The sequence below is a fragment of the Pseudophryne corroboree genome, chromosome 7 (genome assembly GCF_028390025.1).
Source record: "Pseudophryne corroboree isolate aPseCor3 chromosome 7, aPseCor3.hap2, whole genome shotgun sequence".
Classification (NCBI taxonomy): domain Eukaryota; kingdom Metazoa; phylum Chordata; class Amphibia; order Anura; family Myobatrachidae; genus Pseudophryne; species Pseudophryne corroboree.
Window position 1 is genome coordinate 112,617,233 of NC_086450.1, and position 144,179 is coordinate 112,761,411.

At 44.1% G+C, this 144,179-nt stretch overlaps 2 long non-coding RNA genes across 2 annotated transcripts; one reads left to right on the forward strand and one right to left on the reverse strand.

Annotated features, from left to right (window-relative positions):
* Positions 1-5,083: 5,083 nt before the first annotated feature.
* LOC134943436 (uncharacterized) lies at positions 5,084-74,806 on the forward strand. The gene is made up of 3 exons (XR_010181530.1): positions 5,084-5,248; positions 73,161-73,906; positions 74,585-74,806. It is a non-coding gene; the product is annotated as an uncharacterized LOC134943436 (long non-coding RNA).
* A 19,178-nt stretch (positions 74,807-93,984) lies between these two features.
* LOC134943437 (uncharacterized) lies at positions 93,985-95,156 on the reverse strand. The gene is made up of 4 exons (XR_010181531.1): positions 94,816-95,156; positions 94,626-94,692; positions 94,462-94,541; positions 93,985-94,159 (listed from the first exon to the last, which is right to left on the reverse strand). It is a non-coding gene; the product is annotated as an uncharacterized LOC134943437 (long non-coding RNA).
* Positions 95,157-144,179: the final 49,023 nt, after the last annotated feature.

Below are 144,179 nucleotides of genomic sequence, written 5' to 3' on the forward strand. Positions count from 1 at the left end.
CCTTGGAAGCTTTCCCCGTGTGTGACAGCTCTTCAGCCTCGGAGACTTGCATCTGTGGTTATTAGGACCCAGTCGTGAATCTCAAACTTGCGTCTCTCTAGTAGGTGAGAACTGTGTAGCCACCACAGGAGCGAAATCCTGGCTTTGGGGGACAGGATTATTTTCCGGTGTATGTGTAGGTGGCATCCAGACCACTTGTTCAACAGGTCCCACTGGAATACTCTGGCATGAAATCGGCCAAACTGTATGGCCTCGTAGGCTGCTACCATTTTCCCCAACAACCGAATGCATTGATGGATCAACACGCTTGTTGGTTTCAATATTTGTTTGTCCATTTTCTGGATTTCCAGAGCCTTTTCCACTGGAAGAAATACTCTCCGAACTTCTGTGTCCAGAATCATCCCTAAAAAGGACAATCTTGTCGTCGGTTCCAACTGGAACTTTGGAAAATTCATGATCCAACCGTGTTGTTGGAGTATTGACAGGGAGAGTGCGATGTTCTGCACCAACTGTTCCCTGGATCTCGCTTTTATCAGGAGATCGTCCAGATAAGGAATTATATTGACTCTTTTTTAACGAAGGAGGACCATCATCTCCGCCATCACCTTGGTGAATACCCTCGGTGCCGTGGAGAGTCCGAACGGCAACGTCTGAAACTGGTAATGGCAATCCTGTACTGCGAATCTCAGATAAGCTTGGTGAGGAGGATAAATGGGAACATGCAAGTAAGCATCTTTTATGTCTACTGACACCATGAAGTCCCCCTCTTCCAGACTGAAAATCACTACCCTCAGGGATTCCATCTTGAACTTGAACCTTTTCAGGTAGAGATTCAGATTTTCAGGTTTAAAATCGGTGTGACCGAGCTGTCCGGCTTCGGAACTACGAAGAGGCTTGAATAAAAAAACCTTCTCCTTACTGTGCCAAGGGTACCAGGACAATGACCTGATCCTGACATAATTTTTGAATTGCCGTTGTTACTGCCTCTCTTCCCGGAAGAGTAGCTGGCAAGGTCGATTTGAAAAATCGGCATGGGGGGATGTCTTGAAACTCTAGTTTGTACCCATGGGACACTATTTGTAAGACACATTGGTTCAGGCCAGATTGAATCCAGATTTGGCTGAAAAGTTTCAGACGTGCTCCCACCCGAGCGGACTCCCGCAAGGGACCCAGCATTATGCTGCAGATTTGGCAGAAGCAGGGGTGGACTTCTGCTCCTGCGATCCGGGAGACGCTGCGGATTTCTTTCCTTTTCCCCTTCCCCTACCTGCAAAAAAAAAGAAAAGGGGAGACCTTTGGCCTTTTTGTATTTGTTGGGACTGTATGTGAGAGTGATGTGTCTTTTTCGCCGGTGTAGGAGCATAAGGCAAGAATGTCGACTTACCTGTGGTAGCCGCCAAGACTAACGCATCCAGCCCATCACCAAACAAGGCCTCACCTTTATACGGGACAGCCTCCATATTTTATTTTGGAATCTACATTAGCATTCCACTGGCGAATCCACAACACCCTCCGAGCTGATACTGCCATGGTAGCGGTTCTTGATCCCAAGAAACCAATATATTTCATGGATTCTAGTACGTACGCAGCAGCGTCTTTGATATGACCTAACGTTAGGAGTATCTCGTCTCCATCTATTGTGTCAATGTCTAATGACAAGTTTTCTGACCACTTTTCAATAGCACTACTCACCCACTCACAGACAATGGTAGGCCTGAGTAGTGTCCCTTTGGCTACATCAATAAATCACCTCACTCACTTGCGGTCTGTCGACTCCTTAAGTGAAGCCATTACATGCACAGGGAGAAACACCTTTTCTCTTTTATGACAGGGCCCTGTCTAATATGGGGGGTGACTCCCACCTTTTTTGGAAAAAGGTAAGCTGCCGGAATTCCTTTTGGGAATCTGAAATTTCTTTTCAGGTTAAATCAGACCTGAGGTGGAGGGAAAATTACATTACTTCTTTACTAAAGTAAACGCTCTCCTTGTGGTAAAAGAGGTGGCTTTGTAACTTCTAACACCTCCTTTTAGCTAAAACATGTTTTGAATGCTTTTTTGCTAACTTAGGACCTATTCCCCTGGAATCACTAGTGTCGACACAGGAATCAGAGTCCGTGTTGGTATCAGTTTGTACTACTTGTGCAAATTTGTATGTGACCCAGAAAGGTCCCTGTGGATGAAAGGCAGAACTATTAAAAATCACATCTTCAACAGATTATTTTCATTTTCTGTATGAGATTCAGTCCAACCTTTTACTGATATGATTCACACTATCATATAACCTTTCACCCAGTCAGGCTCTTGGTGTCATATTACACCTCTGTGTCCCTAACATGTCTCCACAGAGTTCCCTGCCACAGACATGTCACACACGTCCAGAACCACACCACAGACACTCCGAGACTTATAGAGGGACAGACCCACAGTAAAATCTGTCAGAGGGACACAGATGGGATTTGCCAGCTCACAACCCAGCACCAGTAACACAATGTCTGTGAACACAAAATGCCCACTGACGTTCAGCGCTTTTATAATGTTAATCACACAATTATATAGCACAAATTCACTGTGGCCCCCCCTGTTTTGCACCCTGATACTTGTTCAGTAGTGGAGGAGGACCAGCCTTGTCTCTGCAGCCTAAGGAGAGAGAGAAAATGGCGCTGAGCAGTGTGCTGGCTGACTGAGGCGGAAGCTCCACTCTTCAATGGTGTGTTTCTCCTCAGCTTTTATGAGGTCATTTTTATACTGGTGGGGGTAGGACTGTGCCTCAGCAACTTATGCCCCTTATTTATACCAGTTTCCATAGGTTTCATGCTGCCCAGGGCGCCCCCACCCGCGCCCTGCACCCTGCAGTGCATGTGTATGTGTGGGCAACATGGCGCGCTGCGCTCCCGCCAGCTGTGCGGTACCTTTAGCCATCACTTTCTTGATTGAAGATCTGTCTTCTAACACTCACCTGTCTTCTGACTTCTGGCTCCGTGAGGGGGGTGACGGCGTGCTGTGGGAGTGAGTATCTAGGCACGGCTAGCGTTCAGTTCCCTTCAGGAGCTAATGGTGTCCTGTCAGCCACAAGCAGAGCCATGAAACTCTTCAGGAATTTGGTTCCTACTTCTGCCCCCTCAGTCCCACGAAGCAGGGAGTCTGTTGCCAGCAGATCTCCCTGAAAATAAAAAACCTAACATAAGTCTTTTTAGAGAAACTCAGTAGAGCTCCTCAGAGTGCATCCAGTAGACCTGGGCACATTTCTAAAACTGAGGTCTGGAGGAGGGGCATAGAGCCAGTTCACACCCAATGAAAAGTCTTTAGAGTGCCCATGTCTCCTGCGGATCCCGTCTATACCCCATGGTCTTGATGTCGTCCCCAGCATCCTCTAGGATGTATGAGAAATTAGATTTCTTGAAATGGCTTGAACAGTGATAAACCAGGTTTCATTTAAATATTTGTGTGGGGCCCTTTATGTATACAAATTGAAAGTATTTCCTAAAATAGTACCATTGCAGCACAGATAAATATGGTTGTAACAATATACAGTATCTCTCACAAAATGTTTAAATGGTTTGAACTCAACAAGTTTCTGGCTGTGATGGGGTACAGTTTCCCCTCCAAAATGTTGGTACAGTTTACACTGAAACACCAATATGGGCTGTGGCACTGTAAGTCAAAGCATCTCTTTACTTTCTGCAGCTTGGCTTTCTGGATCTCTCACTGCAGCTTGTCACTTTCTGGTTATCTCTCTTTGAAGCTTGTCTATGGGTCAATCTTTAAATATAGATCTAGGCAGCAACTCACTTAGAACCTGTTTCTTAAGGTAGCTTTCGTCTGCAGGCCCTCTAAGGCTACAGATTGACACTGTGTTTTTCCCATAAATGCATTCTCTTCATAGCAGTTTGGCTCTTTGGGCCTAATTCAGCTTCAGTTGCAGTTCTGAAAATCACCCATTTACTTTGGGTGTCTGAACCTGAATTAGACCCTTAATCCATCTGGAAGCTCCCAGCTGTTTGACACACAATCTCATTGGGCAGTTTTCTGGCATCTCTGTACCTCCAAACTACTCTTCTCCACAGGGGCGGAACTACTGGCGGGGCAGGCAGTGCATTGCACTGGGGCCCCGCCGCACTCAGGGGCCCACAGCCGCCGGCCGGCATTTAGAACAGATTGACATGCGGACGAGAGTCCGCATGTCAATCTGCGTTCTCCTCTCCCTCCTTGCTGCTCCCCCGCTCCCCCGGCCCCCCCCCTATGTGTTGGAGGGACACGAGCGCATCGCGCGTCTCTCTGTGTCCCTCCTGGCTCTCCCCCGGCCGCTCTAAGGAAGCATGTGCCGTTCGTGAGCTCTGATTGGCTCACGAACGGCACATGCTTCATTAGACAAGCGGGGGAGAGCCAGGAGGGACACAGTAGAGACGCGCGATGCGCTCGTGTCCCTCCAACACATAGGGGGGGGAGGGGGGACCGGGGGAGCAGGCACTGGGGGGACAGATCTGGCACTGGGGACATATACCTGGCACTGGGGGGACAGATCTGGCACTGGGGACATATACCTGGCACTGGGGGGACAGATCTGGCACTGGGGACATATACCTGGCACTGGGGGGACAGATCTGGCACTGGGGACATATACCTTTCACTGGGGGGGCATATACCCGGCACTGAGGGCATGTACCTGGCACTGGGGGCATATACCTGGCACTGGGGGGGAATATCTGGCACTGTGGGAGAATATCTGGCACTGGGGGGGCATATACCCGGCACTGGGGGCATATACCTGGCACTGGGGGGGAATATCTGGCACTGGGGGCATATACCTGGCACTGGGGGGGAATATCTGGCACTGTGGGAGAATATCTGGCACTGGGGGGGCATATACCCGGCACTGGGGGCATATACCTGGCACTGGGGGGGAAGCAGGCACTGGGGGGGAATATCTGGCACTGGGGGCATATACCTGGCACTGGGGCATATAACTGGCACTGGGGGGGCATGTACCTGGCACTGGGGGCATATACCTGGCACTGGGGGGGAATATCTGGCACTGTGGGAGAATATCTGGCACTGGGTGCATATACCTGGCACTGTGGGGGAATATCTGGCACTGGGAGCATATGTGGCACTGGGAGCACGGCCCTAGCAACAAGCACTACCCACTAGCAACGAGCATGACACCCAGTGCATGAAACCCCTGGCAACGAGCATGACATCCTGGCACTGTGCATGGAACCAAGTGCATGAAACCCCTGGCAACAAGCAGGTAATTTCTTTTTTTATTTGTTGGGACTGCCTGCCGCAATGTGTAAAAAGGGGGGACTGCCTGCCGCTATGTATAAAAATGGGGAATCTGCATGCCGCAATGTAAAAATGGGGAATCTGCCTGCCGCTATGTGTAAAAAGGTAGAATCTGCCTGCCGTAATGTGTAAAAAGGGCACGCTATCTGCCGTTATGTGTAAAAGTGTATGGTGTCTGCCGTAATGTGTAAAATGGGGACGCTGTCTGCCGTAATGTGTAAAATGGGGACGCTGCCTGCCGTAATGTGTAAAAAGTGCACGCTGTCTGCCGCTATGTGTAACGAGGGCACGCTGTCTGCCGCTATGTGTAACGAGGGCACGCTGTCTGCCATTGTGTAAAAAGTGTATGCTGTCTGCCGCTATGTGTAACGAGGGCACGCTGTCTGCCGTTATGTGTAAAAAGTGCACGCTGTCTGCCGTTATGTGTAAAAAGGGGAATCTGTTCGCTGTAAGGAGTAAAAGGGTCTCTACCTGGTGTAGTGGTGCTACTGTGCGGCGTAATTTGAAGAATGGAGACTACTGTGCACCGTTTTATGAATTGGTATTATTTTGTGGACACACCCCTTCCCCACGAAGCCACGCCACTATGTATTTTTGCGCGCGCGCCTACGGCGCGCACTGCCCATGGGGTGTACTTGGATGGGGGGCCCAAAGCATTTTGTTGCACCTGGGCCCACCGCTTGCTTGTTCCGCCACTGCTTCTCCACTTTTGCATCTTGGCTCCGCACTCAACAACTAACAAACTCCGAGAACTAACCCTGATTTCCCAAAAATTGCAGGATTTATCTCTCCTTTATGTCTCCTTTCCTTTTCCCGGTGAAGTACCCGCCTCAAGTTACAAATTAATACAACACAGCACCTTCCATACTATAGACAGTTCATCAGATGCATATGTTACATTCTGAAATCATTTCACTGATTTTGGGAACTAGTTATAATAAAGATGGAAAAAGTGTAACAAAAAGAAGAGCTTGTACCATAAAACCCCCCCCACTGATTATATACAGTATATAAGCAGCATATGCATCAGGGATGATGAAAGCAAATTAAAGTGTCACTACTTCTGGCTTCTTATACTTCAGTGCCATTTTTTATTCATATAAGACATGGGAGGCCACAAAATCCAACTGATGAAACAAGTTGAGTGGCCTCCCAAGCTCCATCTGGTGTTAAGGATTCAGAGTCCTGCAACTGAAAACTTGTCCGAACAAGTGATCTGTCTGTGTACTGTGGACGTAGTTGTTCTAGTTCATTATTATAGGATTGTTCCTTTTGAGCACAACCATTTGGATTATAAGAAATTTTAATAATCTTTTTGCACTAGTGAAGCTTTTATTTTAAGGTGCAATAAGTGGCTGATACATACATAAAGTGGTTAATGTGCATTAATATTAGGGAGTTGGGACCCAGTGAAAGACACCCCACTAGGGTACCAGAGACGCAATATTAATTGTCTATACTTTCATATGCTTTCAGTTGGCTCTTACATGTACATTCAAAAGTGCACATTGGCAGTGCGGTGCTGTGGGTAATGTTCTGCCATTCATGTGGATGCTACTTTGACATGTAACACCTATCTAAACATTACTGCAGATAAAGTATACCCCTTCATGGCAACAGTATTCCCTGATGGCAGTGGCCTATTTCAGCAGGATAATGTACTCTGTCACACTGCAAAAAATGTTCAGGAAACATGACAAAGAGTTCAAGGTGTTGGCCTGGTCTCCAAATTCCCCAGATCTCAATCCGATCGAACATCTGTGGGATTGTGCAAATCTGAGCCATGGAGACTTCACCTTGCAACTCACAGGACTTAAAAGATCTGCTCAGAGCCGGCCCCAGCTATAGGCAGACTAGGCAATTGCCTAGGGCATCTGCCTTCACATAGTGGCCGGCTCTGTAACCATTGGTGGTCGTGGGGCACCCGAGGTTCGGCGCCCGCTGGCGGCACTGCTCTTATGTGAGCAGAGCCGCCTGCGGTAGCTCCAGACAGTACCTGCAGTTACGGAGCTGTTGAAGGGCAGCCTGGGCATTCCAGCGCCCGCTGCCCCTAACAAAGATGGCCACCGCATCGGCAGGAGGGCTGCTGCGCATGCTCAGCAGCAGCAGCTCGTCCTCCCATGCTCCTTTGCGGAGTGAGGCTGACTCCGGGCACCGCTGCGCAATGAGTCAGCAACTGTGACTGAGCCACTGCTCTTCTAGACCACCAACGCAAAACAGAGCAGCAGCTTTAAAAGTGAAGGGGCGGCCAGTACTATATAAAAAAACAGTAAGGCAGTTTAATTAATTTGGTGTCAGTGTCTCTGTAATTTTGGTGGGCTGCGTAAGTGTGTGTATATATGTATGTATGTGTATAGTGTGTATATATTATATATATATACATATATATATATACATACTCTCTCTCTCTATGATTATATATCTATCTATATATCTATATCTTCCTTCACTATATATATATATATATATATATATATCAGTGACGTGCGGTGAAGTCTTTGTCAGGGGAGGCACATATATATATATATATATATATATATATATATATATCTATCTATCTGCCCCCATCTCTCACCTGAGATGTCCCCAGAGTGTAGGCGCCGCTGCTGCTGACTGGGGGACAGAGGAGGAGGAATGAGAGGGGAGAGTGCTGGCCACCGCCGCCGCATACATTCCTGGTCTGGGCTTCCCGGGGCCGCTGCTGTAGTGACAGGAACTGCCGGGTCCTGCGCCGCTTCTCCCGCCGCATATGTTTGATTGGGCCAGCGGATCCAGCACTGGATCCGCTGTCCAATCACATGTGGCAGAAGCGTGCTTCCCCTGCCAGCGAGGCACTTGTATAAGTGCCGCATTCCCCTTTTTTCTAATGGGCTTTTACAGCCCAGCGCTTGGCCCCCCTGCTTTGTCCCCGTTCCTACCGTCTACGGGAGGCACTATCTATCAGTGCCTCCCAAACTAATTAAATGTTCTAAAAATGATTAGAATAATATAAAGAGGATACATATGACACTTAATATGTGTCTTATGTATCTTCTTTGTATTATTTTAATCATTAATGACAGGGGAGGCACTGCCTCCTACCTTCCCTGACTGCACATCCCTAATATCCATGTAGTGAACTCGGCACTCACTTATAATAAAACTACAATCCTAACTAAAATCCTGCTGTGTGTGTAGTTTTCCTCTCTACCACTTCCCCTATGCTGTGGGTGCCCGCAGCATTATCTCCTCCATACCTCTATCCTGTCCCTGACCTCTCTGTCCTGTACCTGTCACCCCTCTCTCCTGTTCCCTCTGTCCTATCCCCCCTATCTTGGTCCTATGACTTTTGTCCTGTCCCCTCTGTCCTGTCCTCACTGTATTGTCCCAGTCCCCACTGTCATATCCATGTCCCCTATGTCCCAGCACTATCACTCCTCTCTCCTGTCCCTTCTGTCTTGTCCCTATCTTTTCTGACCTTTCCCTGTCTCCTCTGTCCTGTTCCTGTCACTCCTCTCTCCTGTTCCCACTGTTCTGTCCTGTCCTTGCTCAATCTGTCCTGGTCCTGACACTTGTGTTCTAGCCCGTTCATGCCAGCTCTATCCTGGCCCTATTACTTATGTACTGTCCCTGTCACTTCTGTCCTGCCTTGCCTTTTGTTCTGCCATCACTGTCCTGTCCCTGTCACCTGTCCTGGTCCTGTCCCCACTGTCATGTCCCTGTCACCACTTTCTCCTGTCCCTTCTATTCTGTCCAGTCCCTTTTCCCTCTGTTCTAACCCTCTCTCTGTCACCCAGTGTCTTCCTGCCACCCACTATCTCCCTGTCTCCCTTTCCCTCTCCAGTCACTCATTATCTCCCTGCTACCCCTCCCTCCCCAGTCAATCACTATCTCTGTCACCCACTATCTCCCTGTCTTGGGGAAGAGGGGGGGGGGGGGGGGGGGGGGCACCAGACATAATCTTGCCTAGGGCATCACATTGGCTAGGGCCGGCACTGGATCTGCTGTTAATGTCTTGGTGCCAGATACCACAAGACACCTTCAGAGGTCGTGTGGAGTCCATGCCTCAATGGGTCAGAGCTGTTTTAGGCATGCGGTTTTAATGTTATGGCTTAGGCATGCGGTTTTAATGTTATGGCTGATCGGCATGTACACACACAGCGCAAAATGACCTTTAAGTGGTCATTTTACTAGTAGTTGACAGAAAAGGTGAGGTTAATTGAACTCCACTGTCTGCACAACGGTTACATGACACTTAAACTACACAGCTACATTTCATGAAATATACATTGCAGACAGAGATTACTCATAGCTGCACATTGCATGAGCCCATGGGTTTTAGGAATAAGACAATGACCTATAAGTCTCAGCTTACAAAAAGGCGTACTTGCTGTGGTTTTGATATGGAAACATTTAATTGCATCATTTATCATGCTTTACATTTATAAAGGAAACTCCTTTATGAAATCACTACTTAAAATTATATGAGTATATGATTATGCCCATATTCCCTATTAAAGTTTAAAATCAGTATTACTGTTATACTGAGCCTCTAAATGTAAGCTACTTATATGCTTCAGCTATAGCAGCCCATTTCCATTAGAGCAACCACTTCAAACATAAGGGTCACATGCCCACAATACCTTTTAGTGCCACTCCAATGTCTCTAATTCCTGATAGTTGTCCCCTCTGCAGTCACCTTTATATGTTTTTTTTCTTATTTATTCCACACTGCAGCAGTACAAGCCCCACTCTGCTCTATGGCCCTCATTCCGAGTTGTTCGCTCGCTATCTGCTTTTAGCAGCATTTCACACGCTAGGCCGCCGCCCTCTGGGAGTGTATCTTAACTTAGCAGAACAGCGAACGAAAAGTTAGCAAAACTGCTACTAAATAATTCTTAGCAGTTTCTGAGTAGCTCCAGACCTACTCACAGATTGCGATCAGCTCAGTCCGTTTAGATCCTGATTTGACGTCACAAACATGCCCTGCGTTCGTCCAGCCACTCCCCGTTTCTCCAGACACTCCTGCGTTTTTAACTGACACGCCTGCATTTTTTGCAAACGCCGGGAAAACACTGAGTTGCCGCCCAGAAACGCCCCTTTCCTGTTAATCATTTACCGAACAGCAGTGCGACTGAAAAGCGCTGCAGGATCCACAGCAAAACTGCTAAGTTTTATGTTAAATAACTAAGCGCTTGCGCCCTGCGTGCCTTGCGCATGCCCAATTCGCAACAAATCACAGCATAGCGAAAATCGTCAACGAGCGAACAACTCGGAATGACCTCCTATATCACTGTAAGGTTATAGAGAGCTGTTTCTGTCCTACTGACACCTATATAGTGTAGCTGGGGCAGAACATGCACTGCACCACTTGGACACTGACCATGTGTGCTGAATTACTCCAATATGCACTTAGCACTGAATGCTCAAATGCTTTAGTGTGGCCAGGGCCGGATCTAGCCCTGGTGGTGCCCCGGGCGAAAAATAGGGGCATGGCTTCATACAGTGGCGTGGTCAGTTACGCCCCCTGTAGAGTTGTACCCCCATTTGTGCCCCCTGTACAGTGGCGCTGCTTACAAAAAAAAATAATAAATACTTACTATCCCCGCTCCTGAGGCCCGACCGCTGCAGACCTCCGCCGGCGCCGCTCCACTCCTCGGATCTATGGGAGAGACATCATGACGTCTCTCCTATAGCATAGCATAGCATAGATAGACACTAGAGGTCAATTATGACCCCTAGCATCTGTGCCAGTCCCACAATGCTGCGTGGTGCACGATGACGTCATCGCGCACCCCACAGCAAAGGTCCACTCCACAAAGGGAAACTAGACGGGTAGCGTCTAGTTCCCTTCACAGCGGGGGACACCGCCATATAGTAGCGGATCTTGCCATGGTGCGGCACCCTCCGGATGGCGCCGGCGCCCTCCGGAAGGCGACACCCCGGGCAAAAGTCCTGCTTGCCCGTGGCAAGATCCGCTACTGAGTGTGGCCTTGAGGAAAGAAGGGGAAAAAGAGGACAGAGTACAAAGAGCAAGATAGAGAAGGAGCAAGAAGGACAAAGGACTAGGATACATCACTCTCTACCGGCATCTTTTTCTCACCATTCAAACATGCTATTGTCTCATCTATTCTTAAAAAGTGGATTTTGGTACTTACCAGTTAAATCCTTTTCTTTGAATCCATAAGGGTCACTGAAGTACTCTTGGGATATGGACGGTGCGATAGCAGGGATAGGCACATTTAAATATTTAAATGTGTAACCCTCCTTCCCCTCCATACTCCCAAGATGCCTCAGTGTTTTTTGCTGGGCCAATAGGAGCGAAAGAGAGGATGAACAATGGAGAATTACATATAACATTAGAACATAACGGACAACTATAAAGTTGACACGACAACAGATAATAATCAATGTAACATTCAAACAAGTCGGTGATAATGTGTTACCAGAAGTATACTGAACCTACCCCAAGACAGGTGAAACTGCTCTGAGCGGGCATATGGATTCAAAGAAAAAAATGTAACTGTTAAGTACCAAAATCCACTTTTCTTCTTTATCCACTAGGGGTCACGGGAGTACTCTTGGTACGTACCCAAGTTTCTCCCTTGTGCGGGAGAGCTGGTTGGCACCCATAATATTAGAAGGCCAAAGCTAGATGCTGATGCCACAAAAGTATCAAACTTGTAAAAGTGCACAAACATGTGCACTGAAGACCATGTAGATGCACGGCAAAGTTGTGTCATGGAAGCCCCACGACCTGCTGCCCATGACATTCCCACAGAACGCGTGGAATGTGCTGAAATAGATGCAGGCGGTTGTAGACTAACATTAAATAAGCCTGAAGAATGGTCAGCTTAAGCCATCTAGCCAACCTCTTTCTGGAAGCTGGCAAGCGTACCGTGACTGCATTATAGAGAACAAACACTGTATCTTTTTTATGTACTGTTGATGTTCGGGCTACATAAATACGAAGTGCACAAACCACATTCAAAGTAGCTGGAGTTCCTGAACCTTCTGAGAAACCAGGAACTACGATTGGTTGACTTATGTGAAAAGAGGATGCTACCTTTGGTAGAAAAGCGGGATTTGTCCGAAGTTCCGCTCTGTTATCCTGAAACACCAGTTCGATGGTTTGCATGACAATGCACCTAATTCTGAAACACGCCTTGTTGAAGCTAAGGCTAGGAGAAAATAGGATTTTAATTACCTACCGGTAAGTCCTTTTCTTGTAGTCCGTAGGGGATACTGGGAATCCCTTTAGTACCATGGGGTATAGATGGGTCCACTAGGAGCCATGAGCACTATAGAAGTTTGATTGTGTGTGCTTGCTCCTCCCTCTATGTCCTACCAGACTCAGTCTAGGAAACTGTGCCCGAGGAGACGGACATAATTTAAGAGAAGGATATAGAAAACGAAAGTGGTGAGAAATCGAACCTGCCCAACCAGAACAAGAGGAAAGTTATGCTAACCAAACTTGTAAACAGGGACAGCAACAGCTGAACCAAACAACATTACTGAACCAAGTAACAGAGCAGGAAGAACGAAGCACCGGGCAGATGCCCAGTATCCCCTACGGACTACGAGAAAAGGATTTACTGGTAGGTAATTATAATTCTATTTTCTCCTACAACCTAGGGGATATTGGAAATTCATTTAGTACCATGGGGAAGTACCAAAGCTCCCAAACAGGGTGGGAGAGTGCTTAGGTTCCTGCAGAACTGACTGACCAAACTGAAGGTCCTCAGAGGCCAAAGTATCGAACTTGTAAAACTTAGCAAACGTGTTCGACCCCGACCGAGTAGCTGCTCGGCAGAGCTATAAAGCTGAGACACCCCGGGCAGCCGTCCAAGAGGAACCCACCGACCTAGTAGAGTGGGCTTGAACAGATTTTGGAATAGGCAAACTTGCCGTGGAATAAGCATGCTAGATAGTGAGCCTGATCCAGCGTGCAATGGATTACTTCGAAGCAGGACACCCAATTTTATTGGGATCATAAAGAACGAACAGCGAGTTCGATTTCTGTGACGAGCTGTTCTCTTCACATAGACCTTCGAAGCCCTTATGACATACAAAGACTTTGAAGTAGCAGAAGCATCCGTAACAGCTACAATAGGTTGCTTGATGTGAAACACGGACAGCACCTTAGGAAGAAATTGCTGACGAGTCCTGAGTTCAGCTCTGTCCTCATGGAAAATTAAGTAGGGGCTCTTGTGAGACAACGCCCCCAACTCTGACACATTTCTTGCAGAAGCCAAGGCCAACAGTGTGACGGTCTTTTACGTAAGGTACTTTACGTCTACCTCCTACAATGGTTCAAACCAGTCGGGTTGAAGGAACTGCAGTACCAAATTGAGATCCCAAGGAGGAGGCACAAAGGGAGGCTGTAAGTGCAGAACACCTTTTAAGAGCGTCTGGACCTAAGGGACAGAAGCCAATTGTTTCCGAAAGAAAAGAGACAAGGCCGAAATCTGAACTTTAAAGGAGCCTAGGCATAGGCCCGCGTCAACTCCCGACTGCAGAAAAAGCAGGAAACGTCCCAGATGAAATTCCACCGCAGAATATTGTCTGCTCTCACACCAAAAGACATATTTCTTCCAAATACGATGGTAATGTTTAGACATTACCCCCTTTCTGGCTTGGATCATAGTCGGGATGACCTTGTCAGGAATCCCTCTCCTGGCTAGAATCAACCGTTCAACTTCCACGCCGTTAAACGTAGCAGTGGTAAGTCTTGATAGACGAACGGGCCCTGCTGCAGAAGATCCTCTTGAAGAGGCAGAGGCCACGGATCTTCGATCAGCATCTCGAGAGGATCCGCATACCAGGCCCTTCATGGCCAGACCGGAGCAATGAGGACTGCTTGAATCTTTCCCCCCCCCCTTTTTTTTTTAAACATATTTTATTATAGAACTGTATATGCAAAATACAGAGATTAGAGAATAGAGACAACATATGTCAGTAAGTATAATGAATCGATATTGCTACAGTAAGGGTGAAAACTTGACGGTTACACACAGTCAGGATAAATAATAGAACAGTACAGCATGTGAATATTGTATTTCGTTTCACAAAAAACTTAGAAAGGAGGGCATCCCAATGTCAGGGTTTCTAAATTATACCAAGAAGTCAGGCTTATTGCCACACAGAGAATATACTTCCTATTTGAGGGTAATGTATGTATGAAAGGCAACCAAACACCAAAGCATTTATCGGCATTGCTCTCTTTGTTGAGAGATGTTTCCAACCAATCCATATGGAACAAGTGTTCTATTCTAGGCATAAGTATCGTCAGGGACAGGGTACCAGCAGTGACCCACTGCGACAGAATCGTGTTTTTTAGCTGCCGCTGCTATTTTTGCTAATAACAGTTTCTCCCCTTTAGACAATCTGGGATGAGCATGTGGAGTATAAATGTTCCACATTGCCCACTCTGCGGTGATCTGAAACCTTAGCTTAAGAGTGTCATTGATATAAGATTGAACTAATGCCCAAAATGTCTGTACATCTTTATATGCCAACATACAGTGCATAAGACCTGCGTCCGGTTGCCTACATTAAAAGCAGTTGGAGTTTGGGGAGGCCCCTGTTAAAAACCGCAATCTAGGTGTGATGTAAGCACGATGTAACAACTTGTAATTAGAGATGAGCGGGTTCGGTTCCTCGGAAACCGAACCCCCCCGAACTTCACCCATTTTACACGGGTCCGAGGCATACTTGGATTCTCCCGTATGGCTCGGTTAACCCGAGCGCGCCCGAACGTCATCATCCCGCTGTCGGATTCTCGCGAGATTCGGATTCTATATAAGCAGCCGCGCGTCGCCGCCATTTTCACTCGTGCATTGGAAATGTTAGGGAGAGGACGTCGCTGGCGTCCTCTCCGTTTATTGTTGAACTTGATTGTGCTTTATTGCTTAATTGTGGGGAGGACTGGGGAGCAGCTGTATAATATAGGAGGAGTACAGTGCAGAGTTTTGTTGATCAGTGACCACCAGTTTTATCCGTTCTCTGCCTGAAAAAAACGCTCCTTATCTGTGCTCAGTGTGCTGCATATATCTGTGCTCACACTGCTTAATTGTGGGGACTGGGGAGCAGCTGTATTATATAGCAGGAGTACAGTGCAGAGTTTTGCTGACAGTGACCACCAGTATACGTTGTCTGCCTGAAAAACACTCCATATCTGTGCTCAGTGTGCTGCTTTATTGTGGGGACTGGGGACCACCAGTATAATATTATATAGGAGGAGTACAGTGCAGAGTTTTGCTGACCAGTGACCACCAGTATACGTTGTCTGCCTGAAAAACACTCCATATCTGTGCTGCATTGTAGACAGTATATAGTAGGAGTACAGTGCATAATTTTGCTGACCACCAGTATATAATATATAGGAGTACAGTACAGAAGGCCACTGCTGTACCTACCTCTGTGTCGTCAAGTATACTATCCATCCATACCTGTGGTGCATTTCATTTTTGCACAGTTTGCTGACCTATGTGGGCACTGCTATCAAGTAGAGTTAGGACTGCTGTATCAGAGAAGCTGTGAAGTGGCCAGAAGCTAAACATGTGTTTGCAAACATTTGTGACGAATTCTCTGAATTTTATTACCAGATAGATTTAGGGATGGTTACAGGTAATTTTCAATGTGCGGAAGGGAATTTGGGGGTGGGGATTTGCACCCCCCTTCCTCTTTGTTTGTTGCCTACCTCTGTGTCGTCAAGTATATTATCCATCCATACCTGTGGTGCATTTCAGTTTTGCACAGTTTGCTGACCACCAGTATATAATATATAGCATTACGGTACAGTAGGCCACTGCTGTCATAGGCGTGCGCACGGGGGGTGCCTGGTGCGCACAGGCACCCCCTAATGTCCGGCATCCCCCCCCTTTCCCGCACGCCAAGCACAGTGATGATCGTTGCGGCCCGCTGGTGTGTGATAGGACTCTGCCGCCTGCTGCTCTCTCCTGTCAATGTGCATCTCCCGCTGGCCCTGCCGCCCAGTCAGATGAATGCACTGGCTCTCACAGGCTGTATATACCGGCGGCCGCACAAGGGGGACTTACGTCACTTTGAAACGGTAGATGCTAGAATCAAGTGGGCTAAGGGACCTTTTCCGTAAGGGGGAGGAGTTACGACACAAGGGGGAGGAGCTAGGCCAGCGGGATAGTTCCTCTACTATCCACGCCACCAACTATTACCTTTAGTAATCAGGTGGCGAGCGGAGCGGAGCGAGCCACCGAGCCCGAAGCGTGGCGAGCGAAGCGAGCCCGCGAGGGTACTTTTCGGGTACCCTGTTCGCCCGTAGCTCCTCCCCCTGGTGACGTGTCTCCTCCCCTAGATACGTCAGAAGGTCCCTTCTCCCACTCCGAAATAGAATGAACCCTTTGAAACATCCTTCATCCAGCCTCTGCCTCGTCATGTGACTCACACCGCGCCCTCACTTTACGCTGGCCCGTGCCTTCTCCTGCCCACGCTCTCAATCAGGAGGAATCGAGCTGCTGCTGGAGGTCACATTCTGCAAAACACTGTCATTGTAAGTCACCGCTCAGCGCTGCAGCCTGCAGCTGAGCCTGCTCCTGCTGGAGGGGAAAGAGGGGGGCCAGGGAAGGGGGAATTACTTGATTATGTTACATCCAGAAGTGAAGTTACTCCCCCTCCCCCCACAAAAAATAGATATGTGGGTACACTCTGGAAATAAATCAAAAAGAGAAGAAGGGTTACATAAATATATTAGCTGAGCCTGAGACAAGCAGTCAGTAGTTCCAGGGGGGTTTTATGTGTCAAGACAAAACAGATAGGAACCGCGCTTAGTATCCAATATAAAAGATTTTTTTATTTCTAATACAATTTAATATAATTGAACAGTTACCGGCCGGATTTCATAAAACAATATATAATATGGCATATATATGCTAATATAGATTTCTAACACTATTATAGTGCTGAATTTATATATACGAAACACAAATTTAAAAACTAAATGCACACATGGTAAATATATCCGTATTGCTGATTATGATACTGCTTCAAAAAGATCATATAACATTGCAGGCGTCCCTGCAATGCGCAAAATGATTATAGAATATATGTCGATGAGGGATTCAAATATTTCTTCTAGTCCCTTATAACTATATGCTTATGTTATATATTCATTATCAATTATAACAGTCCCATAAGTCAGCAAATATAGTATTGTTTTGTGGTTTTTAGCAAGCTAGTAAATTAGCCGTCTCCTCCACCATACGATCCCAAGGCTATCTCTGGATGTAGTATTGGCTGTAATATAATTCAGGTCTGGGAGCACTCTCCCTGTTCCCCCTTAGCACTGGGGTCCGGATGTCCGGGATATCGAGCTGAATATTGAACTAGTAAGCCTTATTACAGAGTATGCCTGATGATCGGTAAAGTTTGCTTTAGCCGGCCGGCTAGTAAAGAACTCACTCACTTTTCTTCTCCTCCACATACGCGTTTCTCCGCCTCAATATGCCGTCGGCGGCTTCCTCAGTGTGTCAGACGGATATATTTACCATGTGTGCATTTAGTTTTTAAATTTGTGTTTCGTATATATAAATTCAGCACTATAATAGTGTTAGAAATCTATATTAGCATATATATGCCATATTATATATTGTTTTATGAAATCCGTCCGGTAACTGTTCAATTATATTAAATTGTATTAGAAATAAAAAAATCTTTTATATTGGATACTAAGCGCGGTTCCTATCTGTTTTGTCTTGTTCTATTTAAGTGGTGGCAGAGAAACCAAGCCCCAGGAACATGCGGCTAATATCCAATTTAAACATTAGCGCCTCATTTTTTGCTTTTTTTCTGTTGTGACTTAATGGGTTTTATGTGTGTCTGGCACTGCTGGGAGCATACTGTGTGGCGTAATATGAATGTGGCTCATACTGTGCGGTGTAATGTGAATTTCGGCTCATACTGTGTGGCGTAATTAAATTTCGGCTCATACTGTGTGGTGTAATTAAATTTCGTCTCATACTGTGTGGCGTAATGTAAATTTCGGCTCATACTGTGTGGCGTAATGTGAATGGCTCATATTGTGTGGCGTGATATTAATGTGGCTCATACTGTGTGGTGTAATGTGAATTTCGGCTCATACTGTGCGGTGTAATGTGAATTTTGGCTCATACTGTGCGGCGTAATGTGAATTTCAGCTTATACCTTATGGCGTAATGTGAATTTCAGCTCATACTGTGCAGCGTAATGTGAATTTTGGCTCATACTGTGTGGCGTAATGTGAATTTTGGCTCATACCATGTGGCGTAATGTGAATTTGGCTCATACTGTGTGGCTTAATGTGAATTTCGGCTGATACTGTGCAGCGTAATGTGAATTTTGGCTCATACTGTGTAGCGTAATGTACATTTTGGCTCACACTGTGTGGCGTAATGTGAATTTCAGCTCATACTGTGTGGCATAATGTGAATTTCGGCTCATACTGTGTGGCGTAATGTGAATTTTGGCTCATACTGTGTGGCGTAACATGAATGTGGCTCATACTGTGTGGCGTAATATAAATTTCGGGTCATACTGTGTGGCGTAAATGTGAATTTTGGCTCATACTGTGTGGCGTAATGTGAATTGTGGCTCATACTGTGTGGCGTGATGTGAATTGTGGCTCATACTGTGTGGCGTGATGTGAATTGTGGCTCATACTGTGTGGCACAATATGCATTTATGTATGACTCCTACTCTATGGTGTTATGTGAATAAGGGGCATGGGGACATTACTTGTGTTATATTAAAACTGAAAAGTTCGGCCCCTAAATCTCCTGTACTTTGCAGAATGGGCCACTCAAAATCAAGGTGTAGATGCTGGGGGGTGCAAGGGGTGGGATGTGTGTAGGGGGAGGGGAATGTATATGCACCTAGGCCCACCACTCTCTAGTTCCGCCACTGGGTCAGGGATAGATTGGGGGAGTGTAAGCAGCGATAGGGTGCAACGGCAGCTAGGACTCAGGGTAATGCCGTAGCGGACAGTCAGTACCGGCCAGTGGTCACATCATTATGTTTCATTTAAGTTCTCTGGGGTGTATTATATCTACTTTATTAGGAACTAGGGAGAAATTAGATTAAGCCATGTGATTTTACTGAATGTAAAATAGTGCTTGATATGTTCGTGAGTGGTTCTAGAGATGCCCAAAAGACGTTGCTAGACACGCCCAAAAGGCGGTACTAGACACACCCAAAAGGTGATGCTAGACACGCACCTCCGGCAGTGCACCCCCTAATAAAATTAGCTGCGCACACCTATGACTGCTGTACCTACCTCTGTGTCATCAAGTATACTATCCATCCATACCTGTGGTGCATTTCAGTTTTGCACAGTTTGCTGACCACCAGTATATAATATATATAGCAGTACGGTACAGTAGGCCACTGCTGTACCTACCTCTGTGTCGTCAAGTATACTATCCATCCATACCTGTGGTGCATTTCAGTTTTGCACAGTTTGCTGACCACCAGTATATAATATATAGCATTACGGTACAGTAGGTCACTGCTGTACCTACCTCTGTGTCGTCAAGTATACTATCCATCCATACCTGTGGTGCATTTCAGTTTTGCACAGTTTGCTGACCACTAGTATATAATATATAGCATTACGGTACAGTAGGCCACTGCTGTACCTACCTCTGTGTCGTCAAGTATACTATCCATCCATACCTGTGGTGCATTTCTGTTGTGCGCAGTATATATAGTAGTAGGCCATTGCTATTGATACTGGCATATAATTCCACACATTAAAAAATGGAGAACAAAAATGTGGAGGTTAAAATAGGGAAAGATCAAGATCCACTTCCACCTCGTGCTGAAGCTGCTGCCACTAGTCATGGCCGAGACGATGAAATGCCATCAACGTCGTCTGTCAAGGCCGATGCCCAATGTCATAGTAGAGAGCATGTAAAATCCAAAAAACAAAAGTTCAGTAAAATGACCCAAAAATCAAAATTGAAAGCGTCTGATGAGAAGCGTAAACTTGCCAATATGCCATTTACGACACGGAGTAGCAAGGAACGGCTGAGGCCCTGGCCTATGTTCATGGCTAGTGGTTCAGATTCACATGAGGATGGAAGCACTCATCCTCTCGCTAGAAAAATGAAAAGACTTAAGCTGGCAAAAGCACAGCAAAGAACTGTGCGTTCTTCTAAATCACAAATCCCCAAGGAGAGTCCAATTGTGTCGGTTGCGATGCCTGACCTTCCCAACACTGGACGGGAAGAGCTTGCGCCTTCCACCATTTGCACGCCCCCTGCAAGTGCTGGAAGGAGCACCCGCAGTCCAGTTCCTGATAGTCAAATTGAAGATGTCACTGTTGAAGTACACCAGGATGAGGATATGGGTGTTGCTGGCGCTGGGGAGGAAATTGACAAGGAGGATTCTGATGGTGAGGTGGTTTGTTTAAGTCAGGCACCCGGGGAGACACCTGTTGTCCGTGGGACGAATATGGCCATTGACATGCCTGGTCAAAATACAAAAAAAATCACCTCTTCGGTGTGGAATTATTTCAACACAAATGCGGACAACAGGTGTCAAGCCGTGTGTTGCCTTTGTCAAGCTGTAATAAGTAGGGGTAAGGACGTTAACCACCTAGGAACATCCTTCCTTATACGTCACCTGGACCGCATTCATCAGAAGTCAGTGACAAGTTCAAAAACTTTGGATGACAGCGGAAGCAGTCCACTGACTACTAAATCCCTTCCTCTTGTAACCAAGCTCCTGCAAACCACACCACCAACTCCCTCAGTGTCAATTTCCACCTTACACAGGAAAGCCAATAGTCCTGCAGGCCATGTCACTGGCAAGTATGACGAGTCTTCTCCTGCCTGGGATTCCTCCGATGCATCCTTGAGTGTAACGCCTACTGCTGCTGGCGCTGCTGTTGTTGCTGCTGGGAGTCGATCGTCATCCCAGAGGGGAAGTCGGAAGACCACTTGTACTACTTCCAGTAAGCAATTGACTGTCCAACAGTCCTTTGCGAGGAAGATGAAATATCACAGCAGTCATCCTGCTGCAAAGCGGATAACTCAGGCCTTGGCAGCCTGGGCGGTGATAAACATGGTTCCGGTATCCACCGTTAATTCAGAGGCAACTAGAGACTTGATTGAGGTACTGTGTCCCCGGTACCAAATACCATCTAGGTTCCATTTCTCTAGGCAGGCGATACCGAAAATGTACACAGACGTCAGAAAAAGAGTCACCAGTGTCCTAAAAAATGCAGTTGTACCCAATGTCCACTTAACCACGGACATGTGGACAAGTGGAGCAGGGCAGACTCAGGACTATATGACTGTGACAGCCCACTGGGTAGATGTATTGCCTCCCGCAGCAAGAACAGCAGCGGCGGCACCAGTAGCAGCATCTCGCAAACGCCAACTCGTTCCTAGGCAGGCTACGCTTTGTATCACCGCTTTCCAGAAGAGGCACACAGCTGACAACCTCTTATAGAAACTGAGGAACATCATCGCAGTATGGCTTACCCCAATTGGACTCTCCTGGGGATTTGTGACATCGGACAACGCCAGCAATATTGTGCGTGCATTACATCTGGGCAAATTCCAGCACGTCCCATGTTTTGCACATACATTGAATTTGGTAGTGCAGAATTATTTAAAAAATGACAGGGGCGTGCAAGAGATGCTGTCGGTGGCCCGAAGAATTGCGGGCCACTTTCGGCATTCAGCCACCGCGTGCCAAAGACTGGAGCACCACCAAACATTCCTGAACCTGCCCTGCCATCATCTGAAGCAAGAGGTGGTAACGAGGTGGAATTCAACCCTCTATATGCTTCAGAGGATGGAGGAGCAGCAAAAGGCCATTCAAGCCTATACATCTGCCCATTATATAGGCAAAGGAAGGGGAATGCACCTGACTCAAGCGCAGTGGAGAATGATTTCAACGTTGTGCAAGGTTCTGCAACCCTTTGAACTTGCCACAGGTGAAGTCAGTTCAGACACTGCCAGCCTGAGTCAGGTCATTCCCCTCATCAGGCTTTTGCAGAAGAAGCTGGAGAGATAAAAGGAGGAGCTAAAACAGAGCGATTCCGCTAGGCATGTGGGACTTGTGGATGGAGCCCTTAATTCGCTTAACCAGGATTCATGGGTGGTCAATCTGTTGAAATCAGAGCACTACATTTTGGCCACCGTGCTCGATCTTAGATTTAAAACCTACGTTGTATCTCTCTTTCCAGCAGACACAAGTCTGCAGAGGTTCAAAGACCTGCTGGTGAGAAAATTGTCAAGTCAAGCGGAACGTGACCCGTCAACATCTCCTCCTTCACATTCTCCCGCAACTGGGGGTGCGAAGAAAAGGCTAAGAATTCCGCGCCCACCCGCTGGCGGTGATGCAGGGCAGTCTGGAGCGAGTGCTGACATTTGGTCCGGACTGAAGGACCTGCCAACGATTACTGACATGTCGTCTACTGTCACTGCATATGATTCTCTCACCATTGAAAGAATGGTGGAGGATTATATGAGTGACCGCATCCAAGTAGGAACGTCAGACAGTCCGTACGTATACTGGCAGGAAAAAGAGGCAATTTGGAGGCCCTTGCACAAACTGGCTTTATTCTACCTAAGTTGCCCTCCCTCCAGTGTGTACTCCGAAAGAGTGTTTAGTGCAGCCGCTCACCTTGTCAGCAATCGGCGTACGAGGTTACTTCCAGAAAATGTGGAGAAGATGATGTTCATCAAAATGAATTATAATCAATTCCTCCGTGGAGACATTCACCAGCAGCAATTGCCTCCAGAAAGTACACAGGGACCTGAGATGGTGGATTCCAGTGGGGACGAATTAATAATCTGTGAGGAGGGGGATGTACACAGTGAAAGGGGTGAGGAATCGGAGGATGATGATGAGGTGGACATCTTGCCTCTGTAGAGCCAGTTTGTGCAAGGAGAGATTGATTGCTTCTTTTTTTGGTGGGGGCCCAAACCAACCAGTCATTTCAGTCACAGTCTTGTGGCAGACCCTGTCGCTGAAATGATGGGTTCGTTAAAGTGTGCATGTCCTGTTTATACAACATAAGGGTGGGTGGGAGGGCCCAAGGAAAATTCCATCTTGCACCTCTTTCTTCTTTCATTTTTCTTTGCATCATGTGCTGTTTGGGGACTATTTTTTTGAAGTGCCATCCTGCCTGACACTGCAGTGCCACTCCTAGATGGGCCAGGTGTTTGTGTCGGCCACTTGGGTCGCTTAGCTTAGTCACACAGCGACCTTGGTGCTCCTCTTTTTTTCTTTGCATCATGTGCTGTTTGGGGACTATTTTTTTGAAGTGCCATCCTGCCTGACACTGCAGTGCCACTCCTAGATGGGCCAGGTGTTTGTGTCGGCCACTTGGGTCGCTTAGCTTAGTCACACAGCTACCTCATTGCGCCTCTTTTTTTCTTTGCATCATGTGCTGTTTGGGGACAATTTTTTTAATCTGCCATCCTGTCTGACACTGCAGTGCCACTCCTAGATGGGCCAGGTGTTTGTGTCGGCCACTTGGGTCGCTTAGCTTAGTCACACAGCTACCTCATTGCGCCTCTTTTTTTCTTTGCATCATGTGCTGTTTGGGGACAATTTTTTTAATCTGCCATCCTGTCTGACACTGCAGTGCCACTCCTAGATGGGCCAGGTGTTTGTGTCGGCCACTTGGGTCGCTTAGCTTAGTCACACAGCTACCTCATTGCACCTCTTTTTTTCTTTGCATCATGTGCTGTTTGGGGACTATTTTTTTGAAGTGCCATCCTGTCTGACACTGCAGTGCCACTCCTAGATGGGCCAGGTGTTTGTGTCGGCCACTTGTGTCACTTAGCTTAGTCACACAGCGACATTGGTGCGCCTCTTTTTTTCTTTGCATCATGTGCTGTTTGGGGACAATTTTTTTGAAGTGCCATCCTGCCTGACACTGCAGTGCCACTCCTAGATGGGCCAGGTGTTTGTGTCGGCTACTTGTGTCGCTTAGCTTAGCCATCCAGCGACCTCGGTGCAAATTTTAGGACTAAAAATAATATTGTGAGGTGTGAGGTGTTCAGAATAGACTGAAAATTAGTGTAAATTATGGTTATTGAGGTTAATAATACTATGGGATCAAAATGACCCCCAAATTCTATGATTTAAGCTGTTTTTGAGGGTTTTTTGTAAAAAAAACCCGAATCCAAAACACACCCGAATCCGACAAAAATTTTTCAGGGAGGTTTTGCCAAAATGCGTCCGAATCCAAAATACGGCCGCGGAACCGAATCCAAAACCAAAACCCGAAAAATTTCCGGTGCACATCACTACTTGTAATGCATCTCTGCATATGATGTCGAAATTAGGTTTTCTAGAGGTACCAATACTGGTCAAGCAAAAAAGCTCCTACCAGACCTGGAGGGTAACCCGCACCAAGATATGATAATTATATATAGATCACAAAGTTGGGATGCCTTTCGTCATATCTAGTTTAACCCTATTTTAGGGATTCGCATATATATATATATATATATGAGAAAAAATTTGAAGGCTTACAAAGGTGCTACCAACTGGTTTAAACAGGGATATAGAGTCAAATCCCCATAGAAAGGGGAAAGGGAAAAGAAACCAGATAGAATTTAAGGTGCACTCATCCAACTGATAAATTTTAATATGATTGTTATTGTGAAACATGTATATCCACAGCAGCAATATCAAATAAAGGCTTAAATGCCCAATGATCTAAATCGATGTAGAAGTTTTGTATCATATATTTATATGGGACTTGATTGTCCTTTATTAAGAATAGAGTGAAATATTAAAATTCATAGAAAAAGAAAAAAGTGTAAAGTGAAAGAAATTAAACAATATGTGAATAAAGATTTAAAAACAAAGCTAATGTGTTTTTCCCTTCATATGTTTTCTTGTATTTATTTCAATTGTGCACTTACATATATATATTTATGCAGCACTGTATCAGTGCTATGTTCCTATGAGACCTGCAATTTTCGTATTAGCTGGAGCCTATACACTATGATAGAGGAAAATATACTGTCTTCCTTATGAGTCACAAACTCTTTCATCAAGTTGTAACCATGTTTCAGAAATATGCAACAGTGAATCTCCACTCCTGCCCTTAAGGCTATAAATATAGTAAATAGATTCAAATATTATGAATTAAGTAATGAAACAATGGCCCTCATTCCGAGTTGATCGGTCGCAAGGCGAATTTAGCAGAGTTACACACGCTAAGCCGCCGCCTACTGGGAGTGAATCTTAGCTTCTTAAAATTGCGACCGATGTATTCGCAATATTGCGATTACTAACTACTTAGCAGTTTCAGAGTAGCTTCAGACTTACTCTGCCTGTGCGATCAGTTCAGTGCTTGTCGTTCCTGGTTGACATCACAAACACACCCAGCGTTCGCCCAGGCACTCCCACCGTTTCTCCGGCCACTCCTGCGTTTTTTCCGGAAACGGTAGCGTTTTCAGCCACACGCCCCTGAAACGCCGTGTTTCCGCCCAGTAACACCCATTTCCTGTCAATCACATTACGATCGCCGGAGCGATGAAAAAGCCGTGAGTAAAATTACTTTCTACATAGCAAAGTTACTTGGCGCAGTCGCAGTGCGAACATTGCGCATGCGTACTAAGCGGATTTTCATTGCGATGCGATGAAAAATACCGAGCGAACAACTCGGAATGAGGGCCAATGTTGCTAAGTGTGTTACTCATGCCTGAAATCCTAGACTATCATGCACTGCAAAATACAAGAAAACATATGAAGGGAAAAACACATTAGCATTGTTTTTAAATCTTTATTCACATATTGTTTAATTTCTTTCACTTTACACTTTTTTCTTTTTCTATGAATTTAATATTTCGCTCTATTCTTAATAAAGGACAATCAAGTCCCATATAAATATATGATACAAAACTTCTACATCGATTTAGATAATTGGGCATTTAAGCCTTTATTTGATATTGCTGCTGTAGATATACGTTTCACAATAACAATCATATTAAAATTTATCAGTTGGATGAGTGCACCCGAAATTAGGTTTTATTTAGTTTTATGAATGAGGACATCAGGAAACTCCCCTTTCCATTTTACCAGACCTGAATTTAACGTGTCTAAGTTTAACTGACTTTTTACAAGAGAATAAATAAAGGAAGTTGAGCAAATCAATGAGGAGTCTTGAGTAATTATGTTATCGAGTTTACATAGCTTATCTTTGTCCGATAGGGCTGAAACCACTTTCTTTATAAAACTACGAAGTTGAAAATATGCAAATAGAGATATAGAGATTTGTGGAAATGATTGTTGTATTTGTTCATATGTACGTATCTGTAGGGTGTTTACGTCTAAACACTGGTGAATCAAGCGAAGACCTTTCCGATACCAAGAGGCAAATACCTCAGAAGATAGGCCTCTAAGGAATCCAGTATTATGGGTTATGGGGATGAAAATTGTTTGAGAGGCGGAGGCCCCTAACTTTTTCCTGGTCAACCTCCAAGCTGTGCATGTAGTAGTCAATAGTAAGTTCTGGGAAACACTGTCAGGAAAGTCAGTAGGTAGCATATGTAATAAGCTAGCCAACGGTATCTGAGGGCAGAATGCCTGTTCCAAAGTTGTGTTAGCATAATATTCCGAATCTCTGAGCCAGTCTAGGGGATATCTGTAATTTGCCGCGAGTGCATACGTGCGGAAATATGGCAAATTAACCCCACCCAATGTGGGCGATTGATTAAGCTTAAATAAGGAGATGCGTGTTTTTTTATCCGCCCATACAAATTTACTTACAGAAGTATTTAAAGCTTTTAAAACTGCCTCTGAGACCAGCAAGGGTAACATCTGTAAAGGATACAGCAGATGAGGGAAGGAGATCATCTTTATAAGATGACACATGCCTAGATAAGATAGGGGTAAATGCTTCCATGCTCTGAAATCAGATTGGATACGGTTGATAATAGCGGGAAAATTTGCCCTGTACAGATTGAACGGGTTGGAGGGGATAACCAATCCTAAGTACTTCAGAGAAGAGTCAGCCCATCGGAAAGGGAACTTGTCACCCCAATGTGTTTTAGCAGCTTTATGTAGCGCTAAGGCTTCAGAGTTAGCTTTATTAATGAGGAATCCCGATATCACATAAAATTCCTCTAACAATCTAATCAAGCTAGGCAGTGCCATAACTGGGCATTTTAGCGCTGTGTGCAAGAAACGACATTGGCGTCCCCCCATGTAAGATAGGGGCAGTGTGCGCCGTAGGCACGTGAAAAATATATAGGGGCGTGGCTTTATGGGGAAGGGGTGTGACCACAAAATAATAGCAATTCATACTACGGTGCACAGTAGTCTCCATTATTCAAATTACGCTGCACAGTAGTGCCACTACACCAGGTAGAGCCCCTTTTATACATTACAGCAGACAGCATCCCCTTTTTATACATTACAGCAGACAGTCCCCCTTTTTACACATTAAGGCAGACAGCGTCCCCCTTTTTACACATTACGGCAGATGGTGTCCCCCTTTATACACATTTCAGCAGCCAACGTCCCCCTTTTTACACATTGCGGCAGCCAGTCCCCATTTTTAAAAATTGCGTCAGCCAGGCCCCCTTTTTACACATTGCGGCAGCCAGGCCCCCTTTTTACACTATATGGCAGCCAGTACCCTTTTTACACATTGCGGCAGCCAGACCCCCTTTTTACACATTGCGGCTGCCAGGCCCCCTTTTTACATATTACAGCAGACTGTGTCCCCCTTTTTACACATTACGACAACCAGTCCCCCTTTTTACACATTACAGCAGCCAGTCCCCCTTTTTACACATTGCGGCAGCCAGGCCCCCTTTTTACACATTGCGGCAGCCAGTCCTCCTTTTTACACATTACGGCAGCCAGTCCCCTTTTTACATATTACAGCAGCCAGGCCCCCTTTTTACACATTGCGGCAGCCAGGCCCCCTTTTTACATATTACAGCAGACGGTGTCCCCCTTTTTACACATTACGGCAGCCAGTCCCCCTTTTTACACATTACGGCAGACGGTGACCCCCTGAGAGAGAGAAAGAGAGAGAGAGAGAGAGAGATACTTACCATCTCCCCGCTGACATGCTCCTCGTGCTGGCATCTCCCTCTGTGCAGGCATCGGACAAGGAGGAGGAGGGAGGGGAACTGGAGCCGCAGCAGCGCTATTTCGTATTGGCTGCCTGGCGCTGCTGTGGATGCTGGGATGGAAGAACCGCATCCCAGCATCCACAGCAGCGCCGGGCAGCCAATACGAAAGGAGAGGGGACTGCTGCAGCGGCGCTTACTACCAATGAAATAGCGTTGCTGCGGCTCCAGTCCCCCTCCCTCCTCCTCCTTCTCCGCTGCCCGGCGCGGCTTATGCTCTCTTACACAGCGCGGCACACAGCACAGAACAGGCGGCATGTAATGAGTCAATTTGTCTCATTACATGCCGTTGGCCGTGCGCCCTCAGGGCAACTGCGCTGTGTGCCAGGCCCACTTGGCACACACGTAGTTACGGCCCTGAAGCTAGGCATAGCGTCATGAGGGTTTTCAAAAAATAACAATAGGTCATCTGCATAAGCAGTCACTTTCAGTTCATGATCACCAATGCGGACCCCACTCCACTCCGTACAGTCATAGAAATGGCGTATAAGTAGATCTAAAGCTAAGTTGAATAGTAATGGTGATAGGAGACATCCCTGTCTGTTACCTTGATATAATTAAAAGGTGTTAGTGTTAAAGTTGTTAATAGTAAGTCCTGAAAAAGGAAACAAATTGTGCTCTAAAATTTCTAGAGTGTAGCGTTCTCAATAAATGTGCCCAGGACACCCTATCGAAGGCCTTATCAGCATCACAACTCAACATAAGTGTTTTTCCTGAAGATGTAGGAAGTGATGCTGTCAGTACTGCTATTACCTGTCTCATGTTATGTATAGATGTTCTGCCCTTAATAAAGCCTGTCCGTGAAGAATGAAGCAAAGCGGGTAAGAGTAGTTGCAGTCTTTGCGCTATAATTGTGGTAAGGATCTTAAGATCTTGATTAAGAAGGGAAATCGGGCGGTAAGATTGGACCAATTGTGGATCCTTTCCAGCCTTTGGTATTAAGATTATGTGAGCCTGGTTAAAGTCAGATGGGGCTTCATTTCCTTCTAGAATAGAATTAAATAGTGACAACAAATGTGGGACCAAAAAAGGAGATAGTAATTTGTAGTACTCAGCACTAAGACCGCCCGGGCCCAATGTTTTGCCATTAGGGAGACGCTTTATGGTATCTAAGAGTTCCAATTCTGAAACGGGGGCCATAAGAGAATCACGGTCCTCCTCAGTTATCCCGCGCCTATAACCTTCTCAAGAAATTTGGCACCCAGTACTGGGTCATCTCCGGGGGCGGTGTAAATTTTTATAATACTGTAAATAGGCATCTGCAATAGCAGAAGTGTTATAGATCATGCCCTTTGCCGATGTAAGGGAATAGAAATTTGTAGACTTTTAGTAACTTCTAACCACATTCGCCAATAATTTCCCAGCCTTGTTTCCCCACCTAAAATACCTATGTTTTTGATAGTCTAAATAACACTGCGCTCTTTCTGTACATAAAGTATCATAAAGAGCCTTAACATTTTTGTATTCACTATGAGCAGTTTCAGTGTCTGAACATTGGAGGGCTTCATATGCCATTTAAAGTCTGATACTTAAGTCTTGAAACCTTTGATTCATCTTTTTTTTTATTACTGGAGACATAAGCAGGTATGTGCCCTCTCAAGACTGGTTTGGAGGCTGCCCAAAATAAATTGATGTTATCTGTATGTTCTATGTTGTCATCTACATAATTTGCCATCTGTTGCTCCAGAAATAGCTTAAAATCAGGTGAATTGTAAAGGTACGTAGGAAACCTCCAGTTAAAAGAAGTAATCCTAGGAACCTTAAGAAACATAGAATAGCAAGTAGGGGCATGATCTGACAATGCAATATTCTCAACTATAGAGTCACAAATCCTAGAGAGTAGATAAGTGGGGACCAGCCAGAAATCTATTCTCGATGATGTATGATGTGGGTGCAAATAGAATGTGCCTTCCCTGTCTACCGGATGCTGGTACCTCCAAGGATCTACCAAATTCAGGGTTTGTGTCAAGACTGCCAACGCAGGAGGCACCGTAACACGGCAATTCTTGGGAAGATCTGATTTGTCCAAGGAGGGAGAAAACGTAGTATTAAAATCGAGACAGTGAAGAAATACCATTCGAATCCATAGGCGCTCAAAGAAAACAAATGAAATAAACGCTCATAGTGTATTAAGCATAAACATATAACACCAAGTCTATGACAATCTCCTGGTGAGTCTTGTACCTAATCTGCTGGTCTACTTTTTCAAGAGTAGACAATCACGCTTTATATAGGGGCTGGATTTCCACCAGTATCCGATATCAGGACTTTAGGCTCCTCCTCCAGAAGTGGTACCCGAAAAGAGAAAAATATAGCCTCCGATGGTGTAACACTTTTTAATCACAGCATGAACATATGACAGATAACATAAAAAAGCAGGGAATGGATGGTTGCTCACCCTTTGGTGATGAAGACACTGTGAGTGTCGAAACGCGTCGGCTGGAGGATTTACTTACGGTGGGGAAGACGTTTGGGACACCATCCGGAGAGTGAGACAGCTGGTTTGGGGACGCCCTAATATACCAACTTGTAATCTGCTGTTTTGTCTACTGTTATCTGTAGACCACTTCAAAGGGTGAGCGACCATCCATTCCCTGCTTTTTTATGTTATCTGTCATATGTTCATGCTGTGATTAAAAAGTGTTACACCATCGGAGGCTATATTTTTCTCTTTTCGGGTACCACTTCTGGAGGAGGAGCCTAAAGTCCTGATATCGGATACTGGTGGAAATCCAGCCCCTATATAAAGCGTGATTGTCTACTCTTGAAAAAGTAGACCAGCAGATTAGGTACAAGACTCACCAGGAGATTGTCATAGACTTGGTGTTATATGTTTATGCTTAATACACTATGAGCGTTTATTTCATTTGTTTTCTTTGAGCGCCTATGGATTCGAATGGTATTTCTTCACTGTCTCGTTAACTGAAGTGTTGGGTGACACTTTTCCATCCATTCTAAGTTCAAGGGCAGCCAGTATTGGCGCACGGTATTTTATCAAATTTTATTTTTCTGGTAGTATTAAAATCGCCTCCTACTGCCAACACCCCTTCCGCCCATTCCTGTAATTTTGTATAAATATTGGTGAAGAAGGCATTATTGGGACCCGTAGGGGCGTACAGAGTCGCTACAGTGAATAGTTCACCTTCAATTTCCAATTTAAGAAATAAGTAACGACCATCCACATCTAGACTTGAATCTATTATTTTGTATCGTATCTTTTCCCTTTTTATTCTTGTTAGAATTCTTGGGATCAGAGGAATGGGAGGAAACAAGTACACCAGGTGGTAAACCCACAGAGTTGTCAGGGCATCTACTGCTACTGCCTGTGGGTCCCTTCGACCTGGAACAATACTGCTTGAGCTTCTTGTTGAGTTGAGAAGCCATCAGGTTGATTTTTGGATACTCCCACCGACGTGTTAACCACCAGAACACCTCCGGGTGGATGCCCTATTCCCCAGGGTGCAGATCGTGTCTGCTGAGGAAGTCTGCTTCCCAGTTGTCTACTCCCAGAATGAAGATCGCCAACAATGCCATGGCGTGTTTTTCCGCCTAGAAGAGAATTCTTGACACCTCTGACATTGCGGCTCTGCTTTTCGTTCCACCCTGTCGGTTTATGTATGTCACCGCCGTCATATTGTCCGACTGGACCTGAATGGCCTGATTGTGAAGAAGAGATGAGGCCTGCAGAAGGGCGTTGTAGACAGCCCTGAGTTCCGGGATGTTTATTGGAAGGACGACATGCTGACTTGACCATCTTCCTTGAAACCGCACCCCCTGGGTGACTGCACCCCAACCTCTGAGGCTTGCGTCTGTGGTTAGAAGAATCAAATTCTGAATCCAGAACCTCCGACCCTCGACTAGGTGAGAAGTCAGTAGCCACCACATGAGGGAGATCCTGGCCTTTGGTGACAGACGAATCCTCTGGTGCATTTGAAGATGCGATACGGACCATTTGTTCAACAGATACAGCTGGAAGGGCCTCACATGAAACCTTCCGTACTGAATTGCTCCGTAAGAAGCCACCATTTTCCCCAGTAGGTGTATGCAGAGATGCACTGAGATTCGGGTCGGCTTCAAGACAGCCCGAACAATCGACTGGATTGCCTTTTCCAAGGGAAGGAATACTTTCTGAGACTCTGTGTCCAGTATCATTTCCAGGAACTGAAGCCTCTGCGTTGATTCTAGGTGAGATTTTGGCAGGTTCAGAATCCACCCATGATCCAGGAGTAGTCTGGTTGAGAGGGCAATGTTCTCCAAGAGTTGTTCCCTGGATGGTGCCTTTATCAGAAGATCGTCCAAGTACGGAACTATGTCCACTCCCTGTCTGTGGAGCAACATCATCATCTCTGCCATTACTTTGGTTAACACCCTCGGTGCTGTTGAGAGACCAAATGGCAGGGCCTGAAACTGGTAGTGGCAGTCCTGCAGTGCAAACCGTAGATAAGCCTGATGAGGCGGCCAGATCGGAATGTGAAGGCACGCATCCTTGACATCCAAAGATGCTAGGAATTCCCCCTCCTCCAGACCTGAGATTAGCGCTCTCAACGACTCCATCTTGAGTTTGAACACTCGTAAGTACGGGTTCAATGACTTGAGATTCAGAATCGGTCTTACCGAACCATCCGGTTTCAGTACCACAAACAAGCTAGAATAGTAACCCTTGTTGTGTAGATGAGGTGGAACTGGAACAATGACCTGTGGCTGTAACAGTTTTTGAATGGCATTGTGTGTTTACTCTCGCCTCTTGTGAAACTGTTAAGCCTGAATTAAAGAATCTGCGAGGTGGGAGATCCTGGAACTCCAGTCTGTAGCCCTGGGATATAAGGTCTATGACCCAGGGATCCTGACCAGATGTGACTAAAGAATTTTAGCCTGGCTCCCACCCCCATGTCTTCCAGGCATCGCGGTCCACCGTCATGATGAAGGTTTTGAGGAAGCAGTGCCTGAGCCCTGTTCCTGTGAACCAGCAGTCGCTCGTTTGCGTGGTATACCGCTAGCCCCTATGGCAGCGGTAGAACCTCTGGCCTTGCCCTTAAACTTGGCAGTTTGGAAGGACTGTTAATTAGGTCCTGAGTAGACCTTCCTAGCTGGCGGAGCTGCAGAAGGTAGGTATGTGGACTTACCCGCAGTAGCTCTGGAGATACATTTGTCAAGATCATCTCCATATAAGGCCTCTCCTGTGAAAGGTAGGCCTTCCACTCCTTTCCTGGAGTCCGCGCCAGCCATTATTTTCTGCGTGCCAACACTGCCATAGCTGTAGTGCGTGCATTAAGCAAACTTATTTCTCTTATTGCATCTACAATAAAGATCGCAGAGTCTTGTATATATATTGCAGGAGCAAAATAATTTCCTCTTGAGGTAAGGTGTCTAACCTCTCAATTAAATTACCTGACCATTTAGCAATGGCTCTTGCAATCCACCCACATGCTATAGTGGGTCTCTGGGTGACCCCGGCAGCAGTATACAAAGATTTGAGTGTAGTCTCAATCTTGCGATCAGCCGCATCTTTTAGGGAGGCTGCACCAGGCACAGGTAGTACAATTTTAAGTGAGAGCCTGGAGACTGACGCATCCACTATCGGTGGATTTTCCAATTTTTTCCTCTCCTCAGGAGGAAAAGGAAAAGATGATAACAACCGCCTAGGATTTGAAATTTCTTATCTGGATTAACCCACGGACAGTTCTTCAAACAGAGTATTTAGTTCCTCTGGTACAGGAAAAGTGGCTGAGAATTTTTTTCTTAATATTAAAGTAAGATTCCTCACTCTTCTCTGTCACCTTATCAGGGATATTTAGAATTTCTCTGATAGCATCTATGAGAGCCTCGACACCATGTGACAGAGTACCCTCCCCTACCTCTGTATCCACCTCACCTTCCTCCATTTCTGACCCTTCATTATCAGAGTCAGAATGGAGGCCAAGGTATGTTTTTGTGGACAAATGGTGGAGGACTGAGACGCTGGTCTGGGTACTGAGTCCTTTTTCATAAACTCATCCATAGACTGCCTTAAGTATTGCGTCTTTTTCTCATTACGAGATAATTTTGTAGAAATGGAAATAATTTCACTAATGGAGTCCAGCCATGCTGGTTCTGCCCCACTAGCCTGGAAGGGATACTTCACTGAGTCACACTAGTGAACCCCCTGCAGAAGAGGAACACTGTGCCTTTCATGAAATACACTCTTTGCCTGACATACTGGAGTAGTGACAGCACACACACAGGAAAAGGTTAAAAGCACAATTAACCCACAAAGCAGGGCCGGCTCGAGGCATGTTCGACTCGAGCGGACGCGCAGGGCGCCACCCTTAAAGGGCGCCGCGCGCTGGCGCCGCCATGTCGGAGCCTGGAGCTGGCCCTGATCTCCCCTGCTGTCCTCCCGCTTATTAGTGAGCTGTGTGCGCTATGCGGCGCCGGCGTCTGATGTCAGACACCGGTGCCGCACAGCGCGCTCAGTTCTGTGTCAGACAGCGGCGCGCACAGCAGCACTCCCCCTCCCTCGGCACGGCAGGTACTGGGGGCATATGTGGCACTGTGGGGGGCATTTATCTGGCACTGTGGGGGGCATTTATCTGGCACAGTGGGGGCATTAATGTATCTGGCACTGTGGGGGGCATTCATTTATCTGGCACTATGGGGGGGGGGCATTTATTTGGCACTGTGGGGGCATTTATCTGTGCACTGTGAGGGGGCATTAATGTATCTGGCACTGTGGGGGCATTTCTGGCACTGTGGGGTCATGTATCTATCTGGGACTGTGGGGGCATATCTGGCACTGGGGGGGGGGGGGGGGCATTAATGTATCTGGCACTGTGGGGGACATTTATCTGGCACTGTGGGGGCATTAATGTATCTGGCACTGTGGGGGGCATTCATTTATCTGGCACTGTGGGGGGGCATTAATGTATCTGGCACTGTGGGGGGGCATTTATCTGGCACTGTGGGGGCATTTATCTGTGCACTGTGAGGGGGCATTAATGTATCTGGCACTGTGGGGGCATTTCTGGCACTGTGGGGTCATGTATCTATCTGGGTCTGTGGGGGCATATCTGGCACTGTGGGGGGCATTTATATATCTGGCACTGTGGGGGGTATTTATGTATCTTGCACTGTGGGGGGCATTTATGTATCTGGCACTGTGGGGGGCATTTATGTATCTGGCACTGTGGGGGGCATTTATGTATCTGGCACTGTGGGGGCAATTATGTTTCTCGCACTGCTGGGGGGGCATGTCATGTGCATTTGGCACTGCTGGGGGGGCATGTCGTGCATTTGGCACTGCTGGGGGGCATGTCATGTGCATCTGGCACGGCTGGATGGCATGTCGTGTCTAGCTGGCACGGCTGGGGGGCATATCATGTAGTGTTCCCATGTCTCAGTGCAATACCTGGCGCAAAGTGTCTAACGTGCTCTGCCTGGCGCAAAGTATCTAACGTGCTCTGTCTAGTGCAAAGTGTCTAACGTGCTCTGCCTGGCACAAAGTGTCTTAACGTGCTCTACCTGTCGCAGTGTGTATAGGAGGTTCTACCTGGTGCAATGTGTATTAGCTGCACTACTGTGTGGTGTAATGCGAATTGCCACTATTATGTGGCCGCGCCCCTTCCCCACGAAGCAACGCCCCTAAATTTTTGATGCGCGCCTTCGGCGCGCAAGGTCCATGATTTTGAACGGAGCAACAAGCATTACAGTATGTACATAATTTTGCCCTTCTAAATTAAATATGTGCCCTCCCAAATGCAAAATGTGCCCTCCCCATGATCAGCACCCCTGCCCTAAAAAAATCCTAGAGTGAACACTATCATGTGTAGCTGGCACTGCTGGGGGGCATATCATGTGTAGCTGGCACTGCAGCAGGGCATGTCCTGTCTATCTGGCACTGCTGGGGGGTATATCATGTCTATCTGGCACTGCTGGGGGGCATGTCATGTGTAGCTGGCACTGCTGGGGGCATGTCATGTGTAGCTGGCACTGCTGCGGGGCATGTCATGTCTATCTGGCACTGCACTACTGTAGACATTATGTGTAGCTGGCACTATACTGGAGACATTGTGTGTAAGGAACACTACTGTAGCTGTTATGTGTAATGCTGCTAATTGTGTGCGTAGAGGGGGTGTGAAAATATATTTATTTGTAGTGCGATAATATGAAGTTGTGAGGCCCCGCACACTTTTCCCAAGAGGCCACGCCCACTTTTCCAGAGGTCACGCCCACTGTTCCAGGAGGCCACACCCACTTTTTCAGAGGCCACACCCACTTTCCAGGAGCGCACGCCTTTGGCGCCCGCATAGAGTATGGGAGGGGGAGCTTTTACATTTTCTCGCACAGGGTGCTAGTAGGCCTGGAGCCGGCCCTGCCACAAAGAGCCCTTCCAGAGAGACACAAAGAGAGTATGGAACCAGCACACGGCTCCCTTATCGCTAATGCCACAGACTAAGTAACTAGATTAGGGATTTAGTACACTAGTAAACCGCTCTCCCCTGCTATAACCCCCTGGTACCACTGAGGTAAACTGAAGGCTTTCCGGAGGAGCTGCGCGTCCCTGACAGTCAGTGTCTGTGTCAGCTGCAGTAGGGAGAATGGCGTTTGTGAGCTGCTGGATCCGCTCATAGTGAACCCACGCCCCTTCAATGGCGTGCAGTCTTCCCGCTCTGCTTTATACTGGCTTATGTGTCTGTGTGCATAAAATGGAGACATTCCCCTTTTATGGCTGTGGTGCCAGTCTGGGTACTGTGTACACTACAGTGTACTTAGTCAGGAGACTCAGTCCGCCCTGTGTAGAAGACATGCGTCTCCATACCCTCATGCCGCCATAATGGCCGGCGACCTGCTAACCGGGATGCCTGCTTAGTACTCACCACTCTTCATTCTTCTGGCTCTGTTAGGGGTGGCGGCGTGCTGCGGGAATATATGCTTGCCGTGGTGGGGCTTGCGAATAGTTCCCTCAGGAGCTAGCGTCCTGTCAGTGGGGAACGGGACCATTAACCCTTAGTGGGGTTGGGCCATTCCCCCCCCCAAGTTCCACGAAGCAGGCAGGCTGGTGCCATCCAGTCCTGCCTGACAATAACAAACTTTAAAAATAAATGTAGAAAACTCTTCAGGAGCTTCCAGAGACGTGACCAGCTCCTCTGGACATATTTTAGAAAATGAGTCTGGTGGGAGGGGCATAGAGGGAGGAGCCAGCACACATAATCAAACTTCTATAGTGGATCCGTCTATACCCCATGGTACTAAATGGATTCCCAGTATCCCCTAGGATGTTTTCCAAGTTAGAAACTTAACATCCACTTGTTGTGAGGGTATGAAAAAGTGAGGACAACAAAAAGTCTAAACTAGATTCAAGTCCCATGGAGTTGTAGGTGGTATAAACGGAGGTTGAACTCTAAGGACACCTTGTAGGAACATATGCACTATTGGCAAAAGAGCCAAACAGCGCTGAGAGAAAATTGACAAAGCAGAAACCTGCACCTTTAGTGTCGCTAAATGTAAAAATAGCAAAAGACGGGATAACTTGAAAGAAGATGTCGTCAACTTCCGAGCTTCAAACTAGTCAATATAAGCTCACCAAATCCTGTGATAATGAGCTGCTGTAACTGGCTTCCTAGCACGTAACATGGTTGGTATATCGACTCTGGAATACTCTCTAGTCTGAAGAGAGTGGTTTCAACAGCCACCCCATCAAACGCAGTCGCGCTACATCGGTGTAAAGAAATGGACCCTTTTGCATAAGGTCTGGATGAGGCGGAAGTGGATATGGATCGTCTGCGAGTAGACCGCGGAGATCAGAGAACCACGCTCTCCGAGGCCAATGAGGAGCCACTAGCATGACAGTCGTGGACTCACTCTTGATCCTTTTGAGCACCCGAGGAAGCAGCGGAAATGGTGGAAATATATCCACGAGGCTGTACAGTCATGCTATTGTGAGAGCATCCACTGCCACTGCCCTATTCTGGACACATACTTTGGTGTCTGATGATTTTGTCGAGATGCCATTAAATCCACCTGTGGGCAACCCCAAAGCTGGACTAACATGTGGAACACTACTGGATGTAAAGCCCATTCTCCTGGATGAATTCCTGATGACTGAGATAATCTGCTTCTTAGTTGTCCGCTCCCAGAAGGAACACTGCATATAATATCAGTTGGCGATGCTCGGCCCAATTGAGAAAGAGTTCCCTATTATTTATTGATGTATGCGACTGCCGTTGTGTTGTCCGACTGAACCTGAACAGTCTCAGACTGGAGTATGTGAACTGCCTGTTGCAGAGTATTGTAAATTGCCCTGAGTTCCAGGCCATTTATTAACAGGAATCTTTGTCTGTGTGACCATAGACACTGAAGCTGATAATGTAGGACTACTGCTCTCCAACCTCTAAGTCTTGCATCTGCCGTTAGAATTATCCAATTCCAGACTCCGAACCGTCTTCCCACGGTGAGATTTATTTTGGAGCCACCAGAGTAATAATACTCCGGCTCTTGGAGACAACCGCACCATGTGATGAATTTGTAGATGAGAGTATGACCACTGTGCATGAAGATCTGGATGATAGGGACTTGAGTGAAACCTTTCCGAACTGGAGTGCTTCGAAAGACGCCACCATCCATCCTAACAGTCGAATGCACAAGTGCACCGAGGCCGTTCGTGGTTTGAGCACTAACCGTACCAGATGACGAATACTTTGTGCTTTCTCTTCTGGCAGGTAAATGCGTTGATATACTGTATCCAAAATCATTCCTAGAAATTGAATTTGTGGAGACGGGACCAGGCTTGATTTTTTTTTTTTAAATTGACAAGCAAACCGTGCTGAACTAGTACATTGTACGTCAGTAAGGCATTGTGAAGGAGGATTTGTTAAGACAAAGCCTTGATGAGAAGGTCGTCTAAGTATGGAACTATTATCACTACCAGGGATCTGAGATGAGCTATCATAGCAGACCTCACTTTGTGAATACCGGAGGCGCTGATGAGATGCCAAAAGTTAGTGCCTGAAATTGACAATAGTTTTGCTGTCTGCAAACGTTAAGTACTCCTGATGCGGTGGCCAAATTGGAATGTGTAAGTACGCATCCTTGAGATCCAGCGAAATTATGAATTCCCGTGGTTCTAAACCTGCAATCACTGACCACAGGGATTCAATCTTGGATCTGTAGTAAGTGACGTACTGATTGAGCCCCTTTAGGTTCAATATCGGTCTGACCGAGCCGTCTGGCTTTGGTACTACAAAAAGATTGGAATAAAACCCTTGACCATGTTGGGGTACTGGTATCTGAAGTAAAACTCCTGAATCTAAGAGAGACTGAATAGCGGTCTGCAGAGCTGTCCTCTTGTCAGCAGACCTATCTTGAAAACTGCATCAGTGGTAGAAAATTGAACTCTATTTCGTAATCTTTGAACACTAAATTGCGGATCCACCAATCTGTGGACGTCTGAAACCACACTAAGTGAAATGTTTTGAGGCGTGCTCCCACAACTGAAGATCCGAAATGGGCTGGAAGCCCATCATGCCACTGGTTTCTCAGCTGGCTTTGTGGCTTGACGACGGATAGTGGTTTGTTGAAAACCACGCTCTCTACCACGTCTACTCTGTACGATTGTTTCTTGAGCATGGTCTCGAAAGGACTGAGGTCTAAAAGATTTGAACGCTGTCTAGCGAATTGTCTTTTAGGAACTGGTGCGGCAACGGTAGGAAACAGACTTCCCTCCAGTAGCCTGAGAAATCTATTTGTCCAATTCAGGACCAAATAACATATCACCAGTATAAGGCAACGCTTCTATTTCACGTTTTGACTTAGCCTCGGACTGCCAAGAACGCAGCCAATGCGCCTGTCGGGCCGTAATTAGTGAAGCTGAAAGCCGAGTACTAACCTGTCCGACATCAATAGAAGCCTTACCTAAATACTCAGCCGATTGACGAATGTGATCAGTGAAAAGTATAATCTGGTCTGAGGAAAGACCCCGTTGTAGGCCTAACCCGAGTTGTTTCGCCCATGCAACTACTGCCTTGTTAACCCAAACTCCAACTAAAGCAGGACCAAGCAACACTCCTGCTGCTGTATACATGGATTTTAACATGGTCTCCAGCTTACGCTCCGACAGGTCTTTTAGCGTCGCTGCAGCTGGGACTGGAATAGATAACTTGTTTGAAAGTTTTGAAACTGAATAAACCACTGGCGGCGCATTTTCCCATTTAGTTGTCATAACCTGGAAAAGGGCAGTTAGACAGAAATCGCTTTGGCATAGAAAAACGTTTATCTGGATTTCTTCATGCTCACATCAACTGCTTATTAAGAGAAATTGAATAAGGAAAGCACACAGTCACCCTTTGTCTCTTAGCAAACAATGGGGGTCATTCTGACCCATTCGCACGCAGTGGTTCTTCGCTGTGAATGGGTCAGAACTGTGGCTGCGCAGCGCTCGCATTGTACATGCACGTCATTGCCCAGCGACGACCGTTGCCGGTCAATGACGGCAGGACCGATGAAAGTGATCGCGGGCGCGATCGCAAGAAGATTGACAGTAGAAAGGAGGACCGGGGCGTCTATTCACCGTTTCCCGGGCATGGTAAGGTGAACGCAGGCGTGTCCAGGCGTTTGGATGGCGGTTGTCTGACGTCATAGCCGGGACCTTCATCGCTGGATCCGTCGCACTGGGTAAGTAGCTGCAGGGCTGGTCTTGTTTTGCTTGAATTTTTTTTAGCATAGCAGGGCTGCACAAGCAATCGCAGCCCTGCTATGCTAAAATACACTCCCCTATAGGTGGTGTCAAGTTGATCGCACGAGCAGCAAAAAGTTGCTACGTGCAATCAACTCGGAATGATTCCCAATGTCTTAGTGTGCACTTGGTATACCTCTCTGAAGAGATCATCAATGGTCGGGCATCAGTGACATTACTAGCTGACTCCTGGCCCAAATCACCCTCCTCCTGTTTTTCCTGAGATACAAGATCTGGCAATGTTGGAATGCAATTCTAGAAATATGCTGAGCCCACTCTGGCTGCTCAGACGGCATTGACCTTGGCTGATGCTTAGCCGCCTCATGATCTTTGCATGCTGCGGACAAATCTGACGCAAAATCAGCCATCACACCTGTCATTATTGCCTAAGGAGGATCAGGGCAGAGGTCCTTACTTGGACCCATATTTGCAAGACACAATGTGAAAGTGGAAGTTTCTTCACGTAACATAATCACAGTTATCGCAGACAAACTTTATTTTAGATTTTGCATTAGCTTATGATGTACAGAGACAGACAGTATACACATCAGTAATACCGTGAATTTTCATGACTCAGTAATAAAAACTAACTAAAGTGTGTATTAGACCGAGTGCACTGCACTCTAGTACACACTAAGGGGGTCATTCCGACCCATTCACATGCTGCAATTTTTTGCAGCAGTGCGAACGGGTCAGAACTGCGCATGCGCGCGGGCGGCAATGCGCAGTCGCGTCACTGCCCAGCGATGGCCATCGTCGTGCAGCGACGAAACTAACTAAGAAAACGTTTGCAGCGACGAATGCTAGAAGATTGACAGGAAGAGGCTGGCTGGGGGTGTCTACTCACCGTTTTGAAGGTGTGTCCGGGTGAATGCAGGCGTGTCCAGCCGTCTCCAGGGAGGGATCCTGACGTCAGCTCCGGACAAGATCATCGCAGCGGGTGAGTAAGTCCTGAGCTGTGCAGAAACTGCACAAACTTTTGTTTGTGCAGCTCTCTGTGCAGTGGTTCGCAGCCCTGCACAGAGAATCCCCCCTCCCCTGTAGGCGGTGAGTACCTGATCGCAGCAGTGCTAAGTGTAGCTTGCTAGCGATCAGGTCAGAATCACCCTCCTAGTCTGTGATGCACTACAAAACCCTACCAACACTCCTGCCCCCTCCAGTGGCCAAGTGTTGTAGGACCTCACCAAACTTCCTGCAGGAAGAATCAGGAAGTATGTATAAGATGGTGTCTCACCATGTGCTTGTTGCCTTTATTTTTTATTTTTAAACCAACATATACATCAAACTATGCAATACATACTATAGTAAGCAGGACTAAATAAATGTTACACAGAAACAGTTCCAGCATCGGCTTAATAGTCTGCTTTGCCCTTATAGCCACTTGTGAGTGATGCAGTTCTAGCCCACAGGGACGTGAGACACTGGGACCGTCATGTCCCCCCCACCCCCTGCTGGTAGAGTGAGTACTCAGGAAGCGGTACCGGGGCACCAGCAGCATCTGGCATATGTGGGGAGCGGTGACAGGAGCTGGGCAGCGGTATCCCTCTGTGAACCGCGAGTGCCGGAAGCCTCCTAGTGAAAGTGCCCCCCCCGTAGCTACAGATGGAGCCACGCTCAACTGAGGCAGCTCCATCGCAAACCTGCACTCCCGGTGTGACTAGGTGATCCGTCCGTCTAGTCATGCTGGGAGTGCAGAGACACTCACATTCTGAGCGTCTCTGTTTGGGCGCGCAGACTGAGATGCTCTCCATTCAATTGAATGGGGCGTGTCTCCGTCATAGGCGTGTGCGCCTGACCAGGGACGCTATCGGCGATAGGAGCGCCTAGTCACAGACGGAGCCAGGACTAGCGTGGCTCCATCTGTATATGTGAGCTGACTGCGGCGGGGATTTGAGAAGCAGGGACCAGCGGCGACAACACCAGGTCCCCGGAAAACTTTTAGCAAAAGCCATCCCCCCTCCCGTAGCTATATGTGAGCTGACCGCGGCAGGGACCAGTGGCAGCGGTGATAGCGCCATTCCCCTGCATATGAAGGGAGCTGTGGGGACGGGCGCAGGGTGTCTTGCATTGCGTACAGTTTAAAACTCCCCCACCTCCAGAGCGGTGGCAGCATGAGCTGACCGCCACTATAGACAGTCCAGCACTGACACAGCGGTGGCAGCGTGAGTTGACCATCCGCTCAGTATCTTTTCTGGGGTCTGGAGATGATGATGGTCTATGGTGGGGCTTCTTGTGTAAGTGCCGACAAGCCTCTGCTACCTGTAGCAGCCCACACTGACCTGGACCCAAGCTTCCTAATAAGCTGGGAAGCGCTGTGGTTAAAAAATTTTTTGACCTTTTTCATACTTAACGAACCACATGGACTACAATTGTGAACGGTAACCAATGCCGAGCACTGCGGTAGCGGAGTGAGGCACCTTGCCTGAAGCATGGCGAGCGAAGCGAGCCATGCGAGGCGACAGGGTGCACTAATTGGGGTTCCCGGTCACTTTACGCAGAAAACGACACCAAAAAAGTAAAAAAACTCATGTCGACCTTTTTCCATGTTGACCTAATGACCACGTCAACATAGTGATCATGTCGACCTAATGCATGTCGACCAAACAACATGCTCATATCGACCTAATGAACCACACCCCTCTCCTCCTCCACACCCTCCAGACCATTGACCTCTCTAGCACTGTCATTGTCTGGTTCAACTCTTACCTTGCTAACAGCTCCTTCTCAATGTCTGCCTCCAGCTTTACCTCACCGCCTTCTATTGTCGCCGTCACCCAGGTTTTCCTTAGCCACCTTCACTTATCCCTGCTGGGTGCGCTCATAAGCTCCTTCGGTCTTCAATACCACCTCTATGCAGACGATACGCAGCTATACCCCACCTCTCCTATCTCCTCCTGGATCTCTGAGCACTCCCTGAAGCTCAGCATGGACAAAACTGAACTCATCATCTTTCCCACATCCAGAGTTTCCCCCCCATATCTTTCACTGCTGACATCACCATCATCTTCCCGTTCCCCAACTCTGCTGATTGGGTGTCACTCTTGACTCCTCCCTGTCTTTCGTCTCCCACATCCAATCCTGTTGGTTCCAGCTAAGCAACATCACTCACATCAGGCCGTCCCATTCCCATAGTGCAACTAAACTTATTATCCACTCACTGGTTATCTCACGGCTCAACTATTGCAATATTCTCCTCACTCGTCTCCCATCTCACTCCACTCTGATCTGTTCTCTCCACAGCTAGACTTATCTTCCTCTCTTACCGATCCACAGCTGCCATTCTCAGACAAAACCTGCACTGCAAAGTCCTCACCCTCACATACAAGGCCTTCTAACTTTACTACTCCCTTCTTCTCCAACCTCATCTCCCTACGTACTCCCTGCCATCCTCTCCGGTCAGCCAATGACCATTGCCTCTCCTCTCCCCTGGTAACTGTATCCCATGCGCAAATCCAAGATTTTGCCCGTACTGCCCCCTTCACTGGAAGAAGTTCCCTCCCTCTATTAGACTCTCCCCGACCTTGAAAAGCTTCAAATGGACACTGAAAATCCACCTGTTCATCAAAGCATACCCTTCTGCATAACCTAGGTTTGAGCCACTCTCCCAACCCTCCGCCTCATGCCTTTGCCATCTCTGCCTTGCTGCCATCAGGCCACCGTCCGCTTGCTCGCACCTCACGTCACCTGTCTCACCCAAGATTGTAAGCTTCTTGCAACAGGGCCCTCCACCCTCCTGTTCTCACAGCCCTCTTCATTTGCATTTCAATTGCAACTCTCTACTCAGCGACCATCTATGGGCCTAATTAAGACTTGATCGTAGATGTGCGAAAAAATGCACATCTACGATCAAAATCTTTGGCATGCGGGGGAACGTCCGGCACAGGGTAAGTCCGCCCCACATGCTGGGTCCTGCGAAGGCAGGCGGCTACCCACCAATTTTAGGGTTGCAGCGGCTGCCACGGCCCGCCTGGCAAACGGTCCGGACACGACTGCGTTGTCAGGACCGCACCCCCAGATGCCGACATGCTCGCAACCACCTCTTCCTGTCAATCAGGCAGAGGATACCGCACAAGTGAGATGCCGTCACATGTCACTGTGTGCGCACGCGCTGTGTTGCTGCTGTGCGTGTGAACACTTTACTGGGCTTCAGCCTGTGTACTCTGCCACGACCAGGTCTGAAATAGGCCCTATACATGCATCCCTTCTTCCTCGTAACCATTTATCTCTTCCAACAGCTGCCACCCCTAGTTGTGGTATTCCTTTGCTTCTGTTGTGGTGCTAATTGTTACCTGTGCTCTGTTTTAGTTTTTCGGTGACTGTAATGTCTGTGTACCCTGTATTGTTCTAATGTGTGCCTTATGTACGGCGCTCTAAAACACTTGTGGCACCTTCTAAATAATATGTAATAATAATAGTGAGGGAAGAAAGAGGATAAAGGGGAAGGGGGAGGATCAGTTGTACAAGTAGATCTAAATTCTTAGCTGTATTGTCTTGCACCTGTGCACCCTGACATTTTTTACCACATTTTTTAGTCTTTGCCTTCTTATAACTTTCTCCTTTAGATTATAGCCACAAAATTATCCTGGAAAAGTGTCTGTCTAGACCCCAAGAAGGTTTAGGAACTTGGCGTGGAATCATTTTATGTTAAGTGACTTAAGGTCCCTCCCCAGCACTATCCACTGGTGCATGAGAGGTCAGCAGACCAAACATGCACAGCAGCATGGTGGACCAAGGAAACTTAGAGTAAAGTGATCACTAATGCGATCATATTACACACTGCAAGGACCGGCTATTATTGGATCCAATGTCCTTGCATATGTTCAATGCTGCATGCCTGTGGTACTTAATTTCTTTTTGCCATGAATAGCGCCAATTAGAAATTATAACAAAAAAAAAAACCTGATAAATGGGCCCCTTTGTCTCTTGGGTGTTTTTTTCTTTTGCAATCTCTATGAACCCTGGCCCTCATTCCGAGTTGATCGCTCGCTGCCGTTTTTCGCAGCGCAGCGATCAAGTGAAAAAGCGGCAATTCTGCGCATGCGCTAAGTACTTTCACACAAAACTTTGTAGTTTTACCCTAGCTTGAGCAACGTTTTTCAGTCGCTCGAGTGTTCGTAGTATGATTGACAGGAAGTGGGTGTTTCTGGGCGGCAACTCTGCGTTTTCTGGGAGTGTGCTAAAAAACGCAGGCGTGCCAGGCAAAAATGCAGGAGTGGTTGGAGAAATGGGGGAGTGGCTGGCAGAACGCAGGGCGTGTTTGTGACGTCAAACCAGGAACTAAACAGACTGCAGTCATCGCAAGATAGGAGTAGGTCTGGAGCTACTCAGAAACGGCATGACATTTTTCCTGTGCAGTTCTGCTAATCTTTCGTTCGCACTTCTGCTAAGCTAAGATACACTCCCAGAGGGTGGCGGCTTAGCGTTTGCACTGCTGCTAAAAGCAGCTAGCGAGCGATCAACTCGGAATGAGGGCCCCTGTCTGCTTGAGTCTTTTCTTTCCTATATGGTTGTTTCTCTGCAATGGGGAACCTTTGAAGAAATTAAGCCCATATAGACAGACAGGGAGATACAAGTGCAAAAACGGACATATATGGTAAATATCAGCAGTCACTGCAACCGACACAGAAAGTAAACAGACTATGCATCCATCGCACCATGCACACGCACCTGGATGGAGGATACAAGACCGGGTGCTCTGCGTGTGTTCACTTCTACCTGGATGGTCACAGCAGAGACCAGATTCTTCTCCTGGGAGTATGGCGGGTATGTAGCCCAGCTTCTTTGCTTGTTTGAGGCATATGGACAGAGATGAGACATCTATTTCAGACAGATTCTTTGCACCTAGCATGGGGTGGTAAAAGTGCTGATGCCAACTGCTGATTATAATACAGAGGGTGATGCGACCATACACATAAAGACAGATGTATACTCACATTAGTATAACAGGAAATTCTAGCTGCCACAGTCTCCCGCACTTTTGTCTACTTTAAGTCTGACTTAGAATCAGGTCCACTATCTTGAGCCAGTATTCACTATGCATATACAGTAGGAGACCACATGGCACATCTATCCTTATAGCATTCGTCTTTGTGTTGCTCTGTCTCTCCAACTTCATCCTCAGTCTCTCCTGTTTCATCCCTCCAGCCTCATCTTGTGTCTCTTCCGTTTTATCCCCCTGCCTCTCCCCTCTCAGTGTCTCTCCAGTCTCGTCCTAACAGTCTCTCCAGTTTCATCTCTGTCCAGCCTCAAAGTGACCTCTTATTTCAACCCACTGTCTCTCCTGCTTCCTCCTCACAGTGGTGTAAATTCAATGTGATCTGAATAGCACCGGAAAGGAGATCCTGGAGCTATTAAATTGACCACACTATTATGTTGGAGAATGCCGGCTCTTGCACAGTAAACCTAGTGTTTAATTGTGAGAATGGACATTCTCTGACCTAAGTACCTGTCGCAAAGCCATTTTCACTGCACTAAAGGCAGAAAACAGCATTACAGAAGGGGTGCGAGAAGTAATCCTCTAGTCAGGAATAACGTGCACTCAATTGAATAACTCTGATACCTCCTTTTCGGCACTATTCATATCACGCTGAATTGATTTGACTCAGTCTCTAGTTTCATTCCCATTTCTCTCCAGCCTCATCCTTACTCTCCAGTCCAATTCCTCTATGTTCTCTTTAGTGCTATCTCCAGTTTCTCTCTGGCCCCCACTGACCTTCTGTGTACTTGGCTGCCTGCTCTTATTTGTGGTTCCTCTTCCCTTCAGTGAGAGTGTCATCACTTCATCTCATTTCCACCATACAAGCCATAGGAGTAGGAAGTGGAGGTGGGCCAACAGGCAGAAGCACCATCAACATCATTAATTGTGCTGAGTGGCACACTGCAGGCACACCTTGGATTGGAAGGAATCCACTTAATTGGCAGCTGACTGCAGCCCACCCAGTAAAATCTACCACCCTCAGATCCATTGCGCATATGTAATGGAGCAGGAATACGGTACGATTCTGGCAGTTGAGAATTCCAAGTGTCTACGGACTGCAGCATAGGCAGCCCCCCTTGGCCAAGAAAGTATGATAAAAAGGTTGACAAGGTATAATACAAGATCTGCAAGCAAATGCCTAGTCCATTATACAGAAATGGACATGCACTGATGAAGCAATGTTGTCATGCTTATAGACTGCCAACTTTGCTGGGTTGTTTCCTCTCTCAGGACTTTAAAGCAAAAAACCTCACTATTTAGTAGCGCCAATGTTTAGTGTTGATATCAGCTATGCTGCTGGTTCCTCATTCGCTGCTATGAAAGGATCTGTGCAGACCTTTAGAAATGATAATGGATAATAGTAATAAATATATAGCAGCGCTCGTGGGAACAGAAGTATAGTATCCAATATCAATTAATTATCGGAAGAGCCGGAAATGCACATTAAATTTTTAATGAAAACTTCATGTATATATAGATATCATAAAAAAAGAGATTTATGGTAAACTTACCTGCGAGGTACACTGGGTTCCACAGGGAATACATCGGGGTGTAGAGTTGGATCTTGATCCGAGGCACCAACAGGCTAAAGCTTTGACTGTTCCCAGGATGCATTGCATGGCCTCCTCTATAACCCCACCTCTGTGCACAGGAGCTCAGTTTCGTTAACCAGTCCAGTGCAGTAGCAGGTAAAAGAGAAGGCAGATGTTAGTCACATAGAACCACATTCTCACGACAGGAGAAGGGACCAGAGGCTAATGCCACACAAACCCAAAGAAGCTAAGTGCGTCAGGATGGGCGCCCTGTGGAACCAAGTGTACCTCGCAGAAAGAGATTTAACCATGGTATAAATCTCCTTTTCTGCAGCGGGGTACACTGGAATTCCACAGGGAATACATTGGGATGTCCTAAAGCAGTTCCTCAAGGAAGGGGACGCACCTTAGCGGGTATGAGAACCCGACGTCCAAAGGAAGCATCCTGGGAGGCGGAAGCATCAAAGGTATAGAACCTAATGAACGTGTTCACTGACGACCACATAGCCGCCTTGAACAATTGTTCTGTGGGTGCACCATGGCGGGCCGCCCAAGAAGGTCCAACAGACCGAGTAGAATGGGCCTTAATAGTAGCAGAAACCGGGAGCCCGGCCTGCGCATAAGCTTGTGCAATCACCATTCTAATCCATTTGGCCAAAGTTTGCTTGTTCGCAGGCCAGCCACGTTTGTGAAAACCAAAAAGTACAAACAGGGAATCGGACCTCCTAATAGAGGCAGTCCTTTCCACGTATATATGGAGACCCCGTACCACATCCAAAGACCGCTCTTTGGAGGACAAGTCAGAAGAGATAAAGGCCGGAAACCACAATCTCTTGGTTAAGGTGAAAAGATGACACCACCTTAGGCAAATAACCGGGGCGAGTTCTAAGAACCGCCCGGTCATGGTGAAATATCAGAAAGGGCAGATGGCAGGACAATGCGCCTAAGTCTGAAACCCTTCTAGCAGAGGCAATAGCTTCACTCCTGAGATCCAAAGGATTTTCCGACGCGGTTATTCAAACTATGCTAAAGGCCCGCAAACCAGCATACCTGGATCTCAGGAGTGAAGCTTCAAGAGCCATGCCGTCAAAGCCAGTCTGGCCAGATCCGGGTAGACACAAGGGCCCTGAACGAGGAGGTCTGGGTGTTGAGGAGGTAGAAGAAGATACTCTATCGACAGACCCTGTAGGTCTGAGAACCAATGCTGTCTGGGCCACGCAGTAGCGACTAGAAGTAGTATTCCTCCTTCTTGCTTGAACTTCCGCAGAACCCTGGGCAGGAGTGACACTGGAGGGAACGCATAGGGTAGCTGAAAGTTCCATGGAATTGCCAGTGCGTCCACAAATACTGCTTGAGGATCCCTTGTTCTTGATCCGAAGACCGGAACTTTGTGATTGTGTCGAGACGCCGTCAGGTCTACATCTGGTAGGCCCCAGTTGTCTACTAGGAGTTGTGCTGTATCAGAAGCAGGGCAAGAGTCAAAGCATTGAACACTGCCCGCATTTCCAGAATGTTTATCGGGAGGAGAGATTCCTCCTTGGTCCACCGACCCTGGAGAGAGTGTTGCTCTAGCACTGCGCCCCAACCCCGCAGACTGGCGTCCGTAGTCAGGAGGACCCAGTTGGGGATCCAGAAGGGATGGCCCCTGCTCAACTGTTGGTACTGTAGCCATCAGCTCAGTGATAGGCAAACCTCCAGAGTCAAAGAGATCATTTGATACCTGATCTGATGAGGTAGGCCATCTCACTTGGAAAGGATTAACCTCTGCAGAGGGCGGGAATGAAATTAAGCATACTCCACCATGTCGAAAGCCGACATCATGAGGCCTAGTACTTGCATCGCAGAGAATTCGACACTCTTGGGCGAGAGAGAAAGTATCTGATCCTGTCCTGAAGCTTCAGGACTTTCTCCGAAGACAAGAACAATCTTTGGCTGTGTGTGTCCAGCAGTGCCCCCAGGTGCACCATGCTCCGAGCAGGGACCAGGGGGTACTTTCTCCAGTTGATGAGCCACCCGTGGGCTTGTAGGAATTGGACCGTCAGTTCCCGATGACTGAGGAGAACATATTAGGAGTTCGCCAGAATCAGCAAGTCATCCAGATACGGCAGGATCCTGTTTCCCTGGCGACGGAGATGAGCCGTCATAATGACCATTACTTTGGTGAAGATCCGAGGAGTCGTGATCAATCCAAATGGTAGGGCCTGGAATTGATAATGTAGGTTGCCAATAGCAAACTGCAGATACTGCTGATGTGACATGGCAATAGGAATATGCAGGTAAGCATCCTGTATGTCTCTTGAAAGAAACTGCGTACCAGTGAGAGACAACTTCCCGCACCCAGGCATCCGAAGTGGTCTTTAACAAGGCATGGGCGAACTGCATAAGTTGGCCTCCCACCCTGGGATCCCCCAGAGGGAGGCCCGCCCCATCATGCAGCAGGCTTATCTTGTTTGGAAGCAGGCTGATGGGCGGCCCAAGACTGTTTTGTTTTGGGTTTAGAGGTTTTGGGAGTATGAGCCTGACCCTTTGTTTTTCCTGGAGTTATGTACAAAAAAAGAGAGGAAAATGTATCTGCACACTTAATAATCTGTAAATTAATTGAATCTTATCTGGTGTTTGAACCCCAATAAAGAAAATATAGAACTATGAATAGATCTCACTGTATGGGGGTGCAGCCCAATTACAACTTGAACTGAATATGAACAAAAGGGGAAAGGACAGGAAGGAGAATCGAAAAGTAGTTGCCTAGTAGGGCGCACTGATATAATTTGTATTCTGGTATGTTATTTTAAAACTTAGCTTTTATTGCTTATGCCTTCTAAAAATTCCCTTTTCTCTGGGGATTTACACAGCAAAACATAGAGGTTAAAAATATTGGACATATACAAACATGTAATGAATAAGAAGAAATAAAGATGTGTGGAAATAGATTTAAAAAGTAGCACTACCACATATACCTCCTAATGTGGTGTAGAAAGTAGAATTTATGGTGCCCTTATGAATCCAAATATAATATCCAATCAGGTCACTCAGTGTTGACTGTTCACTATTAATACAACCTATTTCAAACAAATGACATATTACTAAATAGGAAGGTGTATGTCTGATTGCAACCTAATGTTGTGAGATTATGGTGTAAAGAATAACTTATACCAATAAATTTCTTTTTGCAGATGTGGTGTGTGTTTATTAAATGTACATGTATCTACATGTTCTTATTATTTTTATTTTATACATTCACACCATCACTGCATATAGATCTTACTAACTTTGTGATTGGGAAAAGATGCCCCACAAATAGATGCCCCTGCAATGGGGGTCAAAGTTGCTGGAAAATTATGTCTTTTATTCCTTTATATACTTAGACAAATTTCACTTATTCATTTCATATTTTAAAGATTTTTAATCAAAAGATGCAGTGGATTATTGTCCCTGTAGTGAATACTGATCCAGGTATATATCACAGAATTGTGCTATTGCTCTTAAATTACATAGGTGACAATTCTATCACTCCTATGCACTTGCCAGCATTTATCTATCAGTGATACTTTCACTTTGATATTGTAGCAATCTGTCTTTATAATAAAATGACACAGGAATGATATTGCTGCCTCACTGTTATTAATCTGGCTGCACCTGTGTTTGTAATTATACAATGTATCGAGTTATACTGCACGATACACTTCACTTGTGGATGATAATGCTACATTACTGTTATTGGTCTGGCTGCACCTGTGTTTGTGATTATACAATGTATCGCGTTATACTGCACAGTACACTTCACTTGTGTGTCACCAGGTTCTGCTTGGGGGCTATCACTCCTATGCACTTGCCAGCATTTGTCTCTCAGTGATACTTTCACTTTGATGTTGTAGCAATCTGTCTTTGTAATGAAATGACACAGGAATGGTATTGCTACCTCACTGTTATTGGTCTGGCTGCACCCGTGTTTGTGATCATACAATGTATCAAGTTATGCTGCACGATACACTTCACTTGTGAATGATAATGCTACATTACTGTTATTAGTCTGGCTGCACCTGTGTTTGTGATTATACAATGTATCGCGTTATACTGCACAGTACACTTCACTTGTATGTTGCTAGGTTCTGCTTGGGGGCTAAAGAGTATGTACTCGATCAATGGTTCAATCTTTTATATTAGTAAGTGGAGCACTGTGTTATATATAGTTACCATAAATCAACCACTCTCACTGTAGAATATGGTAAATATCATATACAATTACTACTTGCTAGGGGTGGTACCTAATTGCATAAATTGTAAGGTGGCTGCACAGTGCTACTACTGACATACACATGTGTTAGATATTAACAACATTCCTTGTGGTCTATGTCTGAATACATGCTAAATATAGCACCTAGGTAATTAAATTGCACAGTGGCCACGTGGTGCTGTCACTGATTTGCACATCTACAATCTGTGTCTGAGAGTCTGAGAGTCTAAATTATTGCACGATTTGGACACTCTTGGTAATTTCCTCTGATAGCCTATCCTGTCACTTGCATTCAATTGCTATCACCTCAATGTTCAAGGGTATCAGGAGGTCTACAGAGACTATCTATACAATAATTTCTACACCATTCAATACATTTTTAAGGAGTGTGGCAGGCTACTGAAACGCCGACGTGCACGTTTCGCTGTATAGCTTTAACGAGGCTGAACCCGATTGCCTTCTGTGAGCTTAATTTCTAGGATTGACCACAGCCAATCATGGGCCGGATGCAAATCATGTGAGCTGTTTCGCCAATAGCGGCGCATCCGCGTCCCGTTCTGGGCACTGATCACATGGGCAATGACGTTAGCCCGCTCCGATCACGTGATATCCGACGTCACTCTTGATTCCATGGTTACACTGTAAACATTCGGCCCGATCACGTGATTGGGTCCTTCGAGATATCAGTGTACATTGTTCTATTTGTTCTACACAGCTCAAGAGAGAGGTATAGATTGTTGAAGCACTTAAACGAAAACATAGTGCTATTAAATACGTGTCCTAGACATACTCATTTTAATGTAGATTTCATCTTCTCCATATTGCATATTATATCATACAATTACCATAAAAGCATACACTGCATTGTCACTTATTGGATAGTATTGTCACTTATTGAATGGTATATTGTATCACAATTATCCCCATGCTTGTGGGATATTTTATGTCACCAATGATTTCATAATCCCACGCGGGTGTCAAAAACATAATCCCAAAGTATACATGTTATGAAACCATAACAGAAAGTGGGCTCGCTTAGATAACCTACTTAAATGGTACCAATGTTAGGGTCCTTGTGTACCTTCAATATAATCTGATTGTACAGGTAAGTGTATATCCACCACAGGGGCTGTAATTACTGGGATTGGAGTGATCATTCTTCCATATATCTCAGAAAAACCAATTGTGGGCCGTATGAGACAGGTCATAGTGGGGATGAATTCACTAAGATGACCTATCGGGATATTCCATATTAAAGTTCCTATGTACCTTTATTGTATTCTTATTGTACAAATGAATAAGTAATCCACTGGAAAATTCCATAGTATGGTTCTTATATACCATTGATGTATTCTTATTATAGAGGTAAGTATGTATAAGCGGAAAAGGGGGATATCATTTCTGAGGTTGGACTGTCAGTCTGATTTTAACATGTGAATCACTAATTAGCTACAGTCTCTTATGGTTTGTCAAGGGGAGATGTTTAATTAACATATTTCTACTATATAGGCCACTCGATGAGATTAAATGATTCTATAGACTGGTATTATTATCATTTGCCAGAAAAATATATATTGAATCTGCTTTTTATGGAATAAATTATTGTCCTGGTTTTTACCTATTAATCTAAATAAGATGCATAATAATGTGATCAACGTGATATGTGAAAGAGAATAAAGAAAGAAATATTATAATAATAATAATAGTAATGATAATAGTGAGATATTGAATTAAATGGAAAAGAGAAAAAGTGATTAAAAAAGTGCAGTGTGTACAAGACTCCCAAAGGTAAAAAACGAAAAAACAAACAAAAACTGTAGGAGGGAGAAAAAGAAATAGTGTGTGAAATGAAAAACGTCTAAAGTGTTATGAAGTATGACAGTATCTAAACTGATTCTTGATAAATATCCCACTAGTGGTGTATAATACCACTAGTTAGTGAGATGTGCGTGATACGTGACAGTCTGTGGTCAGAATCAGGCCACAGATAACCCCTAGAGGGATAACTCAATTAAATATTGCATGTATAATATATAATAAATGTTAATCCAGGGAGGTACTAATAAACAATGAACCCAGATATAACTATGGGTTAAGAGTGAATCCAGCTAGAATTATTAACCTAGGTTTGAGACTGCATAATCATATACAAATTGTTCATAAATATGAACTGTAACTATTAGCTTCGTTCAAACCTTTCGGATACAGGCTATTCATCAGAAAGATAATTTTAGTTTCGTATCTTAGGAGGGCCTGATCTACATCTCCACCCCGAATCCCAAGTTGTATTTGTCTCATGCCAAAAACCTTCAGACCTGTGGGGTCACATTTGTGAAATTTCTGAAAATGTCGTGCCACCGATGTCAAGGTTCTAAATCTGGCTTGGTCTCTATTGGCATTACGTATATTTCCAACATGTTCTAATATACGTACTTTCAATGGTCTCAATGTTTTGCCAATATAAACTTTATGGCATGGGCACTCTATGTGATACACAATGCCTATAGAAGTACAGGTTATGAGTGTGGAGATCATCCATTTTTTGTTGAATTTATCAAAAAAATACATAGTCGGGACCATGTACTGACACGCTTTACATTGGCCACAACCTTTCGATCCCTTTCTATTGGATTTGGCATCTCCTATTTTCTAGGAGATGCCAAATCCAATAGAAAGGGATCAAAAGGTTGTGGCCAATGTAAAGCGTGTCAGTACATGGTCCCGACTATGTATTTCTTTGATAAATTCAACAAAAAATGGATGATCTCCACACTCATAACCTGTACTTCTATAGGCATTGTGTATCACATGGAGTGCCCATGCCATAAAGTTTATATTGGCAAAACATTGAGACCATTGAAAGTACGTATATTAGAACATGTTGGAAATATACGTAATGCCAATAGAGACCAAGCCAGATTTAGAACCTTGACATCGGTGGCACGACATTTTCAGAAATTTCACAAATGTGACCCCACAGGTCTGAAGGTTTTTGGCATGAGACAAATACAACTTGGGATTCGGGGTGGAGATGTAGATCAGGCCCTCCTAAGATACGAAACTAAAATGATCTTTCTGATGAATAGCCTGTATCCGACAGGTTTGAACGAAGCTAATAGTTACAGTTCATATTTATGAACAATTTGTATATGATTATGCAGTCTCAAACCTAGGTTAATTATTCTAGCTGGATTCACTCTTAACCCATAGTTATATCTGGGTTCATTGTTTATTAGTACCTCCCTGGATTAACATTTATTATATATTATACATGCAATATTTAATTGAGTTATCCCTCTAGGGGTTATCTGTGGCCTGATTCTGACCACAGACTGTCACGTATCACGCACATCTCACTAACTAGTGGTATTATACACCACTAGTGGGATATTTATCAAGAATCAGTTTAGATACTGTCATACTTCATAACACTTTAGACGTTTTTCATTTCACACACTATTTCTTTTTCTCCCTCCTACAGTTTTTGTTTGTTTTTTCGTTTTTTACCTTTGGGAGTCTTGTACACACTGCACTTTTTTAATCACTTTTTCTCTTTTCCATTTAATTCAATATCTCACTATTATCATTACTATTATTATTATTATAATATTTCTTTCTTTATTCTCTTTCACATATCACGTTGATCACATTATTATGCATCTTATTTAGATTAATAGGTAAAAACCAGGACAATAATTTATTCCATAAAAAGCAGATTCAATATATATTTTTCTGGCAAATGATAATAATACCAGTCTATAGAATCATTTAATCTCATCGAGTGGCCTATATAGTAGAAATATGTTAATTAAACATCTCCCCTTGACAAACCATAAGAGACTGTAGCTAATTAGTGATTCACATGTTAAAATCAGACTGACAGTCCAACCTCAGAAATGATATCCCCCTTTTCCGCTTATACATACTTACGTCTATAATAAGAATACATCAATGGTATATAAGAACCATACTATGGAATTTTCCAGTGGATTACTTATTCATTTGTACAATAAGAATACAATAAAGGTACATAGGAACTTTAATATGGAATATCCCGATAGGTCATTTTAGTGAATTCATCCCCACTATGACCTGTCTCATACGGCCCACAATTGGTTTTTCTGAGATATATGGAAGAATGATCACTCCAATCCCAGTAATTACAGCCCCTGTGGCGGATATACACTTACCTGTACAATCAGATTATATTGAAGGTACACAAGGACCCTAACATTGGTACCATTTAAGTAGGTTATCTAAGCGAGCCCACTTTCTGTTATGGTTTCATAACATGTATACTTTGGGATTATGTTTTTGACACCCGCGTGGGATTATGAAATCATTGGTGACATAAAATATCCCACAAGCATGGGGATAATTGTGATACAATATACCATTCAATAAGTGACAATACTATCCAATAAGTGACAATGCAGTGTATGCTTTTATGGTAATTGTATGATATAATATGCAATATGGAGAAGATGAAATCTACATTAAAATGAGTATGTCTAGGACACGTATTTAATAGCACTATGTTTTCGTTTAAGTGCTTCAACAATCTATACCTCTCTCTTGAGCTGTGTAGAACAAATAGAACAATGTACACTGATATCTCGAAGGACCCAATCACGTGATCGGGCCGAATGTTTACAGTGTAACCATGGAATCAAGAGTGACGTCGGATATCACGTGATCGGAGCGGGCTAACGTCATTGCCCATGTGATCAGTGCCCAGAACGGGACGCGGATGCGCCGCTATTGGCGGAACAGCTCACATGATTTGCATCCGGCCCATGATTGGCTGTGGTCAATCCTAGAAATTAAGCTCACGGAAGGCAATCGGGTTCAGCCTTGTTAAAGCTATACAGCGAAACGTGCACGTCGGCGTTTCAGTAGCCTGCCACACTCCTTAAAAATGTATTGAATGGTGTAGAAATTATTGTATAGATAGTCTCTGTAGACCTCCTGATACCCTTGAACATTGAGGTGATAGCAATTGAATGCAAGTGACAGGATAGGCTATCAGAGGAAATTACCAAGAGTGTCCAAATCGTGCAATAATTTAGACTCTCAGACTCTCAGACACAGATTGTAGATGTGCAAATCAGTGACAGCACCACGTGGCCACTGTGCAATTTAATTACCTAGGTGCTATATTTAGCATGTATTCAGACATAGACCACAAGGAATGTTGTTAATATCTAACACATGTGTATGTCAGTAGTAGCACTGTGCAGCCACCTTACAATTTATGCAATTAGGTACCACCCCTAGCAAGTAGTAATTGTATAAGATATTTACCATATTCTACAGTGAGAGTGGTTGATTTATGGTAACTATATATAACACAGTGCTCCACTTACTAATATAAAAGATTGAACCATTGATCGAGTACATACTCTTTAGCCCCCAAGCAGAACCTAGCAACATACAAGTGAAGTGTACTGTGCAGTATAACGCGATACATTGTATAATCACAAACACAGGTGCAGCCAGACTAATAACAGTAATGTAGCATTATCATTCACAAGTGAAGTGTATCGTGCAGCATAACTCGATACATTGTATGATCACAAACACAGGTGCAGCCAGACCAATAACAGTGAGGTAGCAATACCATTCCTGTGTCATTTCATTACAAAGACAGATTGCTACAACATCAAAGTGAAAGTATCACTGAGAGACAAATGCTGGCAAGTGCATAGGAGTGATAGCCCCCAAGCAGAACCTGGTGACACACAAGTGAAGTGTACTGTGCAGTATAACACAATACATTGTATAATCACAAACACAGGTGCAGCCAGACCAATAACAGTAATGTAGCATTATCATCCACAAGTGAAGTGTATCATGCAGTATAACTCGATACATTGTATAATTACAAACACAGGTGCAGCCAGATTAATAACAGTGAGGCAGCAATATCATTCCTGTGTCATTTTATTATAAAGACAGATTGCTACAATATCAAAGTGAAAGTATCACTGATAGATAAATGCTGGCAAGTGCATAGGAGTGATAGAATTGTCACCTATGTAATTTAAGAGCAATAGCACAATTCTGTGATATATACCTGGATCAGTATTCACTACAGGGACAATAATCCACTGCATCTTTTGATTAAAAATCTTTAAAATATGAAATGAATAAGTGAAATTTGTCTAAGTATATAAAGGAATAAAAGACATAATTTTCCAGCAACTTTGACCCCCATTGCAGGGGCATCTATTTGTGGGGCATCTTTTCCCAATCACAAAGTTAGTAAGATCTATATGCAGTGATGGTGTGAATGTATAAAATAAAAATAATAAGAACATGTAGATACATGTACATTTAATAAACACACACCACATCTGCAATAAGAAATTTATTGGTATAAGTTATTCTTTACACCATAATCTCACAACATTAGGTTGCAATCAGACATACACCTTCCTATTTAGTAATATGTCATTTGTTTGAAATAGGTTGTATTAATAGTGAACAGTCAACACTGAGTGACCTGATTGGATATTATATTTGGATTCATAAGGGCACCATAAATTCTACTTTCTACACCACATTAGGAGGTATATGTGGTAGTGCTACTTTTTAAATCTATTTCCACACATCTTTATTTCTTCTTATTCACAACATGTTTGTATATGTCCAATATTTTTAACCTCTATGTTTTGCTGTGTAAATCCCCAGAGAAAAGGGAATTTTTAGAAGGCATAAGCAATAAAAGCTAAGTTTTAAAATAACATACCAAAATACAAATTATATCAGTGCGCCCTACTAGGCAACTACTTTTCGATTCTCCTTCCTGTCCTTTCACCTTTTGTTCATTTTCCTGGAGTTAGAAAGGAACGAAAAGTAGTACTCGTTGCCTTCGGATCAGAAGGATTAGTACTTGGGAGGAACGCAGTCTTAGCAGACTACAAGTCAGTCACAATTTTAATAAGATCCTCTCCAAAGAGGATATCTCCCTTAAAAGGGAGCACCTCCAAGGTCTTTTTGTAATCTATGTCCACCTTCCAGGACCTTAACCACAGAATTCAGCGAGCCAGAATAGATGTAGTAGACGCCTTGGCCGCCATTACACCTGCCTCAGAGGCTGCCTCCTGAATATAGTGGGAGGTTGTGGTAATGTGAGACAGATATTGTCTGGCAGTGTCAGAAATATCCAGAAGCAGCTCAACCTCCAATACCTGAACCCATGCTTCAATTCCTTTGGCGGCCCAGGAGGTCACCATAGTGGGTCTATGTACAGCACTGGTAAGTGAGTAAATTGACTTCAGGCATCCCTCCACACGCTTATCTATCGGTTCCCTCAGTGAGGTGACGGTGATGACAGGCAGAGTAGATGACACCACAAGACGGGTGACATGACAGTCCACCGGTGGTGGAGTTTCCCACTTGGTACTCAACTCCGCAGGGATAGGATAACGAGCTAGCAACTGTTTAGACAGGGAGAATTTCTTTCCTGGAGATGACCAGGATTTCTGACGAATGTCAATTAAATGATCAGAATGTGGTAAAACTACTTTAGTAACCTTCTGACGTTTGAATTTATCAGGTTTCTTAGACGTAGTAGTGGTATCTACCTCATCATCAATTTGTAGAATCAGCTTAATAGCCTCCACTAGGTCAGGAACATCAACCTGGGTTGTAGATTCCTCATCAGAAGCGACTGTATCAGTGTCTGACAGATAGGTATATTGCCCATCCTCATCAGAAGAGATATCTGAAATATTAGTGGATTGTGAGGAGGAAACGGGAGAGGGACATGGGGTAGACTTTTGTCTAACCAAGGATTGATTTAATTCTTGTATCTGGGTAGATAGAGTGTCCACCCAGGGCGGATTAACTACAGGGACAATATGAGGATGCAATGGCACAGGAGGTCCCACAGGGGGCGTAAGACGTGTCACAAGCGTATTAAGCATACTTGAGAACGCTGCTCAAGGTGGTTCCTGATTGACCACAGGTGCTGCGGGCTGACTGGGAGATGTGTGGCACCCAGTACCTGAACCCTCAGTTAAAACTTCCCCCTTAGGTAAATCCTTGGTGCAAGCACTGCATGATGCAGAAGCATCCACGGATTTCCCGCCCTGTGTGGCAGACATTATAGGAAATGTAGCCTTAGAGCGTTACAGTACTGTCACGGCTGATGTTATTTGTGAACCTGGACTAGTACTGGACACTAGGTTTGGTCTTGAGTGTAGTGAGCAGAGGGGGTCATTCCGAGTTGTTCGCTCGCAAGCTGCTTTTAGCAGCTTTGCACACGCTAAGCCGCCGCCTACTGGGAGTGAATCTTAGCTTATCAAAATTGCGTACGAAAGATTAGCAGAATTGCGAATAGACACTTCTTAGCAGTTTCTGAGTAGCTCCAGACTTACTCGGCATCTGCGATCAGTTCAGTGCTTGTCGTTCCTGGTTTGACGTCACAAACACACCCAGCGTTCGCTCAGACACTCCTCCATTTCTCCAGCCACTCCCGCGTTTTTCCCAGAAACGGTAGCGTTTTTTCACACACTCCCATAAAACGGCCTGTTTCCGCCCAGAAACACCCACTTCCTGTCAATCACACTCCGATCACCAGAACGAAGGAAAAACCTTGTAATGCCGTGAGTAAAAATCCTAACTGCATAGCAAATTTACTTGGCGCAGTCGCACTGCGGACATTGCGCATGCGCATTAGCGACTAATCACTCCGTTGCGAGAAAAAAATAACGAGTGAACAACTCGGAATGACCCCCAGAATCGGGCTGGCTTAGTGAACGATCTGCTCGTCCAGACGTGGCAGTCAGGCAGTGTACTCTGTGAGGAAGGTGACCAGCTATGGGTACTGGAACACTGGTGGTGGAATCCACCAGTGCAATGGGTAGCTGGGTTGTCACCTACTGGAGAGTCACGTGAGAACTGGTGAGTTGACGGAATGCTGGGAGGATCAGCAATGCAGGAAAGTCACAGATCACTAGCTGGAACCAATGTGATGGCTGTCGACGAGGCTGAGGATTACAGCAGTACTTGAAGATGAGGCTGAGGATGTCAGCAATGCTTGAACACGAAGCCAAGAATGCCAGCAATGCTTGTAGCAGAAGCTGAGGACGTCAGCAATACTTGTAACCGAAGCCGAGGACGTCGGCAATGCTTGTAGCAGAAGCTGAGGACATCAGCAATACTTGTAACCGAAGCCGAGGACGTTAGCAATACTTGAAACCGAAGTGGAGGACGTCAGCAATGCTTGTAGCAGAAACTGAGGACGTCGGCAATACTTGTAGCAGAAGCTGAGGATGTCAGCAACACAGTTTTCCAGATGCTGTGCAGCTGAGGTAGCGCAATAGGGATTCCGTATACTATGCAGTGTCAGCACCGCTGGTTTCCCGGTAGCTGTGATGCGGTGGTTCTGCACAATGGATACTGCAATGTGTAGACAGCAGTGGCAAGTTTTCCGGATACTATGGTGCGCTACCTTGCGCAGCGGAGAACTGGAAGCTGGCAAGAACCAGCAAAGTCTCTAAGGCTGCTAGGGATATAGTAGTGTCCCTCTGGTTCACTGGAGGATTTCCAGTGAGTCTGGAGATGCCAGGATGTAGTGGCAGCGATGGCCCTTTAAATCATTCAGGGAGTCAGGCAGTGTGGGGAATGGTAACTTGCACAGAGTCTTTTACCAGCAGGAGATTCTGGAGCTCACTCCAGGCTAAGAGACACCAAAGCACTGACCGCTTGCTAGTGCTTGAGACCTGGAACTTATACCCAGTGCTTACAGCTGAGTGGATGAGCGGCTCACATGATGCGAAAGTGAATCCGGATTGGACCCTAGAAGGTCATCTGACCAGGAACTGTCATGGCGACGTCCATAGCTGGTTTTGGAGGGAACTCCGGCGTGGTGTGTGCATAGACAGGCAATAATGGCCACAGGTCCTGAGAGCACAGGAAGGTATATCTAGTAACCACTGGACTTGTGGATGCTGGCACGGAAGTATAGGCATGAGAATCCTCAATGATTGCTATGCAGGCACACCATGCAAAGACTTGCTGAGTTCTGAATTCACACAGAAGATTAATCAATACAGATGCACTCATTAGCAGAGAGTGAGCTCAGCAGCACACAGAGAACTCATGATACTGGTGAGCTGTTTATCCTAGCCAGCATAAACATGCAGATTGCAGAACAGATGGCAGAGGTAAGTCACCAAATGATAGGATTTTAGTCAGGATTGTGACAAGTACAATATAGCCAGATAAACACAATACCTGCCAATAATCCCCTGATTTATGTGACAGTAAATACAGGACACAAACAGAGAAAAAAAGCGTTATGAGGTGACTGAAATACACAGTAAAAATTACCAAACAGTATATACTGTGTAGCACTATATATACTGTATATGAGACCCTGACGCACCTAGCCCCCCAGGGTACAGAATATAGTGATAGCAAATTAGCAATATGTGTGATACACTAGAATGAAATCCACACAACAGCTACAGGCATACTCAGTCACAGGTACAATACAGAAGTTATTACAGATAAACAATAAAACTGCACTGGACTAGTAAAATTACATAAAATAAGATTTTACTTACCGGTAAATCTATTTCTCGTAGTCCGTAGTGGATGCTGGGGACTCCGTAAGGACCATGGGGAATAGACGGGCTCCGCAGGAGACATGGGCACTTTAAGAAATAATTTAGATTCTGGTGTGCTCTGGCTCCTCCCTCTATGTCCCTCCGCCAGACCTCAGTTAGAGAAACTGTGCCCGGAAGAGCTGACAGTACAAGGAAAGGATTTTGGTAATCCAGGGCAAGATTCATACCAGCCACACCAATCACACCGTATAACTTGAGATAAACATACCTTGTCAACAGTATGAACAACAACAGAGCAACAGGTCAACCCTGATGCAACCATAACATAACCCTTTTTTAAGCAATAACTATATACAAGCATTGCAGAAGAAGTCCGCACTTGGGACGGGCGACCAGCATCCACTACGTACTACGAGAAATAGATTTACCGGTAAGTAAAATCTTATTTTCTCTAACGTCCTAGTGGATGCTGGGGACTCCGTAAGGACCATGGGGATTATACCAAAGCTCCCAAACGTGCGGGAGAGTGCGGATGACTCTGCAGCACCGATTGAGCAAACACAAGGTCCTCCTCGGCCAGGGTATTAAACTTGTAGAACTTTGCAAAAGTGTTTGAACCTGACCAAGTAGCCGCTCGGCAAAGTTGTAATGCAGAGACCCTTCGGGCAGCCGCCCAAGAAGAGCCCACCTTTCTAGTGGAATGGGCCTTAACTGATCTTGGCAGCGGCAATCCAGCCGCCGAATGAGCCTGCTGAATCGTGTTACAGATCCAGTGAGCAATAGTCTGCTTTGAAGCAGGAGCACCAAGCTTGTTGGAAACATACAGGATAAACAAAGACTCTTTTCCTGACCCTAGCCATTCTGGCTACATAAACCTTCAAAGCCCTGACTACATCAAGCAACTCGGAATCCTCCAAGTCCGTAGTAGCCACAGGCACCACAATAGGTTGGTTTATATGAAAGGATGAAACCACTTTCGGCAGAAAATGTGGACGGGTCCGTAATTCTGCTCTATCCGCATGGAAAACCAGATAGGGGCTTTTATGTGACAAAGCCGCCAACTCTGACACACGCCTAGCCGAAGCCAAGGCTAATAGCATGACCACGTTCCACGTGAGATATTTCAACTCCACCGTTTTGAGTGGTTCAAACCAGTGGGATTTCAGGAAACTCAACACCACATTAAGATCCCAAGGTGCCACTGGAGGCACAAAAGGGGGCTGAATATGCAGCACTCCCTTTACAAACGTCTAAACTTCAGGTAGAGAAGTCAACTCCTTTTGAAAGAAAATGGATAGGGCCGAAATCTGGACCTTAATGGACCCCAATTTTAGGCCCAAATTCACTCCTGACCGTAGTAAGTGAAGGAAACAGTCAAGCTGGAATTCCTCCGTAGGGGCATTTCTGGCCTCACACCAAGCAACATATTTTCGCCATATACGGTGATAATGTTGAGCTGTCACGTCCTTCCTAGCCTTTATCAGCGTAGGAATGACCTCATCCGGAATGCCTTTCTCTGCTAGGATCCGGCGTTCAACCATGCCGTCAAACGCAGCCGCGGTAAGTCTTGGAACAGACAGGGCCCCTGTTGCATCAAGTCCTGTCTTAGAGGAAGAGGCCACGGCCCTTCGTGACCAATCTGGAACAATGAGTATCGTTCTCACTCCTCTTTTTCTTATTATTCTCAGCACCTTGGGTATGAGAGGAAGAGGAGGAAATACATAGACCGACTGGAACACCCACGGTGTCACCAGGGCATCTACAGCTATCGCCTGAGGGTCTCTTGACCTGGTGCAATACCTCTGTAGTTTTTTGTTGAGGCGTGATGCCCTCATCTGTGCAAAGACTTCCTGATGAAGTCCCCACTCTCCCGGATGGAGGTCGTGTCTGCCGAGAAAGTCTGCTTCCCAGTTGTCCACTCCCGGGATGAACACTGCTGACAGTGCGCTTACGTGATTTTCCGCCCAGCGAAGAATTCTGGTGGCTTCCGCCATCGCTACCCTGCTCCTTGTGCCGCCTTGTCGGTTTACATGAGCCACTGCGGTGATGGTATCTGACTGAATCAGAACCGGTTGGTCGCGAAGCAGGGTCTCCGCTTGACGTAGGGCGTTGTATACGGCCCTTAGTTCCAGGATGTTGATGTGAAGGCAAGTCTCCTGACTTGACCACAGACCTTGGAAATTTCTTCCCTGTGTGACTGCTCCCCACCCTCGGAGGCTTGCATCCGTGGTCACCAGGACCCAGTCCTGAATGCCGAATCTGCGGCCCTCGAGAAGGTGAGCATTCTGCAGCCACCACAGGAGAGACACCCTGGCCCTGGGGGATAGGGTGATTAACCGATGCATCTGAAGATGTGATCCGGGCCACTTGTCCAGTAAGTCCCATTGAAAGGTCCTCGCATGGAACCTGCCGAAGGGAATGGCCTCGTATGATGCCACCATCCTTCCCAGGACTCGAGTGCAGTGATGCACTGACACCTGTTTTGGTTTTAATAGGTTCCTGACCAGTGTCATGAGCTCCTGAGCTCTCTCTATCGGGAGATAAACCCTTTTCTGGTCTGTGTCCAGAATCATGCCTAGGAAAGGCAGACGAGCCGTAGGAACCAACTGCGACTTTGGAATATTTAGAATCCAGCCGTGTTGCCGTTACACTTCCAGAGAAAGTGCTACGCTGATCAGCAACTGCTCTCTTGATCCCGCTTTTATGAGGAGATCGGCCAATTATGGGATAATTGCGACCCCTTGCTTCCGCAGGAGTACCATCATTTCCGCCATTACCTTGGTAAATATTCTCGGTGCCGTGGAGAGACCAAACGGCAACGTCTGAAATTGGTAATCACAATCCTGTACCACAAATCTGAGGTACGCCTGATGAGGTGGATAAATGGGGACATGAAGGTATGCATCCTTCATGTCCAGAGACACCATAAAATCCCCCCCTTCCAGGCTTGCGACGACCGCTCTCAGCAATTCCATCCTGAACTTGAACCTTTTCAAGTATATGTTCAGGGATTTTAAATTCAATATGGGTCTGACCGAACCGTCCGGTTTCGGGACTACAACATGGTCGAATAATAACCCCCTCCTTGTTGAAGGAGGGGAACCTTGACCACCACCTGTGGAAGATACAATTTGTGAATTGCAGTTAACACTATTTCCCTCTCGTGGGGGGGAAGCCGGCAGGGCCGTCGGTGAGGGGGCATCTTCTCGAAGTCCAGCTTGTATCCCTGAGACACAATATCTATTGCCCAGGGATCCAACAGGGAGTGAACCCACTTGTGGCTGAAATTTCGAAGACATGCCCCCACCGGGCCTAGCTCCGCCTGTGGAGCCCCAGCGACATGCGGTGGATTTTGTAGAGGCCGGGGAGGACTTCTGTTCCTGGGAACTAGCTGTGTTGTGCAGCTTCTTTCCTCTGCCCCTGCCTCTGGCAAGAAAGGACGCACCTCGGACTTTCTTGTTTCTTTGTGATCGAAAGGACTGCATTTGATAATGTCGTGCTTTCCTAGGCTGTGCTGGAATATAAGGCAAAATATCAGAATTACCAGCTATAGCTGTGGAAACTAGGTCCGAGATCCCTTCTCCACACAATCCTCAGCCTTGTAAGGTAAACCTTCCATATGCCTCTTAAGTCGGCATCACCTGTCCATTGCATGTTCCATAGGACACGTCAAGCAGAAATCGACATAGCGTTGACTCTAGAACCCAGTAGACTAATGTCTCTTTGGGCATGTTTTATATATATATCTAAGACAGCATCTTTTATATATATATATCTATATATATACATATATATATACATACTAGGGTCTCAATCTCTGCTGATAAGGTATCTGTCCACGCTGCTACAGCGATATAAAGCCATGCCGACACAATCGCCGGTCTGAGTAGTGTACCAGAAAGTGTGTAAATGGACTTCAAAGTACTTTTACTGCATGCTATCTGCAGGATCCCTGAGGATAGCTGTTAAGTCAGCGCTACCTTTTGGGCAAACGTGACACCCTAGGGGAAGATTCCCATCGTATCCTGGCCATCCTGGCCCTAATAGGGAAAGGATACTCCCTAAGAATTCTTTGTGGGAAACTGCAGTCTCTTGTCTGGAGATTCCCGCTCTTTTTCTTCATGAGAGGAGGGAAATTTACCTCAGCTTTCTTCCCCTTAAACATGTGTACCCTTGTGTCAGGGACAGATGAGTCATCAGTAATATGCAAAACATTTTTTTTTTAATTACAATATCATATATTGAATACTTTCCTGCTATTTTGGCTGTAACTTTGCATTATCGTAGTCGACACTGGAGTCAGACTCCGTGTCGATATCAGTGTCTATTATTTTGGATAGTGAGCATTGAGAGACTCTGAAGGTCTCTGCGACATAGGGACAGACATGGGTAGATTCCCTGTCTGTTCTCTAATCTTTTGTGCAATAAATTTTCCTTAGCACTTATTTCACATATCCAAACAGGTGTCGGCGTTGTCGATGGAGACACCACTCACACACACATTTGCTCCATCACCTCCTTAGGGGAGCCTTTTACCTCAGACATGTCGACACACACGTACCGACACACCACACACTCAGGGAATGCTCATCTGAAGACAATTTCCCCATAAAGCCCTTTGGAGAGACAGAGAGAGAGTATGCCAGCACACACCCCAGCGCTATAAACCCAGGAATAACACAGTAACTTAATGTTAACCCAGTAGCTGCTGTTTATATTGATTTTTGCGCCTAATTATGTGCCCCCCCTCTCTTTTTACTCTTTTCTACCGTGTATCTGCAGGGGAGAGCCTGGGGAGCTTCCTCTCAATGGAGCTGTGGAGAAAAAATGGCGCAGGTGAGTGCTGAGGAAGAAGCCCCGCCCCCTCGACAGCGGGCTTCTATCCCGCTTAAATATACATTTTCTTGGCGGGGGCTCATACATATATACAGTGCCCAACTGTATATATGTGTACTTTTGCCAAAAGAGGTCCATATGCTGCCCAGGGCGCCCCCCCCTGCGCCCCGCACCCTTACAGTGACCGGAGTATGTGAGGTGTGTGAGAGCAATGGCGCACAGCTGCAGTGCTGTGCGTTACCTCAGTGAAGAACGGAGTCTTCTGCCGCCAATTTCGAAGTCTTCTTGCTTCTCATACTCACCCGGCTTCTGTCTTCCGGCTCTGCGAGGGGGACGGCGGCGCGGCTCTGGGATCGGACGACGAGGGTGAGATCCTGTGTTTGATCCCTCTGGAGCTAATGGTGTCCAGTAGCCTAAGAAGCAGGACCTAGCTTCAGAGAGTAGAGCTGCTTCTCTCCCCTCTGTCCCACGATGCAGGGAGTCTGTTGCCAGCAGAGCTCCCTGAAAATAAAAAACCTAACAAAATACTTTCTCACAGCAAGCTCAGGAGAGCTCACTGAACAGCACCCAGCTCGTCCGGGCACAGATTCAACTGAGGTCTGGAGGATGGACATAGAGGGAGGAGCCAGATCACACCAGAATCTAAATTCTTTCTTAAAGTGCCCATGTCTCCTGCGGAGCCCGTCTATTCCCCATGGTCCTTACGGAGTCCCCAGCATCCATTAGGACGTTAGAGAAATATATGTATATATAGATATAACAATGCACAGTAGATACTGGATGGGGTAGTCTTCTGTTTGCCGGCGGCCGGGCTCCCGGCGACCAGCATCCCAGCGCCGGAATCCCTACCGCCGCCATACTGACATCTTTTCTCCCTCTTGGGGGTCCACGACCTCCCTGGAGGGAGAATAGATAGCGCGCCACCGTTCCCGCAGCGTGGCGAGTGCAGCGAGCACTCAAGGGGCTCATTTGTGCTCGCCCAGCTGTCGGTATGCCGGCAGTCGGGATTCTAGCGCCGGTATGCTGGTCGCCGGCATACACTACTACACCCACTGGATGTATATCACAGAATACTTGTACTAAATATTCAGGTAGAAGTACACTTGTTCTTAACTAACACTGTCTAACATGACATGTAGAATACTTATGTGACTGTAAATGCACAGCGCTGATGAGGCAGGCGGAATTACTGAGGAGACATTGCCCTGCAGTCCCGGAGATCAGCCGCAGCTGCTTGTGTAAAGATGGCACCAAAATCTCTTTCAGTGAGTGAGAAGCAGCTTCAGGGCGGGAACACCAGCAGTAGATGGCGTCTGGAGCTGGGGGAGGGGCTACAGGTCAGTGCCTCACCACGGGGTACTGTGGAGCCTATGTGAAATGGATTTATTAAAATCCGACCTGTGCTCCCTGCCCTGGTGGATATAGTGGGGTCCCTGTGCAGTACAGTGTCCACGCCAGCGGCGCGGTCTGTCTCCTGGGACCGCGATTTACCGTCGGATCCCACCTTACCTCCTCCCTGGTGTGCAGCCACGCGATCCTGGAGAGCGTCAGCGGTGTGCCTGTGGACCGGTGCACCTCCGCTGCAAGTACCTGGGTACCCGGCTGCGGGAGTATTCAGCACTGCTAAGGAGGTGATGGAGCTGCAGCACAGCATGTTCTAATGACATAGAAAGTGCTGCAGCCCTTGAAGTCTTCTAAAAAAAGCTCTTTTTAGGGCTGCCTAGCGCAGCCCCCCTGTTAAGTGACCTGCTATGCAGGCACCAACTTACAAACTGAGCTCCTATGAACAGAGGTGGGGTTATAGAGGAGGCCATGCAATGCATCCTGGGAACAGTCAAAGCTTTAGCCTGTTGGTGCCTCGGATCAAGATCCAACTCTGCACCCCACTGTATTCCCTGTGGAATCCCAGTGTACCCCGCTACAGAAATGCATAGATACAAATACATTTATTAAAAACCTATAATAAGATGGATATCCCCTTGCCGCTAAATTGAAGGCAGTGGATTAATTCCAGTGAAATGAGAATGAGTAACAGGTCACACTCCAACTTGAAACTGTGATTAGCAGCTGAATAGCGTTGCAATCAATCCCGTTATTGCATGTCAGCTGGAATGTTTCTAGTTCATATATTCACAGTTGCTTTAGAGGTGTAAACGTAACAGGGTCTAATTGAAACAATGCTTGAAATTGTATCCCAGTGGAATATACTGTAGATGTAACAAGATTAGAGTTAATTGTAGCGAGCTTGTAACTCTTAGTAGAAGTGTCTGGGAATCACTCTCAGCAGTACAGGTTGTAATAACGGTAAACTGGACACGTAACTGTGCGCGGCGTAGAATCACAGGGGACCAAAGCCAATGGTTATGCAGCGGTCAATGAATGAATCGATTACCTCTCGGGCGGCTGGTATAACCCGAGCATCCTCGGGTTTGGTCCAAGGTATTGCCAAATCCCGTGTGGTCCTGGAGGTGGCGGCGCAATGCAGGCTGTAATGCACCGTGTGTGTCCCGCTGGGAATAGTTCTGTGCCCTGCTTGTAGAGATGGCTACTGACTCACTGTCTCAACACAGTGACTCGAATCATCAGGAAGTATGAATGATTCGAGTCACTCACTGTTTAATGAGTCGAGACAGCTGCAGCAGCAGCCTCACTCAGCCAGAGGGAGGAAACTCAGTGTGTACATCAGTCAGTGTCTTCTGCTGAGTGTCTTTAGCTGTGATTGGCCAGCGGCTATACCAGGTGACACCCAGTGGGAGGGGGGAGGGAGCAGTCACGACTCACCAGTCAGTGAGTGCTGTGCTGCTGTGCCTGATCCATTTCATGAATCATGATTCATCCTGAGTCTGCCAGTGAGTGAGACAGTTGTACACTGTGGAGACTCAGTGACTCAGTGGATGGATCTGATTCATGCAGCATAAGCCTGCAGGAGGTGGAGCCCCTGTGGTACAGTGTTCTCAGCTCAGTACTCACTGTTCCTGCTCAGTGTGATTGTGGGTGGCAAACTCCCTGGAGGCTATATAGTGGATACAGTGGTGTCACAAGGTGGGTGCGGGGGGTGCGGCCCGCACCCGGGTGTGACGCCTGGTGGAGGGATGACACCAAATGTCAGCTCCTCCGCACTGACAGGAACCAGGTGCTGCAGTGAGAAAGTCTCCTACAGCACCCGGCTCCTGTCACAGAAGAGGAGCCGACAGCGGAAGGAGACTGGCTCTGGGGGAAGCCCAGCATCTCCGGAGATGCTGGGCACGCTCCCAGAGTGACGATTCCAGGATCCCCGCGAAGCCACGCCCCCAAGTACAAGACTACTCCCCTTTTTTGCCGCGATCGCGACAGGAGATCAGGGGCGCGCACCGGGTGTCACCACACCCGGTGACGCCTCTGAGTGGATAATATAATAAACCCAAGCCCACCTAAAATCAACCAATTAGCAAAGTATGCAAAGTAAAAAAAAATGTTTTTATTTGGTTTAGTTACAGACTGAATGATGTGTTTCATGGCTGTTAAGCTTTCTCTCCTCAACCAGAAGTAATGTGCATATTCCGTAACTAGTATGCAATAAGTGGTTATTAATAATATATCAACATAACACTGAATCTATGTTAATATATTATTAACAATCAGTGCATAAGCAGCTGCCTCCCCCAGATGCACTGCACACAATCACTGCAGCTGAATAACATACTCCCTCCATGAGTCCAGCACTGATCTGCCAGCACTGGCAACTCACTGATTTATGTGCAGTCTCTGCAATACATTAAAATACAAATGAGTCATGACTCATGTGCCGAGACACTGACTCGAGACACTTCACTGAACTGAGTCATGTGTCTCAACTCAGTTCAGTGAATCACTTTGCCCATGACTACCTGCTTGCATTCGCGGGGCGGGCGCCTCAAACCAGGCAAGAAAAGGAGCTGGTGTTTGTCCCACGGGATGTGTGCGACAGGTCCAGTGATTAGTGGGAGGAGTCCTGACGCATTTCGTCACAAATACACGTGACTTTATCAAAGGTATGACTTCTGTTTGGGCTACTCTAGGTTATATAACAGCTTGTATCAACAATCACCTGTGTAACCAATTAGTAAATCTAACTATATAATTAAAGGGAATATTTGCCGACTCTCCGTAGAGTAGATTTTCCTGACAGACACGTATCAAAATAACCAACACGTATTTTATATAAAAGAACTATTTAGCAATACAATTAATTAATTAATATAAATAAATAAGAATAAAGAAATATATAAGAATGATAAAAAGAAAAAATCATGAATAAAACCAGAGACAATTAGATATCTAAATAAATAAAATTGAATACCACGAGGGGGTTAATCCTACCCCTATATGTATCTGGATACCTCCAATTGTTAATTAGAAGGGCTTTAGATAGTATAAAAACAGAGTATTTTAGTGAGTAGTGTATACAAGAAGGAAACATATTCAAAGGCTACCTATCCAATCATCACCATAGAACTTGAGTATAACTAATTGAGGAACCAAATGAATGCTGTATCATTCTCTCTATGGATTTACCAGCAAACAATTATAAGGGGAATAATATATCTAAATTTTCCACAATAGTAAAGAACCAAAAAAAAAACTTTATACAGGTTGATTCAAAAGTTGCAGTACACCCTTTTGTTTCAAAAACTGTGCAGGAAATGGGAAAACTGAATACTCCGGTAAGGTATGGGTGAGGTGGGCGATCTTTTAGGTTATGTACCGTACATGGACACCATCTTGAAATCGGCCATCTTGAATGTAAGTCAGTTTTTTCAAATGGAAAGGGGGTCATGTAACATGTCAAACAACATCAGAATTTGCTGAAAAGTTTATTGCTGCAAACAGATTTGAAATAGCAGTTATCAGTTCAAAAGTTACAACACTTTTTTTTGTTGCAGGTAACTGAAGATGGCTTTGACAAAAGATGAGAGAAATTAGGTCATTTTGATGTCAAACGTTGTGTGCTGCATTGTGGGCTCTTCACGAAGGATGCCAAAAGCATTGTTGAGGTTGTCTCGTCAGTAGCCCTTTTGGACGTCTCTAAAAGATAGCCCACCTCACCCATACCTTACTGCAGTATTAACTTTTCCCATTTCCTGCACAGTTTTTTAAACAAAAGAGTGTGCTGCGACTTATGAATCACCCTGTATAATTTTAATGACTATAAATATGCTTATGGAGAGGCAGATTTATTTTATTGATAATGGATACTATACTTCTGTTCCCACGAGCGCTGCTATATATTTATTACTATTATTCAATTGTAATAACCTATTTTCAATACCCGGTATCTCCTGGTTTCTATTTTTGATAAATAGGCAGGATTCTTAATTTTGCCTAAGTGATATGAAAAATAATAATTTTCACTTGTTTTAAGGACAGAATATGAAGTACAGGCCAAAGATTGTCTTTCTTCTATATATTTGAGAAGCTGCAATGTACCAATATTCTGGCTGTAATTTTCAATCTTTTAATTCTGTATGTTACCTCTTCAATTAGCTGTGTGTGCGACCTATGAAAGACTGTAGCCAGTGGACATGCACAGCTGAAGGGGGATGTCGTTATTATCCCGAAGCACAGCATGCTAATAAACAGATCCCCAGCTCAGGAATGCCGACTCTCAAAATCCCAATGGATCCCGAAGGTAAGTATTGCGGTAAAGGTTAGGCACCAGGGGGAAGGTTTGGCTGTGCAAGGTTAGGTTACTGGAGTGGACAGTTAGGGTTAGGCTACAGGAGGGGTGGGTTAAGATTAAAATATTTACCAAAACCTATTGGGATTTTGAACATCAGGATTCCGGTCCAGGGGTTTTGATCATCGGCATGCTGTGTCCCAGGATTTCAAACCCTAGGTATCGTAGTAGAAAATCTGGCCTTAACTTTCACACAAGTGGTTAAACAGCAGCAGGTTTTTTTTTGTAGCATTTATTTAAGATGATAGCTGCATTTCAGAAATCTGTAATCTAATATTATAGTTTGTCCCCCTCAAACATGCCTTGCTTGAGAAACCCCTCTAATGACATGCAACAAACTACAGGCAGATATCACGCGATTCCTTCCTACACCAGTCTGAGTGTAAACACATGGAAGGCAGGATTACAAATGTACTGAACTTGGCTGTGTTTTAGAAATGCATCTGTTCTAAATTATTACAAAAGAAAAGACTTCCATACATTATCATTATATGTATTTTGTCACGATGCACCCTCCATTCTCTTTTCTTTTTTGTTTTTATATTGTATATTAATTCTTTGTATGGTGGTGATGGCTAATTTTAATACTAGTTGTCATTTATTTACTGTTATCTATGTGCATCTTTTTAGAGATCGTTTTACAATTTCTATATATTATGGACATGGGAGCGGAATTAATCTGGAACGCAGCAATGGAACGCAAGCGGTGTCAGGATGGACACTGACTTCCGGTGATGTCATTTCCACCTCATATGTAAAATACGCGCCGGCTTTGATGTGATCAATGTGAACCGCACACATGGGGGGTAATTCCAAGTTGATCGCAGCAGGAATTTTGTTAGCAGTTGGGCAAAACCTATGGGGTAATTCCAAGTTGATCGTAGCAGGATTTTTGTTAGCAATTGGGCAAAACCATGTGCACTGCAGGGGTGGCAGATATAACATGTGCAGAGAGAGTTACATTTGGCTGTGGTGTGTTCAATCTGCAATCTAATTTACAGTGTAAAAATAAAGCAGCCAGTATTTACCCTGCACAGAAACAAAATAACCCACCCAAATCTAACTCTCCTCTGCACATGTTATATCTGCCTCCCCTGCAGTGCACATGGTTTTGCCCAACTGCTAACAAAATTCCTGCTGCGATCAACTCAGAATTACCCCCCAGGAACGCATGTGTAGATACGCCGACTTCTGGGACACGTCATTTCCGCTATATGCAGGAAGTGAGATGCTGGTCCTGGTGTTTTGGGTTAGAATAAAAACTTACCTTTATAAGGATTGAGGAGTGCATATTCATCCACACTTATGATGAAGGATCCTGTCAGGTCCGAAAATGCGTTAAAGTGTGGTGTTTGACATTGCTCACTTTGGACATCCATTCACGCTGGACATCTTCCCGGAGGGCGGCTGCAGATTCCGGTCCTGCATTGACCAGTCACCACCTTAAACATCAGTGAGACTCCATGAGATGCCTGAAGCGTTGCTGTGTTTGCCATTAGAGGATGTCTATATGCCTTTTTTATCTTCTGTATTGTAAGTGCAATCTAAATTAAATTTGTGTTTTATGAAGAACTGCTGCACTATTATCTTCATTATCGTGCTTATCCCTCCATTGCTGAACAAGCGATTGTGAGGGAGGAGCATATGTTGTTGCAGGTTCCTTGCTAAAGGAGATATGTCATTCTTCACTGCAAATTTATGGAAAGCTTGAAGCCATTGTTGGACTAAAAGTCATCTCCATAAGCTCAGTATTTCTGGTTCAAATTGTGTGATGTCTTTCACATTTTGCCTCACTTTTATGGTGATTGGTATTGTACACACGTTTAAATAGGAGAGCGCAGGAACCAACATATAGTCTTTTTTACCCAATTGTACCATCCATCTACAGCCCAATCTTAACCTCCCCTGCAGCCCAACCATAGCCTTCCCACAGCAGACTAACTCTAACCTCCCCCCTGCAGCCTAGCCCTAACCTCCCCCGTCGCCAAACTCTAATGTTGACATTTCATTTTAACAATGTTGACATCATAACTGTCAACATTGTGGTGTCTACATTGTCATTGTCAACCATTTGACTACATCTGTAAATGTTTCATCAACTTCAGAATGCAGTTAAATGATCCTTTAGTAAAAGCTTTTGCTGACTAAAGCTGGCCATACACATGAAGATAATCTGTCCAAACATCCAATTAGTTGGCAGGTTGAAACAAAAATCTGACAATGTACAGTATGGGAGCAAATGACAATTGATCATTTGCTCTAAAACGATGGAAAATGGACAAAAACATTCAGACAAATTGATTAAGTGAAACATATTCCACCAATTTGTCTGAACGGCCATTTCTGTCCATTTTCCAGTGTTTGGGGACAAATGGTAGATTGATATTTTCTCTCATACTTTGCCAGGTTTTTGTTCCAACAAGCCAACCAGTTAGATGGTTGGACAGATCACATTGCCAGATCTGGCTAATTCAGATCTGATCACAGCAGCAAATTTGTTAGCTAATGGGCAAAACCATGTGCACTGCAGGTGTGGCAGTTATAACATGTGCAGAGGAGAGTTAGATTTGGGTGGGTTATTTTGTTTCTGTGCAGGGTAAATACTGGCTGCTTTATTTTAACACTGCAATTTAGATTTCAGTTTGAACACACCCCACCCAAATCTAGCTCTCTCTCTGCACATGTTATATTTGCCCCCCCCCTGCAGAGCACATGGTTTTCCTTGACTTCCTGGATAACAATTTGGTGAGTCTGCCCTTGTGACCACTACAGTAAACATGCTCTAAGTGGTGAGTCAGTGCCCACTACACCCAGGGTAGCGGTGTCACAAAAATCTGCTTTCAAAATGGTGAAAAAGATGTGGAGGAAGCAACATCGCATAACAGCACTGGGTTCAGAGCAAAATGTAGCTAGGGGCTCATCTCTCAAACAAGGCAGAGTTTCCTCTGAGTATGTATGTATGTGCGGCCCTGCATATGCAACCATTGTACATGCTCTGAGCGGCGTGCGGGCCTTAGATTGGAAATAAGATCTCAGGGGACACTGGGGTCATTACTAAGCCTTGGACTGAGATAAAGTGGACAGAGATAAAATCTCTGCCAATCAGCTTCTAACTGCCATGTCACAGGATGTGTTTGAAAAATGACAGTAACTGGTTGGCTGGGACTTTATTTCCATCCACTTTATCTCCATCCTAGGCTTAGTAAATAGACCAGTTTTTTTGTCCTCTGCCATGAAATTTTGCATTTTTAGAGAAATTTGGTCTTAAATGTTGTCAGCCCTACCCTAACCACACTACACAGTGGAATGAATTGACTGTTGTCAGGCCAGCACTATTCAAAAGCTATACATTCTATAAAGTGCAAATTTACAGACACATAATGTGGATTGTGATAGATATGCCTTATAATGTAGACTGGCGATGCAGAAACAGAATTTGACGACTCTCCGAAACATTGTATTTCTGCCACACAGACTTTTCAGTCATAAAACTCAATTACACCAAGATTTTTATAATACTAATAATTTTTATTTCTAACATTTATTTATAGAGCACTGCATAGTTTTCTGTGTATTTGCACCCTATATTATAGGATGCTTTGTATAAAAATGTGTTTGCAGGTGCTTTGTGTATTTTGTATATGTACATTAATGTAAAACAGATGTGTGCTGTATATAGCAATGACATACGTTATAGGAGGAAACACTTGTAATCCATACATTGTACTCTACTCCACCCAAATGTTTCCCTTTATTTCTCCCACAGTCTATGACCAATCTTGGCCATTACACAGTGCTTCATATATTCATTCATTCGCCAGTGGGAGTCATTTACTGTGCGGTGCAAATTTGCAGTTTTCCATAGTGCCATGGTGTCTAATTTTACACAAACAGCAGTTTGCAAAAAGAAAAAAAAAAATTATGCTGTCAATGTGCCTGAAAAATGTTGTGCACCTTTTTATCTTTTTTTTTTGTGCTAATTTTTATCTGCATAAAAGGAGGGTGCCTCACTCCGCTACTGCTGGCTACTATTCCCAATCATAGTCAATGTGAATGGTAAATTATGGAAAAGTAAAAATAAATGAAAAGAAACAAAAAGTTTTGCTCACAATTATAATCAGCTATTATTGGGAATACAGCAATCAGCCTTGGTGAGAAAAGACGTTATTTTAAATCCCCACTCCCAGCCATCAACTGTTAGCCAAATTCCTAACCAATAGAGATCATTAGACAGAAGATTTTTTTGTAGCACTCAAAACCTTAGGATGTACTATAGGAACCTTATGAAGAAAGGGGAGTGACGTATAAAAATTGCAAACACTTTATTTGTTTCTAAACACACAGGTAATCGTAGCAACTTAAAATTGAAAATATATTATGTATTATACAACAAGGATATATGTTATTAGTTAGCAAACAATAAATGAAAACTGTCATCAGGGTGCCGTATATGTGCTATTGATCAGTATATCAACCATATATAGTCACAATGAGTTGTTTGTTAGCAATGGTCTCCCTGTCAGGGAGTGGATGGTCGTATGATCTTAATTGTCCGACTTAAATATATATATCAAGTCCTGTTTTGCTGTGAACCAGCAGTAAATGAGGTTAATAAATGCAGCGAAAAGCCAATCAACAGTTTGAGTCGTCCCGCTCACTGTCCGTGGATACTGGTGCTGTTCCGGCTTACGGTGATTGCGGTGTTGCCCCGGGATTTAGGAGACAGGCGTATGTGGGGAGGGTGAGGAGGAATGGGAGCTCTGGACCGCAGATTCGACCCCGCAGCTGTCAGTCCTCTAGTGCCTGTCAGAGTGCAGACATGGCACCAAGGGCTCAGACACAGTACGGGGTAGGCTCGGTCTACGGAAGAGGTCCGCTGGTGAAAGCTTGTTCAGAGCCATCACCGCGGCCCGTGCGCTGGGGATAGAGACTCAGAGATATTACCTTTCCTCCCCCCTACAGCACTGTTGGCTCTGTATCCCACCGGTTTACCTTCACCTCTCCGTCCGTAGGGTCTCTTCAGTCGCGGATGTCCACTTCCGGGTGCAGGGCATCACGTGGGTAGCGTTCGGCTCGTACCGGTACTTGCTTGACTGACACTGTCTGTACGATGGTTAGAGGGTCAGTGTTTGTGCCCAACGCGTTTCGACCCTCTTGGGGTCTTCTTCTGGGGACTACTGATCTCTATTTTTCAGAATAGAGATCATTAGTTTAACTATAATAAGTCTCAAAATTGCATGAATTGAAAAGTTTGTTTAGATGAGTTGTTGAGGTGGCCTGCACATGGTACTGGGGTAAGTGGTAGTTTCTTCCTCGATAGAAGGATTCAAACTACGTGGGTGCTCTTTTACATGGTGCAGAGAGGCTGGTGTTGTAGGTTATTGTTATTTGTTGTATTCAGCACTCTTCGTTCCTCTCACAATATCTCAATTATACTCTGGATCATCTAAAGTAGAGCATTACTGAGATATTGTTAGAGGAATCAAGAGTACTGAATGCCAGAAATAACCACAACCCACAAAACCAGCCACTGCACCACGGAAAATCTATTCAGTTTATTCAAATGTTTCTGAAATAAAATAACTAAAGTGAGATTTCAATTTTGCATCCGTGTAAAATACATGCAGTTTGTATCCAAACATCTTCATCAATAAAGTCATTTAAAAAAAATAAAATGAGATTTATGGTAAGAACTTACTGTTGTTAAATCTCTTTCTGCGAGGTACACTGGGCTCCACAGGGAATGACATTGGGGTGTAAAGTAGGATCTTGATCCGAGGCACCAAGAGGCTAAAAGCTTTGACTGTTCCCAGAATGCATAGCGCCGCCTCCTCTATAACCCCGCCTCCGTGCACAGGAGCTCAGTTTTGTTAACCAGTCCATTGCAGTAGCAGGTAAAAGAGACGACAACCGTTATTAGCCACATACACCATATTTTCACGACAGGAGAAATTGTCAGCGGCTAATGCCATACCAACCCAAAGAAGCTAAGTGCGTCGGGGTGGGCGCCCTGTGGAGCCCTGTGTACCTCTCAGAAAGATATTTAACAGCGGTAAGTTCTTACCATAAATCTTGTATTCTGCTGCGGGGTACACTGGGCTCCACAGGGAATGACATTGAGGATGTCCTAAAGCAGTTTCTCATGGGAGGGGACGCACTGTAGCGGGCACAAGAACCCGGCGTCCAAAGGAAGCATCCTGGGAGGTGGAAGTATCGAAAGCATAGAATCTTATAAACGTGTTCACTGAGGACCACGTAGCCGCCTTGCACAATTGTTCAAGGGTCGCACCACGTTAAGCCGCCCAAGAAGGTCCAACAGACTGAGTACAATGTGCCTTGATGGTAGCAGGAGCTGGAAGGCCAGCCTGTACATAAGCATGTGCAATCACCATTCTAATCCATCTGGCCAGGGTCTGCTTGTGAGCAGGCCAGCCACGTTTGTGAAAACTAAACAGTACAGAGAGAGAATCAGACTTCCGAAGGGATGCAGTTCTCTTCAAGTAGATACGGAGAGCCCGTACCACATCCAAAGACCGCTCTTTGGAAGACAAGTCAGGAGTGGAAAAGGCCGGAACCACGATCTCCTGATTAAGGTGGAAAGAAGATACCACCTTAGGTAAGTACCTGGGACGCAGTCTAAGAACCGCCCGGTCACGGTGAAAAATCAGATATGGGGACCTACAAGACAAGACACCCAGATCCGACACCCGTCTAGCAGAGGCAATAGTCAGCAGAAACAATACCTTAAGATAAAGCCACTTAAGGTCTGCAGATTCAAGGGGCCCAAACGGAGACTCTTGCAAGGCCTCTAGAACCGACAAGTCCCAAGGAGCCACAGGCGGGACACAAGGAGGTTGAATCCGCAACACACTCTGAGTGAACGTATGAACATCAGGTAAAGTCGCAATTTTTTTCTGGAACCAAACCAAGGCAGAAATATGAACCTTGATGGAGGCCAGGCGAAGACCTAAGTCCAGGCCCTGTTGTAGAAAGGCCAAAAGTTTGGCCATACTAAACTTGTAAGCGTCATGATTATTAGTGGCGCATCAAGCAAAGTAAGAATTCCAGACCCTATGATAAATCCGAGCAGAAGCCGGTTTCCTTCAACATAGTTTGAATGACCACCTCAGAAAATCCCTTGGCTCTCAAGACGGATCTTCAAGAGCCACGCCGTCAAAGCCAGCCGGGCCAGATCTTGCTAGACATAAGGGCCCTGAACGAGGAGGTCTGGTCGTTGTGGAAGCAGAAGAGGACTCTCGAATGATAGACCCTGAAGGTCTGAGAACCAATGCTGTCTGGACCACGCTGGAGCGATCAGAAGTACAGTAGGATTCCTCCTTCTTGCTTGAACTTCCTTATAACCCTGGGCAGGAGTGATACCGGAGGGAACATGTAGGGCAGCTGAAAGTTCCATGGAATTGCCAGTGTGTCCACGAACGCTGCTTGAGGATCCCTTGTCCTTGCTCCAAAGACCGGAACCTTGTGATTGTGTCGAGACGCCAATCGGTCCACATCTGGGAGGCCCCACTTCTGGATGGAGGCTCCACTCTCCAGCGTGTATGTCCTGACGACTGAGAAAGTCCGCTTCACAGTTTAGGATCCCCAGAATGAACACTGCTGATATGGCTGGCAAATGGCGTTCTGCCCACTGAAAAATTCTTGATACCTCCCTCATTGCCATGTGGCTGCGAGTGCCGCCTTGATGATTTATGTACACCACTGTGGTGGCGTTGGCCGATTGTACTTGAACAGGTCTGTTCTGTATTAAATGCTGGGCCAAGTTCAGAGCATTGAACACTGCCCACAGTTCCAGAATGTTTATCGGGAGTAGAGACTCCTCCTTGGTCCACCGTCCCTGAAGGGAGTGTTGCTCCAACACCGCGCCCCAACCTCTCAGACTAGCATTCGTCATCAGAAGAACCCAGTTGCAGATCCAGAAGGGACGACCCCTGCTCAATCGTTGGTCCTGAAGCCACCAGCTCAGCGACAGATGGATCTCTGGAGACAAGGAGATCATGTGAGACCTGATCCGGTGAGGCAGGCTGTCCCACTTGGCAAGAATCAATTTCTGTAGAGGGCAGGAATGGAATTGAGCGTACTCCACCATGTCGAAAGCCGACACCCTGAGACCTAGCACTTGCATTGACAAAAGTATCGACACTTGTGGACGAGATAGGAAGTATCGAATCCTCTCCTGAAGTTTCAGGACCTTCTCCTGAGACAAGAACAACCTCTGGTTGTGAGTGTCTAACAACGCCCGCAGGTGCACCATGCTCTGAGCAGGGACCAGGGAAGATTTCTTCCAGTTGATGAGCCACCCGTGGGCTTGCAGAAACTGGAGCGTCAGATCCAGATGGCGTAGGAGAATTTCCTGGGAATTCGCCAGGATCAACAAGTCGTCCAGATATGGCAGGATTCTGACTCCTTGACGGTGGAGTACAGCCATCATTACCGCCATAATCTTGGTGAAGACTCGCGGAGCCATGGTCAAACCAAAAGGTAATGCCTGAAATTGGTAATGGAGGTTGCCAACCGCAAACCTCAGGTACTGCTGATGCGACACTGCAATGCGAATATGCAGGTAAGCATCCTGTATGTTCAGGGAGACCATATAATCCCCAGTTTTCAAGGTCAGGACAATAGAGTGAAGAGTTTCCATATGAAACTTGGAGACCCTCACAAATTTGTTCAAGGACTTGAGGTTGAGAATGGGCCGAGAGGACCCATTCGGTTTCGGGACTAGGAACAGCGGTGAATAGTACCCCTTGCCTCTCTGAGCCAGAGGCACCTGTACTACCACTCCTGTGTCCAGGAGGAACTGTACCACAGAATTAAGAGTTTTTGCCTTCACCTGATCCGAAGGGACGTCTGTCAGGCAAAATCGATGAGGGGGACGATTCTTGAAGGATACGGCATAACCTCGAGTGACGACTTCCCGTACCCAGGCATCAGAAGTGGTCTTCAACCATTTCTGGGTAAACCCTAGAAGCCAGCCCCCCACCCTGGGATCCCCCAGAGGGAAGCCTGCCCCGTCATGCAGCAGGCTTGTCAGATTTGGAAGCAGGCTGACGGACAGCCCGGGCTTGTTTAGGTTTGGGTTTAGTGGGTTTGGAAGTGCGAGCCTGTTTCAGGTACACCTGACCCTTTGCTTTCCCTGAAGGACGAAAGGAGCGAAAGGAAGTACTCTTAGCCTTTAGCACCAAAGGAGCAGTACTAGGTAGGCAAGCTGTTTTAGCAGAGGCTAAGTCAGCCACTTTCTTATTGAGGTCTACTCCGAAAAGAATGTCTCCCTTAAAAGGGAGCACCTCAAGGGTTTTCTTAGAGTCCAGATCTACAGACCAGGACCGCAACCAGAGAATCTGGTGAGCCAAAATGGACGTAGTAGAAGCCTTGGCCGCCAGAACACCGGCATCAGAAGCCACCTCCTTAATGTAATGAGAAGCTGTGACAATATACGATAGAGATTGTCTAGCATGATCAGAAATGTTGGAAGGCAGCTCAGCTTCCAACTCCTGAGCCCACGCTTCAATATCCTCTGCAGCCCAAGTCGCTGCAATGGTGGGCCGATGCGCAACACCTGCTAGGGAGTAAATCGCCTTTAAACAACCATCCACATGCTTATCCATTGGTTCTTTCAGAGACGTGATGGTAGTAACAGGCAGAGCTGAGGATACCACCAGCCGCGCCACTTGCGAATCCACTGGCGGCGGTGTTTCCCAATTTTTACTTAGCTCCGCCGCGAGGGGATAGCGAGCCAGCATCTTCTTGTGAGGCGTGAATTTCTTTCCTGGATTTTCCCAGGATTCCTGACGTATGTCATCTAAATGGTCAGAGTGAGGTAAAACTTGTTTAACCACTTTCTGACGTTTAAATCTGTCCGGTTTCTTAGGGGAAGTATCAGGCTCTGGGTCATCAGTAAATTGAAGAATTATCCTGATAGCCTCCAACAAGTCAGGAACATCTACCTGTGAAACAGATTCCCCATCAGAATTATCAGTATCGGTGTCTGTGGGGTCCGTATATACGCCATCCTCATCAGACAAGGTGTCTGGGACGTTGGTGGATTGTGAGGAAGTAATAGCCCGCTTAGAGGACCCTTTGGTCTTAGGCGGACGAGGGTGAGTTTTCTGTTTATTCAGTGATTGGTTCAATTGCTTTAACTGAGTGGACAGTTGATCTGCCCGTGGTGGATTAACCGCAGGGACCATAAGCGGTTGCACCAGCACAGGAGGTCCCATAGGGGGCGTAAGTCTAGTTACCAGTGTATTCAATAACTTGGAGAAAGTAGCCCAAGGTGGGTCATTATGCACCCCCATTGCTACGGTCCCACTGGGGGGTAAGGAACCCCCAGAACCTGAACCCATTGCTGCTACGTTTTCCTCTAATGTGTCTGCAGCGTCACCACCACGCACTGTGGGATCAGCCCTAGCTGCGTTGCCCCTTGTAGCTGACACATCTGAAAGCTCAATTCAGGGCAACTCAGTACAATTACAGCAGCACAATACCTAACAAGAACCCCCTGTGTAGTGTATTAGCACAAACAGAGAGTTCCAGAGGTATATGGTGACTAAAAATCACAGAGAAAAATACACAATAAGTATATCTTGTGAAACACTTATATTAAGTAATAATCAAGACGCACTTAGCCCCCTTCAGGTTACAGAATATAGGGATAGCAATCTGAGTGAGATACACGAAATGGAGGTCACACAGCAGCTATATGCACACAACTGCACTGGACTAGCAATACAGAGTAGTACTAAGTATATCTATACACTCAATAGATATAACAATGCACAGTAAATACTGGATGTATATCACAGGGTACTTGTACTAAATAACCCTGACTAAATGCACTGTTTCTTAACTAACACTGTCAACAGACATGTAGAATACTTAAGTGTCCTGTAAAATGCACAGCGCTGACATGCAGGCGGCTTTACAGAGGAGGATTTGCCCAAACAGTCCCAGGATCAGCTCAGCTTGTCCTAATGGCGCCCAAACGCTGCCAGGGAGTGAGGGAGAGAGATATGCAGCTCCAGGGCGAGAACATTTACTCTAAATGGCGCCCTGGGGCTGGGGGAGGGGCTACAGGTAAAAGCTTTATCCCCTTGCTGGACTTCACCACCGGGTACTGCGGGCCTTAGCAAACGGATTTTTTAGAGAATCCGACCTGTGCCCTTGCCCTGGTGGTCTAGTGGGGTCCCTGTACTGCCACAGTGTCCACGCCAGCGCGTGCGGCCCGCCTCCCACCGGCCGCGCCGGATCGCGATTTCCAGCGGGTCCCGCCTGGGGGAACCACTTACCTCCTCCCTGAGTGCGGTCACGCGATCCTGGAGAGCTGCGTTGGGGTGTGTGACTGACAGAAGAAAACCAGAGCATTCGCTGTAAGTACCCGGCAACCAGGGCACTGAAGTATACAGCACCGCTGGGGGAGATGATGGAGCTGCAGCAGGAGATGTCTGACTGACATCTAACACTCACAGTGTCTCTGCTGCAGCCCTTGAAGTCTTCATTTTTCACTTAGAAAAGCTCTTCTGAGGGCTGCTGGAGCAGCCCACCTGTTGTATGCCTGCACTGCATGGCACCAACTACAAAACTGAGCTCCTGTGCACGGAGGCGGGGTTATAGAGGAGATGGCGCTATGCATTCTGGGAACCTACTCTACACCCCAATGTCATTCCCTGTGGAGCCCGCAGCAGAAAATTTCAAATTTTGTGGTTTATGTGACAATACAAACTATGTGCTGAGATTATTTGCATGTAAACACAGTCAAATAAACAATCACATTTACTAAAATGATAATTAGTATACAACTATTGGCAAAACTATCAAATAAGTATTTCACAATTTCTTTGTAGTTTTGATGAGTCATACTGCAGCTTTGTTTTTTTACAGTATGTGGACAGTCTGTTGTTATGGATAATAATTTGAACAAACGCTCATATGAAAGATCACAATAAATTAAGAAAGAATTGCATGTACTCTTCTTAGCAAGTGTTGAGCAACAAGTGATTGATGTACTTACGTGCTGGCTAACCTTTTTATGAGTGTTGGATGAAAAGTGGGATGTGCAATAATTTGTAAATGGACATTTTTTTTTTTTTTTAAATGTGGGCTATTTGCTTGTGTGATCTGCTGTTGGGGAAACAAAATAAAGAATAACCAACCGAGGAATATTGTAGTGTGTCTGGTATAGTCATTGTAGATCTTGGTAATTATACTGTTGAATTTGGGGAAGATCCAAATAGTGTAAAGTTGACCATAGCTAAATTATTTAGAAGTAATTAATCAAAATGTATTAATTTTCTACATGACAATACAATTGTATGGTGACCTGCATAGCTACATGCATGTTACCATTGGTCATGTGTGTAGCAAAATAGGACACACATCTGGACACTTATTTGAAACACCTAACATCCAAATCATTATATGCAAGGTCAGATTTTACTAGCCCTCAAACCCAATAAATGACATATTGCAATTATGATACCTCTACAGAGAAACAGTATAAAACAATACAATCTATTGCAAAAGTATGTAAGTCCAAGGATTATTATTTTGGTTGACTATTAATGAAACAAATGGTATTGCTGCAGCTGATTTATACATGTGGTATTTTGTACTGTATTTAAATAGTTGTGGGTATCTACACATTTTTCAGTGAAAAGGCCTTTTAAAGCTAGATTTATTGAGTATCAGTAATTACACTGCTCAAAAAAATAAAGGGAACACTAAAATAACACATCCTAGATCTGAATGAATGAAATATTATTATTAAATACTTTGTTTTTTACATAGTTGAATGTGCTGACAACAAAATCACACAAAAATTATCAATGGAAATCACATTTTTAACCCATGGAGGTCTGGATTTAGAGTCACACTCAAAATTAAAGTGGAAAGACACACTACAGGCTGATCCAACTTTGATGTAATGTCCTTAAAACAAGTCAAAATGAGGCTCAGTAGTGTGTGTGGCCTCCACGTGCCTGTATGACCTCCCTACAACGCCTGGGTATGCTCCTGATGAGGTGGCGGATGGTCTCCTGAGGGATCTCCTCCAAGACTTGGACTAAAGCATCCGCCAACTCCTGGACAGTCTGTGGTGCAAGGTGGCGTTGGTGGATGGAGCGAGACATGATGTCCCAGATGTGCTCAATTGGATTCAGGTCTGGGGAACGGGCGGGTCAGTCCATAGCATCAATGCCTTCGTCTTGCAGGAATTGCTGACACACTCCTGCCACATGAGGTCTAGCATTGTCTTGCAGTAGGAGGAACCCAGGGCCAACCGCACCAGCATATGGTCTCACAAGGGGTCTGAGGATCTCATCTCGGTACCTAATGGCAGTCAGGCAACCTCTGGCGAGCACATGGAGGGCTGTGCGGCCCCCCAAAGAAATGCCACCCCACACCATTACTGACCCACTGCCAAACCGGTCATGCTGGAGGATGTTGCAGGCAACAGAACGTTCTCCTTGGCGTCTCCAGACTCTGTCACCTCTGTCACATGTGCTCAGTGAGAACCTGCTTTCATCTGTGAAGAGCACAGGGCGCCAGTGGTGAATTTGCCAATTTTGTGTTCTCTGGCAAATGCCAAACGTCCTGCACGATGTTGGGCTGTAAGCACAACCCCCACCTGTGGACGTCGGGCCCTCATACCACCCTCATGGAGTCTGTTTCTGATCGTTTGAGTAGACACATGCACATTTGTGGCTTGCTGGAGGTCATTTTGCAGGGCTCTGGCAGTGCTCCTCCTGTTCCTCCTTGCACAAAGGCGGAGGTAGCGGTCCTGCTGCTGGGTTGTTGCCCTCCTACGGCCTCCTCCACGTCTCCTGATGTACTGGCCTGTCTCCTGGTAGTGCCTCCATGCTCTGGACACTACGCTAACAGACACAGCAAACCTTCTTGCCACAGTTCGCATTGATGTGCCATCCTGGATGAGCTGCACTACCTGAGCCACTTGTGTGGGTTGTAGACTCCGACTCATGCTACCACTAGAGTGAAAGCACCGCCAGCTTTCAAAAGTGACCAAAACATCAGCCAGAAAGCATAGGAGCTGAGAAGTGGTCTGTGGTCACCACCTGCAGAACAACTCCTTTATTGGGGGTGTCTTGCTAATTGCCTATAATTTCCACCTGTTGTCTATTCCATTAGTACAACAGCATATGAAATTGATTGTCAATCAGTGTTGCTTCCTAAGTGGACAGTTTGAATTCACAGAAGTGTGATTGACTTGGAGTTACATTGTGTTGTTTAAGTGTTACCTTTATTTTTTTGAGCAGTGTATATTGTTGTGCATTGGTAGCATCAGTCCTGAGGCTGCAGGAAATGGAAGTAATGCGAGCTCTTTATACTGAATACAAATGCAAAACAAGACTTGTTTACAGGAACAAATATATATATATCAGGAATATCCAACTTCCAGTAGGTTCTGATCACTGGCGGACTTTACCTAGGGGCTGTAGTGATGCAGCCTGTCTGATAATATCCACCACCCTCAATGAGCCAGTAAATCCATGTACAGAAAGTGACTTCCTTCCCATTGTGAGTTGCTATTTGCAACTCACATAAAGGACAGGCAGCCCCGGGGGAGGTGTTTTCTACCCCTGGAACTGCCAGTCCAGGTGGCAGTTAACAGAGAGCAGGCTTCCAATAGGATGCTACTTCCTGCCTTACTGTATGCACTAGCCAGATTCTAGGGGGGCTGAAGCTGATACAGTCCTAGAAACGGGTGTTTGTGTGCCGTGTGCCGTCCTGGAGCCTGCAGGATTAATTTGTGCAGGTGCTGGGACTGTGGACCCTGCTTGTGCACATGCGCCGGTCCTGGAACCTGCAAGATTCATTGCACAGGCACCGGGACTGTGGACTGCAGCACAGCTGGGCAGCCCCCCTCATCCGAGATGGAAGGAGCAGGGTTGGCAACAGAAATCTTGGGGCCTGGTACAGTGATATCTTGGGGACTCCCTCAGATTATATATAAACCACTCTTACCATGGGGAAAGACTCACCTGCGCTGTACTCCCCAGTACCTAAACCCGAACGCCACACACAGCAGGTACCATTCAGCCCTCACACCCCACCAGAAGAGGCAGGCACACGGCACGGGAATCCTGGCCAGGGGAGCTGCTGCCATGTCCCCTAACTGAGCTGAACCCAGAAGAGCTGGTGTACACTCATGCTGCACACTCACTGTGTGTGTGAGAGGCTCCTGTCAGTCCGCCTACAGCTCACTGCCCTATTTGGACAAGACGGCTCACATCACTGCCGGGCACTAAGTGGTGTATCCTTGGGGCCCCTCTGAGTCTTGGGGCCCTGTACAGGTGTCTCCTTTGACCCCCCCCCCCTGACGTCGGCCCTGGGAAGGAGCCGCCATTGGTTATGATATATTTTCATGTTTCAAAACTAATCATGATCTATGACATCTTCACAGTACTATGCATAATTTGAAACAAGTGCACAGCTGAACAGTGGTTAAAAAATAACAAAATGTTTAGTTATATAGTGCCACCTACATGTAATAGAAAATGCCACATACGGTAACAGCCCCATATGTCCCAGAATAATCCCACATAATCTGCCTAATATAATAGGTTATTGTGGTGGATCTCAATTGACCTTGCGATTAACGACATAGCCGTGGTTCGCACAATAGAGTTCTAGCCCCATAAAAGTCGATGATGGACAGCGCTGCAACACATAGCCAATCAGGATAGCGGCACTATGTAGCACTTCTTGATCGGCTGTCGGTTCTACTAGTGACAAAAGTCACATGAAGGCCACCATTTGGGAAAGAGAATTATGTGTGTACACAGATTCCCTACGCTCGCTTGGGTTCAGGTAATCTTTTTTTCGCCCCATAGATGCCTACTGGAATGAAGAGGACCAATCTACACTGGAATTGATGAGTAGTATTGATTTTTGTTCCTGTACAGGTGGCGTGGATTTCTACTAGAGAAAAAGACCGAATTGCAATGGGGGATGTAGGTTAGTATGTGTGAGTATGTGCATGTATGCTTTACTAAAGTTGTGCTTACTATGGAGTGTGTGTATTTGTGTTTATTGTAATATTTTGCAGGTGGGAAAATAGGAACCAGTGGGCCCTTTAATGCCTTGCATGCTGATACTTGTGGTTCTCCAAGTGCCAGCATGTGGGGGAGGATCCCGACCACCAGTCACATAACCGCATCCGCTCGTGTCACAGAATAATTCCATATAATGCCCTCATATGTAACAGAATAATTCCACATAGTGCCCTCATGTCTCAGAAAATACCAACTAATGGTCTCATATAGTATGTAACATATATGCTCCTCAAAGGCCCTTATATGCAAGCCACAGAGGCCCCACTGTCATGCCCCTTTCAGTAGTGGATCTTGCCACGGCAAGCAGGACTTTTGCCCGGGGCACCGCCTTCCAGAGGGCACCGGCACCATCCGGAGGGCGCCGCACCAGGGCAAGATCCGCTGCTGCTGTGCCCCCGTTGCCGCCCGCTGTGAAGGGAAACTAGACGCGTAGCGTCTAGTTTCCCTTCGTGGAGAGGACCTTTACTGTGCGGTGCGCGATGACGTTATCGCGAGACGCGCACCACACAGCAAATGTCCTCTCCATGAAAGGAAATAGACACTACGCGTCTAGTTTCCCTTCGTGGAGAGGACCTTTGCTGTGCGGTGCGCGATGACGTCATCGCACACCGCACATCATTTCAGCGGCGCTACTACTGTACAGGGGGCATAACTGACCACGCCCCCTGTATGAAGCCACACCCCCTATTGCCGCCTGGGGCGCAAAAAGCCCCTGAATCGGCCCTGGCCCCTTTATTTATGCCAGCCAAAGACTCTCATCATGACTCTTTATACAGAATATGCCAGCATCAGAGCACTTATTATACCATTTATTATGCCAGTATCAGAGCCTGTCAAGCTCCTTTATAAGCCACTCTCCGAGCCGTCATGCCTCTTAACATAGGGTTGAAAAAGAAAAAGTATTGACCGCACAAGTTTGGATATATCTATCAATGTGTCACAATATATATTGATAACTCAATGGTGCATGTATATCAATTATAATAAAGACACATGGGTGCTCCCAGAGAGTGTAAAATACGTTGCACAGGTAGACGAAAAGACACGTCTGAATAGACTCTCAAAAATAGGGCACTCTGATATACCATCAATTCAATGTCCGGATACTTAATATCTAGATACCGAGAAAATAATGTTTAAAACTTAACTTTTAATGATTTACTACAAAAATAAGACTGGAGTGACAATTTGCTCCACAACATGATGAAAAGGCAAAATATAGACACACAAAATATCTAGACAAAACATAATTAAAATTGTACACAGGTCTAGTATTTCATTGTTGGCCTCAGCCAAAAATCATGCATTGATGTAAGATTGTCCTTGTATGAAAGGAAAATATAGACAGAAAAGGCTCTTCACTGTGTTTTCTGGATTCTGCTGCCCCGCATTTGCTTCAGCATTGAATACGGGGTGAGATATCCCTACTGACGCCAGCCTTTGGAAACGCATGCTGCCCCGCATTTGCTTCTTCATTGAATACGGGGTGAGAGATCCCTACTGACACCAGCCTTTGGAAGCGCAACGCTGAAGCAAATACGGGGCAACGGAATCCAGAAAACATCCTGAAGAGCCTTGTTTGTCTATATTTTCCTTTCATACAAGGACAATTTTACATCAATGCATGATTTTTGGCTGAGGCCAACAATGAAATACTAGACCTGTGTACAATTTTAATTATGTTTTGTCTGTATATGTTGTGTGTCTATATTTCGCCTTTTCATCATGTTGTGGAGCAAAGTGTCACTCAAGTCTTATTTTTGTAGTACATTTTTAAAAGTTAAGTTTTAAACATTATTTTCTCAGTATCCGGATATTAAGTATCCAGACATTGAATTGAAGGTATATCAGAGTGCCCCATTTTTGAGAGTCCATTCAGAACCCTGTCATGCCCCTTTACAAGCCATTCTAATTGCGCCTTGTCATGCCCCTTTAATATGCCCACTTCAGAGCCCCATCAAACTACTTTATATATGCCAGCAGGAGTCATTCATGCCTTTATATGCCAGCCTCAGACCCCACTGTCATGCCCCTTTATATATGCCAGCTGCAGAGTCCCTCATGCCCATATTTGCCAGTCTTAGAGCCCCCCTCAAGGATTACCGACCTTCATTGACCACCACCACAGGCAGTGTGATTTACCAGGATATCCTGAGTAACCGAGTGTAACTCAAGGGGGGGAATTCAAATGTTTGAAAAGTCGGTTGGGTGTCTGTTTTTTCCTGTCTTTTAGATAGGAAAAAAAAAGACACCCAACTGACTTTTCAAACATTTGAATTCCCTCCAAGATGTCCATTATTCACACAGTTGATCCGATGCAGCAGTGGATCAGAGAAGCCGGCCGGAGATGTCTTTTTACACAAGATGCCTCCCGCTGCATTTATATTGTTGCACAGTCACTATGTACAAAGACACGGCGCCGATAAGAGTGTCAACTTCTGAATCAGCCCGAGAGTCGCAGTAGCACGGTCTCAATCAAATGTATTGGGTATTACTGGGCAGTGACTGGGAGGTGGCTATTCAGACACACAGAGTTGTATTATCTTATGGGCGTGTCACATAACTGTTTGCTTAACTAATACGCTTAATCACTTACATTGGAAGCCATTCTCTGATGTAGATTCTGCTCCTAGCATGAAGCTGGTGCCAGTTTCCACGGTGCATCAGACTGTAGCGTATAAAGACACCAAGTGCGAATTTTGCATCTCAAGTTGGACAATACGGACATCCTATTCCTCACACATTGAGATACATACACATCTGTACACCGGGGCAATGCCTTTTACTAACATTAGCATAAAGTCACACATACTACTACAGCAGAAGATGCTAAAGCAGTATCAGCAGCGTGCGACTCAGAATCGTCCCTTTATGCTGGTCATACACATACAGATAAAATGCCTGTCAGACCGAGAGGTATTTTATCTGGCAGCCTCAAACACTGCAGATATTGTGGACATACACTGGGTGGAATGTACTAAGCATTGCATTTGCGATGCAGTACATTCTGCCTTGTACTGGATATTATATACTGGAGTAAATAACACTGGTATGTGCCAAGAAATTCACTCCAGATGAGAGATGTCCTTTGAGATAGATGGGCTTTCGGAGGGATCCGATTGTAACCCTCTCAGGGGGAGTCACAAAAAGAAGCCCATAGGCTTCTATTGGATAATGCCACTCAAAGATTGCATTACCCAATGCATCGCATTCTGGAGCTTGGTACGGGATGCGGTCAAGATCCTGCTGGACGGAATCACGGCGGTCGAAACACCGACGCCGGAATCCCGACCGGCACAATCCCGACATATTCTCCCTCCGTGGGTGTCCACAACACCCATAGAGGGAGAATAAATTAGTGTGCCGAGCGTAGCGAAGCACTGTGCCCGCAGCATGGCGAGTGAAGTAAGCCCGCAAGGGGCTGCGTTCCGCTCGCCACCCCTGTCGGGATTGTGTGGTCGGGATTCCGGCATCAGTATTTCGACCGCTGGGATCCCGTCCAGCGGGATTTAGTACTGATCCCCTTGGTACAAGCGGAAAATACGGTAAAAGACCATAAAACTGCATTTTTGGTGTTTTTATCGCATTTTAGATTGGACCTATCTGGGATGCCCAACTAATCGATATTATCGGATCATTCACCCGCATACATGCTACAATTATCTGGGCTATCTGCCAATATCGAGTGAATATGCCAAATTATTGTGGAGTGTACACCCAGCATAAGTGTGCAGGACTCTAAATATCGATATCGATATATATATATATATATATCAAAACGCAATTATACCTAATTACTACGCTGGTGCGGCAGCCCTCTAATTCGATCCTCCTGTTAGTGAGGACCATACAAAACAACACCTCCAGCAAATTGAATCAGAGGGCGCTCTCAATCACTTAAACTGGTTACCAACTAAAAATTGACCAATTGATTATGGCTTTACACAATTTATTAAAAGCAAAGTATTGCCCAATCTAGACAGAGGTAACCCTTTTTCACAATTACAGATCACAATATATGTCAAATGTACAATAGTGTAGGGTTTCTTTTCTCTCTGTCTTCAACCCTGACGCGTTTCGTCCTTCGTGGACTTCTTCAGAGGGATGGTCAACACAGCTGGTAAAACATACATATTATAATGTATAAACAAAAATATACATATTACAATTTAACAATAACAATTAAAATACATAAATTTATACTTATTAGAAAATTGTTAAACTAAAATACTAGATATTCAATAGATCGAGCAGGAGATGAGGATGTTCCATACTAGCTGGTCAGAGAACATATGCAGGAGAGTGACATATTGTGTAACTTCACTATACATGCAGTGTGTTATTTTACTACACCGTTCCATAGGGATAAGATGATAATAACAAATTACATGAAGATGAAAGATTCCATAAAGTACATACCAAATGGTCAGTCCATGAAGCAACCATATATGAATTCAATGGGTTGAAACACTCTAATGCTCAATAGTGTTGAACACTTTCTACAAAACAATATGTTATAACTATGTTACATTCCCTTCTCATAGAAAAAGTACCATTATGCACTCAGCATATATATTACTTACAGACTAAATTAGCAATGGACCTCTTTCCAAAAAACACGCTGGTCCAAATGGTATATGGGTAAATATCCTATACATAGAGAGAGAAATTCTTTATAAAAAAAACAAAAAAAAAAACCTTCTCTATGTCTAAATATAATTGGAAACACTCAATAATTTTAGCAAGACTAATTTGCAAAGTCATTATACATACCCACTTTGGGTGAGCCTCAAAATAATGATGTGTGAGAGAAATAGGCCACCTGAAAATCATTAATTGATATAATCTATTAGGGTGGATTTTTTTTTTTAATTATTATTATTTTTCTCTCCCTTTTTCCTCCTTTTCCCCTTCTATCCAATTACTAATTGATTAGAATTAAATAAACTACTATTAATTAGATTCTCATAATAAAAATAAATATAAATTGAAAAAAGGGGACCAAGTCCTATACTTACAGATACAGCAGTAGTTCCTATGTGCTCTCCCAAGTGCAACTGACTGACTGTGTGAATGGTGGGGCATTATATACCACTAACCACTCCCACTGAAGAATGATGGCCAATCAAAATTATTATTATTTTTTTTTTTTTTTTTGTAAATTAACAATCTGCCAGCTCAATTGGAGACAACACAGGAACATAGGAATAAGTAAATATTATATACTTTCTAGTGAAGAGATAATTCTGTGAATACGTGAGTGTTATACCTAATTTAAGAAATATATAAAATTGACCGGAAGTGACATTACTGACACCCTTTATGGAGATATAAAGTGTTTAGGTGAAATAAATCACAATTTAATATATAAAAATAGGTTTCAAAAACCCTATGAATAACTATTGCACTGTGAGTAATAAGGGCGCCGGTATCACTAATACAAAGATAGAAAGACGAACACCGCATTTATGCATTCCACCAAATGAACCGGTGGAACGCCTATTACCCACTCCGGCGAAAGTAGCACTCGCGCTACTGGTCGGCGGTGGACCGCAAACGTGAGCAGCGGGACACAGCCCAATCCGTGGCCGCTGCTGACATACACAGCGGCCACACATAGGGCACAGAGGGACAGCAGATGCCACTGGAACATAAGTGATTAATACAATATGAACCGATACCAGGTGCTCCTTTTGAACTTCCGGAAGTGACGTATATATATATAAATATTAGTGATGAGCGGGTTCGGTTACTTCGAAACCTCGGAAACCGAACCCCCCCAAACTTCACCCATTTTACACCGGTCCGAGGCAGGTTCGAACCTTCCTGCCTTGCTCGGCTAACCCGAGCGCGCCCGAACGTCATCATCCCGCTGTCGGATTCTCGCGAGATTCGGATTCTATATAAGCAGCCGCGCGTCGCCGCCATTTTCACTCGTGCATTGGAGATGATAGGGAGAGGACGTGGCTGGCATCCTCTCCGTTTATTGTTGAACTTGATTGCTTTATTGCTTAATTGTGGGGAGGACTGGGGAGCAGCTGTTAGGAGGAGTACAGTGCAGAGTTTTGCTGATCAGTGACCACCAGTTTTATCCGTTCTCTGCCTGAAAAAAAACGCTCCATATCTGTGCTCAGTGTGCTGCATAATATATCTGTGCTCACACTGCTTAATTGTGGGGACTGGGGAGCAGCTGTATTATATAGCAGGAGTACAGTGCAGATTTTTGCTGACAGTGACCACCAGTATACGTTGTCTGCCTGAAAAACACTCCATATTTGTGCTCAGTGTGCTGCTTTATTGTGGGGACTGGGGACCACCAGTATAATTAATATTATATAGGAGGAGTACAGTGCAGAGTTTTGCTGACAAAGTGACCATCAGTATACTATATATAGCAGTATGATACGGAAGGCCACTGCTGTGCCTACCTCTGTGTCGTCATTAAGTATACTATCCATCTACATTCTATACCTGTGGTGCATTTTAGTTTTGCAGTTTGCTGACACAGTGACCACCAGTATACTATATATAGCAGTACGATACGGAAGGCCACTGCTGTGCCTACCTCTGTGTCAAAATTAAGTATACTCTCCATCTACATTCTATACCTGTGGTGCATTTTAGTTTTGGCAGTTTGCTGACACAGTGACCACCAGTATACTATATATAGCAGTACGATACGGAAGGCCACTGCTGTGCCTACCTCTGTGTCGTCATTAAGTATACTATCCATCTACATTCTATACCTGTGGTGCATTTTAGTTGTGCGCAGTATATATAGTAGTAGGCCATTGCTATTGATACTGGCATATAATTCCACACATTCAAAAATGGAGAACAAAAATGTGGAGGGTAAAATAGGGAAAGATCAAGATCCACTTCCACCTCGTGCTGAAGCTGCTGCCACTAGTCATGGCCGAGACGATGAAATGGCATCAACGTCGTCTGCCAAGGCCGATGCCCAATGTCATAGTAGAGAGCATGTACAATCCAAAAAACAAAAGTTCAGTAAAATGACCAAAAATCTAAATTGAAAGCGTCTGAGGAGAAGCGTAAACTTGCCAATATGTCATTTACGACACGGAGTGGCAAGGAACGGCCTATGTTCATGGCTAGTGGTTCAGCTTCACATGAGGATGGAAGCACTCATCCTCTCGCTAGAAAAATGAAAAGACTTAAGCTGGCAAAAGCACAGCAAAGAACTGTGCGTTCTTCTAAATCACAAATCCCCAAGGAGAGTCCAATTGTGTCGGTTGCGATGCCTGACCTTCCCAACACTGGACGGGAAGAGCTTGCGCCTTCCACCATTTGCACGCCCCCTGCAAGTGCTGGAAGGAGCACCCGCAGTCCAGTTCCTGATAGTCAAATTGAAGATGTCAGTGTTGAAGTACACCAGGATGAGGATATGGGTGTTGCTGGCGCTGGGGAGGAAATTGACAAGGAGGATTCTGATGGTGAGGTGGTTTGTTTAAGTCAGGCACCCAGGGAGACACCTGTTGTCCGTGGGACGAATATGGCCATTGACATGCCTGGTCAAAATACAAAAAAAAATCACCTCTTTGGTGTGGAATTATTTCAACACAAATGCGGACAACAGGTGTCAAGCCGTGTGTTGCCTTTGTCAAGCTGTAATAAGTAGGGGTAAGGACGTTAACGACCTCGGAACATCCTCCCTTATACGTCACCTGCAGCGCATTCATCATAAGTCAGTGACAAGTTCAAAAACTTTGGATGACAGCAGAAGCAGTCCACTGACCACTAAATCCCTTCCTCTTGTAACCAAGCTCCTGCAAACCACACCATCAACTCCCTCAGTGTCAATTTCCTCCTTACCCAGGAAAGCCAATAGTCCTGCAGGCCATGTCACTGGCAAGTCTGACGAGTCCTCTCCTGCCTGGGATTCCTCCGATGCATCCTTGAGTGTAACGCCTACTGCTGCTGGCGCTGCTGTTGTTGCTGCTGGGAGTCGATTGTCATCCCAGAGGGGAAGTCGGAAGACCACTTGTACTACTTCCAGTAAGCAATTGACTGTCCAACAGTCCTTTGCGAGGAAGATGAAATATCACAGCATTCATCCTGCTGCAAAGCAGATAACTCAGGCCTTGGCAGCCTGGGTGGTGAGAAACGTGGTTCCGGTATCCATCGTTAATTCAGAGGCAACTATAGACTTGATTGAGGTACTGTGTCCCCGGTACCAAATACCATCTAGGTTCCATTTCTCTAGGCAGGCGATACCGAAAATGTACACAGACCTCAGAAAAAGACTCACCAGTGTCCTAAAAAATGCAGTTGTACCCAATGTCCACTTAACCACGGACATGTGGACAAGTGGAGCAGGGCAGACTCAGGACTATATGACTGTGACAGCCCACTGGGTAGATGTATTGCCTCCCGCAGCAAGAACAGCAGCGGCGGCACCAGTAGCAGCATCTCGCAAACGCCAACTCGTTCCTAGGCAGGCTACGCTTTGTATCACCGCTTTCCATAAGAGGCACACAGCTGACAACCTCTTACGGGAACTGAGGAAGATCATCGCAGAATGGCTTACCCCAATTGGACTCTCCTGGGGATTTGTGACATCGGACAACGCCAGCAATATTGTGCGTGCATTACATCTGGGCAAATTCCAGCACGTCCCATGTTTTGCACATACATTGAATTTGGTGGTGCAGAATTATTTAAAAAACGACAGGGGCGTGCAAGAGATGCTGTCGGTGGCCCGAAGAATTGCGGGCCACTTTCGGCATTCAGGTACCGCGTACCGAAGACTGGAGCACCACCAAACATTCCTGTACCTGCCCTGCCATCATCTGAAGCAAGAGGTGGTAACGAGGTGGAATTCAACCCTCTATATGCTTCAGAGGATGGAGGAGCAGCAAAAGGCCATTCAAGCCTATACATCTGCCCACGATATAGGCAAAGGAGGGGGAATGCACCTGACTCAAGCGCAGTGGAGAATGATTTCAACGTTGTGCAAGGTTCTGCAACCCTTTGAACTTGCCACACGTGAAGTCAGTTCAGACACTGCCAGCCTGAGTCAGGTCATTCCCCTCATCAGGCTTTTGCAGAAGAAGCTGGAGACATTGAAGGAGGAGCTAAAACAGAGCGATTCCGCTAGGCATGTGGGACTTGTGGATGGAGCCCTTAATTCGCTTAATCAGGATTCACGGGTGGTCAATCTGTTGAAATCAGAGCACTACATTTTGGCCACCGTGCTCGATCGTAGATTTAAAACCTACGTTGTATCTCTCTTTCCGGCAGACACAAGTCTGCAGAGGTTCAAAGACCTGCTGGTGAGAAAATTGTCAAGTCAAGCGGAACGTGACCCATCAACATCTCCTCCTTCACATTCTCCCGCAACTGGGGGTGCGAGGAAAAGGCTAAGAATTCCGAGCCCACCCGCTGGCAGTGATGCAGGGCAGTCTGGAGCAAGTGCTGACATCTGGTCCGGACTGAAGGACCTGCCAACGATTACTGACATGTCGTCTACTGTCACTGCATATGATTCTGTCACCATTGAAAGAATGGTGGAGGATTATATGAGTGACCGCATCCAAGTAGGCACGTCAGACAGTCCGTACGTATACTGGCAGGAAAAAGAGGCAATTTGGAGGCCCTTGCACAAACTGGCTTTATTCTACCTAAGTTGCCCTCCCTCCAGTGTGTACTCCGAAAGAGTGTTTAGTGCAGCCGCTCACCTTGTCAGCAATCGACGTACGAGGTTACTTCCAGAAAATGTGGAGAAGATGATGTTCATCAAAATGAATTATAATCAATTCCTCCGTGGAGACATTCACCAGCAGCAATTGCCTCCAGAAAGTACACGGGGACCTGAGATGGTGGATTCCAGTGGGGACGAATTAATAATCTGTGAAGAGGGGGATGTACACAGTGAAAGGGGTGAGGAATCGGAGGATGATGATGAGGTGGACATCTTGCCTCTGTAGAGCCAGTTTGTGCAAGGAGAGATTGATTGCTTCTTTTTTGGTGGGGGCCCAAACCAACCAGTAATTTCAGTCACAGTCGTGTGGCAGACCCTGTCACTGAAATGATGGGTTCGTTAAAGTGTGCATGTCCTGTTTATACAACATAAGGGTGGGTGGGAGGGCCCAAGGACAATTCCATCTTGCACCTCTTTTTTCTTTCATTTTTCTTTGCATCATGTGCTGTTTGGGGACAAATTTTTTGAAGTGCCATCCTGCCTGACACTGCAGTGCCACTCCTAGATGGGCCAGGTGTTTGTGTCGGCCACTTGTGTCGCTTAGCTTAGTCACACAGCGACCTTGGTGCGCCTCTTTTTTTCTTTGCATCATGTGCTGTTTGGGGACAAATTTTTTGAAGTGCCATCCTGCCTGACACTGCAGTGCCACTCCTAGATGGGCCAGGTGTTTGTGTCGGCCACTTGTGTTGCTTAGCTTAGCCATCCAGCGACCTCGGTGCAAATTGTAGGACTAAAAATAATATTGTGAGGTGTGAGGTGTTCAGAATAGACTGGAAATGAGTGGAAATTATGGTAATTGAGGTTAATAATACTATGGGATCAAAATGACCCCCAAATTCTATGATTTAAGCTGTTTTTTAGGGTTTTTTGAAAAAAACACCCAAATCCAAAACACACCCGAATCCGACAAAAAAATTTCGGTGAGGTTTTGCCAAAACACGGCCGCGGAACCGAATCCAAAACCAAAACACAAAACCCGAAAAATGTCCGGTGCACATCACTAATATATATATATATATATAAAACCCGAGGCTAGGTGCTCACTATATGAACAAACAATAATAAACAATAGAGTTTTAGTTCATGTATTGATTAATGCATTTAAGCCTGCAGGCCACGACAAGTCTTATTATTGTTAGTTAATATAGTGAGGACAGAGCACCTGTGATTTCTATTTAAATGATGTGGTCACATACCGTATTGCACCCCAAAACTAGGAATGGTAAGTGCATGGATTAGTGCTTTTTCTATTTATCTATCTGGGGTATCCGTAGTTTATATAGCATGGTTCTGTGTCCAATACCTTTACTAAAAATGTGAATATTCAACTATTTTGCTGCCAGGATCTATGTAAAATGAATAAGCAGTTCTCAAACTGTGTGCCATGGCACCCTGGGGTGCCTCGGGACACTTGCAGGGGTGCCTTGGATTGGTGGTCCAATTCCAATTCAAATTATTTATGGTTAATGTAATAGGCATAGCCAGCGCTGGTGGCTTCCAATCATACAATATGTGTACAAACAGAAGTAAATCTTGTCCCTCACCACACAATTGAACTTAAGTATTACATATAAACACAATTTATTTAATATTTCTTTCTAAATTTCTCAATAAGAAACTTTTGGCCTAAGGGTGCAGTGAAAAAAAGTCTGATGCTCTAGGGCACTGTAATTCAAATAAGTTTGGGAACCACTGCCTTAGATTGTCAAACCTATTACTTTCCCCGATTCAGTCGTATTAACTTTATTAATTTTGAATGCACCAAGGCAAAATTTTTAATCCTTTTTCCGGTATAGACAGGGCACGCTTACCACATTTACCATTAATTACTGCCATCCCCATAGACTATACTGTATTTACCAGACTTTATTTATTAAATGGGGGAAAGCCTAGCTTTCTGCCACTAGGTAATGCCCCCTTTCTAGGAGGACAATAGCACCTATATATAAAGTAACCAATAAGTCTTTCCAGCTTTGCTGAAAACCAGCCGGGTTGAAGAACTAAGCACACATGCGGACTGCAGCCACATATGTTCATTTGTCATTAACCCAACACAAAGAGACAGAGGGCGTGATTCAGTACGGATTGCTTCAGTGATCCTTACTGTATTTACCCGAACTGTTAGGTCTTGCACACGCAAGTGTTCTCTGGAACACTTGCAGTATATTAAATTTGGCTGTAACATTTCACATTTAAAAACCTACTCTGCCATCTAGTGATAAACAGAGAACATTTGCATAGTACAGAGAAAACTGCAAGACCCAGTAGAGTTGAAGAACATTTATTTATTAACAGTTTCTTATGTAGCGCAGCATATTCTGTTGCACTTTACAATTGAAAACAACAATGATAAAACAAAACTGGGTAATAACAAACAGTCATAGAGGTAGGAAGGGCCTGCACAGAAGCTTACAATCTATAGGTAAATAGGCATTGATACGCAAGGATAGATGCTATCTATTGCATAATTGTCCACCAGATTGCAAAGGTTCTTGGTGGGCTATATGATATGGTCACACAGTGATGTTGACCTGGGATTAGGAGGATGGGAAAGTAAAGAATAAGAAAAAACTTGAGGATATGCATAGGCGGATCCAGGGGGGGGGGGGGGCACTGGGGCCCTTGCCCCCCCTGTCATTCCTGACTTCATTTTTTTTTCAAAAGGAGAACAGCAGCAGCACTACTGCTATTTCCGTCAGTCAGATTTGATAAAAGAGTCGACAGGCACTAGGACTCACCGTGGCTCTAACAGCAAGTCCGTGTGGTAACCAATGGGGAGGCTGGAGCTGCAGCTCCAGCCTACCCTGCTCACACCGCAACCTACCTCCCCCACTGCCAGCCGGCCAGAGTCCAGCCCAGGCGCGGGGTTCAAATGCCAGCATCGAGTAAGACTGTTAATTATGATGGTGCAGAAGGCTTCATTAGCCCTCACTGCACTGCAAGGTTTCCCAGCGCTTCCTCCTCCACTCTCTTTACCACCATGCTAGGTGCAGTCAAACTTAGTCTCAGCTTTGAGAAGGCGGCCCGTGTGATTGTGACAGGGCTGTCCTGCAGATGTCTTATGCTGCTTGTTGGAGATCCAGCTGGCTGCTTCTGCTAATCAAAGATGGGCAGTTTGTGTCCTGCAGTCGGAGTCTCAATGCAGTGCCCAAAACAAGGTATGCTGCACCTGCCATCACCAACTGAAAAGTTTAATAATTATATTGTGCTGGGGTGCGTTTCAAGCTCCCATAACTAATGGAACAGGTGACCAACATTTCAAGGCCCAATCAGCCTTTTCATCAGGGTGAAACATTGGCAATAAACCAGGATGCACTCCTACAGCCAATCAATACCTGATGGTGTATTCTGTGAGGCCACGCCCCTGTAATACCACACCCCTTATCTGGGAGCACGCATGCCTTAGGTGCATGTAAATATAAATTTACCGTTCCCCTATCGTGGTGCCCCCCCTTCCATTTGCTTCTGGATCTGCCCCTAAGGATGTGTGTGGACTGTACAGTGGAGATGTACAGTAACTGGATAGGAAAGCTTACGAAGGTTGATTGAGCAGTTCTGGAATGTGATAAGCTAGCCTGAAGGATAAGTTTTCAGGATACGCTGGACAGTTTGGAGACTAGTTTGTGCGTGGTAGGGCATTCCACAGAGTGGGTTCAGCCCAAAGAAAGTCCTGTAATCGTGAATGTGAGCGAATGAGGAGTGTGGATGAGAGACGCAGATTTTGTGAAGAGCAGATAGGTTGGGAGATATTTTGAGATAAGTGAAGAGATGTACATTGGTGTAGTTTGGTTAGTGGCCTTGTGTGTAAGTAAAAGTATTTTATATTGAATATGGTAGAATACAGGTAACCAATGGAGGGACGGACAAAGTGTATCTGGAGCCGATGAACATCTAGCGAAGATTAGCCTCACAGCTGCATTCAGAATGGATTGTAGTGGTGAGAGTATCTTTTTGATAAGACCAGTAAGAAAACTATTGCAATTATCAATGCTGGAAATAATGAAATCATGGATTACAGTTTTTTCAGTGTCTTGTGTAAGATATGGTCGTATTTTGGATATTTTCTTTAGATGCATGTAACATGAATTTGAGATAGTTTGATTGTGGGGAACAAAGGACAGTTCATTGTCAAGAATGACACCTAGGCAGCGAGCTTGTGGGGTAAGATTGATTGTTGAGTTCAACAGTGATAGAGATATCATGTTGGTAACTACTATTGGCCAGTGAAAATATAATTAACTGTTTTGGAAATATTAAGTTTGAGGTGGCGAAATGACATCCAAGAAAAGGCAGAAAGGCATTTAGTGACACGGACCAGTACAGATGGTGACAAATCTAGGAAGGATTGGTAGGTTTGAGTATCATCTGTGTACAGATGATACTGAAATCCAAAAAAGCTGATTAGTTTGCCAAGAGATGTGGTATAGAGAAAAGCGGCCAATAATGTGCATAGTGGCTGCCTGACCACTAAATCCGCCCCTGCGGATACATTTTGGGATGGTACCTAAAGTTTAAAGCATAAATTGGGGCACTTTTGGATTTTTCATTTTTGACCAAAATCGATGGGTCCGTGGCTTAGGGAATTTCTCATATGCCGCAAAACGGTTGAAGCTCCTGTTCAAAAATCATGCTCCAAAATCAACTTCTGTCACCTCAGTGATACATTTTGGGATGGTACCTAAAGTTTGAAGCAGAAATTGGGGCACTTTTGGAATTTTCATTTTTGACCAAAATTGATGGGTCCTGGGCTTTGGGAATTTCTCATATGCCGCAAAACGGTTGAAGCTCCTGTTCAAAAATCATGCTCCGAAATCAACTTCTGTCACCTCGGTGATACATTTTGGGATGGTACCTAAAGTTTAAAGCAGAAATTGGGACACTTTTTGGAATTTTCATTTTTGACCAAAATCGATGGGTCCGTGGCTCAAGGAATTTCTCATATGTCGCAAAACGGTTGAAGCTCCTGTTCAAAAATCATGCTCCGAAATCAACTTCTGTCACCTCAGTGAAACATTTTGGGATGGTACCTAAAGTTTAAAGCAGAAATTTGGGCACTTTTGGAATTTTAATTTTTGAACAAAATCAATGGGTCCGGGGCTTAGGGAATTTCTCATATGCCGCAAAACGGTTGAAGCTCCTGTTCAAAAATCATGCTCCGAAATCAATTTCTGTCACCTCAGTGATACATTTTGGGATGGTACCTAAAGTTTAAAGCATAAATTGGGGCACTTCTGGAAGTTTAATTTTTGACCAAAATTGATGGGTCCGGGACTTAGGGAATTTCTCATGTGCAGCAAAATGGTTGAAGCTCCTGTTCAAAAATCATGCTCTGAAATCAACTTCTGTCACCTCAGTGATACATTTTGGGATGGTACCTAAAGTTTAAAGCAGAAATTGGGGCACTTTTGGAATTTTCATTTTTGACCAAAATCGATGGGTCCGGGGCTTAGGGAATTTCTCATATGCTGCAAAACAGTTGAAGCTCCTGTTCAAAAATCATGCTCCGAAATCAACTTCTGTCACCTCAGTGATACATTTTGGGATGGTACCTAAAGTTTAAAGCAGAAATTGGGGCACTTTTGGATTTTTCATTTTTGACCAAAATTGATGGGTCCGGGGCTTAGGGAATTTCTCATATGCCGCAAAACGGTTGAAGCTCCTGTTCAAAAATCATGGTCCGAAATCAACTTCTGTTACCTCAGTGAAACATTTTGTGATGGTACCTAAAGTTTAAAGCAGAAATTGGGGCACTTTTGGAATTTTCATTTTTGAACAAAATCAATGGGTCCGGGGCTTAGGGAACTTCTCAAATGCCACAAAACGGTTGAAGCTCCTGTTCAAAAATCATGCTCCAAAATCAACTTCTGTCACCTCGGTGATATATTTTGGGATGGTACCTAAAGTTTGTCACGAACCGGTTTCTCACCTCTGCGGGTTCTGGGGTTCATCCGTTGCCAGTGCAGTTGCTCGCGGTGCTGTGCGCCCGTGTGGGGACGCGGCGTGATCAGTGGCACAGGTAATGCAGAGTCTGGGAACTGGGAATGCGGGGACCAAATGGCCTAAGGCACTGCGGTGTGTCTGCTGTATAGGAGGTGGCCATGTTGGAGACCAAATAGGTAATACAGAGCACTTGTGAAAACACCTGTGGGCAGGTGTAAGCCAATCCCGTGCTTGTGCTGCCTTTAAGTAGGCTGGGATTATGTTACTCTGAGCCAGTGCTTTGTTGTATCAACGCTGTGCTCTAGCTCTGAGCTCTCTCCGTGCATTCCTGTGTGATTCCCGTGGTCCAGATATCGCCTCCGTTCCCAGAGGTCCATCTGCAGCCTTCACTGCTAAAGATCCACCGGCTCTCCGCTGTGCTGTCAGTTAATTGCACACCTACTGGAAACAGTTGGATTCCCAGAGTCTTGCATGAGGTTACCTTGTCTGCCTGCTCTCAACCTTACAAAGTTTGGAGGATTCCACTACCCTCAGCTGTTCGTTTGTTCTACTCTGCATTTAACCCATTCATCACCTTGTCATCTGCTACAGTTTCACAGTGATCTCCGGAATCTGCAAGTAACCCAATTCAGTACTTTTTATTTGCTATGTTGCCATAACAAGGATAATTCTTCACAGTCTCTCAGTTAAGTCTCAAAACTTCATTGCAAATCCTTACAGTTATTTCTTCATGTCTGCATTACCCAGTTAAAACACATTCTGCAGTTCAGCATCAAAGCTTGTTTATATTTGGACAATTAAACATTTATTCATCAGCTTGTTGTATATACAGTTCCATGAACATTTCTTTTATTTGTTTTTGAGATTTATCCTGCATATTATTTCTGCCATTCCTGCAATACTTCAGTATAATATGATGATTAACAACTTGTCATTTAACTCTTTACTGAATTGTTATTTTTAATAAATATATGAAATGGAACTTTCTTCGTCCTCCCTGCTTTCTTCATACCCCAGCACCTACACCTGTGGTTTGTCCCGGGTTAACGGATTCACAAAAACACCCGGACCTGAGAGTAAGCACTGGCCACATGGATCCGTCAAGTGACCAATTCGCAGGAGGTGGTGCTACGTCAGATATCCTTTCCCATCTGGAAAACCAGGAGTCTATACAGACACAAATAGTTCAATTTATGCAAACTATGGCAGACCGTTTGGAGATTCTTCATACGGCTATTAAAGCGTCTCAAGTCCAGATTCCAACTCCGGTTGTTCCAGTTACCTCTACAGCTTCTCCTGTGACGCTGCCTACGTCCCGTTTGCAGTTACCCTCTCCGAGTAAGTTTGACGGAACCCCAAAACTTTGCAGAGGATTCCTGAATCAATGCGAGATCCAGTTCGAGCTGTTGTCTGCCAGTTTCCCATCAGCTCGTTCTAAAGTTGCATATATTATTGCCCTCCTCTCCGGTCAGGCTCTGGAGTGGGCATCACCATTATGGGAAAGAGGTGATCCTATCCTCTGTAATTACAAGGAGTTCGTATCATCCTTCCGGAGAATCTTTGACGAACCAGGCAGGACCACCTCAGCATCTTTGGAGATTCTCCGTCTACGTCAAGGTTTACGTCCTGTCAGTCAATATATTATTCAGTTTCGCACGTTGTCTTCAGAGTTAAACTGGATTGAGGAGGCCCTGATCGCCGCGTTTTGGAATGGACTTTCAGAGAGAATCAAGGATGATTTAACTATCCGGGATGTGCCAACTAAACTGGATGAATTGATTTCTCTCTGTAGCAAACTTGACCTACGCTACTGGGAGCGATGTTTAGAGAAATCCAGGGCAGAGCGATCCAGTCCACGTTATCATCCTAGGCCTCGACAAGATTCTTCATCACAGTCTCCGGTAACGACAGAAGAACCTATGCAGATTGGGCGCTCTCACCTCACAGAGGAGGAACGACTTAATCGTCGACAGGGTAACCTCTGCATGTACTGTGGGTCCTCCGAACACTTAGTTAAATTCTGCAAACTCCGACCGGGAAACTCTCGCTCCTAGCTTATTCAAGAGAGGTTAAGCTAGGAGTTACTTTAGAATCACGTTCTGGGAAAGAGCCGACCTTGTCTATTCAATTAGAAGTTCCAAGTTCTACAGTGATAGTTTCAGCCCTCCTAGATTCCGGGGCAGCCGAGAACTTCATCTCCTCAGCCTTTGTCTTACGGTCTAAAGTTCAAACCATGCCTCTGGAAGCAGCAGTTGCTGTTACAGCAGTGGATGGAAGTTGAATTCCAGATGGTATAATTACTCATCGAACCGTATGTCTCAAGATGAAAGTTGGTGTGCTCCATTCCGAATACATCTCCTTCTACGTGATTCCCAAAGCCTCTCAAGATGTGATACTTGGTTTACCTTGACTACAGAAACATAATCCACAATTTAATTGGCAAACCCTGGAAATCCTTTCGTGGGGTAAATCTTGTACCAAGGACTGTTTAGCCTCAATTGTACCTCTCCGGTCAATTAGCCTTCCCGACCTACCTCCGGTGTATCAATCCATTGCGGATGTTTTCAGTAAACAAGCAGCAGACTATCTACCTCCTCATCGCGAATGGGACTGCCCAATCGTCCTGGTTCCGGGCAAAACCCCTCCTAGGGGACGAATTTATCCGCTATCCATCCCAGAGACGCAAGCTATGTCTGATTATATACAGGAAAATCTAACCAAAGGATTTATCAGACCATCTTCTTCACCTGCAGGAGCCGGATTCTTCTTCGTTAAGAAGAAGGACGGTGGGGTACGACCATGCATAGATTACCGTGGACTCAATGAGATCACTGTGAAAAACAAGTATCCATTACCCTTAATTCCAGAATTATTTGACCGGGTAAAGGGAGCTACTGTGTTTACAAAATTGGATCTCCGAGGGGCCTACTATTGAATCCGCATCCGGGCAGGGGACGAGTGGAAGACTGCTTTTAATACCCGGGATGGGCATTACGAATACCTTGTAATGCCTTTTGGTCTTTGTAATGCACCTGCAGTTTCTCAAAGCTATGTGAATGAACTTTTTCGTGATCTTCTCTACAAGTGTCTAGTAGTGTACCTGGATGATATCCTAATATTCTCTAAGGATCTAAAGTCTCACCGTCACCAAGTTAAAGAGGTACTGACACGTCTGAGGAAAAATCAACTTTATTGTAAGTTAGAGAAGTGCACTTTTGAAGTATCTTCCATACCGTTCCTTGGTTACATAATTTCTGGATCAGAGCTATGTATGGATCCCGGTAAGGTACAAGCTATCCGAGATTGGTCCACTCCTACAACTCTCAAGGGGATTCAGCGATTTCTTGGCTTTGCTAATTTCTATAGGAGATTCATTAAGAATTATTCTTCGTTAGCTGCTCCCATCACAGCCCTAACTCGCAAGGGAGCAAATCCTACGAACTGGTCTTCTGAAGCAATCAAAGCCTTCTCTGATTTAAAGCAAGCCTTTGGGTCAGCCCCCATTCTTCGACAGCCTGATTTGAATCGTCCCTTTCTACTAGAGGTGGATGCATCTACAGAAGCAGTAGGAGCTGTGTTATCACAAGTCTTTGAAGATAAAAAGGTCCATCCCTGCGGATATTTCTCCCGTAAGTTCCTCCCGGCAGAACGTAATTATGCAATCGGTGAGCAAGAATTACTTGCCATCAAGTTGGCATTTGAGGAGTGGCGATACCTTCTAGAAGGAGCACAACATCGCATTACAGTTTATACTGATCATAAGAATCTTCTATATCTGCAGTCAGCTCAGTGCTTGAATCCACGACAAGCTAGATGGGCGCTTTTCTTCACACGATTCAATTTCAAGCTCACCTATCGACCAGGGTCTCAGAACAAAAAGGCAGATGCCCTTTCTCGGTTCTTTGCTTCTTCTGAATTAAATGATGCTACCACGAATCAAGCCATTGTGAATCCTACGTCCTTTTTAATGACTCGAACCTCTCCAGTTCCTCCGCCTGGCAAGACCTTTGTCGCCACAAATCTTTGTAAACGGCTGCTTACCTGGGCTCACTCCTCTTCCTTCATGGGTCATCCTGGGGTTCTAAAGACTCTCAAATTTATTCAACAGTCTTATTGGTGGCCACGTCTCAAAGCCGATGTCCAAGAGTTTAAAGCAGCATGTCCTAAATGTGCCCAACATAAGAGTCCAAGAAGTTCTCCACTAGGTTTATTACATCCATTATCCATACCCAAACAACCATGGACTCATATCTCAATGGATTTCGTGACCGATCTACCTCCATCAAAAGGGCGAAATACCATTTTGGTGATAGTGGATCGATTTTCGAAAATGGCACATTTCATTCCATTAACTGGGTTACCATCAGCCCCTTTACTAGCCAGATTGTTCATCTCTGAAATCTTCAAGTTGCATGGCCTTCCTCGAGAGATCATCTCTGATCGAGGAACACAGTTTGTGGCCAAGTTTTGGAGGTCGCTTTGTTCATCTTTAAATGTCAAGTTGAATTTTTCTTCTGCATATCATCCTCAGACAGATGGACAAACTGAGAGAGTAAACCAAGACCTTGAAACATTTCTCCGGCTATATATATCGTCCTCACAGGATGACTGGGTTGATTATCTTCCATTGGCAGAATTTGCTCATAATAATCTCTTCCATTCGTCTTCAGAATCTACGCCCTTTTATATTAACTTCGGCTTTCATCCTCGTGTGCCAGAGTTCCATCCATTGCCAGCCCTAGAGGTTCCAGCAGCAGATCAAGAGCTTCAACGTCTATCTAGAATCTGGAGTTGTGTGCGTAAGTCGTTGGTCAAAACTTCCGCTCGTTATAAATCTTTTGCAGATAGAAAACGTAAAGCTGTACCGAATTACAAGGTGGGAGACCAAGTTTGGATTTCTACGCGCAATCTCAGGTTCAAAGTTCCTTCTAAGAAATTTGCTCCCAAGTTTATTGGTCCATTTCCCATTGTAAAGGTACTCAACCCTGTGTCATACAAAGTCAAGTTGCCACCATCTTTGAGAATTCCTAACGCCTTTCATACATCTTTATTGAAGCCTTTGATTCTCAATAAGTTCCGTACTACCCAGTCCAAATCTCCTAAAGTTCACTCTTTGCAGGATGAGGAATTTGAAGTTAAAGAGATTGTGGACACACGTTCCCGATATGGACGTTTACAGTTTTTGGTCGACTGGAAGAGTTACGGTCCGGAGGAGAGATCCTGGGTTTTCTCTGAAGATGTTCATGCTCCAAGACTGGTACAGAAATACTTCTCCAAAAATCCTGATAAGGTTCAAAGGTGTTCGGAGACCACCCTTAGAAGAGGGGGTACTGTTCATCCGTTGCCAGTGCGGTTGCTCGCGGTGCTGTGCGCCTGTGTGGGGACGCGGCGTGAACAGTGGCACAGGTAATGCAGAGTCTGGGAACTGGGAGTACGGGGACCAAATGGCCTAAGGCACTGCGGTGTGTCTGCTGTATAGGAGGTGGCCATGTTGGAGACCAAATAGGTAATACAGAGCACTTGTGAAAACACCTGTGGGCAGGTGTAAGCCAATCCCGTGCTTGTGCTGCCTTTAATTAGGCTGGGATTATGTTACTCTGAGCCAGTGCTTTGTTGTATCAACGCTGTGCTCTAGCTCTGAGCTCTCTCCGTGCATTCCTGTGTGATTCCCGTGGTCCAGATATCGCCTCCGTTCCCAGAGGTCCGTCTGCAGCCTTCACTGCTAAAGATCCACCGGCTCTCCGCTGTGCTGTCAGTTAATTGCACACCTACTGGAAACAGTTGGATTCCCAGAGTCTTGCATGAGGTTACCTTGTCTGCCTGCTCTCAACCTTACAAAGTTTGGAGGATTCCACTACCCTCAGCTGTTCATTTGTTCTACTCTGCATTTAACCCATTCATCACCTTGTCATCTGCTACAGTTTCACAGTGATCTCCGGAATCTGCAAGTAACCCAATTCAGTATTTTTTATTTGCTATGTTGCCATAACAAGGATAATTCTTCACAGTCTCTCAGTTAACTCTCAAAACTTCATTGCAAATCCTTACAGTTATTTCTTCATGTCTGCATTACCCAGTTAAAACACATTCTGCAGTTCAGCATCAAAGCTTGTTTATATTTGGACAATTAAACATTTATTCATCAGCTTGTTGTATATACAGTTCCATGAACATTTCTTTTATTTGTTTTTGAGATTTATCCTGCATATTATTTCTGCCATTCCTGCAATACTTCAGTATAATATGATGATTAACAACTTGTCATTTAACTCTTTACTGAATTGTTATTTTTAATAAATATATGAAACGGAACTTTCTTCGTCCTCCCTGCTTTCTTCATACCCCAGCACCTACACCTGTGGTTGGTCTCGGGTTAACGGATTCACAAAAACACCCGGACCTGACAAAGTTTTTAGCAGAAATTGGGGCACTTTTGGAATTTTCATTTTTGACCAAAATCGATGGGTCCGGGGCTTAGGGAATTTCTCATATGCTGCAAAACAGTTGAAGCTCCTGTTCAAAAATCATGCTCCGAAATCAACTTCTGTCCTCTCGGTGATACATTTTGGAATGGTACCTAAAGTTTAAAGCAGAAATTGGGGCACTTTTGGAATTTTCATTTTTGACCAAAATCGATGGGTCCGGGGCTTAGGGAATTTCTCATATGCTGCAAAACAGTTGAAGCTCCTGTTCAAAAATCATGCTCTGAAATCAACTTCTGTCACCTCAGTGATACATTTTGGGATGGTACCTAAAGTTTAAAGCAGAAATTGGGGCACTTTTGGAATTTTCACTTTTGACCAAAATCGATGGGTCCGGGACTTAGGGAATTTCTCATATGCAGCAAAATGGTTGAAGCTCCAGTTCAAAAATCATGCTCCGAAATCAACTTCTGTCACCTCAGTGATACATTTTGGAATGGTACCTAAAGTTTAAAGCAGAAATTGGGGCACTTTTGGAATTTTCATTTTTAACCAAAATCGATGGGTCCGGGGCTTAGGGAATTTCTCATATGCTGCAAAATGGTTGAAGCTCCTGTTCAAAAATCATGCTCTGAAATCAACTTCTGTCACCTCAGTGATACATTTTGGGATGGTACCTAAAGTTTAAAGCAGAAATTGGGGCACTTTTGGAATTTTCACTTTTGACCAAAATCGATGGGTCCGGGACTTAGGGAATTTCTCATATGCAGCAAAATGGTTGAAGCTCCAGTTCAAAAATCGTGCTCCGAAATCAACTTCTGTTACCTCAGTGATACATTTTGGGATGGTACCTAAAGTTTAAAGCAGAAATTGGGACACTTTTGGAATTTTCATTTTTGACCAAAATCGATGGGTCCGGGGCTTAGGGAATTTCTCATATGCCGCAAAACGTTTGAAGCTCCTGTTCAAAAATCATGGTCTGAAATCAACTTCTGTTACCTCAGTGAAACATTTTGTGATGGTACCTAAAGTTTAAAGCAGAAATTGGGGCACTTTTGGAATTTTCATTTTTGAACAAAATCAATGGGTCCGGGGCTTAGGGAATTTCTCAAATGCCACAAAACGGTTGAAGCTCCTGTTCAAAAATCATGCTCCGAAATCAACTTCTGTCACCTCGTGATATATTTTGGGATGGTACCTAAAGTTTAAAGCAGAAATTGGGGCACTTTTGGATTTTTCATTTTTGACCAAAATCGATGGGTCCGGGGCTTAGGGAATTTCTCATATGCCGCAAAATGGTTTAAGCTTCTGTTCAAATATCATGCTCCGAAATCAACATCTGTCACCACATTGATACATTTTGGGATGGTACCTAAAGTTCAAAGCAGAAATTGGAAAACTTTTGGAATTTTCATTTTTGACCAAAATCGATGGGTCCGGGGCTTAGGGAATTTCTTATATGCCGCAAAACGGTTGAAGCTCCTGTTCAAAAATCATGCTCCGAAATCAACTTCTGTCACCTCAGTGAAACATTTTGTGATGGTACCTAAAGTTTAAAGCAGAAATTGGGGCACTTTTGGAATTTTAATTTTTGAACAAAATCAATGGGTCCGGGGCTTAGGGAATTTCTCATATGCCACTAAACGGTTGAAGCTCCTGTTTAAAAATCATGCTCCAAAATCAACTTCTGTCACCTCGGTGATACATTTTGGGATGGTACCTAAAGTTTAAAGCAGAAATTGGGACACTTTTGGAATTTTCATTTTTGACCAAAATCGATGGGTCCGGGGCTTAGGGAATTTCTCATATGCCGCAAAACGGTTGAAGCCCCTGTTCAAAAATCATGCTCCGAAATCAACTTCTGTCCTCTCGGTGATACATTTTGGGATGGTACCTAAAGTTCAAAGCAGAAATTGGGGTACTTTTGGAATTTTCATTTTTGACCAAAATTGATGGGTCCTGGGCTTTGGGAATTTCTCATATGCCGCAAAACGGTTGAAGCTCCTGTTCAAAAATCATGCTCCGAAATCAACTTCTGTCACCTCGGTGATACATTTTGGGATGGTACCTAAAGTTTAAAGCAGAAATTGGGACACTTTTGGAATTTTCATTTTTGACCAAAATCGATGGGTCCGGGGCTCAGGGAATTTCTCATATGTCGCAAAACGGTTGAAGCTCCTGTTCAAAAATCATGCTCCGAAATCAACTTCTGTCACCTCAGTGAAACATTTTGTGATGGTACCTAAAGTTTAAAGCAGAAATTGGGGCACTTTTGGAATTTTTATTTTTGACCAAAATCAATGGGTCCCGGGCTTAGGGAATTTCTCATATGCCGCAAAACGGTTGAAGCTCCTGTTCAAAAATCATGCTCCGAAATCAACTTCTGTCACCTCAGTGATACATTTTGGGATGGTACCTAAAGTTTAAAGCAGAAATTGGGGCACTTTTGGAATTTTCATTTTTGACCAAAATCGATGGGTCCGGGGCTTAGGGAATTTCTCATATGCTGCAAAACGGTTGAAGCTCCTGTTCAAAAATCATGGTCCGAAATCAACTTCTGTCACCTCAGTGATACATTTTGTGATGGTACCTAAAGTTTAAAGCAGAAATTGGGGCACTTTTGGAATTTTCATTTTTGAACAAAATCAATGGGTCCGGGGCTTAGGGAATTTCTCATATGCTGCAAAATGGTTGAAGCTCCTGTTCAAATATCATGCTCCGAAATCAACTTCTGTCACCTTAGTGAAATTTTTTTTGTGATGGTACCTAAAGTTTAAAGCAGAAATTGGGGCACTTTTGGAATTTTCATTTTTGACCAAAATTGATGGGTCCCGGGCTTAGGGAATTTCTCATATGCCGCAAAACGGTTGAAGCTCCTGTTCAAAAATCATGCTCCGAAATCAACTTCTGTCACCTCAGTGATACATTTTGGAATGGTACCTAAAGTTTAAAGCAGAAATTGGGGCACTTTTGGAATTTTCATTTTTTACCAAAATCGATGGGTCCGGGGCTCAGGGAATTTCTCATATTCTGCAAAACGGTTGAAGCTACTGTTCAAAAATCATGGTCCGAAATCAACTTCTGTCACCTCAGTGATACATTTTGTGATGGTACCTAAAGTTTAAAGCAGAAATTGGGGCACTTTTGGAATTTTCATTTTTGAACAAAATCAATGGGTCCGGGGCTTAGGGAATTTCTCATATGCTGCAAAATGGTTGAAGCTCCTGTTCAAAAATCATGCTCCGAAATCAACTTCTGTCACCTTAGTGAAATTTTTTTGTGATGGTACCTAAAGTTTAAAGCAGAAATTGGGGCACTTTTGGAATTTTCATTTTTGACCAAAATTGATGGGTCCCGGGCTTAGGGAATTTCTCATATGCCACAAAACGGTTGAAGCTCCTGTTCAAAAATCATGCTCCAAAATCAACTTCTGTCACCTCGGTGATACATTTTGGGATGGTACCTAAAGTTCAAAGCAGAAATTGGGGCACTTTTGGAATTTTCATTTTTGACCAAAATTGATGGGTCCTGGGCTTTGGGATTTTCTCATATGCCGCAAAACGGTTGAAGCTCCTGTTCAAAAATCATGCTCCGAAATCAACTTCTGTCACCACATTGATACATTTTGGGATGGTACCTAAAGTTCAAAGCAGAAATTGGGACACTTTTGGAATTTTCATTTTTGACCAAAATCAATGGGTCCGGGGCTCAGGGAATTTCTCATATGTCGCAAAACGGTTGAAGCTCCTGTTCAAAAATGATGTTCCGAAATCAACTTCTGTCACCTCAGTGAAACATTTTGGGATGGTACCTAAAGTTTAAAGCAGAAATTTGGGCACTTTTGGAATTTTAATTTTTGAACAAAATCAATGGGTCCAGGGCTTAGGGAATTTCTCATATGCCGCAAAACGGTTGAAGCTCCTGTTCAAAAATCATGCTCCGAAATCAACTTCTGTCACCTCAGTGATACATTTTGGGATGGTACCTAAAGTTTAAAGCAGAAATTGGGGCACTTCTGGAAGTTTAATTTTTGACCAAAATTGATGGGTCCGGAACTTAGGGAATTTCTCATATGCAGCAAAATGGTTGAAGCTCCTGTTCAAAAATCATGCTCTGAAATCAACTTCTGTCACCTCAGTGATACATTTTGGGATGGTACCTAAAGTTTAAAGCAGAAATTGGGGCACTTTTGGAATTTTAACTTTTGACCAAAATCGATGGGTCCGGGACTTAGGGAATTTCTCATATGCAGCAAAATGGTTGAAGCTCCAGTTCAAAAATTATGCTCTGAAATCAACTTCTGTCACCTCAGTGATATATTTTGGGAGGGCACCTAAAGTTTAAAGCAGAAATTGGGGCACTTTTGGAATTTTCATTTTTGACCAAATTCGATGGGTTTGGGGATAAGGGAATTTCTCATATGCAGCAAAATGGTTGAAGCTCCTGTTCAAAATCATGCTCTGAAATCAACTTCTGTCACCTCAGTGATACATTTTAGGATGGTACCTAAAGTTTAAAGCAGAAATTGGGGCACTTTTGGAATTTTCACTTTTGACCAAAATCGATGGGTCCGGGGCTTAGGGAATTTCTCATATGCTGCAAAACAGTTGAAGCTCCTGTTCAAAAATCATGCTCCGAAATCAACTTTTGTCCTCTCGGTGATACATTTTGGGATGGTACCTAAAGTTTAAAGCAGAAATTGGGGCACTTTTGGAATTTTCATTTTTGAACAAAATCAATGGGTCCGGGGTTTAGGGAATTTCTCAAATGCCACAAAACGGTTGAAGCTCCTGTTCAAAAATCATGCTCCAAAATCAACTTCTGTCACCTCGGTGATATATTTTGGGATGGTACCTAAAGTTTAAAGCAGAAATTGGGGCACTTTTGGAATTTTCATTTTTGAACAAAATCAATGGGTCCGTGGCTTAGGGAATTTCTCAAATGTCACAAAACGGTTGAAGCTCCTGTTAAAAAATCATGCTCCAAAATCAACTTCTGTCACCTCTGTGATATATTTTGGGATGGTACCGAAAGTTTAAAGCAGAAATTGGGGCACTTTTGGAATTTTCATTTTAGACCAAAATTGATGGGTCCGGGGCTTAGGGAATTTCTCATATGCCGCAAAATGGCTGAAGCTTCTGTTCAAATATCATGCTCCAAAATCAACTTCTGTCACTACATTGATACATTTTGGGATGGTACCTAAAGTTCAAAGCAGAAATTGGGGCACTTTTGGAATTTTCATTTTTGACCAAAATCGATGGGTCCGGGTCTTAGGGAATTTCTCATATGCTGCAAAACAGTTGAAGCTCCTGTTCAAAAATCATGGTCCGAAATCAACTTCTGTTACCTTAGTGAAACATTTTGTGATGGTACCTAAAGTTTAAAGCAGAAATTGGGGCACTTTTGGATTTTCCATTTTTGAACAAAATCAATGGGTCCGGGGCTTAGGGAATTTCTCAAATGCCACAAAACGGTTGAAGCTCCTGTTCAAAAATAATGCTCTAAAATCAACTTCTGTCACCTCAGTGATATATTTTGGGATGATACCTAAAGTTTAAAGCAGAAATTGGGGCACTTTTGGAATTTTCATTTTTGACCAAAATCGATGGGTCCGCGGCTTAGGGAATTTCTCATATGCCGCAAAATGGTTGAAGCTTCTGTTCAAATATCATGCTCCGAAATCAACTTCTGTCACCACATTGATACATTTTGGGATGGTATCTAAAGTTCAAAGCAGAAATTGTGGCACTTTTGGAATTTTCATTTTTGACCAAAATCGATGGGTCCGGGGCTTAGGGAATTTCTTATATGCCGCAAAACGGTTGAAGCTCCTGTTCAAAAATCATGCTCCGAAATCAACTTCTGTCACCTCAGTGAAACATTTTGTGATGGTACCTAAAGTTTAAAGCAGAAATTGGGGCACTTTTGGAATTTTCATTTTTGACCAAAATCGATGGGTCCGGGGTTAAGGGAATTTCTCATATGCCGCAAAACGGTTGAAGCTCCTGTTCAAAAATCATGCTCCAAAATCAACTTCTGTCACCTCAGTGATATATTTTGGGATGGCACCTAAAGTTTAAAGCAGAAATTGGGACACTTTTGGAATTTTCATTTTTGACCAAAATCGATGGGTTTGGGGATAAGGGAATTTCTCATATGCAGCAAAATGGTTGAAGCTCCTGTTCAAAATCATGCTCTGAAATCAACTTCTGTCACCTCAGTGATACATTTTGGGATGGTACCTAAAGTTTAAAGCAGAAATTGGGGCACTTTTGGAATTTTCACTTTTGACCAAAATCGAGGGGTCCGGGGCTTAGGGAATTTCTCATATGCTGCAAAACAGTTGAAGCTCCTGTTCAAAAATCATGCTCCGAAATCAACTTCTGTCCTCTCGGTGATACATTTTGGGATGGTACCTAAAGTTTAAAGCAGAAATTGGGGCACTTTTGGAATTTTCATTTTTGAACAAAATCAATGGGTCCTGGGTTTAGGGAATTTCTCAAATGCCACAAAACGGTTGAAGCTCCTGTTCAAAAATCATGCTCCAAAATCAACTTCTGTCACCTCGGTAATATATTTTGGGATGGTACCTAAAGTTTAAAGCAGAAATTGGGGCACTTTTGGAATTTTCATTTTTGACCAAAATCGATGGGTCCGGGGCTTAGGGAATTTCTCATATGCCGCAAAATGGCTGAAGCTTCTGTTCAAATATCATGCTCCGAAATCAACTTCTGTCACTACATTGATACATTTTGGGATGGTACCTAAAGTTCAAAGCAGAAATTGGGGCACTTTTGGAATTTTCATTTTTGAACAAAATCAATGGGTCCGGGGCTTAGGGAATTTCTCAAATGCCACAAAACGGTTGAAGCTCCTGTTCAAAAATCATGCTCTAAAATCAACTTCTGTCACCTCGGTGATATATTTTGGGATGATACCTAAAGTTTAAAGCAGAAATTGGGGCACTTTTGGAATTTTAATTTTTGACCAAAATCGATGGGTCCGGGGCTTAGGGAATTTCTCATATGCCGCAAAATGGTTGAAGCTTCTGTTCAAATATCATGCTCCGAAATCAACTTCTGTCACCACATTGATACATTTTGGGATGGTACCTAAGGTTCAAAGCAGAAATTGGGGCACTTTTGGAATTTTCATTTTTGACCAAAATCGATGGGTCCGGGGCTTAGGGAATTTCTTATATGCCGCAAAACGGTTGAAGCTCCTGTTCAAAAATCATGCTCCGAAATCAACTTCTGTCACCTCAGTGAAACATTTTGTGATGGTACCTAAAGTTTAAAGCAGAAATTGGGGCACTTTTGGAATTTAAATTTTTGAACGAAATCAATGGGTCCGGGGCTTAGGGAATTTCTCATATGCCACTAAACGGTTGAAGCTCCTGTTCAAAAATCATGCTCCAAAATCAACTTCTGTCACCTCAGTGATACATTTTGGGATGGTACCTAAAGTTTAAAGCAGAAATTGGGACACTTTTGGAATTTTCATTTTTGACCAAAATCGATGGGTCCGGGGCTCAGGGAATTTCTCATATGTCGCAAAACGGTTGAAGCTCCTGTTCAAAAATCATGCTCCGAAATCAACTTCTGTCACCTCAGTGAAACATTTTGGGATGGTACCTAAAGTTTAAAGCAGAAATTGGGGCACTTTTGGAATTTTCATTTTTGCCCGAAATCGATGGGTCCCGGGCTTAGGGAATTTCTCATATGCCGCAAAACGGTTGAAGCTCCTGTTCAAAAATCATGCTCCAAAATCAACTTCTGTCACCTCAGTGATACATTTTGGGATGGTACCTAAAGTTTAAAGCAGAAATTGGGGCACTTTTGGAATTTTCATTTTTTACCAAAATCGATGGGTCCGGGGCTTAGGGAATTTCTCATATGCTGCAAAACAGTTGAAGCTCCTGTTCAAAAATCATGCTCCGAAATCAACTTCTGTCCTCTCGGTGATACATTTTGGAATGGTACCTAAAGTTTAAAGCAGAAATTGGGGCACTTTTGGAATTTTCATTTTTGACCAAAATCGATGGGTCCGGGGCTTAGGGAATTTCTCATATGCTGCAAAACGGTTGAAGCTCCAGTTAAAAAATCATGGTCCGAAATCAACTTCTGTCACCTCAGTGAAACATTTTGTGATGGTACCTAAAGTTTAAAGCAGAAATTGGGGCACTTTTGGAATTTTCATTTTTGACCAAAATCGATGGGTCCGGGGCTTAGGGAATTTCTCATATGCCGCAAAACGGTTGAAGCTCCTGTTCAAAAATCATGCTCCGAAATCAACTTCTGTCCTCTCGGTGATACATTTTGGGATGGTACCTAAAGTTCAAAGCAGAAATTGGGGCACTTTTGGAATTTTCATTTTTGACCAAAATTGATGGGTCCTGGGCTTTGGGAATTTCTCATATGCCGCAAAATGGTTGAAGCTCCTGTTCAAAAATCATGCTCCGAAATCAACTTCTGTCACCACATTGATACATTTTGGGATGGTACCTAAAGTTCAAAGCAGAAATTGGGACACTTTTGGAATTTTCATTTTTGACCAAAATCAATGGGTCCGGGGCTCAGGGAATTTTTCATATGTCGCAAAATGGTTGAAGCTCCTGTTCAAAAATCATGCTCCGAAATCAACTTCTGTCACCTCAGTGAAACATTTTGGGATGGTACCTAAAGTTTAAAGCGGAAATTTGGGCACTTTTGGAATTTTAATTTTTGAACAAAATCAATGGGTCCGGGGCTTAGGGAATTTCTCATATGCCGCAAAACGGTTGAAGCTCCTGTTCAAAAATCATGCTCCGAAATCAACTTCTGTCACCTCAGTGATACATTTTGGGATGGTACCTAAAGTTTAAAGCAGAAATTTGGGCACTTTTGGAATTTTAATTTTTGAACAAAATCAATGGGTCCGGGGCTTAAGGAATTTCTCATATGTCGCAAAACGGTTGAAGCTCCTGTTCAAAAATCATGCTCCGAAATCAACTTCTGTCACCTCAGTGAAACATTTTGTGATGGTACCTAAAGTTTAAAGCAGAAATTGGGGCACTTTTGGAATTTTTATTTTTGACCAAAATTGATGGGTCCCGGGCTTAGGGAATTTCTCATATGCCGCAAAACGGTTGAAGCTCCTGTTCAAAAATCATGCTCCGAAATCAACTTCTGTCACCTCAGTGATACATTTTGGGATGGTACCTAAAGTTTAAAGCAGAAATTGGGGCACTTTTGGAATTTTCATTTTTGAACGAAATCAATGGGTCCGGGGCTTAGGGAATTTCTCATATGCCACTAAACGGTTGAAGCTCATGTTCAAAAATCATGCTCCAAAATCAACTTCTGTCACCTCAGTGATACATTTTGGGATGGTACCTAAAGTTTAAAGCAGAAATTGGGACACTTTTGGAATTTTCATTTTTGACCAAAATCGATGGGTCCGGGGCTCAGGGAATTTCTCATATGTCGCAAAACGGTTGAAGCTCCTGTTCAAAAATCATGCTCCGAAATCAACTTCTGTCACCTCAGTGAAACATTTTGGGATGGTACCTAAAGTTTAAAGCAGAAATTGGGGCACTTTTGGAATTTTCATTTTTGCCCGAAATCGATGGGTCCCGGGCTTAGGGAATTTCTCATATGCCGCAAAACGGTTGAAGCTCCTGTTCAAAAATCATGCTCCAAAATCAACTTCTGTCACCTCAGTGATACATTTTGGGATGGTACCTAAAGTTTAAAGCAGAAATTGGGGCACTTTTGGAATTTTCATTTTTTACCAAAATCGATGGGTCCGGGGCTTAGGGAATTTCTCATATGCTGCAAAACAGTTGAAGCTCCTGTTCAAAAATCATGCTCCGAAATCAACTTCTGTCCTCTCGGTGATACATTTTGGAATGGTACCTAAAGTTTAAAGCAGAAATTGGGGCACTTTTGGAATTTTCATTTTTGACCAAAATCGATGGGTCCGGGGCTTAGGGAATTTCTCATATGCTGCAAAACGGTTGAAGCTCCAGTTCAAAAATCATGGTCCGAAATCAACTTCTGTCACCTCAGTGAAACATTTTGTGATGGTACCTAAAGTTTAAAGCAGAAATTGGGGCACTTTTGGAATTTTCATTTTTGACCAAAATCGATGGGTCTGGGGCTTAGGGAATTTCTCATATGCCGCAAAACGGTTGAAGCTCCTGTTCAAAAATCATGCTCCGAAATCAACTTCTGTCCTCTCGGTGATACATTTTGGGATGGTACCTAAAGTTCAAAGCAGAAATTGGGGCACTTTTGGAATTTTCATTTTTGACCAAAATTGATGGGTCCTGGGCTTTGGGAATTTCTCATATGCCGCAAAATGGTTGAAGCTCCTGTTCAAAAATCATGCTCCGAAATCAACTTCTGTCACCACATTGATACATTTTGGGATGGTACCTAAAGTTCAAAGCAGAAATTGGGACACTTTTGGAATTTTCATTTTTGACCAAAATCAATGGGTCCGGGGCTCAGGGAATTTTTCATATGTCGCAAAATGGTTGAAGCTCCTGTTCAAAAATCATGCTCCGAAATCAACTTCTGTCACCTCAGTGAAACATTTTGGGATGGTACCTAAAGTTTAAAGCAGAAATTTGGGCACTTTTGGAATTTTAATTTTTGAACAAAATCAATGGGTCCGGGGCTTAGGGAATTTCTCATATGCCGCAAAACGGTTGAAGCTCCTGTTCAAAAATCATGCTCCGAAATCAACTTCTGTCACCTCAGTGATACATTTTGGGATGGTACCTAAAGTTTAAAGCAGAAATTTGGGCACTTTTGGAATTTTAATTTTTGAACAAAATCAATGGGTCCGGGGCTTAAGGAATTTCTCATATGTCGCAAAACGGTTGAAGCTCCTGTTCAAAAATCATGCTCCGAAATCAACTTCTGTCACCTCAGTGAAACATTTTGTGATGGTACCTAAAGTTTAAAGCAGAAATTGGGGCACTTTTGGAATTTTTATTTTTGACCAAAATTGATGGGTCCCGGGCTTAGGGAATTTCTCATATGCCGCAAAACGGTTGAAGCTCCTGTTCAAAAATCATGCTCCGAAATCAACTTCTGTCACCTCAGTGATACATTTTGGGATGGTACCTAAAGTTTAAAGCAGAAATTGGGGCACTTTTGGAATTTTCATTTTTGACCAAAATCGATGGGTCCGGGGCTTAGGGAATTTCTCATATGCTGCAAAACGGTTGAAGCTCCTGTTCAAAAATCATGGTCCGAAATCAACTTCTGTCACCTCAGTGATACATTTTGTGATGGTACCTAAAGTTTAAAGCAGAAATTGGGGCACTTTTGGAATTTTCATTTTTGAACAAAATCAATGGGTCCGGGGCTTAGGGAATTTCTCATATGCTGCAAAATGGTTGAAGCTCCTGTTCAAATATCATGCTCCGAAATCAACTTCTGTCACCTTAGTGAAAATTTTTTTGTGATGGTACCTAAAGTTTAAAGCAGAAATTGGGGCACTTTTGGAATTTTCATTTTTGACCAAAATTGATGGGTCCCGGGCTTAGGGAATTTCTCATATGCCGCAAAACGGTTGAAGCTCCTGTTCAAAAATCATGCTCCGAAATCAACTTCTGTCACCTCAGTGAAACATTTTGTGATGGTACCTAAAGTTTAAAGCAGAAATTGGGGCACTTTTGGAATTTAAATTTTTGAACGAAATCAATGGGTCCGGGGCTTAGGGAATTTTTCATATGCCACTAAACGGTTGAAGCTCCTGTTCAAAAATCATGCTCCAAAATCAACTTCTGTCACCTCAGTGATACATTTTGGGATGGTACCTAAAGTTTAAAGCAGAAATTGGGGCACTTTTGGAATTTTCATTTTTGACCAAAATCGATGGGTCCGGGGCTTAGGGAATTTCTCATATGCCGCAAAACGGTTGAAGCTCCTGTTCAAAAATCATGCTCCGAAATCAACTTCTGTCCTCTCGGTGATACATTTTGGGATGGTACCTAAAGTTCAAAGCAGAAATTGGGGCACTTTTGGAATTTTCATTTTTGACCAAAATTGATGGGTCCTGGGCTTTGGGAATTTCTCATATGCCGCAAAACGGTTGAAGCTCCTGTTCAAAAATCATGCTCCAAAATCAACTTCTGTCACCTCGGTGATACATTTTGGGATGGTACCTAAAGTTTAAAGCAGAAATTGGGGCACTTTTGGAATTTTCATTTTTGACCAAAATTGATGGGTCCCGGGCTTAGGGAATTTCTCATATGCCGCAAAACGGTTGAAGCTCCTGTTCAAAAATCATGCTCCGAAATCAACTTCTGTCACCTCAGTGAAACATTTTGTGATGGTACCTAAAGTTTAAAGCAGAAATTGGGGCACTTTTGGAATTTAAATTTTTGAACGAAATCAATGGGTCCGGGGCTTAGGGAATTTCTCATATGCCACTAAACGGTTGAAGCTCCTGTTCAAAAATCATGCTCCAAAATCAACTTCTGTCACCTCAGTGATACATTTTGGGATGGTACCTAAAGTTTAAAGCAGAAATTGGGGCACTTTTGGAATTTTCATTTTTGACCAAAATCGATGGGTCCGGGGCTTAGGGAATTTCTCATATGCCGCAAAACGGTTGAAGCTCCTGTTCAAAAATCATGCTCCGAAATCAACTTCTGTCCTCTCGGTGATACATTTTGGGATGGTACCTAAAGTTCAAAGCAGAAATTGGGGCACTTTTGGAATTTTCATTTTTGACCAAAATTGATGGGTCCTGGGCTTTGGGAATTTCTCATATGCCGCAAAACGGTTGAAGCTCCTGTTCAAAAATCATGCTCCAAAATCAACTTCTGTCACCTCGGTGATACATTTTGGGATGGTACCTAAAGTTTAAAGCAGAAATTGGGGCACTTTTGGAATTTTCATTTTTTACCAAAATCGATGGGTCCGGGGATTAGGGAATTTCTCATATGCTGCAAAACGGTTGAAGCTCCAGTTCAAAAATCATGGTCCGAAATCAACTTCTGTCACCTCAGTGAAACATTTTGTGATGGTACCTAAAGTTTAAAGCAGAAATTGGGGCACTTTTGGAATTTTCATTTTTGACCAAAATCGATGGGTCCGGGGCTTAGGGAATTTCTCATATGCCGCAAAACGGTTGAAGCTCCTGTTCAAAAATCATGCTCCGAAATCAACTTCTGTCCTCTCGGTGATACATTTTGGGATGGTACCTAAAGTTCAAAGCAGAAATTGGGGCACTTTTGGAATTTTCATTTTTGACCAAAATTGATGGGTCCTGGGCTTTGGGAATTTCTCATATGCCGCAAAATGGTTGAAGCTCCTGTTCAAAAATCATGCTCCGAAATCAACTTCTGTCACCACATTGATACATTTTGGGATGGTACCTAAAGTTCAAAGCAGAAATTGGGACACTTTTGGAATTTTCATTTTTGACCAAAATCAATGGGTCCGGGGCTCAGGGAATTTTTCATATGTCGCAAAATGGTTGAAGCTCCTGTTCAAAAATCATGCTCCGAAATCAACTTCTGTCACCTCAGTGAAACATTTTGGGATGGTACCTAAAGTTTAAAGCAGAAATTTGGGCACTTTTGGAATTTTAATTTTTGAACAAAATCAATGGGTCCGGGGCTTAGGGAATTTCTCATATGCCGCAAAACGGTTGAAGCTCCTGTTCAAAAATCATGCTCCGAAATCAACTTCTGTCACCTCAGTGATACATTTTGGGATGGTACCTAAAGTTTAAAGCAGAAATTTGGGCACTTTTGGAATTTTAATTTTTGAACAAAATCAATGGGTCCGGGGCTTAAGGAATTTCTCATATGTCGCAAAACGGTTGAAGCTCCTGTTCAAAAATCATGCTCCGAAATCAACTTCTGTCACCTCAGTGAAACATTTTGTGATGGTACCTAAAGTTTAAAGCAGAAATTGGGGCACTTTTGGAATTTTTATTTTTGATCAAAATTGATGGGTCCCGGGCTTAGGGAATTTCTCATATGCCGCAAAACGGTTGAAGCTCCTGTTCAAAAATCATGCTCCGAAATCAACTTCTGTCACCTCAGTGATACATTTTGGGATGGTACTTAAAGTTTAAAGCAGAAATTGGGGCACTTTTGGAATTTTCATTTTTGACCAAAATCGATGGGTCCGGGGCTTAGGGAATTTCTCATATGCTGCAAAACGGTTGAAGCTCCTGTTCAAAAATCATGGTCCGAAATCAACTTCTGTCACCTCAGTGATACATTTTGTGATGGTACCTAAAGTTTAAAGCAGAAATTGGGGCACTTTTGGAATTTTCATTTTTGAACAAAATCAATGGGTCCGGGGCTTAGGGAATTTCTCATATGCTGCAAAATGGTTGAAGCTCCTGTTCAAATATCATGCTCCGAAATCAACTTCTGTCACCTTAGTGAAAATTTTTTTGTGATGGTACCTAAAGTTTAAAGCAGAAATTGGGGCACTTTTGGAATTTTCATTTTTGACCAAAATTGATGGGTCCCGGGCTTAGGGAATTTCTCATATGCCGCAAAACGGTTGAAGCTCCTGTTCAAAAATCATGCTCCGAAATCAACTTCTGTCACCTCAGTGATACATTTTGGAATGGTACCTAAAGTTTAAAGCAGAAATTGGGGCACTTTTGGAATTTTCATTTTTACCAAAATCGATGGGTCCGGGGCTTAGGGAATTTCTCATATGCTGCAAAACGGTTGAAGCTACTGTTCAAAAATCATGGTCCGAAATCAACTTCTGTCACCTCAGTGATACATTTTGTGATGGTACCTAAAGTTTAAAGCAGAAATTGGGGCACTTTTGGAATTTTCATTTTTGAACAAAATCAATGGGTCCGGGGCTTAGGGAATTTCTCATATGCTGCAAAATGGTTGAAGCTCCTGTTCAAAAATCATGCTCCGAAATCAACTTCTGTCACCTTAGTGAAATTTTTTTGTGATGGTACCTAAAGTTTAAAGCAGAAATTGGGGCACTTTTGGAATTTTCATTTTTGACCAAAATTGATGGGTCCCGGGCTTAGGGAATTTCTCATATGCCACAAAACGGTTGAAGCTCCTGTTCAAAAATCATGCTCCAAAATCAACTTCTGTCACCTCGGTGATACATTTTGGGATGGTACCTAAAGTTCAAAGCAGAAATTGGGGCACTTTTGGAATTTTCATTTTTGACCAAAATTGATGGGTCCTGGGCTTTGGGATTTTCTCATATGCCGCAAAACGGTTGAAGCTCCTGTTCAAAAATCATGCTCCGAAATCAACTTCTGTCACCACATTGATACATTTTGGGATGGTACCTAAAGTTCAAAGCAGAAATTTGGGCACTTTTGGAATTTTAATTTTTGAACAAAATCAATGGGTCCAGGGCTTAGGGAATTTCTCATATGCCGCAAAACGGTTGAAGCTCCTGTTCAAAAATCATGCTCCGAAATCAACTTCTGTCACCTCAGTGATACATTTTGGGATGGTACCTAAAGTTTAAAGCAGAAATTGGGGCACTTCTGGAAGTTTAATTTTAGACCAAAATTGATGGGTCCGGAACTTAGGGAATTTCTCATATGCAGCAAAATGGTTGAAGCTCCTGTTCAAAAATCATGCTCTGAAATCAACTTCTGTCACCTCAGTGATACATTTTGGGATGGTACCTAAAGTTTAAAGCAGAAATTGGGGCACTTTTGGAATTTTAACTTTTGACCAAAATCGATGGGTCCGGGACTTAGGGAATTTCTCATATGCAGCAAAATGGTTGAAGCTCCAGTTCAAAAATTATGCTCTGAAATCAACTTCTTTCACCTCAGTGATATATTTTGGGATGGCACCTAAAGTTTAAAGCAGAAATTGGGGCACTTTTGGAATTTTCATTTTTGACCAAATTCGATGGGTTTGGGGATAAGGGAATTTCTCATATGCAGCAAAATGGTTGAAGCTCCTGTTCAAAATCATGCTCTGAAATCAACTTCTGTCACCTCAGTGATACATTTTGGGATGGTACCTAAAGTTTAAAGCAGAAATTGGGGCACTTTTGGAATTTTAACTTTTGACCAAAATCGATGGGTCCGGGACTTAGGGAATTTCTCATATGCAGCAAAATGGTTGAAGCTCCAGTTCAAAAATTATGCTCTGAAATCAACTTCTTTCACCTCAGTGATATATTTTGGGATGGCACCTAAAGTTTAAAGCAGAAATTGGGGCACTTTTGGAATTTTCATTTTTGACCAAATTCGATGGGTTTGGGGATAAGGGAATTTCTCATATGCAGCAAAATGGTTGAAGCTCCTGTTCAAAATCATGCTCTGAAATCAACTTCTGTCACCTCAGTGATACATTTTAGGATGGTACCTAAAGTTTAAAGCAGAAATTGGGGCACTTTTGGAATTTTCACTTTTGACCAAAATCGATGGGTCCGGGGCTTAGGGAATTTCTCATATGCTGCAAAACAGTTGAAGCTCCTGTTCAAAAATCATGCTCCGAAATCAACTTTTGTCCTCTCGGTGATACATTTTGGGATGGTACCTAAAGTTTAAAGCAGAAATTGGGGCACTTTTGGAATTTTCATTTTTGAACAAATTCAATGGGTCCGGGGTTTAGGGAATTTCTCAAATGCCACAAAACGGTTGAAGCTCCTGTTCAAAAATCATGCTCCAAAATCAACTTCTGTCACCTCGGTGATATATTTTGGGATGGTACCTAAAGTTTAAAGCAGAAATTGGGGCACTTTTGGAATTTTCATTTTTGAACAAAATCAATGGGTCCGGGGCTTAGGGAATTTCTCAAATGCCACAAAACGGTTGAAGCTCCTGTTAAAAAATCATGCTCCAAAATCAACTTCTGTCACCTCTGTGATATATTTTGGGATGGTACCGAAAGTTTAAAGCAGAAATTGGGGCACTTTTGGAATTTTCATTTTTGACCAAAATCGATGGGTCCGCGGCTTAGGGAATTTCTCATATGCCGCAAAATGGTTGAAGCTTCTGTTCAAATATCATGCTCCGAAATCAACTTCTGTCACCACATTGATACATTTTGGGATGGTATCTAAAGTTCAAAGCAGAAATTGTGGCACTTTTGGAATTTTCATTTTTGACCAAAATCGATGGGTCCGGGGCTTAGGGAATTTCTTATATGCCGCAAAACGGTTGAAGCTCCTGTTCAAAAATCATGCTCCGAAATCAACTTCTGTCACCTCAGTGAAACATTTTGTGATGGTACCTAAAGTTTAAAGCAGAAATTGGGGCACTTTTGGAATTTTCATTTTTGACCAAAATCGATGGGTCCGGGGTTAAGGGAATTTCTCATATGCCGCAAAACGGTTGAAGCTCCTGTTCAAAAATCATGCTCCAAAATCAACTTCTGTCACCTCAGTGATATATTTTGGGATGGCACCTAAAGTTTAAAGCAGAAATTGGGACACTTTTGGAATTTTCATTTTTGACCAAAATCGATGGGTTTGGGGATAAGGGAGTTTCTCATATGCAGCAAAATGGTTGAAGCTCCTGTTCAAAATCATGCTCTGAAATCAACTTCTGTCACCTCAGTGATACATTTTGGGATGGTACCTAAAGTTTAAAGCAGAAATTGGGGCACTTTTGGAATTTTCACTTTTGACCAAAATCGAGGGGTCCGGGGCTTAGGGAATTTCTCATATGCTGCAAAACAGTTGAAGCTCCTGTTCAAAAATCATGCTCCGAAATCAACTTCTGTCCTCTCGGTGATACATTTTGGGATGGTACCTAAAGTTTAAAGCAGAAATTGGGGCACTTTTGGAATTTTCATTTTTGAACAAAATCAATGGGTCCTGGGTTTAGGGAATTTCTCAAATGCCACAAAACGGTTGAAGCTCCTGTTCAAAAATCATGCTCCAAAATCAACTTCTGTCACCTCGGTAATATATTTTGGGATGGTACCTAAAGTTTAAAGCAGAAATTGGGGCACTTTTGGAATTTTCATTTTTGACCAAAATCGATGGGTCCGGGGCTTAGGGAATTTCTCATATGCCGCAAAATGGCTGAAGCTTCTGTTCAAATATCATGCTCCGAAATCAACTTCTGTCACTACATTGATACATTTTGGGATGGTACCTAAAGTTCAAAGCAGAAATTGGGGCACTTTTGGAATTTTCATTTTTGAACAAAATCAATGGGTCCGGGGCTTAGGGAATTTCTCAAATGCCACAAAACGGTTGAAGCTCCTGTTCAAAAATCATGCTCTAAAATCAACTTCTGTCACCTCGGTGATATATTTTGGGATGATACCTAAAGTTTAAAGCAGAAATTGGGGCACTTTTGGAATTTTAATTTTTGAACAAAATCGATGGGTCCGGGGCTTAGGGAATTTCTCATATGCCGCAAAATGGTTGAAGCTTCTGTTCAAATATCATGCTCCGAAATCAACTTCTGTCACCACATTGATACATTTTGGGATGGTACCTAAGGTTCAAAGCAGAAATTGGGGCACTTTTGGAATTTTCATTTTTGACCAAAATCGATGGGTCCGGGGATTAGGGAATTTCTCATATGCTGCAAAACGGTTGAAGCTCCAGTTCAAAAATCATGCTCCGAAATCAACTTCTGTCACCTCAGTGAAACATTTTGTGATGGTACCTAAAGTTTAAAGCAGAAATTGGGGCACTTTTGGAATTTAAATTTTTGAACGAAATCAATGGGTCCGGGGCTTAGGGAATTTCTCATATGCCACTAAACGGTTGAAGCTCCTGTTCAAAAATCATGCTCCAAAATCAACTTCTGTCACCTCAGTGATACATTTTGGGATGGTACCTAAAGTTTAAAGCAGAAATTGGGGCACTTTTGGAATTTTCATTTTTGACCAAAATCGATGGGTCCGGGGCTTAGGGAATTTCTCATATGCAGCAAAACGGTTGAAGCTCCTGTTCAAAAATCATGCTCCGAAATCAACTTCTGTCCTCTCGGTGATACATTTTGGGATGGTACCTAAAGTTCAAAGCAGAAATAGGGGCACTTTTGGAATTTTCATTTTTGACCAAAATTGATGGGTCCTGGGCTTTGGGAATTTCTCATATGCCGCAAAACGGTTGAAGCTCCTGTTCAAAAATCATGCTCCAAAATCAACTTCTGTCACCTCGGTGATACATTTTGGGATGGTACCTAAAGTTTAAAGCAGAAATTGGGACACTTTTGGAATTTTCATTTTTGACCAAAATCGATGGGTCCGGGGCTCAGGGAATTTCTCATATGTCGCAAAACGGTTGAAGCTCTTGTTCAAAAATCATGCTCCGAAATCAACTTCTGTCACCTCAGTGAAACATTTTGGGATGGTACCTAAAGTTTAAAGCAGAAATTGGGGCACTTTTGGAATTTTCATTTTTGCCCGAAATCGATGGGTCCCGGGCTTAGGGAATTTCTCATATGCCGCAAAACGGTTGAAGCTCCTGTTCAAAAATCATGCTCCAAAATCAACTTCTGTCACCTCAGTGATACATTTTGGGATGGTACCTAAAGTTTAAAGCAGAAATTGGGGCACTTTTGGAATTTTCATTTTTGACCAAAATCGATGGGTCCGGGGCTTAGGGAATTTCTCATATGCCGCAAAACGGTTGAAGCTCCTGTTCAAAAATCATGCTCCGAAATCAACTTCTGTCCTCTCGGTTATACATTTTGGGATGGTACCTAAAGTTCAAAGCAGAAATTGGGGCACTTTTGGAATTTTCATTTTTGACCAAAATTGATGGGTCCTGGGCTTTGGGAATTTCTCATATGCCGCAAAATGGTTGAAGCTCCTGTTCAAAAATCATGCTCCGAAATCAACTTCTGTCACCACATTGATACATTTTGGGATGGTACCTAAAGTTCAAAGCAGAAATTGGGACACTTTTGGAATTTTCATTTTTGACCAAAATCAATGGGTCCGGGGCTCAGGGAATTTTTCATATGTCGCAAAATGGTTGAAGCTCCTGTTCAAAAATCATGCTCCGAAATCAACTTCTGTCACCTCAGTGAAACATTTTGGGATGGTACCTAAAGTTTAAAGCAGAAATTTGGGCACTTTTGGAATTTTAATTTTTGAACAAAATCAATGGGTCCGGGGCTTAAGGAATTTCTCATATGCAGCAAAATGATTGAAGCTCCTGTTCAAAAATCATGCTCTGAAATCAACTTCTGTCACCTCAGTGATACATTTTGGGATGGTACCTAAAGTTTAAAGCAGAAATTGGGGCACTTTTGGAATTTTCACTTTTGACCAAAATCGATGGGTCCGGTACTTAGGGAATTTCTCATATGCAGCAAAACAGTTGAAGCTCCTGTTCAAAAATCATGCTCCGAAATCAACTTTTGTCCTCTCGGTGATACATTTTGGGATGGTACCTAAAGTTTAAAGCAGAAATTGGGGCACTTTTGGAATTTTCATTTTTGAACAAAATCGATGGGTCCGGGGCTTAGGGAATTTCTCATATGCCGCAAAACGGTTGAAGCTTCTGTTCAAATATCATGCTCCGAAATCAACTTCTGTCACCACATTGATACATTTTGGGATGGTATCTAAAGTTCAAAGCAGAAATTGTGGCACTTTTGGAATTTTCATTTTTGACCAAAATCGATGGGTCCGGGGCTTAGGGAATTTCTTATATGCCGCAAAACGGTTGAAGCTCCTGTTCAAAAATCATGCTCCGAAATCAACTTCTGTCACCTCAGTGAAACATTTTGTGATGGTACCTAAAGTTTAAAGCAGAAATTGGGGCACTTTTGGAATTTTCATTTTTGACCAAAATCGATGGGTCCGGGGTTAAGGGAATTTCTCATATGCCGCAAAACGGTTGAAGCTCCTGTTCAAAAATCATGCTCCAAAATCAACTTCTGTCACCTCAGTGATATATTTTGGGATGGCACCTAAAGTTTAAAGCAGAAATTGGGACACTTTTGGAATTTTCATTTTTGACCAAAATCGATGGGTTTGGGGATAAGGGAATTTCTCATATGCAGCAAAATGGTTGAAGCTCCTGTTCAAAATCATGCTCTGAAATCAACTTCTGTCACCTCAGTGATACATTTTGGGATGGTACCTAAAGTTTAAAGCAGAAATTGGGGCACTTTTGGAATTTTCACTTTTGACCAAAATCGAGGGGTCCGGGGCTTAGGGAATTTCTCATATGCTGCAAAACAGTTGAAGCTCCTGTTCAAAAATCATGCTCCGAAATCAACTTCTGTCCTCTCGGTGATACATTTTGGGATGGTACCTAAAGTTTAAAGCAGAAATTGGGGCACTTTTGGAATTTTCATTTTTGAACAAAATCAATGGGTCCTGGGTTTAGGGAATTTCTCAAATGCCACAAAACGGTTGAAGCTCCTGTTCAAAAATCATGCTCCAAAATCAACTTCTGTCACCTCGGTAATATATTTTGGGATGGTACCTAAAGTTTAAAGCAGAAATTGGGGCACTTTTGGAATTTTCATTTTTGACCAAAATCGATGGGTCCGGGGCTTAGGGAATTTCTCATATGCCGCAAAATGGCTGAAGCTTCTGTTCAAATATCATGCTCCGAAATCAACTTCTGTCACTACATTGATACATTTTGGGATGGTACCTAAAGTTCAAAGCAGAAATTGGGGCACTTTTGGAATTTTCATTTTTGAACAAAATCAATGGGTCCGGGGTTAGGGAATTTCTCAAATGCCACAAAACGGTTGAAGCTCCTGTTCAAAAATCATGCTCTAAAATCAACTTCTGTCACCTCGGTGATATATTTTGGGATGATACCTAAAGTTTAAAGCAGAAATTGGGGCACTTTTGGAATTTTAATTTTTGACCAAAATCGATGGGTCCGGGGCTTAGGGAATTTCTCATATGCCGCAAAATGGTTGAAGCTTCTGTTCAAATATCATGCTCCGAAATCAACTTCTGTCACCACATTGATACATTTTGGGATGGTACCTAAGGTTCAAAGCAGAAATTGGGGCACTTTTGGAATTTTCATTTTTGACCAAAATCGATGGGTCCGGGGCTTAGGGAATTTCTTATATGCCGCAAAACGGTTGAAGCTCCTGTTCAAAAATCATGCTCCGAAATCAACTTCTGTCACCTCAGTGAAACATTTTGTGATGGTACCTAAAGTTTAAAGCAGAAATTGGGGCACTTTTGGAATTTAAATTTTTGAACGAAATCAATGGGTCCGGGGCTTAGGGAATTTCTCATATGCCACTAAACGGTTGAAGCTCCTGTTCAAAAATCATGCTCCAAAATCAACTTCTGTCACCTCAGTGATACATTTTGGGATGGTACCTAAAGTTTAAAGCAGAAATTGGGGCACTTTTGGAATTTTCATTTTTGACCAAAATCGATGGGTCCGGGGCTTAGGGAATTTCTCATATGCCGCAAAACGGTTAAGCTCCTGTTCAAAAATCATGCTCCGAAATCAACTTCTGTCCTCTCGGTGATACATTTTGGGATGGTACCTAAAGTTCAAAGCAGAAATTGGGGCACTTTTGGAATTTTCATTTTTGACCAAAATTGATGGGTCCTGGGCTTTGGGAATTTCTCATATGCCGCAAAACGGTTGAAGCTCCTGTTCAAAAATCATGCTCCAAAATCAACTTCTGTCACCTCGGTGATACATTTTGGGATGGTACCTAAAGTTTAAAGCAGAAATTGGGACACTTTTGGAATTTTCATTTTTGACCAAAATCGATGGGTCCGGGGCTCAGGGAATTTCTCATATGTCGCAAAACGGTTGAAGCTCCTGTTCAAAAATCATGCTCCGAAATCAACTTCTGTCACCTCAGTGAAACTTTTTGGGATGGTACCTAAAGTTTAAAGCAGAAATTGGGGCACTTTTGGAATTTTCATTTTTGCCCGAAATCGATGGGTCCCGGGCTTAGGGAATTTCTCATATGCCGCAAAACGGTTGAAGCTCCTGTTCAAAAATCATGCTCCAAAATCAACTTCTGTCACCTCAGTGATACATTTTGGGATGGTACCTAAAGTTTAAAGCAGAAATTGGGGCACTTTTGGAATTTTCATTTTTGACCAAAATCGATGGGTCCGGGGCTTAGGGAATTTCTCATATGCCGCAAAACGGTTGAAGCTCCTGTTCAAAAATCATGCTCCGAAATCAACTTCTGTCCTCTCGGTGATACATTTTGGGATGGTACCTAAAGTTTAAAGCAGAAATTTGGGCACTTTTGGAATTTTAATTTTTGAACAAAATCAATGGGTCCGGGGCTTAGGGAATTTCTCATATGCCGCAAAACGGTTGAAGCTCCTGTTCAAAAATCATGCTCCGAAATCAACTTCTGTCACCTCGGTGATATATTTTGGGATGGTACCTAACGTTTAAAGCAGAAATTGGGGCACTTTTGGAATTTTCATTTTTGAACAAAATCAATGGGTCCGGGGCTTAGGGAATTTCTCAAATGCCACAAAACGGCTGAAGCTCCTGTTAAAAAATCATGCTCCAAAATCAACTTCTGTCACCTCAGTGATATATTTTGGGATGGTACCGAAAGTTTAAAGCAGAAATTGGGGCACTTTTGGAATTTTCATTTTTGACCAAAATCGATGGTTCCGGGGCTTAGGGAATTTCTCATATGCCGCAAAATGGCTGAAGCTTCTGTTCAAATATCATGCTCCGAAATCAACTTCTGTCACCACATTGATACATTTTGGGATGGTACCTAAAGTTCAAAGCAGAAATTGGGGCACTTTTGGAATTTTCATTTTAGACCAAAATCGATGGGTCCGGGGCTTAGGGAATTTCTCATAAACCGCAAAAGGTTTGAAGCTCCTGTTCAAAAATCATGGTCCGAAATCAACTTCTGTTACCTCAGTGAAACATTTTGTGATGGTACCTAAAGTTTAAAGCAGAAATTGGGGCACTTTTGGAATTTTCATTTTTGAACAAAATCAATGGGTCCGGGGCTTAGGGAATTTCTCAAATGCCACAAAACGGTTGAAGCTCCTGTTCAAAAATCATGCTCCGAAATCAACTTCTGTCACCTCGTGATATATTTTGGGATGGTACCTAAAGTTTAAAGCAGAAATTGGGGCACTTTTGGATTTTTCATTTTTGACCAAAATCGATGGGTCCGGGGCTTAGGGAATTTCTCATATGCCGCAAAATGGTTGAAGCTTCTGTTCAAATATCATGCTCCGAAATCAACTTCTGTCACCACATTGATACATTTTGGGATGGTACCTAAAGTTCAAAGCAGAAATTGGAAAACTTTTGGAATTTTCATTTTTGACCAAAATCGATGGGTCTGGGGCTTAGGGAATTTCTTATATGCCGCAAAACAATTGAAGCTCCTGTTCAAAAAGCATGCTCCGAAATCAACTTCTGTCATCTCAGTGAAACATTTTGTAATGGTACCTAAAGTTTAAAGCAGAAATTGGGGCACTTTTGGAATTTTAATTTTTGAACAAAATCAATGGGTCCGTGGCTTAGGGAATTTCTCATATGCCACTAAACGGTTGAAGCTCCTGTTCAAAAATCATGCTCTGAAATCAACTTCTGTCACCTCAGTGATACATTTTGGGATGGTACCTAAAGTTTAAAGCAGAAATTGGGGCACTTTTGGAATTTTAATTTTTGAACAAAATCAATGGGTCCGGGGCTTAGGGAATTTCTCATATGCCGCAAAATGGTTGAAGCTTCTGTTCAAATATCATGCTCCGAAATCAACTTCTGTCACCACATTGATACATTTTGGGATGGTACCTAAAGTTCAAAGCAGAAATTGGAAAACTTTTGAAATTTTCATTTTTGACCAAAATCGATGGGTCCGGGGCTTAGGGAATTTCTTATATGCCGCAAAACGGTTGAAGCTCCTGTTCAAAAATCATGCTCCGAAATCAACTTCTGTCACGTCAGTGAAACATTTTGTGATGGTACCTAAAGTTTAAAGCAGAAATTGGGGCACTTTTGGAATTTTCATTTTTGACCAAAATTGATGGGTCCTGGGCTTAGGGAATTTCTCATATGCCGCAAAACGGTTGAAGCTCTTGTTCAAAAATCATGCTCCGAAATCAACTTCTGTCACTTCGGTGATACATTTTGGGATGGTACCTAAAGTTTAAATCAGAAATTGGGACACTTTTGGAATTTTCATTTTTGACCAAAATCGATGGGTCCGGGGCTTAGGGAATTTCTCATATGCTGCAAAACAGTTGAAGCTCCTGTTCAAAAATCATGCTCCGAAATCAACTTCTGTCCTCTCGGTGATACATTTTGGAATGGTACCTAAAGTTTAAAGCAGAAATTGGGGCACTTTTGGAATTTTCATTTTTGACCAAAATCGATGGGTCCGGGGCTTAGGGAATTTCTCATATGCTGCAAAACAGTTGAAGCTCCTGTTCAAAAATCATGCTCCGAAATCAACTTCTGTCCTCTCGGTGATACATTTTGGAATGGTACCTAAAGTTTAAAGCAGAAATTGGGGCACTTTTGGAATTTTCATTTTTGACCAAAATCGATGGGTCCGGGGCTTAGGGAATTTCTCATATGCTGCAAAACGGTTGAAGCTCCTGTTCAAAAATCATGGTCCGAAATCAACTTCTGTCACCTCAGTGATACATTTTGTGATGGTACCTAAAGTTTAAAGCAGAAATTGGGGCACTTTTGGAATTTTCATTTTTGAACAAAATCAATGGGTCCGGGGCTTAGGGAATTTCTCATATGCCACATAACGGTTGAAGCTCCTGTTCAAAAATCATGCTCCAAAATCAACTTCTGTCACCTCGGTGATACATTTTGGGATGGTACCTAAAGTTCAAAGCAGAAATTGGGGCACTTTTGGAATTTTCATTTTTGACCAAAATTGATGGGTCCTGGGCTTTGGGAATTTCTCATATGCCGCAAAACGGTTGAAGCTCCTGTTCAAAAATCATGCTCCGAAATCAACTTCTGTCACCACATTGATACATTTTGGGATGGTACCTAAAGTTCAAAGCAGAAATTGGGACACTTTTGGAATTTTCATTTTTGACCAAAATCAATGGGTCCGGGGCTCAGGAAATTTCTCATATGTCGCAAAACGGTTGAAGCTCCAGTTCAAAAATCATGCTCCGAAATCAACTTCTGTCACCTCAGTGAAACATTTTGGGATGGTACCTAAAGTTTAAAGCAGAAATTTGGGCACTTTTGGAATTTTAATTTTTGAACAAAATCAATGGGTCCAGGGCTTAGGGAATTTCTCATATGCCGCAAAACGATTGAAGCTCCTGTTCAAAAATCATGCTCCGAAATCAACTTCTGTCACCTCAGTGATACATTTTGGGATGGTACCTAAAGTTTAAAGCAGAAATTGGGGCACTTCTGGAAGTTTAATTTTTGACCAAAATTCAAGGGTCCGGAACTTAGGGAATTTCTCATATGCAGCAAAAGGGTTGAAGCTCCTGTTCAAAAATCATGCTCTGAAATCAACTTCTGTCACCTCAGTGATACATTTTGGGATGGTACCTAAAGTTTAAAGCAGAAATTGGGGCACTTTTGGAATTTTCATTTTTGACCAAAATCGATGGGTCCGGGGCTTAGGGAATTTCTCATATGCAGCAAAACGGTTGAAGCTCCTGTTCAAAAATCATGCTCCGAAATCAACTTCTGTCCTCTCGGTGATACATTTTGGGATGGTACCTAAAGTTCAAAGCAGAAATTGGGGCACTTTTGGAATTTTCATTTTTGACCAAAATTGATGGGTCCTGGGCTTTGGGAATTTCTCATATGCCGCAAAACGGTTGAAGCTCCTGTTCAAAAATCATGCTCCAAAATCAACTTCTGTCACCTCGGTGATACATTTTGGGATGGTACCTAAAGTTTAAAGCAGAAATTGGGACACTTTTGGAATTTTCATTTTTGACCAAAATCGATGGGTCCGGGGCTCAGGGAATTTCTCATATGTCGCAAAACGGTTGAAGCTCTTGTTCAAAAATCATGCTCCGAAATCAACTTCTGTCACCTCAGTGAAACATTTTGGGATGGTACCTAAAGTTTAAAGCAGAAATTGGGGCACTTTTGGAATTTTCATTTTTGCCCGAAATCGATGGGTCCCGGGCTTAGGGAATTTCTCATATGCCGCAAAACGGTTGAAGCTCCTGTTCAAAAATCATGCTCCAAAATCAACTTCTGTCACCTCAGTGATACATTTTGGGATGGTACCTAAAGTTTAAAGCAGAAATTGGGGCACTTTTGGAATTTTCATTTTTGACCAAAATCGATGGGTCCGGGGCTTAGGGAATTTCTCATATGCCGCAAAACGGTTGAAGCTCCTGTTCAAAAATCATGCTCCGAAATCAACTTCTGTCCTCTCGGTGATACATTTTGGGATGGTACCTAAAGTTCAAAGCAGAAATTGGGGCACTTTTGGAATTTTCATTTTTGACCAAAATTGATGGGTCCTGGGCTTTGGGAATTTCTCATATGCCGCAAAATGGTTGAAGCTCCTGTTCAAAAATCATGCTCCGAAATCAACTTCTGTCACCACATTGATACATTTTGGGATGGTACCTAAAGTTCAAAGCAGAAATTGGGACACTTTTGGAATTTTCATTTTTGACCAAAATCAATGGGTCCGGGGCTCAGGGAATTTTTCATATGTCGCAAAATGGTTGAAGCTCCTGTTCAAAAATCATGCTCCGAAATCAACTTCTGTCACCTCAGTGAAACATTTTGGGATGGTACCTAAAGTTTAAAGCAGAAATTTGGGCACTTTTGGAATTTTAATTTTTGAACAAAATCAATGGGTCCGGGGCTTAAGGAATTTCTCATATGCAGCAAAATGATTGAAGCTCCTGTTCAAAAATCATGCTCTGAAATCAACTTCTGTCACCTCAGTGATACATTTTGGGATGGTACCTAAAGTTTAAAGCAGAAATTGGGGCACTTTTGGAATTTTCACTTTTGACCAAAATCGATGGGTCCGGTACTTAGGGAATTTCTCATATGCAGCAAAACAGTTGAAGCTCCTGTTCAAAAATCATGCTCCGAAATCAACTTTTGTCCTCTCGGTGATACATTTTGGGATGGTACCTAAAGTTTAAAGCAGAAATTGGGGCACTTTTGGAATTTTCATTTTTGAACAAAATCGATGGGTCCGGGGCTTAGGGAATTTCTCATATGCCGCAAAACGGTTGAAGCTTCTGTTCAAATATCATGCTCCGAAATCAACTTCTGTCACCACATTAATACATTTTGGGATGGTATCTAAAGTTCAAAGCAGAAATTGTGGCACTTTTGGAATTTTCATTTTTGACCAAAATCGATGGGTCCGGGGCTTAGGGAATTTCTTATATGCCGCAAAACGGTTGAAGCTCCTGTTCAAAAATCATGCTCCGAAATCAACTTCTGTCACCTCAGTGAAACATTTTGTGATGGTACCTAAAGTTTAAAGCAGAAATTGGGGCACTTTTGGAATTTTCATTTTTGACCAAAATCGATGGGTCCGGGGTTAAGGGAATTTCTCATATGCCGCAAAACGGTTGAAGCTCCTGTTCAAAAATCATGCTCCAAAATCAACTTCTGTCACCTCAGTGATATATTTTGGGATGGCACCTAAAGTTTAAAGCAGAAATTGGGACACTTTTGGAATTTTCATTTTTGACCAAAATCGATGGGTTTGGGGATAAGGGAATTTCTCATATGCAGCAAAATGGTTGAAGCTCCTGTTCAAAAATCATGCTCCGAAATCAACTTCTGTCCTCTCGGTGATACATTTTGGGATGGTACCTAAAGTTTAAAGCAGAAATTGGGGCACTTTTGGAATTTTAATTTTTGAACAAAATCAATGGGTCCTGGGTTTAGGGAATTTCTCAAATGCCACAAAACGGTTGAAGCTCCTGTTCAAAAATCATGCTCCAAAATCAACTTCTGTCACCTCGGTAATATATTTTGGGATGGTACCTAAAGTTTAAAGCAGAAATTGGGGCACTTTTGGAATTTTCATTTTTGACCAAAATCGATGGGTCCGGGGCTTAGGGAATTTCTCATATGCCGCAAAATGGCTGAAGCTTCTGTTCAAATATCATGCTCCGAAATCAACTTCTGTCACTACATTGATACATTTTGGGATGGTACCTAAAGTTCAAAGCAGAAATTGGGGCACTTTTGGAATTTTCATTTTTGAACAAAATCAATGGGTCCGGGGTTAGGGAATTTCTCAAATGCCACAAAACGGTTGAAGCTCCTGTTCAAAAATCATGCTCTAAAATCAACTTCTGTCACCTCGGTGATATATTTTGGGATGATACCTAAAGTTTAAAGCAGAAATTGGGGCACTTTTGGAATTTTAATTTTTGACCAAAATCGATGGGTCCGGGGCTTAGGGAATTTCTCATATGCCGCAAAATGGTTGAAGCTTCTGTTCAAATATCATGCTCCGAAATCAACTTCTGTCACCACATTGATACATTTTGGGATGGTACCTAAGGTTCAAAGCAGAAATTGGGGCACTTTTGGAATTTTCATTTTTGACCAAAATCGATGGGTCCGGGGCTTAGGGAATTTCTTATATGCCGCAAAACGGTTGAAGCTCCTGTTCAAAAATCATGCTCCGAAATCAACTTCTGTCACCTCAGTGAAACATTTTGTGATGGTACCTAAAGTTTAAAGCAGAAATTGGGGCACTTTTGGAATTTAAATTTTTGAACGAAATCAATGGGTCCGGGGCTTAGGGAATTTCTCATATGCCACTAAACGGTTGAAGCTCCTGTTCAAAAATCATGCTCCAAAATCAACTTCTGTCACCTCAGTGATACATTTTGGGATGGTACCTAAAGTTTAAAGCAGAAATTGGGGCACTTTTGGAATTTTCATTTTTGACCAAAATCGATGGGTCCGGGGCTTAGGGAATTTCTCATATGCCGCAAAACGGTTGAAGCTCCTGTTCAAAAATCATGCTCCGAAATCAACTTCTGTCCTCTCGGTGATACATTTTGGGATGGTACCTAAAGTTCAAAGCAGAAATTGGGGCACTTTTGGAATTTTCATTTTTGACCAAAATTGATGGGTCCTGGGCTTTGGGAATTTCTCATATGCCGCAAAACGGTTGAAGCTCCTGTTCAAAAATCATGCTCCAAAATCAACTTCTGTCACCTCGGTGATACATTTTGGGATGGTACCTAAAGTTTAAAGCAGAAATTGGGACACTTTTGGAATTTTCATTTTTGACCAAAATCGATGGGTCCGGGGCTCAGGGAATTTCTCATATGTCGCAAAACGGTTGAAGCTCCTGTTCAAAAATCATGCTCCGAAATCAACTTCTGTCACCTCAGTGAAACTTTTTGGGATGGTACCTAAAGTTTAAAGCAGAAATTGGGGCACTTTTGGAATTTTCATTTTTGCCCGAAATCGATGGGTCCCGGGCTTAGGGAATTTCTCATATGCCGCAAAACGGTTGAAGCTCCTGTTCAAAAATCATGCTCCAAAATCAACTTCTGTCACCTCAGTGATACATTTTGGGATGGTACCTAAAGTTTAAAGCAGAAATTGGGGCACTTTTGGAATTTTCATTTTTGACCAAAATCGATGGGTCCGGGGCTTAGGGAATTTCTCATATGCCGCAAAACGGTTGAAGCTCCTGTTCAAAAATCATGCTCCGAAATCAACTTCTGTCCTCTCGGTGATACATTTTGGGATGGTACCTAAAGTTCAAAGCAGAAATTGGGGCACTTTTGGAATTTTCATTTTTGACCAAAATTGATGGGTCCTGGGCTTTGGGAATTTCTCATATGCCGCAAAATGGTTGAAGCTCCTGTTCAAAAATCATGCTCCGAAATCAACTTCTGTCACCACATTGATACATTTTGGGATGGTACCTAAAGTTCAAAGCAGAAATTGGGACACTTTTGGAATTTTCATTTTTGACCAAAATCAATGGGTCCGGGGCTCAGGGAATTTTTCATATGTCGCAAAATGGTTGAAGCTCCTGTTCAAAAATCATGCTCCGAAATCAACTTCTGTCACCTCAGTGAAACATTTTGGGATGGTACCTAAAGTTTAAAGCAGAAATTTGGGCACTTTTGGAATTTTAATTTTTGAACAAAATCAATGGGTCCGGGGCTTAGGGAATTTCTCATATGCCGCAAAACGGTTGAAGCTCCTGTTCAAAAATCATGCTCCGAAATCAACTTCTGTCACCTCGGTGATATATTTTGGGATGGTACCTAAAGTTTAAAGCAGAAATTGGGGCACTTTTGGAATTTTCATTTTTGAACAAAATCAATGGGTCCGGGGCTTAGGGAATTTCTCAAATGCCACAAAACGGCTGAAGCTCCTGTTAAAAAATCATGCTCCAAAATCAACTTCTGTCACCTCAGTGATATATTTTGGGATGGTACCGAAAGTTTAAAGCAGAAATTGGGGCACTTTTGGAATTTTCATTTTTGACCAAAATCGATGGTTCCGGGGCTTAGGGAATTTCTCATATGCCGCAAAATGGCTGAAGCTTCTGTTCAAATATCATGCTCCGAAATCAACTTCTGTCACCACATTGATACATTTTGGGATGGTACCTAAAGTTCAAAGCAGAAATTGGGGCACTTTTGGAATTTTCATTTTAGACCAAAATCGATGGGTCCGGGGCTTAGGGAATTTCTCATAAACCGCAAAAGGTTTGAAGCTCCTGTTCAAAAATCATGCTCCGAAATCAACTTCTGTTACCTCAGTGAAACATTTTGTGATGGTACCTAAAGTTTAAAGCAGAAATTGGGGCACTTTTGGAATTTTCATTTTTGAACAAAATCAATGGGTCCGGGGCTTAGGGAATTTCTCAAGTGCCACAAAACGGTTGAAGCTCCTGTTCAAAAATCATGCTCCGAAATCAACTTCTGTCACCTCGTGATATATTTTGGGATGGTACCTAAAGTTTAAAGCAGAAATTGGGGCACTTTTGGATTTTTCATTTTTGACCAAAATCGATGGGTCCGGGGCTTAGGGAATTTCTCATATGCCGCAAAATGGTTGAAGCTTCTGTTCAAATATCATGCTCCGAAATCAACTTCTGTCACCACATTGATACATTTTGGGATGGTACCTAAAGTTCAAAGCAGAAATTGGAAAACTTTTGGAATTTTCATTTATGACCAAAATCGATGG